This window comes from Pleuronectes platessa, chromosome 23 (genome assembly GCF_947347685.1).
Source record: "Pleuronectes platessa chromosome 23, fPlePla1.1, whole genome shotgun sequence".
In the NCBI taxonomy this organism is placed as follows: Eukaryota; Metazoa; Chordata; class Actinopteri; order Pleuronectiformes; family Pleuronectidae; genus Pleuronectes; species Pleuronectes platessa.
In genome coordinates, this window is record NC_070648.1 from 14,334,083 (window position 1) to 14,467,761 (window position 133,679).

A 133,679-nucleotide genomic window follows, 5' to 3' on the forward strand; every position below is an offset into this window, starting at 1 on the left:
AGCTGAGCTCTCCAGTATGTGGGTCTCATTCTCCGATGAGAAGGGGGAACTCCACATGCTCGGCTACGATGCAGCTGAGGCTATCTGCTCGCATGTCGCATGCCGTGTTTATATAATTGCTGATCGGTAAAGCTGGCCTCTCCATCTTTCTGTCTTTAAACGACTGGTCCTATAAAAAGCCGGCTCACCCTGCTGAGACTCTGACCTGCCAGCCAGCCTCTCGATGTCCAGCAGCAGCTGAGGCTCTTGGTGTACACGCATAACAAACACCTGCCACTGCCTGACCTTTTACCATGTCCACCACAGTACACACACAACACCTAGCCCATGGAGAATCGTATGTCAACGTAATCCCCTGTATCCCTGCTGTGATATCAAAATTCATAAACTAGTTCAGGCTGCTCAATTGCAAACTTTGTAATCATATATTGTCTTTTTTACATGCAAGACAAATCCTAGTATATGACTGGTCCGTATGTATGTCGTCATCCAAATGAAATGATTCTAGAAAACTGTTTATTTGAATATGGCTAATTTGACTCAAGGCAAGATGTAAAATTGTAATATAGAGAGTGCACCCCCCATCCACTATGTACTTGGAGGGGTTTGGGGATAATATGACGGTTTCTATGGAAACACAAATGGTTATAAGTATTACAGACATAACATATTCAACTAAAATGGTATTTAGTAGAGCACATACCTGCACAGTACCGTTAAATTAAATCAAGCTCCACCATCCACCCATAATCAGGGATAGATAGAAATCAGATATCAGAATTAGTCTAATGTGGATTATTCTGATAAAAACCTTCCCAGATCTGCTCCAAAACTGAATCGAAGGTTTACATGTCTCATCCCACATCACTCCACTGAGTTTTATCGAAATGCGTTTGGGCAGTTAATTTCGTAATCCTGCTAACAAACAACAAAACAAACAAACAAATCAACAGGCCGGGCGAATACATAACCTTCTTTCAAAAACAACAGGGAAATAAACACATTTTAAAGTCAGATCAGTTTTTGTATAATGTTAATTCATCCAGCTTTTTTCTAAACAACCGGTTGTTGCTAGATGTGTTATTTATTTATTTAGCGCTGGGGGGTCTTCATACTATGAATAAGTAGAACATTTTTAACCAGGAAGGTAAAGGCAGTGCAGACCCTCTCGCTCTCTCCCGCCCTTTCTCTCTCTCGTATAGAGCAACAATGAAATGCTATATTGCCTTCTAATAATAATAATAATGCTAATATATGCCAATATACATACAATTGTGTTTTGTGGGATCTTTTTAGTAAAAGCTGTTTTACTCAAATGGTCTTTTGAAGAATTATTATTAATATTATGTTTATTCTGTTGACTTCTTTTGCATTTTTATTCTCTTTTCTACCTCATTCTGACTTGTCTGCTGATGTAAAAAGGGAATGTCTCTGGTGTGGGATCAATAAAGTTGTATATTATCTTATCTTATCTTATCTAAATGGGGAAATGGGCAGCAGGGTTTGCGTTGGTAGCAATAGTAGTGGTAGATTCATCTGTAAATAATATATGCGCTAGTATATTGTCGGTGTTCTTTTGTGGACATGATTTGGATCTTCAGCCTAGATTTTGTCATATTTCCAAATATAGGTGAAGGCTCAGAGCTATTACAATACCCTGAGGCAGGATTTATATCACAAGATTTAAATTGTTGTGAGCGTATCACAGAAAGAGCAAACACCGACATATTTATCCACATATTTTTTTATTCTTTCCATTATTTATTTTAGTTTTCTGAGACAAATAGCTACAAATAGTATTTCTTTGCAAACTAATATTCAAGCCAAGTTGATACTTTTGTTTATGAGGTAACGGGCCAAAAGTTTGGGACCTCATGCTTGACCTCCATTTACGACTGCAGAAAATTTGTCATAAAAAAATCCTTAGTAGAAAAAGTTCAATGAGGTTCTAAGAGTTTCCTCTCATGATTTCATTTAAGGTAATCTGTGATTTTAATAGATGATGGATTTTAATATTGAAATGCATTTAGACCATTATAGTACAATATAAAATCTGGCCAACACCAGTCTGACTTAGTCTCGATGATAGGATCCACTCACCTGTCCACGTGAGCTGCTGTTTATCTGTGCTCCACCACGAAGCTCATGGTGGTCCCATCAAATGAGGGCGGGGCAATGATCCGGGGCCCCTGTTGGGATGTAATGCTGATGACCGGCTGCTTGACGCCGGAGTAGCCCTGTAGCGGCCGGCTGGTATAGGCCTGCTGTTGAGAACCAGTGGCCACCTGGGGAGACTTCCCAGTTGCCATGTAGTAGGGGCTCTCCATGTACATCCCCTCAGTCTGCTGGGACATGGCTTTCTCGCCACTCTCCATCCCCGGCTGCATCGACATCTGGGACTGCACCAGCGTCCGGGTCGGGATCATTGAGGGTGTGGGCATGAAGCCTGGGTAGATCATGTAGGTGTGTCCATATGCTCCGGGACTGAGTGCCAATGGTGAAATTGGCATGGGCACCGGAGTCATGGGAGGCTGCGGCATGGGCACATCCACATACTGGCCTGTTTCTGGGTCGAAGAGGCGCTTGGTGGCCGGCTGCACAGGAGTGTCCACCAGGTAGTAGTTTCCAGTGGTGGGATCCAGGAGCATCTTCCGCTGGGTGGCCTGGAAGGGGTCCATGGTGGGAGCGGGGGTGATTGCCGGGGAGAAGCAGTAAACGTGCTGCTGACTGGGGGACATGCCCAGTGGTAAGGAGTGGTAGATGGTAGCAGAGGGTATCTCTGGCGAGCATGTCTCCATCACGATGCTGGAGCGTTTGTGGGTCTGGCTGTGGTCCTCATGGCCCCTGGCACCGGATCCAAAGTATCCTGGAGGAGTGGTTGGGTGGGACTGAGCGGCGGAGGAATACACGGATGTCCTATCAGCACAAGGGGGCTTTTTGCTGCTGCTGGCATGAGACTTGACCGGAATGGTTATATAGTTCTCATTGTCCTGTGGAAATCTGTCCACCTCTATTGATTGAGCTCCATCGTTTCCACTTCCCCTTTGCTGGCAGATTTTTGATGACACGGGAAGCTTGGGGGACTTCGGGACAAAGTTTTTGGTGCTGTAAGGAGTTTGTGCGGCTGCGTTTGACTGAGTCACCTTAGCGGCTGCGGAAGCTTTGAGGCTAGAGCTGAGGCTGAACTTGTTTGTGCTGCCTGTGGTGCCAGTGGTTTGCACCGACTTAGCAAACAACCTGTCTTCACGGCCACCGGATGTCTGAAATCCCTTGAGAGGGTCTTTGTCCTCCCGCCGCAGCAGGCTGTCACCGCTAGGGGATGCTGTTCGTGCTGGTGGTGTCTTGGTTAAGTTGGGATAGGAGTCTCGTCTCAATGGCTGGTACATGTTGGACCCTCTCCCTATGTCCTCCTCGGGTCCTCCTTGTCCCTCGCTAGCTAACATCGAGAGTACGTGGCTGTCTGTGAGGGGCTGCAGCTCATTCTTCCTTTTCCAATTATTTTTCTCATACACATAGAGCTGCTCCATGGTCTTCACGGCAGCCTGGAGTTTTGCCAGAGCCCCCTGGTTTGCCATTTTGGACTCGGGTTTCTTATCTGTAATATCTGATGTTTTTTCCTGTTTATTTGAAGCCATTCTGCTTTCAATTCTCAAACCAATGTCTCCCTCTGTGGAATTATTTGAGGCTGCTGTCCCTGCTGCCCACTGTGGTAGAGCCCCTTTGGCGCCCTCTGGAGACGCTCTGTCAATGTCCAAGGGATCCCGGTTAGACAAGTCAATATCGCCACACTGTTTTCCGTTATTATTTGTATTCACGGACTGACATTTTATCACTATGGGGGACACAGAATTGGGATTTCGACCGGGCGTTTGCTTCTTTAGCTCTGGATGGTTGTCAGCCGATGCGGTGTTAGATTTAGTGTCATTGTTATCCAAAGAAACAAAGTGATAGGAGCTTTTAACTAGTTTACGCACGTCCCTCACCTGGTGAATCGGAGTCTGTAGTTTCCCTATATTGTCTCTGATGTCTCTGACCATGAAATGCGGCACTTTATCTGAGCACTCACCCTTCAGAGCTGCAGCCAGCGCCTGGCATTTGAAGTCATCCGCTCTGGCGAGGCTGGCCGCGTTACAGCCTATATTAGGAGCGCGCAGCTTGGAGACGCCGAAAGGCTCCGCTTTTTTGTCCCTGACGCTCCTCAAGTTGATTTTAATTTCCGGAGATCTGGAGGTAGCGACGCTCCTGGAGTCCGCGACGTTTAAAGTGTTGTCGGAGCGCGGTTTCACGCCTCCTCCCTCGCCACACGGAGAATAACTCCTGCTCTGCAGCTGCTGTCCGACCTCTCCGTCACCGGGCAGCAGTTGGATACTTGGCACAAACAAATGTGACATTTTAGTGGATTTGCCGCTGCCCGCCGTGCGCTGATCCCCGTCGCCCTCTCTGTCGTGAGCCGACGGCGGCTTCTCCTCCCGAGTTTGATCGTTTTTACGATCCTTATGAAACTCTAGCTCCTCGTCCCTCCAGCATCTGAACGCGCTATTCTGGCTGCGGAGGAGCGTGCTCCTGGACGCTTCCAATGCGCCTTTTTTAGTATCGGTTCCAACCTCGTTTGCCGGCTCCAAATTAGTTTCTGGTACGGGAGCGGCCGCGTCCTGTCTCCGGGACTCGCTCCTGGTATCGCACGAGCCGCTGTCCACAAGGTCCCCTAATTCATCCACGCACATTATGGCGTAGTCGGAGCTGCTCTCTGAGAACCTGGAGCTCTGCCGTTGCAGCTCCCTGCTCCCCTTCCCCTGGTGACTGTCGCTCTCCTGCTGCACACAGCACGGAGAAGGCGCCCGCTGCGACTCGCTGATCTCCCCCCTTTCCATCTTGCGCTCCTGCTCGAACTGCATCTTCTTAGAAATCACATTTTTGATCAGGCTCGATGCAAATATGGCTTTCTTGTGCGTGTCCTCCATGGTTTTAGAGGGCGGCTTGCTGGCCACTCTCTTCTGGCTGCTTTGCAAACTGTTGGTAACCTCATCCGTGGAACGTGATCCTGCGGCGTTTTCTGCAAAGTTCGTGCGCCTTTCTCCACCAGACATTCCCGATTTGACATTGCATCGAAAATTCAGGGTCTCCGTGAGTCGTATCATCCCACTGTGACCCTGGCTGAATTTCCCCATCAGCTCTATTTTGTTTGTGGAAGACGACGCACCATGGGGGTTTCCACTTAGAGTGAAAATCTTGCCGGGGGGCGGTTTGATGCTTGCCAGTGCAATGTCCTTATAACCTCTATTGTCTATGTTTTTCGCTATTTCAAAGGAGGCCGTCGAGTTTCGCTGGGAAACACCTCTTTGGTCCAGTCCCTGTGACATGTTCATGTTGCCATATTTCAGGTCGACAAACGTGGACCACCTGTTTATCCCTATGCCGTGCTCTGATGCAGAGGACTCGCTGGAGGTGCTGAAATTGATGGCATCAAAGTAAGGGTAAGCCAGGCTCTTGAAGGTTCTGGCTGTCAGGTTGCGCACCTCCTTGTCAGCGTCGTCCAGCTCGCTGACGGCGCTGGACGCACCGCTGGAATACTCAGTGACCTCTTTCCCCTTTAATTTGCCGCCAAAGTGCACGCGTCCTGGCACAGCTATGAAGCACTTTGCCCTGTCACACAGCGTCTCTGTCTTCCCATCAGCTCCCCTTAACACATAGCGACCCAGGTCTCCGGAGCGCCCGGTATGATAAAGAATATTTCCATGCTCTTGGATCTTGCCAGGGTCATTTATAGCTCGAGAAGTGGCCCTGATTGACAGGCGGATCTGTCCCCCACTGTTTCCACTGCACTGCTGCTGGTGCTGCTGCCTCTGGGGCTTTGACAAGCTCTCATCTGAGCTGGTGATCTTGGCCGCGTCGCACGGATCACTTTCAAGCAGAGTGCTGACTGTTGCTGCTGCGCCCTGAGAGCGAGGCTGGCCGCCGGTCCCCCTCTCCCCCGTCGCCCCGTCTCCGTCGAACGAAGCATAATCGACAAAGGTGTACACCTGGTTGTTATCCTCAATGTCCCAGCTGGTGGAGGAGCCCGTCCCGAGGTCGTAGTCCCCTCCGTGGTCAGACAGCTCAGAGAGCTGGATCTCGTGTGTGGTAATGTAATGAGACTCGTCCTCGGTTACGCATGGGACGCAGTCATCAGAAAGCACCAAAGTAACACCATCTTCCTCTTCATCTTCATCTTCATCATCCGACTCACTTCTCCCACTCAGATAATTGTCATCACAGTGTAATTCACCATCTCTTTCTGTCTTCAAGTCCTCGGGTTTGGACACATCCGGCTGCGTAATGGCGCGCTCGCTTCGGTCTCCTGATTCGAGACGACCCTCTGACTTTGCGTTGAGACAAGTAGGAACTGATGACGATGATGAATAAGGGAAACACTCCTCGCCAGCTCCTGCACGTTTATCAACCACGGAACCCCCTTTCCTCTCAGAATCAATCTCTGCTTTATTCGCCAGCTCACGGGTTGGTCCCGTTGCGCACGGAGCTCCCGCGCTCCTCTTGTCAATAAGGACAGACATTTGGTTTTTCAAACCAAAGCAACAGTCTTTCCCAGCTTTTGCCCCTCTTGTCTTCTCGTCCACGAACTCAAAATCGACGTAATCGATTTCGTCTTGCTTCACCGGGGCATCCTCACCTCCATGAGCCGGTTTCTGGAGCAGATCTTTCATCGCCCGGAGAGTCGCCGAAGTCTCCACGCAGCTTTGCTCCGTCTCCGTGGTGGAGTGGCAGGTTTTAGCTTACATTTGGTGTCAGACAGACAAGAGGCGACAGAGATGGACCCCCCCACACACCACCCAGGGTCCCCCCCGTCCTCCAGACAGTGATGGTGCTGCGCGCAAAGCTCCTTGCCTGGTTAGACAGTCACTCTGATGACACGGAGGCGCTCCAGAAATTCCAGCTCACCGTGACATGAAGGCCAAAGCCGAGGATCTAAAACGGAACAGAGACATTACCAACTACCGTCTGGCTTACATGGGTCTCAATACGGGGGTCGCGGACCAAAGGGGAGTCGTTGAGATGACCTCCGTGCAATACGGCGTACCTCTCTCTTGGGAATATTTCAACTTCTGTATAATTCCCACAAAAACAACATTCAACTATAACGTGGAGAAGCATAGAAGATAACATAAACCACTCATATTTTATTTTTTGTATTATTTTATTTATAACACCACCTGAACTATCTCTAGACATATACCAGTGTTCATATGAAACGTGCAAACCGCAGTTATGAAAGAAAGGACAGGGAACTGGTGAAAGGTCTGAGAAAAAGCGCAAAACTTTAAGATGGAATATCTGCAGATCAGATCGGAGAGGTTAAATATTTTACAGAATGAACAGAGGAGCCGCTGCAGGCATCAGCATCTGCAATATCTTTATGTCTATAGCCACTGGATGTTTCACTGAGGGGGCAAATGCAGTTTAATTTTTTCCACATTCGAGAAACTAAGATTCAAAGCAAATCCAAAGATTGATTTCATATGTTCTGAGGGCATCTCTGAAAAAAGGATGCATGCCACTGCCGACCACTCAAGTTGTTTACATTTAGCAGGTTCCTACTATTTTGTCTATTAAGGGAAGCTAATTTTCTCCTGGTAGACATCAAGTCAACTGAAATGTATTGTCATGCTTACATGACAGTACTTACTTACAGTATGCAGCTGAACGAAATGGTGTTTCTTAAAAGGCCAATGTGCAAAAAACATAAAATACAGAACATAAAAATGTATATTACTATAATATGTCACTTGATTTACTATTCCCATTGTCCATTATATGTGTGTGTAGAGGTGGTAGAAGTGGTGGGGTGCTTGATTGTGTGTGTTTGTTGGTGGGCAAGGGGTGGATTGCATGTGTGTGTGGGGAGTGGATGGTGGCAGCAGGTTGTTTAGGAGTCTGTCTGCTTAGGGAAGAAGCTATTGCAGAACCCTGTGGACTTGGTTCCGATTCTTTTAAACCCTTTGCATGATGGCAGTGGGACAAACGCTCTGTTTAAGGGGTGGGAGGGGTCCTTAATGATGGAACGGGCTTTTCAAGAGCAGCATGTTTTCAAAATGTCCTGGATTTGTGTAGGCTTAATCAGTGCACGTATTCTTGAATTATGGTTAAAAACGGGCTTTGGAAGATCAGTTATATATATACATAAATGTATGTATTGTTTAATTGAGTTTAAATTTCTTTACTTGTTTAAATTTTTTCTAATTTTAATTATCACCAATTGTAAAATGTATCTAATTTTTCGTGTATACCACGATTGAACTAATACGAAGGCCTGTGTATCAGATCAGTTGTCATGACAACAAACCTAATGAATGTATATTTAGGACATTACAAGAAGATGAGTGACAGCCTCTTTCTGCCGGACCGACGAATAACATGTCTGAGCAGACAGACGACTCACTTGCTGTTTTTAAAAATACACGCGCGGCTCAAATGTGGGCACCGCGGCAAAATGTGAAAAGTGCAGCTATGTAGGACAGGAGGGAGTGTACGCAGGGTTTTGTGACACCTCAGATGGAAGCAGTGTGGCAGATAAACACCCAAGTGACAACAACTCAGCAGCAACTCACCCAGTGAGGAGAGAGCCGTCGTGCACGTACGACTGTTGAAGCTCTCCAGGGGTTAGTCTGTGTCACCGGGGGCCGGTCTAAGGCAAGGGGTGAACAGGGGCCTTTGGAAGATGCCAGAGGTTCCAAAACATAAATAGGTGCAGCTTCGATCTGTAATTTTTTTCCGGAAAGGATTCATGAAGGTTAGGTTTTATCAGATAGTTTTATCGTTGCTAAAACCCTCTTATTATTTTGGTGGTTAGTGTGAAGTCGCATGTTGATCATTGGAAAGAGACATTGAAAACATCTGGCAAACCCCAAAACTATGCAACTACATGGATAATTAAATTTTGGTTCTAACAATGGAACCTAGGATTGAAAAAAATATTGTTCCATGTTAAACTGTTATTTTAAAGTGGCAATTATTGAATTCCAATAAATGCCTAAACCTTTATTGACCTAAATAAAACTGAAAGATTACATAAGAGCAAGAAGTGTGTGAATCCTACTTCTTCCCTTCTTTCGCTACTATAGTAGCAAGAGTAAATAGTGTTAGTAATTATAACATCAAAATAATATTGTTGTTGTCATTGTTGATCCTACAGCTCTGGAGTCAGAGGAGAGAGAGAGAGAGAGAGAGAGAGAGAGAGAGAGAGAGAGAGAGAGAGAGAGAGAGAGAGAGAGAGAGAGAGAGAGAGAGAGAGCATGAGGGGAATTCCCCCAGCAGTCTTGGCCTATAGCAGCATAACTGAGGGATGGTTCAGGGCCCACCTGACCCAGCACTAATTATAAACCTTATTAAAGAAGAACATTTTAAGTGTAACCTTAAACCCAGACTGGGCACTGGTTCCACAGGAGAGGAGCCTGGTAGCTGAAGGTTCTTCCTCCTGTTCTACTCTTTCAGACTCCAGGAATCATACTATATGATCTCCAGTAGAATCTTGATTTGAACCTTTGTTTGCATGACCAAGCTTCGTTAAAACTCATTTGTAACTGAAGAGGTTAAAAGTCAGAAGCACACATGGTTTCAAAGTTACTCTTCAGCACCATAGACAGCTCATCTTTTATTGTTTTGTGATGAGGCCATTTTTAAGAAGCCTGCTCACGACATATGGTTTCCTGTAATTCTGATCTCTCTTCAGATGGGCATTGTGGGAAAATATGATTGGTGACTTCATGATGTCACCAATGATTGAATGGGCTTATAAAAATAGTAATAGTAAATCTATTCGTCTTCTACATGTATGGGAACTCTTAAGCATCCTAAGATATTTGAATTCCTTCGTTTTTTTTCAGTTTTGCATCTGATAAGTGTCATCAACATGCCCACTTGCTTGCTTTGAATTACATGGAAATGTTTCTGATATGTTCCCACATAGACGAAGAAAGGTAGAGAGGAAGAAAAGACTCGGACACTGACAGAAGCTCAACACAGAGTTCAGTGCTGGTCTGAAACCAGCTTCAGTGAGATACAGCCTAAACTTACTGGGAGACTTTTTCAACCAGTAAATAACTGATAAAAATCCTACCTTTTGCTTTATATCTGTTTATCTTGTCCCTCAGCAGCAAAACAGTCAAACTAAAGTAATGTCTTAAATTTAACGTCAAGCTCACATGCTTCCCCATCAAGGGTTATTTAGCCTCAACTGCGGAGAGTTGAATATTCTGTTGCTTTACAGTCTTGGTGCATTCCAGATTTACTGGACATCCTGCAGATGAAGATAAGGATTAGGAAAACAGACTAAGCTAAAACCCATGTCGTGTCAATCATGACTCCAAGTACTGACGAGTAGAGCCTCCTAAAACTGTATGTATGTCAGTTAGAGTTACATAGATGACAGATGTGGCGATGCTGCAGTTGCGTCCGGAATCTGATGTAGGGTGTGAATAACTTTGGAATGAATGAGTATCTTTTAGCCACAGATGCTAGTCACAAGGGCGCCATCACTAGGATCCTGACATACTGGCTGATATGAATTTTGTGCCAATTGGCTACTTTTAGTCTATGTCCACAAGAACAGAGAGCTTTGGTGACAATGGGGGCCCGTTTCAGTTTGATAACTGCAGGATTGGGTTTTAGTCTGGACGGAAGAAACTGATGACATAGACAACCATGGTTGCTCCCTGATTGGATATGTTTTTATGTTTTATTGAGCGTCATTAAAAGACCCCCCTTTAAATCTTTCATCTTTCTCAATCACTCTTTTTTACAGACTATAGATAATCAAAATATAAAATAAAATAAAATTTGAATAACAAAACAATAGATTAAATTAGTTACTGGAGCAAGTATATATATATATCTTGTAAGGATTTGCATTAGGACGACCTATGTAATTCAAAAGCAGGTCATTCACTGGTTTCCCTAAACTGATTAAGGTAACAATTTATTTACACTTCACTTATTAATTAAAAAACCCAGATCAACGATACTAATATATTATATGCACTTATACCCTAATATGAGTGAAGTCTATTTAATTCTGATTGGGTCTTATCCATCTTGACTGTACTACCAGTAGTGTGTGAAGTATAGTGTTGTAGTGTTGTTTACTCTGCCAGTAACCGTTCCACCTGGTTATCAGAGAAAGAAATCCACTTCTTGCTCTGAGCCGACAGAGCTGACCACACCACAGCCATGCTGTTCCACCGTCTAATTTTCAAAATAGATAAAAACCTATGCTATCGTTTTCATATAGCGTTTTTGAAAATCTATAGAATGTGTATCTAAGATATCTGTCTCAGTTTTATGAGACATTTGTGTGATGAGTAACACCGCTGTGACTTATGTAGGGGTTAGCCCTGCAGCGTCAGGGAGTCCAGTCTGATTGGAATGAATAACTGGGCACGCTGAGGGTTTTGCTGGCAACGAACCCTGGCCTCACCAAGGGGCTGTGATGTCTGCTGTTGCTGTTGGTAGGCAAAAAATCCCCCCCCCCCCCCCCCCCCCCACCATGCCTTCCTGCCAGCACTGTATACTGTTGTAGATAGTGAATGGGAAACCAGAGAGGAGCGAGAGCCCAACTGGGTGAAACTCTGCTCTACATGTGTCAAAGACTGAATACAAGTATGCAACCCATATATCCTGTTCCAACATGACCAGGTAGGGATGCAAAAATAATCAATGACTGATGATTTCATGTCGAGGCAACACAAAACCCTTTTTTTCTAGGCGTGTTTAATTATTAATTGATATGTCAACAGGACAAAAATCACAATCTGTTCTTTGCCGAGCTGTATGTCTTTTGATTTCCATCCCAGTTCGGCCAGTTCATTCTGTGTGGAGTTTGCACGCGGGTTTGCTCGGGGTACTGTGGCCTCCTTCCACAGTTCGAAGAAATAATTGGAATTTCGGTTGATTGGAGACTCTAAATTGACTGTATGTGTGAATTTGAACCGGAATCATTCGATCAATGAAGTGAATGCTTGTTTGTCTCTGTGTTGCAACGCCTATCGCCCAATGTCAGCTGGGATTGGCCCCAGCGCCCCACAGGCCTCAAAGGATAAGAGGTACAGATAATAGATGGAGATAGGAAAGTATGGTGGAACACAAAACTAATTTTCCAGCACTATGTACACCCACCAACATCAGCTTCCTCTTTGCAGTAGCTTAATACCATATTACTACATCGTGCATCAAATTACACTTACCTTTTTGAGCAAGATCCATGAATTATTTATTTAGAAATCAATGAAAATGTTGCAAAATGTCCTGTCTCACAATATTAAGGAAAGATCTGATTCGCATAAAAATGGAATGAGTTCGTCTTCGACCCTTTCACCCAGTTCCATGTTAATTTGTCCAGTGGTTTTGCTTAATTCTTTCAAATAACTAATTAATATAATTACAGTAATGATACACTAACTTGTAATATGCATGTTGCATCCTTTCAGACTCAGAGCCCAACAGAAATAATTACTACTGGACAAGTTCACAACAGAAGTAAATCCTCCAGAGGATCCAGACAGCAGGTGGGGAAGGCAGAGGCAGGATGCCACGTATACATCCTGCTGCAGAGATCACATGTTTTTGTTTGAGCACACCGGCAACACCGACAACACCGGCATTGGCTCTCATCACCAAAAGCTCTCTTGACATCTTCGTGGAAAAAAGGCATGATTATCATATTGCCTTATAAGGGGAGTTTAGAAAGATGTCCAACCTTTTCACACTTTCCTTCATTAGCCAGGGGGAGGAGGGGAGAACTGTGTCCACACAGTTCTTTTGAACAATAATATACAGCATGTAAATAATAATAATAATTATACTAATAATCCTATCACATATTTTGTAGTACCTGGCTGTGCACCTCAACAATAATCAGGACTGGACCTGTAATACAAGAAGGGCTAGAGCAGACCCTACCTGCTGAGGAGACTGAGGTATTTTGGACTGCAGGGGGCGCTCCTCAAGACAAGCTATGACTGTGGTGGCATCCGCCATCTACTTTGGAGAGGTATCTTATGCTGGGGCAGCAGCATAAAAGGGCCACCTCGGCCCTGGGAAACCCCCTCGACCCAGTGGAGGTGGGGGACGGAGGAGAATGATAGCAAAGCTGTCATCAATGATTAAGAACCAGTCCCACCCTCTGCAGGAAACCATCACAGCACTGGGCAGTTCCTTCAGCCAGTGGCTGTTCTACATGGAATATATTCCGAGACAAATGCCCCCCCCCCAAAAAAAAAGTGAATGCAATACGCTTCCGTATTCTTCTGTTGATTCTTTTTTTTTTTTTTAATCTTGCCATTGAAATAGGCCATCACTTCTCAAAATAACTTCATGACTTTAATGCTGTATAGACCCACTTACATAAATCAATTTTTGTCCTGTATTGTTAAATGTTAGAATATCAAATTTAATCAAACGGCTGTTATGTGGGGTGGAACTTGTAGCTCTAGGTCCAACCCTCCTCCTTTGATGTGCGCCCCAGGATGATGTGCGCTGCAGGATGATGTGCGCCGCAGGATGATGTGCGCAGCACTATGAGGTGCACCGCAGGACGATGTGCGCCACACCACGATGTGCGCTGCGCCACACGAATGTGCGCCACACCAAGATGTGCGCTGTGCCACAGGACGATGTGCGCCACACCATGATGTGCGCCGATGTGCGCCCTAGGATGATGTGCGCCGCAGGATGATGTGCGCCCCAGGATGATGTGCGCTGCAGCATGATGTGCACAGCAAGATGATGTGCGCCGATGTGCGCCCCAGGATGATGTGCGCTGCACAATGATGTGCGCCGCAGGATGATGTTCGCCGCACATCATTGTGCGGTGATGATGATATGATCCGCAGGATGATGAGCACCGCATGATGATGTGCGGTGATTATGTGCAGCGCAGGATGATGTGCGGCGCAGGATGATGTGTGTGGCAGGATGATATGCGCCATAGGATGATGTGCACTGCACGATGATGTGCGCTGCAGGATGATGTGCGCCGCAGGATGAAGTGCGCCGCAGGATGATATGCGCTGCATGATGATGTGCGGTGATGATGTGCACTGCAGGATGATGTGCGCCGCAAGATGATGTGTGCAGCAGGATGATGTGCGCCGTACTGTTAAGTGGGGCGGCATTGCTAGCTTACGTCCAACCCTCCTCCTTTATCTGGGCTTGGGACCAGCAAAATGAGCCAAAAGAGACACTCTGGCAGAGCAAGTTTTGTTTTTCATAAGTTTTGTTTTTTTTCATGGTGCTGAAAGGGTTCAGTTTCGCCACGTTCCACACTAGAGGTCTGGAAATGTCTTGATTCTTAGATGCATCACGATGTGGACTCTGCATCGATGAAGAGACTGAACTCAATGACTCATGAGGTGCTGCCATTTGCCAGCACCTCGGCACACAAAACACACTGAGGAATTAACTCAGTCGTGCCAGTGACGGTGAAACCAAACTGCAAATAGCTCTCCTCATATTTGCAAAGGTTTGGCTTCTTCGCAACTGGCGTATCGGTTGCCTGACTTTTACGAGTCAGAAACTTGTCCATGGTTGTGTTTGTTTGCTGATACAAGTCGCTAAGTTGGCAACACTGTGTGTGTGTCTCTGAGAGAGTGAGCGGAGCGGGGGGCGGAGCCCCGGCGTCTGTCTGTGTGTGTGCTGTCCGTGACACACACAACACAGTTCAGGAAGCCACTGCAGAGGGGCGGCTCTTCAGAGCCGCGGGTTGCAGACCACTGTCTACGGCGAAAGAGCGATTTGTTTACTGCTCCGCCGTTAAAGAGATGCGGACGTTAAAACATTGGGCGCGCCACACAGTTTGATAATCACTGCTCTATACAGTGGATCCCCCCCTTGTCCGTTCCATTTGGGAGACCCAGAGGTGAACTGTCCCCCGCGCCCCCTCCCCTTCCCCTATTTTTTAATCAGCATCCAAATATGGTTACATTATGTACACTTTTTTCTTTTTTTAACAGACTTGCCCTTTAATTTGCATTAAAAATACATGATAATTGACATGAGCAGATACGCCATGAAGATTTAAAAAATAAAAAAATAAAAAAAAAAGTTGTATTTGTAGTAATTTTAGGCCGTTTCAGCCAACCATGCTGTTTTACCGTATAGCCACAAGTAGACGTGCAAAAAAAACAAACGGTGGCGGCTGGCTTCCTAGATGACGGCTCACTTTACTGCAGTTTTCTCACACAGCATCAAGCAGGGGCGCTGCAGTTGCAGGGGCGCCAATTTGCCAATTCCACACACGGTGATATGATAGATAATAGAAAACCGCTTCGCGCCGCCCCCAACGTGACATGAGATGCCCGGTTCGCCCGTGCCCAAAACCGCCACTGCCTTCAGCCACAGAATGATCAGGTATCACAGGTCGTACCTTATAGCTCTGCCCCCAATAGTCTACATGAACCTTTTTACAGTTCTATTTGTGTAATTTCAATTTCATATGTGTTAAATACTGTTACACTGTAAATATTCTGTTTACATTGTATATATCATTTTATATTTGTATATTTCCTTGTGTTTTGATTGTATCTTTACTTATTAATTACGTGTACTGATGCTTCTATTTGTACTGTCCCTTTTGCTGTAGTAATAGAGTAAATCTCATCATAGTGGGACTAATAAATGACCTTATCTTATAACAAGGGTCCTGTGTCAAAATGAATGTGCGCTAATTCAAATTACCACACAGAAAAACCAAGGTGCAGAAATAAATGATGTGCCTTTTGCACAAAAAGGGGGAATAAACGGGGGGTTTCCTGGGGCCCAGCAGAATGAGAACCTCACTTGCAGGTCCAAACTTTGACCTGGGCTCAGTTACTGTAAGCCCAGCCGCACAAACAGGATATATTTAGCACACTATTTTAGTGAGATGGCCTGGTGTCTGCAGGTCTTGAGGAGATACAGTTACTTGTGGAGTCCACATTAAAACAGCAGGCGGTCAATCATGTCGGGCCATTCGTCAAAATGGATTAAGAAGGGCGACATAGCTGGTTGACGAGAAGAGCACACTGCTAAACACGCTGCTCCCCTCGATAACATCACCCTCTGTAACTAGTGCAGTCTGAAACTATATCTCCATAGCAGCAGCAGCAAAAATAAATAGATTCATATTATAAACACTAAACTATATGTGTAATATTACTGTGTTGAGCCCTGAGAAGTCATGAAATAGCCTGTAAAAGCCAAGTGTGTCTCCTCACGCAGCGAGACGTCTCCTTCAGCTGCTAATAGAGACTCATCCGGACACTTTCACTCATTCTTCTTCACCAGTCCGGATTAAAGCTCTGGTTTTACACCTGCTGATCAGTTTACTCAGCCTGAGAAAACTGTTATAACTTCCTCGTGTGGAAGGCATCCACATTTTAGACGAAAACTGAAAATATGCGTTACAGCCTGGGTCTATTACCAGACACATTATCAGGTTGCACCATGGGATTTGCAGTATGGGGAGTGCCCCAACTTGATGGAGGTGTGATATTAAATCACCGGAGGACCCATTTAACACCGGTGTCAGTGCCAATGTGAGGGTGTGAGGAATAAGATGAAGCTTTCCCTCATCACTGGTGTCACTGGTTCATTTCAGCTCATGTTAGCTGTCACCATCAACACGCTGATGTGGGGATGGAAATGTGAAATAACACAAATTAATGTAATTATACTGAATAATTCCCGAACACCAAACTAACATAAGTGTTGGTCACGCTATTATCAGGTTCAAATACCGATAATAACACAGGTAAAAAAATGCTAATCTAAAGATAGGGAACTTAGCTAATATCCGACCTGCATCAGCATGTTAGCTTTGCCATTGTAAGCATTTTAGCATGCTAATGTTAGCATTTAGCTCAATTTCTGTGGCAAAGTAATTCCCGACAGTTCTATACACTTTCTTTAAAATACAACATGAAATTTAAAGTTTGCTCGACTTTGGAATAATGTTTTTTTCCTAATTCAAAGGTTCAGTGTGCAGAATTTAGCGACGTCTAGTGGTGAAGTTGCATGTTGCAGCTGAATACCCCTCACCTCACTCTCCCCTCACAAACATGACAGAGAACCTGTGGTACCCTTCATTTGCCATTAAAACTCAAAAGGTGTTTAGTTTGTTCAGTTTGAACTACGGTAAAAAACATGGCGGCCTGCTTAGAGAGGACCCAGTCCTGACGTAAATTTAAAGTATTTAAATATAAAGGGATCATTCTAGAGTAAAGAAAACAACAACTAATACAAATAGATGAAAGACACAAGTGGAAACATCACTAGGATTATTTTATATTCAATTTCTGCTGATAGAACCTTTAACCTCAAAGTCACAATTTGGGGTTTGCATCTCGTGTTCTTCACCAGCAGCTGGAATTAGCTTACTTGCTTAGTGTAGCATCAACATGTCAAGTATGAACAATTATAAAACAATGTGTGGTTGTGTGTGGGAGGATGAGACAAACGTTCAATTCCCAAGTCACAAAGTTGACTGAGGTAGCTTCGCAACAGAATATGAATGTGTGTGTGTGTTTGTGTGTGTGTGCGTGTGTGTGCGTGTGTGTGTGTGTTACAAATTTACGATGGCTTAGACTAGAATTCCATCACGCAGCTTTTTAAGACACTGACTCTGCAGTCTTGCTTGAAAGGTCATACTCATCACACTCTCTAGTGCAGGGTTCTTGAGTGCAGCCAAGCATATGATACAGAAAATCATCTGTAATTTCAGGAAGCATATGACAGTGCTCACAACTAGCCTTGGCCTGGAGAACTGAGAAGCAGGCTAATCTGTTTCCCATCTGTCTCTGGCATTTAATCAGCAACAAGAGAGGGGGCAGATGATAATAGGTTACATCCTTTCGATTCCATCTTTTAAACTGGAGACTCAGGCCTGTTCGGATTGGCTGTTTGTCGGCTTGGTCATCATAGCTACAAGGCCTAAATTCATTGTCACTTTAAAGAGAGAGTTCTCCCAAAAGTGAAAATTCCCCGATTATTTACTCACCACTTTCCCGATGGAGGGGTGGGTGAAGTGTTTGAGTCAACAGGGGTAAACAGTGTTGTAGCTGAATCCAATACAATTGTAGTATATGGAGACTACTTCTTTAAATGTAAAAAAAAGAAGAAGCTTTAAATGCCTCCATACTGCTCCTGTGGTTTCATCCAAGTGTCCATAAGCCGGCGTTGCTAGATGTACGATCATTTTGTTTTTGTACGATAATCTTGTCTTCTCTATGATGTACGATCAATAACGCATGATGTATGATAATAATCATATTTTGTGTTACTTATTATTATCAGTTGTAAATAGTTCAACTGGATGGTAAAATATGGATCCCATCAGTGTTTACATATCTCTTCTCACAAGACGTCTTTCCAGCAAATGATGCATGTTGTGATGATGAAAGTGGCCGTGATATTTCAAAATAAGAGCTGTGTGTCTTGAGAAGGATATTTTCCGTACACTGAACCCCTTCGGAATCTCGACACAGCTTCAAACGTCGGTATTGAGCGTCCCACACCATACTCTGGTCGTATACGATCATTTCTCTCAAATTACGATCGTTTGAAGATTCTGGCACGATACTTCAACTTTTCGCATCTGGCAATGCTGCCGTACGCCCCGATATTGAAATCCGATTTCGAAACAGCAGAATTTACGGCAAGTTTTTAGCCTAAATGTCGGCTGTGATCATCTGCAGGCGGATAACAGAGGACATTTAGGCAAAAATGTCTGAGTCAAATTTGATTGTCAGGGCTTACGGAAACTTGGATGATCAGAGGAGTAGCATTTTTGTAGGAGGAAAACTTATGGACACTTTCATCTTATCTTCTAAGATTTTATATTTGTATTATTTTAACTGAAGAGTCACCCTCACTGTTAACCTCAGCAGTTATGTAACAGCCCTCCTCTCTGACCTGGCCTCCACTGTCCCTGCCCTTTGACCCTTGTCACTTTTGTCACAATGAGGCCTATCGTGACACTGAATGCACACGTTAATGCATATGCTGGGCTTCAGACTGGAGTTCTAATGTTACAGTATGTTTTCTGCTGCCGTGAGCAGACCTGAAGGACACTGAAGCATCTGATTTGAAAAAACTCTTCAATAAAATATTTTTTTGTGATGTAGTATTCATTCTCATTAATATATTTGATTCTGTGGAGTTTGTATCACATAAAAACATTTGTAGACATATATTTTAATTAACCCTGATCTCTGCATGATGAATTACAACTTTCCACCACTAGAGGACACTGCATACTATTACTACTCCTGTAACTGTGAAGAGAGAACACAGATAGGTTTTTATCCATAGAACCTCCCAATGAACTGATAAATAAATATATACACTTGATGATGTGATATATCAAGTCAACACGGGACAACACTAGTGTGCAGTAATTTGTGTGATTACAAACATAAACATTACAAACATATTTAATTTCCCTCCAGGGATCCATAAAGTGATCAATAAGGTAATCTATCTATCCATGGATCTACACATTATGTTACATGTTGATTTTTTTTAATCTATTTGTTCCACACATAGGACAAAACACATCTGGATATGTTTACATATTCATATCTGTTTCAGTTGATAGTTGATTCACGTCTGTCTCAACTCAATCATATCACCTGTCTACTCAGGTCAGAACACATTACTCACACAACCATCTTTATCCATCACATAACTTCTATATCAAAAAACTTAAAATGTTCTCCTATGCAACCTACTTATTAAGCTCTGAATTGTGAATGATAAATAAATATGAATTGAATGATAGATCAAATATTATTTGTGAAAACAGAAGTGTTTTCATGGGATTGATGAAATGATAACAGAATAGAGATTATTATGTAATATTATTTAATCCTCTGAGGAACACCTTACACAATCCACATTCCATTGTGATGGTCTCTAGTAAACACATAAGTAACAATTGAATTTAGTTATCAACCCTCAAGCAATACTTTGCAGAACAGTAACACATAGTATGATGTAATTGAAAGTTTTATCAGAGCATGTTTTACTCAAAACAAGGAACAGATACTGGCACCGATCCTAGTCACTACACCCCCACAGTCATGGTGGCTCCATTTACCAGGAAACATAAACAGAACTTGAAACTATCCTCAACACACAGACGTGAAAATGGCTCAAACCAAGCAAGAACTTTTAACACAACGCGACTAATTTAACAACCCATGAGCCTTTGCACCCATGCTGTCCAATCAGAGCGACCTATCGCTACAAAATATAGTAATTATTGTAGAGTCTTTTTTCTGGGATTAACTGTAGTTCATTTTGTCTCTGCACATTTGCATCACTGGTATATTGTCAAGTTTGCAGAATTTTGCATTCCCTTCTTTATGTTCACTTTGATCATAAGTTGGACTTGAATTTTGTGGGTTTTCAGATTTTGAGGGTGTTGTTGGAATTGTACTGAGGGGCACAAAAGGGTATCCCTTGTTCCTGCTGTTAATACGGACCTGGTAGACATGTAATTTGAGTGTGTGTGTGCGTGTTTGGGCAAGTGTGTGTGTCTTCCTCCTCTCTGCTGCCTCTCTCTCCTCCCTCTGACCTATGTACTCTTGGGGGACACACAGCTCATAGTTTTCTCAGAGGGGGCTGTTACATTCTCACATGGAATGTTCACTTCCTAGTTGCCGTAAAGTAAAAACTGTTACAATCGGCCTGAGGAAACGCTGCCAAGCTGAGATATTGCAGCATTTCTTCTGCCTCCAGTTGTGAAGGAGAATGAAGAAAGAGGCAGGTCTGGGTTTGCTGAGGGGAAACTGCTGCACGGAGCCAAAAACTTCACCGGGAAAAATGAATCTCCTCAAACTCAGACAGAAATGAGCTGCTCCTGCTTACCTTTAAAGAAGGGATCTTAAAGGGAGAATGTACGTGAGTATGTAACTTAAATATGTGAGTTTTCAAGAATGGGAGTTCACAGTGGTAGAAGGAATGTTCTGTAGTTCCAGGGCGTGTTGAGATCTGACGAGTTAGTCAGCTTTCCAGTCACTAACAACTAAATCCCTGTAGATAAGCTCACAAGAGAAAAGCACCATGATATGAAAATATCCAGGGTATTGCCTGGGTATTACCAAAAAAATGCATGATGAACTTTAATCTTTGCTGATGTATAGGAGTATGTACCTTAAAATGTATTGTGTTGTAAGAAAGAAATCTCTTCAAATGCTTATTTTTTAGATGTATAAGCCTTCAGACTGATAGTTGTATTCCAGGAACTTTGTACTTTGGAACTTTATTGCCTTATTTCTTTATACAGTATGTACACGTATTTACCTTTTCCTCGAGGAATAAGACATAAACTGTACCTTTCGTGGACAAGGTGGTCCCACAACAACGTTTTTATTGAAATACAAGAAATTAAAAGGTAATTAAAGCTGCACTAATCACTAACAACACTGGATGTAATCTGTTATATGACCAACTCTGCAGTTTGTTTAGCCTCTTTTAGCTCATTTGTTTTGATTTGATGTCTTGCAACGTCACTGCTCTCTGTGAGGCCCACCCCTTTTGATCACCTAATCTTCAGTAACCTAAAATTCTAGGTGGACACCACATTTATAATTGCTGCTTTAGGTAACCAGTGAATGCAGAAATCAAGAATGATGATAAGTACCTTAAATACATGCTTACAGTACTTGGGCCACTGTATTTTTTATGTCATTTAAATTTACTCTGAATAGTTTCAGGTCAATGATCTATGATGACAATTTACTGTTCCAAGTGAATCAGTGTTGTCCAGTAAACAGATCGTTAGAGAGGAAGCTCGATAAACAATGTTTCATTAAAGTCCATTAATGTACATTAATGAAGCCAGTCATAATACAGTGTAATGTCCACATTGCAAAAGACCCAAGTCACAAAAAACAGATGCCAGATGATGAACTAATTTGTGCCTTTTTTGTTTTTTTACCTTTCAGGCTGAGCTTAAGGCTTGTCTACATTTTCTCATATAACCTGTTCCAGTTCTGCGGACACACATGGATACTGGCAAATACCATTGCCAGGTACCTCATGTTTGGCAAAGGTGAGCTTTGTCTCAACAGAACAAGACACGCCGGCTAAACCAGGATCAGTCTTAGGGGGATAGTTTAAACTCACTGATTATCTACACAAAACACTTTTGGAGTTTCAGGGCTAAACGGTGTTGGAGCCTAAGAAAATGGCGACCACTTCTTTAGACGTAAGAAACTACAGAAACAAAACATTAAATGCCTTCATATTGCTCCTGCTGTGTCATCCAAGTGTCCATAAGCCACCGACTCGAGAGAAGTTGCAATAGCTGCAGTAACTAGGTTATCAGCGGACATTTAGGCTAAAGATACGGTGTAAATTACTCTTTAGTGTTGAATTATGGCTTAGGGACACTTAGATGACACCAAAGGATCAGTATGGAGTCATGTTATGTATTATTTTTATGTTTGAAGAAATTTACTTTTGTACAATTGTATTGGATTTGGCTGCAGCACTGTTCAGCCCTGAAACTCCAAAAAGTGTATTGTGGACTCAAACACGTCACCCGCCCCTCCATCAACATAGTGGCGAGTAGAGGGATGGCTCTCATTAAAGGGATTATGCTTGGATGAAAAAACATGTTATTTAACTTTACAGATGCCTCTGCAGACACCTTCTACTCTGTTGGCTTCGTGATGAGTCTGTGCCAGCTGCTCTCCAACCTCGAGCTTTTCCACATCGCCGATGGGATTGAGAAAGCCAGACTCCTTCCTCGTTTTATCTACGTGTGTGATCGCAGCTCATCCATGAGGGCATCTCATTATTAATGGTGTTAAAACATGTATTTGAAAGAGCTGTGCTCCCCGTGTGCCGTTTCAGGTGATGGAGAAGAACCTTCTGCTGATCCTGGTGGTCATGCTGGAGGAGGTCCAGAGTAAACCGGTCGTGTGTTTCCAGGTCGTGTTGTGGAACAGCTTGGACCTCTTGCGGTAGGCGCATCACATCTTGCCTCTGCATTTCACTTCACCCATTCCGTCTGTGCTTGTTATGACAAGTGAACCTTTTATGTCAACTAACACTGTCAAGAATGTAGGCACACCAGCTGCTCTCCCACTGGACTTTTCATTTATTACACATACTTTTTCATTTACAGCAAAGATGCTATAAAATGATGGATGATGTCATGTGGGATGTCCATTTATGAGTAAAAGTAGAGTTCCGGTTAGTGATAATATTTGATAAGTGAATTTTGATCTTACTAAAAATTGTATTGACTAAAGAACATCTTGGGAAATGCCATTATATTTTTCAGGGCCAGCAGAATTTCCTTATAGCTCTGTATTTGTTCTCCACCATCTCCTGGGAAATCTAAATGTAGTGATTAAATGCTCTACAGTGTTTACCAGCTGCTCTCTGCTGCTGCGATACTTACTTTGTTAAAAGTCTGTAAATAAACTGGTTGCACAGGACATGTCGAATATGCAGCTGGAGGAAGAGTTCCAGTGAAATAACAAAGCATTGCCAAGTGTAACGTTTAAACAGTCCTGTCATACATCAAGAGAAAAAATTTAAAATCTGGAGCTTTTTGCATGTTACCTTACTGACAGCGACTGTACAGGATAATACTATGGCCTTTCATGACCTTAGTCAACATTTTGATGTGTGCCGTTTGCTGACAGATACCCACACGAGCTGCTGCGAGTCATGGACAAACGCCCAGTTGCCATGCTGTGGACCCGCTACACCCTCTGGATCCCCCTGTACATCCTGTCAGTCGCCACAGAAGGTGACGTGATTGGTTTCGACGTTTGTTTCCTGAAACATCGATACATTCGCCATCACAAATTCTCGACAACACACGCTTCAGTTCATTCGAAGGCGTCGAGGACTGGTGTTGTGCAAGGACAGTGGTGCGCGTCCAGGAAATGAGTTGGCAAGCGCCTGGGTGATGATAAAATGCCAGGAAGTGTGTGAGGAAAGCTCACTCCAGTTGAGTGTGCGTTTGAGAGAGCACTGCTGTTCACTGCAAACAAACCCAATCTAGTGACACTCAGGACAAACAGATAATCAGCCATCACTGGAACTGTCAGCCAAGTCACGATAGGAGTAGTCGTCATGGGGCCTCAGGACATGACAGAACAGTACAATGTATTTTAAATAACTTCCTTGTTTTACCCTCTTCAGGTGTCACCATATACCAGGCACTGCCGTACATCGAGTCAACGGCACTAAACTCGTACATTCACCAGCCCTTCATCCTGCTGCTGTACCTGCTTGTTCTCACTCTTGGTAAGATATATGATGTGATAATGACCGAACAATGGATTTTAAACACAACCAGACAGGATTTTAAAAGGAGCAACCCTAATTATGATACAAAATATCACAATGGGATTAGTTGTGCAGACAGTAGATACATATTTGTTTTCTGTGGCTATCTAGGGATGGATTCTGTGGGCTCCTTTTTCTGCCAGTGACAAACCTGCTGGGCAACCTGAAATAGCCAAAGGTCTTCTAAATTCTTTGGCCATCTAGTGACATATTTAGATAATGCATAAACATTAACATGTACAGTAAATTGAAATTGGCGTCTAATAAACACCTCGAGACAAAGAGTAAAATAAATAAAATACCCCTAATGCGAATATATAATAAAACATATAAGTTATATTTCGTGATAAAATGTTCCATTATGAACTGCTAATGTCTTCTGCATTTAAACAAAATCCTGTACATCCATTGTTAACCCTTAACGCTTATCCAGTAATTTTGCTGCCTTAACTAAAATAACTACAGGGTGGATGGATAATAATGCAAACCTACCATCTCGCATTAATTAAGTCTAACTAAAACTGTTATTCTTTTTATTTTTAATAAACATAAAGTATACATCCAAGGACAGTTCGGCCTTGGCCATCTATTTATAGCTGATAGATCTGTACCATAGACACAGCATTACATTAAAGACACGGTTTAGTTTTTGCCAAGTTTGTGACAGCAGTGTTGTCTTTTCAGGAGCCTACATATCAGTCTGGCAGCTGCTGAAGGAGAGACAACACCTACTGGACAAATGGAACAATAAGAAGAAAAGGAGATGACGCATCGAAGAACATTGAAGAACTGAAAAGGCTAAAGGACAATTTCAGACTCCCAGAGACTTCTGAAGTTCAGAGGATAACAAGGACTCGAAAAATCAAAGTCTGTTACTTTTTTTTTTAGTTTGATTTGTTGGAAATTGTTCAAAGATGTAGAAACCACCGAATAAAATACGTTCAGTTACCATTTTAATAGAAATGTTTGACAGAGCACATTCCTCTCGACATTGTTCTCACATGAGACTGAAGCCGAGCTCCAGTGGCAGCACAGTTTCTATCCGAGCTCAAAGTGTGGCGCTGCACTGAGCCTCAAAACGTTCAAGGCCGTTGCTGTATCCATTTCCAACAAGCTCAGGTAGGAGAGATGCAGCCTCGGCGTTAGAGCTCCTGTACGATATTGTGGCTCCTCCGGGCTACCAGCCGTACGCTCGGGTCCACACAGTTTTCTTCTCGAACTCAGCGGAGGACTTCAGGGCCAACAGGGCAGCTGAAACCACAACACAAGGACCGCCTGATAAACCACTCTTATAATCAAACAATTACTTTTACTGTCCCTGCTGAGCAATGTGTTTCTAACTCTTTTTGAATATATGATGTAACTTTAACAGGAAGGTGCAGCATGTGATTCACTTTCTCTCTAGATTTTGTACCATAACAAAGCTAAATGTCAGTGTTTCCTCCCCTGTGAAGTTTCACCATTGAGTTTACATTTCTCATCCCAATTAACCACTGTTTATCCTGAAGGCTTAACCAACGTGGTGACTGCATTTGTTTGATGTCAATCGGTTATTGTTAGTTTGAGTCGTCATTAACATGTTTATCTTCAATTAAAACTTGCTTTTATTCATGAATTTGAAGCTTTCTCAGGTTGCAGCCTTCGCCGTCGCTCATGTGTACTTTGAATCGTAAGATACAATGTGAGATTTCGGCAGATGCTGAATAAGACTTTCCAACAGTAGTTAGTCTATTTTCCACATTTTTAATTTTAATTTGATTTGTTTTTATACTTAATATTGGGTTTCTGTTGTTGAAACAGTTCGTCAATGAATTTTTTTCATAAAGTTCTCATTGACAAAATGAACACTTGGGGAGTAAATGCTTTTTGGACTACAGTTGGCCATTCACTGATCAACAGCATCAGGCAGCATTGTAACCTCATGTGTCACACAAATAGACCTGAGACATGCTCATCAACAAACAAAAGACTCCACAGGATGCCGTCATGTACATTTGTCTAATCAATGCAGAACTTAGAGCATCATTGCATGTAAGAAAAGAGTCACATGGAGTCCCTTAAGTCCATTACAAATGAGATCCCCCACGGTGTGCACTGTCTGTGTTTGGGCTGTTAACGTCTGTGTTTCTCACCTTTGGCTGTATTGATGGTTTCAGTCGACAGACTCTGTTCAGGACCTTCTGTGATGCTGAGAAGCCAGTCTATGAACTTTGACACACACAGAAGCAAACAGAAAAGTTACATCCTGCCATTGTCTCATCAAACACAGAAAAACTATCCTAAAACTGAGATAGTACTAATCAACCAATCCGATCAACCAAGACCCTGGGTGCCTCTCCATCCTCCAGCTAGGGCCCTAAACTCCAGGCTGAGAATGTGGACTTGCGTTTTGTCGACTGAAGCGGAAACACTAACCTTTTGTGTCTGGCTGCTCCAAGGCTCTTTGTCCAGAAGCAGGGCCAAGCTGTGGGACACTCCCAGCAGGCACTGTGGCAGGGCGTGGTCAGTGAGCGACTCCTGTCCGTACAGACTATGGTGCAGGGCGCGAGGCTTGGAGCCCAGTTGCCACGGGAACCACTGGGCCCTGATGCCGAGCAGGAGGGGCATGAAGTGGTCCCCCCAGGAAACCACAGCAGCAGCAAAGACCTGGAACAGGAAGTCTGTGGCCTGCGGGAAAGATAAGGGGAATCTATTGAGTGAATTTTACCGTGATGTGTTCATTATCATTTAAAGAATAAGGGTTCCAGTTACATTACCACCGTACACAGTAGTCATTGCTCATGTGTTAGCGAACCATTGAAGATTTACACATGCAGCAGGCACAGACCAATAGTAGCATTCATTCGGTGTTAGTGTCCACTTGATGAATCCAAGTCCAATATTCACTCTTTTTATTTTTAGATCTGTTTTCCTCACAACTGAAAACTACCATGAGACTGAAGCGTGAGGTAAACAGTAAGTTTTCAGGCCATAAAACCAAAACAATGTCACTGAGAGGTGAGCAGACCTTAACTATCAGATACCCATAGTCCCTAACATACAGCACAGTCATCTGTGGCAACAACACGCGTACAGCTCGACACATATACCACAGTTTGTCAGCATGGCTCAGACACCTACCATTCTGCTGTCTCCACATGAGACGGAGGTGACACCATAGGCGACATTTCGGATGTGGCCCATCAACTCCAGGAGCCATTCCATTCGTTTGGAGACGCCTGCGACGAAGAACAAACCATCTAGAAGCAAACTCAAGGACGGATGATAGAACAGAGCAATGCCACACATCTAATATACTGCATGTACGGAAACACTCAAATATCAAATGAGGAGGGTTTCACCGATAAATCAATGACGGAAACCTGTGTGTGGTATTGTGTGCCCCCTAATGTCCTCTATTGTCTCTTTAAAGTATTTCTTTATGACATGTTATATGAGCAGAGAAGTATAATATCAGTTATGGATGTGTTTCCCCTTCTCTCATAGGATGTGAACCCAATTATGTTCGGCCCTGACCTGTGTTGGAGCCGGAGGCCAGGCGACACTGGTAGAACGTTTGCAGGAGGAGCCAGCCGACTCTGCGGCTCGGCCAACCGCGAAGCACGCCGGCAATGATGTCATTGAGACCCAGCAGGGGAACTCTGCCTTGGGAAGTCAGGTAAGCCAAGACGAAGCACGTTTTCTCCATCTGACCCTAAAGAAAGACCAAAAAATAAAGACCGATATGTGATCATGTGATTCTGGTTGACCAATTATGGCAATATAAAAAGTTACATATATGAATCTAAAGTGTTCCCTCTTAAAACAAGGCAAATCGGCCATTGTAAGCTGAGCTCACATGGCTTTTAAAGAGAATAGGAGAATTGACCAAAGTCTAACCAAGCAACCTTTTTCCATTTAAGTGGATTTGGACACAAAAATGCATTTGGTTCATGAGCACCCCCATCATACTGTACCTCTGTGACTTTGGCTATTCGATCAATTTCTGTATCGGACATCTCAGACAGACATTTGGCCACTCCCATGTACAAGTCCACTTCATCATCCTAAAACATAGGAATTTGCCATTACAAAAATGAAATGCATTGCAAAAAAGAGAGAGATCCTTGTTAGGGCCTGGTACAATCACAGCAAATAACTGGAATTTCAGTTTAAATGTAGGGTAGGTATGTTTATCCTATTTAGTGGAAGTTGATGAGTGAGCACTGGAAGCAGTTGAAGTGTGTGGACTGTTGTGTTGTGTCATACCTGGATTTCATTGGGCAGGAGGCTGAAGATCTTCTCGGTGGTGGAGCAGAGGATTGCCCAGCAGTTACTGGGGGGGTTCGGGAGGGCCATGGCCTTGGCGAGACCCTGCAGGAGAGAGCGGCACAGCGACAGACGCTGGGGTCGAAGGTCCTCCTGAAACTGCTGCAGGCCCAGACTCTCCACGAAGATCTGGAGCTTGTCCTCGGCGACGTGCTTCATCCACATGCCCAGGGTCTCAAAGAGGTGAGCCCGGGTCTGATGCTGCAGAAGAAGAATAGGGTGTAAAGCTCAAAGCCAAAAGCAACTCTGGTATCAGAATGTTGGATTCTTTTAATTTTTGTAGGCTAAGAATCAAAAACTGTCAAGAATTGAATAAGGGAATCAAATGTTTGGTCAGGTTTGTTATCTTGTATTGCAAATTATTTCCTGTTTTAGGACAAAATGTAAGATAGAAGGAGATCTGCACAAAAGTTATTGGCATAGAAACTCATATCAGCTAACTAATGAATATACTTAGCTTTTGGTTGATGCATGTTATTCCCTGAAGATGATACAAGCCTGAATCTGAAATTTCAGTCGAGACTCTCTTGTAAACTGATTATTTTTATTTCAAATTGCTGCTTTCAGACCTGCACTGAACTCCATATATTCTCCTTATACGATTCGGAGGGCCTGTATGTGAGAGCACAGCAGGAGGCTTCTCTGCGAACAACTGGGTGTTTGTAATGATGTTTCTAACACGTGGGTCACGCAAAACAAAAACGAGTCAAAAAGGATACAAATGAAACATGATGAAAAAGAGGAGTCACACATATAAGATGCAGACAAAGTCATCAACTTGGAAATAGGTTTTAGTTCTAAGATCCGACATCTGTATCTCCAGCTGCATTCTTCATATGTGAAAGACAAACTTTGTGTGGATATTTTCCAGAGTTAATGTCTATAAACAGCTTTTAAGGTATGGATATACTCAATGGTAGATACTTGAAGAACTTACACTGAGACTGTGCACAAGCGGCGGTGACAGCCAGGAGCCCAGAAAGAGAGATGCACTCTGGGAAGACTGAGCTTGACACGCTGCCAGTACCACACACTGATGCTGTACATCCTCTCCTGTTGAAACACAACTCATTTCAACACGGTGCTTTGACTCTGCACAAATAGGATTACGGTTAGGCTAACCCTAGCCCAAATCAGTGAGAACTCTTACCGAAGCTGAGCCTCATCAGAGGAGACAGCACAGCGCTCCAGTTAATGGGGGGGTACTGGAAACTGGCTCCAACCGATGCCAGCGAGGTCAGAGCCGTCTTCACCAGAGCCAGAGGAGAGAACTCTGGACCTGGAAACAGAAAGATAGGGAGCTTCAGACAGTTAAAACATAAATTGCTTTGAATTACAGAGACACTGTTAACTATCCATGTATATTTTGCTGAGATGAAACTTAAAGAAGGGATATGATAAAGTTTACAAACCTTTCTTTCCAGCCTCTGAGACAAAGTCAATGATGGATCTGATGACGCTTTTCTCTGGGAGGTAACTGAAGTCCTGTGGGACTGAGAGAAAGAAAAAAAGAAGAGTAAGACTAATCACAGAAACAGCAACTTTTTGTTTCTGAGGATACACAGTAACTGGGCTTGAGGTATTCTACACATCATGTGACTTTTCAACAAGAAAGGTCTGAAAAAAAGAACATCAGAAAATAACATGAGATGATTAAAGTGCCGATTACAGCGGCTGAGATTCTGTTCATGTCGTGAACGCTGCACCGACCTGCTGTGTGACTGTGGCTGGTGGACATGTGGGCCAAATGCAAGTGACCCACCAGACAGGCGCTGTTGGACTGTAAACCGATGGCGCCTGAGAACGTGAGGATCTGTGAGACAAGATGGATGACAGGCAGACCAAAGGAAAACTGTATAAAACAAATGTAGGCAGAGGGTGGATTGAACATCGTGGATCGTGATGGTGAATCATGGCGCCAGCATCAGCATACATGTGTGATATACCTGTGTGATGGCTCGAATGACCTCATTGAGTCGGCTCTGCTGCTGGGAGGAAAGCTCCAACTCACTTTTTAACTGTAAGACAAGACAAAGGTTGAGGATAAACTGAAAAAAGTCATGGCCTCAATCACTGAAACACTCAAACACACAAATTAATCAAATCAGATTATTCATTTTTTATTTCTCCATGCACTCTAAGCACATCATACATATATTGTGTGTTACTTTCACTCAGTAGACCACGGTACAGTCACATGTCAAAGTGTCTTTGTGAAAAAAGCCTGCAAGCGGTGATATCAAATACAAGTGAGTAACATCGACTTATCAACAGAACTCTTATCGTTTTGCTCTCATCAACCATACAATTGATGTTTTTTTTTTGGGGGGGGGGGGAGGGGTTCTTACCTGAATGAGGTAACTCTCAGATCCCACTAAAGCCACCAGGCCGTTCACAGCAGCCAGTCGCTGCATAGTAGGACAACCCTGAAACACAAGGACTCAGGTGAAATCTTTTTGTCAGTCGCTGTAAATTATTTTCTTGCACCAGAAGAAGATTGAATCTAAGGTAAACACATTAACAGTGACGGCTTTACGTTTACCAACTCCTGACAAAATCTTTCCGACAGTGGAAACGTTTGGGACATGCACACGGACTCAAAATGATCCCTCTAGCTGTGCATGGCTCTCTAATGTGTCCGCCCCGGGCTTGGTGGCGCTGCCCAGGGTCCCTGGGTCAGCTCCCCGGCTCCGTCTGCTCTTCCTAGGCCAATAGAGCTGTGCATGGCTCCCTGGGTGTTTGCCCCGGGCCCGGACCTCCCATCCTCCCACACCCCTGGTCAGACGGCTCAGTACCACCCCCGCCTCATTTTCGCCAAAGAAAAACCCTGCTGGTGTTGTATAAATATTGAATGCAGGTATAATCAGGAAAGAAACTGTTGTACCTCAGCCAGTAAGATCTTGATCCAAGCAGCCAGGAGTCGAGGGTGAATGTCCACTGCTTTACCGTGACCGGACAGCGACAGGCCGTGGACCACCAGCCCTAGAGCCAGAGAAAACCCTGGGGTCTGGACACAGAGTTTTTATTTTAATGTCAGTGATACAGTGAATGCTATAGCAGGCCGTTACAGAAGATCAGCATCTAAGAATCAGGTGACCCTTGAGTCCTAAAGAATGTTTGTCCCAAATATAATGAAGTTCCCTTTCGGCATTTCTGTTATATTGCGTTACAAACAACGTGAAGTCACTGGACCTTTGGACCTTGGACCACGAAAATCAAATCAGTTTATCTATGCGTCGGAGAAAATGTTTGAAGACGTTTACTCAAGCTGATCCTAAGATATCACATTCAAGAAAAACATAAACGTACTTTGGGAGGCGACCATGACCTTGACCTTTGACTACTAAAAATTAAAAGAGATAATCCTTTAGTCCAAATGCATATTTGTGCCAAATGTGTCCCGTAAGGCTTTCTTGGGATATTGCATTCACGACAAGAATGAACTGAGAACTTTCGCCGAAGAGGAGGCATTAAATCGACAAGAAGAATCTTCAATCCACAACAGACTAACTCTGGAATACTACGGTAAGTACATACGACTATACGTGTGTTCATGAATACATGGATTTTTGTGTTTACTAATCCCTCACGACACCACACACTGACCTGCTGGCTCTCCTCCGTCAGGGTGCGCACAGTGTTCATGACCTCCTCAGCCTTGGCAGCATCTATGAGGCCTCCACTGAAGGCCGAGACGCCCACACACGCCACTGCATACGCCAAGACCTGCAACAACAGCTCATATTCAATACTTTTCCACAACTGCAACTCATTTTAGTAAAAAAATATGATTCAGTTTTGTTGCTGAACAGATGAAGCCTTGGCCTGTATGGTTTTTGTCCACTGTAGTGAGTGCAAAATATTTTGATTTTGTTACATTATGCTTTATTCAAGCAAAATAAAGCTTGTTGTGTGCGACTGTTGCACCTCCTGCAGCATGCGTCCCTGCCCACTGCTGTCCTGCAGGTCTGAGAGCAGTTTGTCCAGAGTTTGGGTGACATGGACGTGTTGTTCCTTCTGTCCACTGCTGCAGAGAGCTGCCAGCACCAGGCCTAGACCCAACATGCAGCCGGTACTGATGAGAAGGAATGAAGAAGAAGACGAAGAAGAAGAAGAATGGGTCATGAACCTAAATATGAGCTGTCAAATCTTCTTTATTAAAATTGTGGCAAAATATTTAGCCTTGCTCAATATATACTTTTACTTTCAATTACTCAATGGCTTTTAATTCAATATAAAAAGTGTGTTCCAAAAATGTATATACAGACGAACATTTTAGAATATCATAGCAATTCTACAGAGACTGTCCACTTCCTATTCATGCTGTTGTACCAAATCTGCTACAAGAGCGGTGGCAAGGTAGTTCACAATTAATTGAACTAAATGACCAAAATAATCATTTACACTAGATTCTAGAAAAAAGGCCACATTATATTTTAATTCAGGCAAATATAGCATTGATTCAATATCTGAACTGAAAAAAAATCGAATGACCCTTTGTTCTTCCAACAAATACTTGTACATCACGTCTAAAGACAAAGCACTGACTTGTATTCCAGGTCGGAGTTGAAGGAGCAGCCTTTTAGAGCATCCAGAGAGCTGAGGAGAAGATCAGTGTCCTTCTGCACAGAGACGTCACTGAATAACACAGACAGATAGACAGACAGGAGAAACCTTCATCAAGCACAGCAGTCAGTTACATTGTGTTTGAATCAGTGCTCTCAGCATTCACTCCCTACCCGAGGCGTTGGTGGTGCAGACTGGTCAGCACCATGCCCAGTGCGAGGCCGGAGTGGAACTGGACGGCCTGCGAGTCGTCAGCAGTGGTCGAGCCCGGCAGGCCGGCCTTCAGAGCGGTCAGCACCTTGACCAGGCCGTCCCTCTGCCACACCACCAGCACGGGAACCAGCAAGGACAACGCCAGGCTGGCACAGGAGCGGGCGATGGCACTCGCTGTGTTCTCACCTGAATAGGAGCGCTGAGGAAGAGGAGGAACTCGAATGTTTGTTAATGGTTCAGTGCTTTACAGGAGTCTACACGACTTACATGTAGTCAGAAAGGAGGAGGCAGAGCTCGGAAATCCGCAACCAGTCACATTCACCTATTCATATAGCGCTTCTGTAGTCAGCACTTTTTCTACGGCAAACCAATTTTTAACTGGAACGTTAAAGTGTAAAGCACATCATAACATAAGTGGTATAGAAATTAGGTTTTATTATTACTATTATTATGAAAATCAAAAGACTCTACAACATCCAGAGACTTACATGCATGAACCATGGGAAAACCTGTCCCCTGGCTCTGTAGCTGCTGCTGATGATGCTTAGCAGCGTCTCCAGCACCATGGACAACCAGCTGGCTGTGGGAACAAACTCTGGTCCAGCCTACAACGACAAGACAGGGAACAACATTTGTCGGGTGCCTTACATCACTGGAACTTCCCAATTGGATGACCCCGTAGACTTACCTGCACAGCCTCCTACTGAAACCATGTTCTTTTGTTTGGTGTGACAGAGACATAATGAACTCATGAAAGTGTCTCATTGCAGAGACACTGCCAAGGCAGATACAGAGAGGAAAATCAAACAGGGCAGTGCCAAGTGATGAATCCTCTTCATGAAAGTTGGGCTTCCATAGGAACTTATCTGAGGGCTAATGTGAACACACACTCAACTTAGGGTTGACAATGAAAATTATAGACTGTATATAAACATGGCAGCTTCCAAAAGTGAAGCCAAACCCTCTTGATCACCCCCTGGTGGCTTGCTGCAGCATAGGTCATAATCCTTAAATTATATTTTTTTGCTAATAATAATAAAAGGCCATTTTAATATGAATTAGATTGTGAAGTGAAATGAAATAATAAATTAACTTCAACAAATTCACCTGTAAACACAGCTCCCCACCTGAGGAAAAGTTCACATTTGGTGGTTTCACAATGACAGAGATACTTTAAATATCAAATTCTGAGTTACTCACCCCGAGGCTGCCGTCGCTGTCAACAGGAAGGTTGCTCTCATACTTGGCGAGGACAGAGGCCAGGCCGCTCAAAGCCAGGATGGAGTTTCCCTGAACCACAGGACTGTCCCTGAAGAACAGACAGCACGTGTCCCACTGTTAGTTACGACAGTCAGTACAGACAGCACACGCATTTGAGGCTCTTCAGACAATTATGCAGCAGGTCTGGCCTAAAGTGACCCGCTTGTAAAATAGCAAACAGCCCAAAACAAATGTGCAAATAGTGCTCTTGGCAAGATGAAGTCTGGACGTGAACCCAATTGGCCAATGAGGTAAATGGTGACTAAATAATATACCAATACTTTGGTGCCATCATTCCACAGGTTATGTGGGCAAGATCTGGGCCACAAGGATTGTGCTATGTGGGAGAAGACCTGTGCCAAGTGCCAACACTTTTCTGCTTTAACTTCACACTGCGCCTCAGGTTATACATTACAGTACCTTTCTTTGGATCTAAAATAGCAGTGATCACAAGCAAGAGAACTCACTTTGTAGCGACTTTGATGACGTCTGTCAGCTGATCTCTGGCCCTGACAGGGACGAAAAAGGAGAAGAGGAACAAGAAAAAGAGAGAAACATTCATTTGACAGTCAGGTACTTATGTATGAAGAGCAGAATGTGTTCAAAGTCGTGCGCACGCACACACACATTTCATCTCAGACAGGTGCATCCATCACTCGGCTGGGCAAGTGCTTTGTTCTTCAAAGATGCCTGACCTACTTTCACAAAAATGAAGGCTAAGGCAAGTAAGTTCAATTGATATAGTAGTATAGTATATTTACATATTTCATATTTTCTACTGATGCTCTGAATCTCAACATAATATATTTTTTTTTAACCTGTACTTTCTATTTCATTGTAAAATTCAAGTTTAAGACCACATAAGTTATTTCCATTCGAAACATTCATAATAAAAAAAGAACGAGATGCCATTCCTTACAGGTGAGTAGTGATCAGAATAACTGTGCCTCAAAAGACATCAAAAGATTTTTAAGCTCTATATTCTGCATTTATTGTATTAATGATAATTCATTGTCTACTTGTTTCTAACAAATTTACAGTTCTGTAATTTTAATTTGAAACAGATGCAGTGTGCCATCCTTTGGATTTTCCGCCTGACTATGTTAGATTATTTTTAATACTTCTATTTTATTTTGTGTTGATTTAGTATAAGTGCCTATTATTTACCTACATATGTACACTTGAAATACATGTAATACACTTATTTGATATTTTACTTTTTATGTATTTACTGTAAAATGTATACTGAGCATCTTGGAGACAACTTTCAAACAGTAAAGATACTAGCAAAGCATAAAATTGTTGCTGCGTGTGATTAGTCAACAGAAATGACTAAACCTTTGCTAGCATTCACAAGAAATCAGTTAAACTAATAATTAATATTTTATTCATTTACAGTGCTAATTAAATGATGTGTCCAAGATGTTATGAAGCCTGTATTACCTATATTTGACCAACACACTATTCTGTTATTACAGCTCAATAACTGAGACACCAGGCTGCTAGTTTAAGGAATAATTGTGGTAGCTATAACATTACATTATGTTAATACATGTTACATTAACAACCTTTCTGAAGTCCCTCTAGCTTTAAACAGTATTTGTGTGTCTGTGCGTAAGCGTGTGTGTAGCAGTTTGTCTGTGTGAGTGTTTCTCACCACAGCCAGGCACAGTGCTGTTTGTACTGCAGCTCCTCTGGATTCTCTTTGCCTTGTTTCTGCTGCATCTCCATGTCAGCACGTCGACCCTGAACACAAACACAATCCAAAACCACAGAAAACAATAGATAACAATACATTTTAATTTTTTTATACATAAAAACAGATTTTTTAAACTCAACACTTCAGGCAAACTTTCGAAAATACAGTATAATAGATCAAAACATGACTGGAAACAAGTAAAACTGAATCTAATTGAATGTTTCTGCTTTGGAGTTATGTGAAATTAAGAGTTTCGGTAAAAATTATGCAAAGAAAAACTGTTGCACAACAGTATGTCATGAAATCATTCAATAGAAATATCACCTCCATTTTCCATGTGCATGGTGTGATAAAAAACAATTTCAAAATATGTTTTCTTCATGGTTGAAGATGCATAACTGCTGCAAAAATCTAAATTAGATAGTGGTCGGTCTAAGAAGCAAAACACAAAACCACAAAATGTGTGGAAAAGTCTGTAGTTCCCACTGTATATGCTCTGTATGGCCTTTGCCAGCCTTCGTTTGGTACAGTGTTTGAAAAAGCTAAAATGACATTTGAACGGGACTAGTTATTTAAATAATCCACATTCTGGGTCTGTTTAAATGATCATTTCACGATTTGAAGGGAACAACTTTACTGGATCTTCAATTGTGGAGCCAGTTCTTATAATACTCATTTTCCAGTCGCCTATTTAATACACCTCTAATTAACAGTGCCTGGAGAACGTTTCCTCTCCAGTCAGTTCTTATATGCAATCAGTCTGTCAGTTGGCAGAAGCACAAACCTGCAAGACAGCATGGAACGCTCGGCTCATGAAACCCCTCCAGGCCTGGGGTAACAGGAGGGATCTGTGCCACTCAGACGGCTGGATGTTCACCTACACACCAAAATGAGGTAGAATGAACTTTGAGTTGTCATTTTTTGGAGGTGTGGGAGGCAGAGAAAGGAAAGGTTCCTGCTGCGTGTACCTCGTGGATGAGGGCTGTCAGGGTCTGCTGGAAGCTGCGGCAGCGGCTGATAAGGAAGCGATCGATGGGTTTGCCGGTGCGGTCCGTCTGCACAGGCAGCTCATAACTGAGCAGCAGTCCAGCTGTAACACACACACACACACATACACATACACACCCACACACACAGAATCAGGGTGGGCTACACCATAGTTGCAAACTACAATTTCAAGTTAAACTCTGCTGCGCCATCAAGTGAAGTGAACACATTAACTGTCTAGTATTTTTTTTGTGTAAAAAAATATACACAAATTTATGGACACATTTTAATTTCGGTACATGCAAAATGCAAAACACAAAATGAAGTGGAATAAAGGATTGGCTGTCAAAGTGGCTGTGGTTATGAGGTAATGGCCGAGGAGGCAGAGTGGGTCGTCCAATAACCATAAGGTCGGCTGTTTGATCCCTGTCTCCCCCATTCCACGGGCCTTGGCCTAGATACTGAACCCCAAAGTGCCCCTGACAGCTGTGTGATTGATGTACCATAAAGAAAGTGCTGCATATAGATGCACCATATGAATGTGTGTGTGTGAATGGCAAAAAACATTGTAGTCATCAAGACTAGAAAATATCTATACAAATACAACTCATTCACATAAACACAGACATCTGCCATTAATATTGTGCTTGATGCGTAAACAAAACATCAATTCATCAAATGTGGAATCTGTGCAACCAATGTGCAATATACCAACACTGATGCAATGCAGATACTGGCGGATAATCAATGATACTGTATGTACTATTTAAGATGAAAACTAAATGTCAATGCTCTCTGGTGGACAAACTAGACAGTGGCACTGCTGGTTCTAAAAGATCAGCAGTTGTTCAAAAGGTTGTTTCAGTAACAATACTTGTTACTTATCAGCCAACGTGTGTGGTCTATGACCGATAGAGATAAATGTTTCATTAAATAGAATAATAACATCAGCTGGACATCAGATTCCTGTCAAATACACATGAGGTTAAAAAAAAAATTGAACTTGGTGTCACAAAATATATCTCCATCCAGGCAAGAAACCAAATAAGACTATGAATACTTGCTGGGCCAGTAGATGGCAATAAAGTTTACATTAACGATTCTTCAAATACCAGAGATTAACATTTTGAACATTCTCACTCAGCTTATTCTCCTTTGATGATAGTCACTTCAAACCAAAACAATGGCAGCTCATATTTTTTTTACCTATGTCTTTGCTTATCGTTATCTATCTGTTTCATCAACTTATCCAAGATCTTTCTGGCACAAGGCCCAATGATATTCACAAAGTAAAAGTGGGCATGTGGAAGGTCAAATCTGCACTTTGGTTGGGAGGCAAATCTCAGATATAGTGACTTAAAAGGCCATTTGCATAAGGACGAGAGTCTCAAACATGAACACATAATCCAACATACACAAAGGAGAATCAACACTGCTACTCATGTCAACTGAAAGATGTAACACATTGGGCTTCACACAGGTAGAGCAGACGGATTGAATCACCTGCTAGTCCAGGCTTCAGCCCAGGCTGCTTGTTTTTCTCGTAGGTCTTCAGCATGAACGCGGGGATCCCAGCCACCGTTTTACCCTGGTCCGAACGCAGGTTCCCCCCCCTCAGGGCAGAGAAGTACACCCCCCGTGGCATCCTGCTCATCTCCTGCTTCACCAGGGATGTCAAGAAGAACTCAAAGGCTGAGAAGAAAAAGGGCATCACGATAAATATCTGTATGGAGGAGTTAAACATTTAAGGTAAAACTTTAGTGCCATTCTGCAAAGGTACAGAACAGCAAATATTCACACAATCCCTCCTCTGAAACAATCCCTCACTGGCTTCCCATCATATGCTGCAATTGTGTTTGATGGGGTGCCGGGAATATAAGGAAACACTATGGTACCATCATGGCGCATGATTTTTGTAATAAATCATCCATCAAATTGTATTTGTATAGCCCATATTTACAAAACATTGTCTCATAGGGCCAAAAGCTGTGCAAACTCCTCTGTCCTTAACCTTCAGCATGAATCAGGGAAAACTACCACAAAAAAACTATTAACAAGGGAAACCTCAGAGAACCACATGTGAGGGATCCCTCTTCCAGGAGAGACAGAAGTGCATTAGATGCAAAATAACAATACAACAATATTAACAACAATGATTAGAAGAAACAGTTTTAACATAATGGAAAAGTGCGTCCATGTATGAAGAATCCTTGAGCACAGTTTCAGTGTTGTTCACCTGGGAGAACAGACACAGGAGTGAGAGCCATCAGTTTCACATAAGACGATCCTGGGATGGACAGATCCTTCTCCTCCTCCTCTTTCTCCTCCCCTTTGTCCTCCTCCTCTTTTTCAGGGAGCTTTGTAGCTGGCCTGGCCTTCACATGAGACAGAGGAGCAGCACACACAGCAAGACTATGTCAAACAAGCATAAAATGGGATTACAACTGTGACACATTTTACCAACTACATGGGGGAAAACTACATTTACCATGAATCTGCTGATAATTTACTCAAATCACTTATCTTTAACTTAGTTAAGCCGGTGTTCTGAAGCCAAACAAATTCACGTTAACATTATTGACTGTTAAAATTCAATTTCTTTCTACGATTTCAATTTCTGTCTTTCAGGATGGACATTTTGACAATTTTGCCTTTTGTACAAGGCACTATAATGTATAATATGATAATCATGGTACACATAAATTGCCATATAATACTTTGCATTTAATTCTAGGACAGTAAAACAGGAGATCCATATGTGCAGAAATATAATTTACAGGCGAATCTTGATTATTAGACTCAAAAGATTGAAGCAGTGGTTCTTACTGCCTCAGGGAGGAGAGTTATTGTGTGAGCCGCTTCAGGAAATTCTGCCAAAGCCTTGTAGCCACAGCTGGCCACCTCTGGATCCTGTCACAAACAAACACACACACACAGACAGAGTGGGTATGTCTCCTTGAGCAACAGGATTTAAATGATCATGTCATCTGACCCAGTGTTAATATAAAAACAGTGATTAGTGCAGCTTTAAGAAAGTCTTTGCCTTTGCCAAAACTATGGAAATGTTTACTTTTGCCATTTTGTCAGATTTTTTTCAATTTCGTTTCTAGCATCAGCATTTTTGTAACCTATCAAAATAAGAGACACAATATGTGGAGTTAAAGTTGTCAATTTCTTTTTGCAAAATTGCACTAATCATGGGAAAATGTTCTACCTCAGAACACTTCCTCTATCTCACACACACAGACACGAAGACACACACAGACGATATCTTCAGTACACAGACCTTGCTCACAGCATAATTCCACAGAAAGCTGACCACCTCCACTTTCAGTTTCTGAGAAAAAAAACAGATAAAAAAAGAGTGTTTAAGTCAACTGTAACTTTCTTAATTTTATCTTCTAATCGTGGATCACAGAAAAGTCTGATATCCAACTATAAACATTTTCTCGACAGCCAGTTAACCAATGGTCAGGGTGTAACTGGAATAGCAGTGTCAAGTAGAGTGTTTTAGATGAAACATTTCTTGAGAAAACTGTAGACGTCTCTTTTTTATATGTCAATGAACGTCAAGAAAAAGACAGAACTACATTCATTATGGATTACCGCCATGTTGAAGCCCACACTTACAAAAATACACAAATGCACAAACAAAAGCTCTGAACTTGCATTCAAGAATTATTAGAAAAATATAAACTTTTAACGTAATAGATCAGATACCTCATACTCTTCTGATTTAACAGTGAGCTGGGGAACCAGAGCCAGAAGCTCAGCTACAGCTTTGACCATCAGTGGACGGGATTCACAGCTGAGCTCTGGCCCGAGACGCCTCCATGTTGAGATGATGTCCACGACCTGGAAAATAAACCTAGTTAAACTCTGTTGAATGCAGCTAATAATGATATGTACTAGTCAAATCTCAACTAAGGTTAGACCAGCTTGTCTAACCCTAACCCTAACCCTAACAGTGTATGGAGTTTGAAAACACAGAACTAACTTAAAGTAGGATAAAAGGAAGAAATTGTCCTGCACAGGTGCAACACAACTAACAGGACACACACACACACACACACACACAGTCTGGAGAACCATCCTATGGAAGCTGAATGGACAAATACAAATCACGTAAGACGAAGCAGCTTTTAGTTTCCCCACCTGTGGAACAATTTTTCTTAATACATGCAGAAACTGTCTGCTCACATCAACCAGGGCTTTAAAATGTATTCTTTGTGTCTTACCCATTAATTACAAATCATAATCTCTAGATATTTATTATCTTGTTATTACTTTTGCTTTTATTGTCTTTTAAGTACAAGTTTAATGCCTTTTTAATGTCCTATATTTCTGTAAAGCACTCTGAATTGCCTTTTGTTTTAAATGGTGCTATACAAACACAATGTGTGTGTTGTGTGTGTGTGTGTCCAACCTCTGCCCGGCACAGCTCCTGTAGTCCTTGCAGGGCGAGAGCAGCTGGGGTTGCCATGTCTGGTCTGGTGCACTGGTTCAGAGTTAGCGTAATAGCAGCCAACATGTCACCTCCATGCTGGTACGGCCTAACAGAAGAACACACCCACACAGATCAGTGGTATTCAATTAAAATGAAGAGGTCCAGATAGAGAATATGTAGAATAATGTCTAAATGGCATTATGATTCAATGCAATATATATATTAAAATATTAGATGTATCAATGTCCATGTGTTTTCAACAGCTGACTATCAAATCAAAGAAAGATAGTTTATAAAGCGATATTTAAATAATATATTTACAATCATGGATAATAAAATAAATGCTTTTTTCTCATGTCACGTAAAGAATGATACAAATGTGCAAAATAAAGTGCTTAATTTGAGAAAAAGCTAAAATAAAAAGGTTCAATTAAGTTTCCCCAATTCATCTTATTATGATCTCAACACATCCTAACAACTGAACAGATTAAATTGTTTTATTCCTCTTCCTTTCTTTTCCTCTTATGTCCAACCACCACTTTTCTTGTTCAGTGACTTTTAGTTTGTCCTGCCAGGATTTTAAATCTGGGCTGGAACGGTGTCATATTGTTTCACATTGCTGCTTTTAACAATCGCCATGGTCTCGGATCATGAGTGTTTTTGATTAAACGTTCGCAGGAATACACATGGAAGAGTCTTTCCAGTCTTTCCAGTTAAAAAACTGTGTTCACTGTGTATGTTTCTCTTTATGAATTCACAATGTGAAGTGGCCGCCCTTACTGTTCTCTGTCTCACTTAACACTGTCCATCCTTCCTCCTCTGCCTCTCCCCTTTTCGGTGAGACACACACGCACGGTCAGAATTGGATTTCACAGATTTGATCGGCTGAGTGACGTCACATAGATGATTTACAGCGTATGCAATCGGTCTGTGAGTTTTCTGTGCCGCTAAACCAGTGTCGTCAAGACTAGAAAACCTGCGCCAGTTATAATAGAAATTTGACAATTCCCAAGGATTTATCTGTTACAGGTTTGGGTTTGATAAGGACAGCATCTGTGTCCAAATCGGTCTGCCTATTAGTGACCCTTGAACTAGACCCTCATGCCATGTAAGTACCACTTCACCATGTGTGTGCATGCATGTGTTGGTGTTCCACCTCTCTCTGCAGATGTCCCTTAGGCAGGCAGCCCTGGCCAGGATCTGCTCCCACTGGGCGTCCCTCCCTACCACCACCCTGCTATCCTGCTGACCCAGCAGACGCTGCAGCTCCGGGTAAACTCGGTCCTTACAGGGAGAAATACACTCAGTTGTGAGGACGAGGTGTTTAGTAAGACTAGGCAGGAAAAATAAAGATGGTTTTAATATATGAATATAATATAGAGACCATTTACTAACACAGACCTGTTTCTTCCAGAGAGCAGTCATGAGGCGCATTGCCACCGCTCTCAGCTTGGGGGCGCTGGCCAGCATGTGGAGAGTCTGCAGCACCATGGGGACACAGAGCTGGAACATTCAAGCACATGGTGCGTGTTAGTGGATACGATTATCCAAAGATTTCTGCATATCCTCACATCTGCACATACAAGGATTCTTTTGTTTTGTTTTCTGAATACGAATTACACTCTAATAAGAATCAGAATCTTCAGAGAGGATGCATGAATTGAATAATGGTGGTGTGCGGAGATGAAAGAGATGTGGAGGTGCAGTGGTTTATGTTTGTGCCGTGTCATCTTCATTGTAAAGGCCAGAGGTGCTCGGTACCTTGTGAGTCCCGAGGTTTGGCAGGCAGTTGAGCACAGCATGAGCCACGTTTGGATTCTTGTCCTTCCCCAGTTTGAACAACAGAACAGGGATGAGGGAGGGGACCTGCGCACACAAACCCACTTGTTCAGACAAAGGAAACATCAAAATTAAACCGGGGCAGGATTCTCCAGGAGCCTCCTAATTCCGAATGCGCTACATTTGTAAACCAGCGTCTTCCATCCATCAATTATATTTATTAGTGTTGCGATGGGAACAGGAGCAAATTACAGTCGACACAAGACGAGAGGCAAGGTTGCCATCTTAATTTTCAATACCCCCCCAAAAAAGGTCCTTTGTACTGGAGTTGAAGGGATTCTAAAATATTTTTTTCCTTTAGCCTGTGTTTTACTGGCACTTCAGATTGTAGTTCATTCATTCAGTTTCTGGTCTTAGATCAAGGTTGATAATTGATCTGTTTCTTATGTACTGCATTAAAATATTCACTATATTTCCTTGGAGAAGGTGTTAAAGGTGTTTTAAAGCCACATTGTGGAACGATGCAAAGTGATGAACCCACAGGGAAATATCAAAAAACTCTTTGGCTCAGTGGAGCTTTACAGCCTCTTAAAGCTCTTTGTTAAGGATCTTGTGGTCGGTACACTCACGGGGAGCTGAGAAAGCCAATGTCCACTACTGCTCTGCACCAGACAACAGTTTAGCAACAAGCGTGAACCCATTGAGCATTTAGCAGGAGTCTGTGGAGACTAAACAAGAACAAAAAAGACTTCAAATTCATCAGCGATTGCTCTGTGTCTGCCGGATGTGTATATGGCCAGATGTTTGCTTCGTTTATGAGGAGGATAATATGCCTGTGTGTTGTATTTACAATCCTTTTCACTGCATTGACTTCCATTCACTGTGGCCGATCTAACCAAAACCTTTTCCCTATAACCTTAGCTTTGACCAACTCATGCCGAACCCCTAAATTTAACCTAACCACATTTACCAGGACCTAGAACCCGGCTTTGGTCTCCATGAGGTCTACTTGTGCTGACACGGTCGGTTTTATGGTCTTTAACAGGTAACAAAAATGAGTGCACAAACGCATGCTCACACATGAACAGACACACACATTAAATAAGAGTTTAAATAATAAAGAGAATAATATTTACTGAAGCACGTGTGCACACACACAAATTCATGTTTATGTACAGAGACCAGCAGGTTGAGCTGCGTAGACTGCATCAAGGCATAGAGATTTACCACCCCAGGTTATGGGCTTTCCCACCCCCCTTTTCCCTGATGGTCTGACCCTCGGCCATGGTCTGCTGAGCACCCCTCTCATTTCCACTCACAAGCACTCTGGTCAATGAAATCCTTACAGATACAAGTTGGAATGAAGAGCAAGGCAGGGTTAACACTACAAAATTCCCTTTAGTGCTGGTGTCAAAAAAGAAACAAGTCAGGGTCCTTGGAAACATGCAGCAAACATCTCCGTGGTGCCACAGTCTTAAATTAACAAAATGCACTTACTGCTGCCCTGCATCTTGGCTGTTGCATAGCAACCACTTCACCTGCACGGCTCGAGAGGAAGAGGGAGGGGACGAGCGGAAGGAAACTGGGGATTTTCATCAAGTTGAATCCCTGAATGGTAGGCTACTGATACTAAATCAATGAAATGATTTTCTAAGACATCATAATCAAATTTTAAGAATATATTGTTCTTGAAGTTCGATTAGTTTTGTTACTGGCACCATCTCCTGTAACAAAGAGACACTGCAGAGGTGCTTGGAGTGCTTGTGGTTGCCAGCAGGCAGATGTGTGGGGATGTGATACCGCGAGGAGGGAAATTCAATGGATTCAAATATGCCAATAACCTTCTACCAACACATTAAACGACTGCACAAAGAGGCACTCTGGGAGCAATTAGACCAGCGGGGGGAATATTCTGAGGCGTCTAACAAGCCCGAGTAATGAGAAGCCCATAACACCATGTGATATTTCACATCATCTTCTGGAGCTAGTGACTCCATTTACAGTCCCACAGGGTAGTCTGTCAGTTTAAATCTCTCTCTCTCACTCTCTCTCTCTCTCTCTCTCTCTCTCTCTCTCTCTCTCTCTCTCTCTCTCTCTCTCTCTCTCTCTCTCTCTCTCTCTCTCTCTCTCTCTCTCTCTCTCTCTCTCTCTCTCTCTCTCTCTCTCTCTCTCTCTCTCTCTCTCTCTCTCTCTCTCTCTCTCTCTCTCTCTCTCTCTCTCTCTCTCTCTCTCTCTCTCTCTCTGCTGAACATCCAGCAGCTGAAGGCTTACATTTTAAAGTTAATATCAACAGCAAATTAGGTCCAAGGAATATAAGAATATCTACAAATTTGAAACCAAACTCAAAGATTTAAAATGGGATTTTATCCGTTCTGAACCGACCTGGTGGTACCTTTTTCTCCCTAATTTCACTTCTGACTCCAGTATGTCTACTATTTTTCTTTTCTTTTCCACCTCTGCCATAACCTCACCAGACACATTCGAATTTGCAACCCATTCACAAACGTCTGGAAACTCAATTTCCAAATTCAAAAGGAGTGTTATCAACTCTGTAAGAACAGACCGACAACAAATCGGAGCAACGGAACTTGTGATGCAGCGTGGGGTGACTACAGCTGTGGAAGTAAACGGAATTGAAATAAACACTTTTCTTGTGTCAGTGACTATTCCTAACACTTCACACTACAAGTCAAATGAACCTACTAAAACATATACATATACACAGCGCTAACATTTCTATATTCTGTGCTTTTCTTTCACGCAGCATTTACACTGTGATAGTACAGAGTACCTTGCCCAAGGACACTTGAGCATGTGGACTGGAGAAGCCAGGCATCAAACCACTGACTTGCTGGTCAGTGGACAACCCCACAGAGCATCTGTTGATTCTTCTTTTAGAGAAAATATACCGTCCAGTTTGTTAAATGCCCACACGACAGCGGATTCAACAGACCTCATCAGCGGCAGCCATATTGGTCGTTTCGTGTGTCTTAGCTCCGTCATTCATTTGTTTTATTGTTTCCAATTGTCTGTTATGTGTCTAGTTGTTAGTAGGATTATTGCTCACATGAGGAATAAAGAAGCACAAGTTAAGCACATATCAGGGCAGCACAGTGGAGCAGTCGTCTCACAAAAGATTCCATTGCATTTCCATGTGGAGTTTGCATGCTCTCCCCGTGTCGATGAAGGGTTTTCTCCAGGTATGCTGGATTCCTTTCCACAATCCGAAGACATGCAGGTTAATTAGCTGCTCCAATATTGCCAGTACATGGAAGGGAAAAGCGTGTTTTTGGACTCTATATGTCAGGCCGGTGATATCCAGTGATATCCTAATGTCTTGCATTAATGGGATTGACTCCAGTCTGCTCCCTGTGACCCTCAAAGAATAAGGGGTGTACCAAATGAATGGATGGATACAGACCTAGTTTACTGAATCCCTACGAGCTCTGCTTCTACGTCATATTTTGCTTGCTATCTTGATCCCCTTTTCCACTGGTCAAAAAAACCACTAACACCTGATAATGTCTGGCTTTTGCTTGCAATGGGAATAGATTCAATCGTCAATCACTCTCGGGTTCAATGACAATGACAATTTTATCGGCGCCGATCAGCAGTGATGAAAACGTGACACCCGGGTGAACACATTAATTTGGCAAGACAGCTTTTGGGGGGGGTGGCACAGAGGCAAACTCTTCTACTAGCATTGGGGGACCGAGTTTAACACCTTAAATTAGGTGGTTCAAAAACCTGCGTGTACCTGCTGGTGTACCTGGTGTAGAAGTGTTATTAGTATCTTAGCAGGTAGCTGGCTAACAAATAAGCAGTGTGTAACTATGACTTATCACGTTAGATAGACTTCAAATTGATTCTAATAATTACAGAATTTCCCTTTAATAAAACTGAACTTATGTCAAAAATCTGCAGAAAGTGCAGCTTTCCATTGAAGTTGTGTTAATTACTAGTTATTAGTTGACCTTTTAAACTACTGCACCGTTAAGTATATATTACTGATTGTATGATGTCTCTTTGTTGCTAATCTACACAATAACGATAAATTATGCTTAATGTAAGTGTTTAATTCTTGATTGTTATCTTGAACCGACCATGGGTGGTTAGAGTGGCAGCTCTGTAAGTCACTCTCTTGTTCCAAGAGGTCTGTGAAGGATTTTTCCTTCTTTTAGTCTTGAGGTGATATCGGGGAGTGTTTCCACATGTGACTTATAAGCGAGAGCTAGAAGTAATAATTCACTATCTGTCACTAAAATAGCTAAAGAATCCAGCAGTTGAAAAAAGTCTCAGGGGCTGCACTGATTTCATGAACCTCCATTAACCAAAGCAAAACATCAGCTGATATTCAATTATTATTATTGATAATATGTGTATAGATATTTCCCGTTCACACCTGAATATGGCTTATATTTTTTACCTTTGTATATTTCTAAATATATACAGTATTCTTATTTATTTTAGATTTCCAAGTCTCAGAGAAAACCATTACAATTTGGCTGTATTGTCTGCAGCAGCACAATGAACAAAGATTTGTAATTGACGTACACTGTAATGTATTTTTTCACTTCTCTGCTTTGGCTTCCCTAAGCACAATTATCCATACAAACAATCCGATCTGTCCCAACACATATCACCAACTTTTACATATTCAGATGACTCAAATATTTGGGTTCATGCTGGATGCATTTTTAAAAGGCGAGAAAAGCAGGACATTACTCGTTTGTTTTGTTTGGAGGTGTATTTTAGTTTTTTTCAAGTACCTTGGTCAAATATTTAGTCTATTTAAAAGTTTAAGAGGACAACTTTAAGTTGAGATGTCGCCTTGTAATAAACTGAGCCGTGTGGATTAGCTACCTGGCAGGGGTCGGCTGCAGCGAAGGCCTGGCTTGCGTCCAAAGCCAGCTGGCAGACGTCTTCCCGGCCCATGATGATGAGATAGGTCACAATGAGGGTGAGCGAGCAGGGCAGGCGCTGGCTGGACGACACGGCCGATCGGACCGACAGCAGCCATTCAGTGGCCAGAGCTGGATCATCTGCAACTTTACGCAGTATGGAGAGAGCCACGCTGAGCTCACTGTACCAGGAGCTGAGAGGAAGAACCAATGGTGGACAAGGCTGAAGAGAAGAGGATGAAAGAGTCAAATTTTAACTTTCCTTAATGCAAATAAGTACAATTCTACACTTCAACCTCCCATATCTTGGAATCGTAAATGAATATGAAAATGGAAAATCTGAATGAAAGCAGGTACATGTATTTGGAGTTCTTTCCATCTAAAGTGAGGACGTGAAGAGGATTTTAACAAATACGTTAAAAAGTGTTTCAAAAACAACAGTTTGGCAAAAGTACAGAAAAATTAGTCCTCTGTCGACAGCAAAACTACCAACGTCTTCTACCTTTCCTCCTTATTCTTTCAGTCTGTCTTTTTTTTCTCATGCCATCTCATTTAAAGCATGAATTCAAATTTGCCCCACATATCCTGGGATTGATTTGTTGTAACTGACTGCACCTGATCCTGTGTAAATGTGTGAGATGCTGGACTGCGACGAATAATGAATTTTCACCCAGAGACGAAAAACACATTTGTCTGTAACCAATGACAACTGCTCAGCGTTACCTGTCGGGGTTTATCTGTCTGCTTGCTGACGATGCGGAGCAGGCTGTGTGCCAGGCTGTGGTTGAGTTTGTGTGTCCTCCGGTCAGCCATGGGCTCAGTGAGTTCTGCACAGGACAGCAGCTGCAGCACAGGAAGAACCAGGACTGGACTCAACCAGGGCGACAGCTCAGCGTGCTCAGGAGCCAAACTTAGTGCTGACAAGAAGACATCAAGAACAAATCCCATAAGTCAATATGACTATTATTTTTACTTCTCTGATAATATTCTACAATTTCAGACTTATTTCTCTGAGTATTATAATCCTCTGTGCAGTGATTAGATGTCTCACCCTTCTCCGCTCAAACACAAACATTAATTTAGCTGAAGACAGTTTTACCCAGAGTGAGCAGGCTGGTCTGCTGAGCTGCAGGGGCCTCGAGCAGGAGCAGGGCCACACCAATCATCAGCTCATCCACTGGCAGCTCCTACACATTACAATGAGGCTTCAGACAGTGACGGTACCCATACTGAACACACTACCAGGTGAGACAGTGATATTTATCGCTGGGTCCAACAAATTATCATTAATTCCGGATTATGAGAATGATCGTTGCAATGTCACCTGTTGGCAGGCGGGCAGGAGCTGCAGCAGCAGCTTGAGAAGCGGCCGACAGTCTCTGTTTAACCTGAGGCAGCGCTGACAGGCACACAGCAGCTGCAGAAGCAACCGGGCTCTCTCAGATCTCCACTGCTCCTCCGGGGCCCGAAGGAGAACCTGAAGCAGAGCGTTGATGAATCCACACAGCTCCAGCACCGCCTCCACGCTGTTTACCTGTCAGCACAGAAAGAACACCTCCATAACCAGATGAGACAAAACTAGAAATGAAGGTGAAGGTTTTGGCCCATTATTCCACAAAAAGGTTCTCTTCACTCGACAATTTCTTTTTCAGGGCAATTCTTGAAACTACAATATTTTTTCCAGCATCTTTTTTTTGTTATTTTAATGCCATGAGATTTGTTTGTAGAAAATCGTACCGCTTTTTTTCAAGATGATTTTTCAAACTTCCACTGGGAGTCACCAAATTTGGAGATTCTTAAAGCCTACACCAGAGTGCTTTTAAGTGGTTATGGACAAGGTTTTTTAAACAAATTAATTATTATAATGACAACATTAGAGTTTATATCGGTATGTTCTCTATAAACCTCACTTTCACTGTGCGATGCTTTTCTAGCTACCAGGTGCGAAATCTCTCTGGGATTCTGACGGCTCAATTTACAGCACAAAAGAAGTGCATCTGCTGTTGCTCAAGCAGAACAGGAAGATGATCGTGCTTTTGTTTCCCCTGGTAGCTATAACCAGCTTTCCCCAGATAGCAGAGACAGTGAAACCACGGGAGTAACTGTGGAAACTACATGGAAAAAATAAATAAATAATAAGACTGTTGTCAGGGGAGGCAAAGGAAAAGATTCAGAGGAAGAAGAAGGAGGTTCAAAACCAATATTCAGTTGCCATTATATTTAGTGGAGCTTTATTAGCTCTACCAACATTTGTCCAAGCATTGGTCTTTGCTGCAGCAGATTATTTTGTTAATTCAGGAGAACTGAACAGATTTCATTTTTTGCTGATACAAAATACAAATAGTTAATTCTCGCAGGATTTTGAGGTATCATTTTTTTTTGTTTCATCAAAACTAAATCATAAAAAACAACTGTACCATCAACCTCCAGAGCAAGTGCTGTCAGTAATACCACTGTGAAATGCTAGGTGAGGCGGACACTTAGAAAGTAAGCTGTTAGCGCACTCCCTGGAACGTTTTCATGATTTGCAATATTTGATAGATGCCATTAAACTGATAAAATACAAATCCCCAAAAAGATAATTAAATAGCACCAGTGTTTTGTCCAAAAGGTAAAAGACAGACTGCATTGTTATAAATGAGGCTGGTGCAATTGTTTAAAACCACGTTAAATGTTGAATTCAGTAAATGTTCTGTCGACACAGGTGATGTGACTCAGAGGAAACCTTTCGCTCCTCGCTTTACTCAAAACAAACTCTTGTGAATCCCTGACTGAATGCACCCGATTCCACCATCCCTGCGTCACCTGCATACGTGGAACCAGCTGGCAGAGGAGGTGCAGCAGGCTGTCGGACACCGCGCAGGGCTTCTCCTCGTCCTTCGCCTGGAGGGCCGATGCAGCTCCTGGATGTACGGGCAGCAGCACCCGCAGGAGACTGTGTCGGAGGAGGGCATGCTGGGGTTGCTGCTGAGGTTCACAGTACAGATACTGCAGGAAGGGGGCCAGCATGGTAATGTGGGCTGGTTCCTTTCTGTGGTGCATATATACATAATGTAACATAATCAGAGGCATTACATAATGTTGGCTGATATCAATCAATGCACCGCTCGGCTGGTGTCAGACCAAGTTCAGATGCTGGAGCAAAATCAAAATCAATCTTAATGAGAGGAGCACCCATACATTCAAACCTGTACAAAATTTAATAATCCTTTAAAAGCTTTTCAGTCGGTACCTTCAAATAATACATCCACTCATTACCTGGTCATGCCTCTGAGGGGGTCTTTGACTGAAAGCTGGTAAATGCAGATGCTCCTTTCATTTAACCTCGTGAAAAATAGGAGGTATTCTATATCATCAAACAGTGACCAAGCTCTTTTGTTCTCAAACAGGCCTCGGTTTGATAAATATAATTGGTCATATTGCAGTTGGAGGGTCTGTTTTTGATCTGCCTCAGTTTTCCTATTACTTTGTTAATACAAACAGAACACTTCCTGTAACAGTTTCTGATTATTTCAGACCACAGAAACCCTTAGTTTCACAGGGCTTTTATTGTGAAACCATGCCAGATGTACAATATGCAACCGGAGTGAGACGACAAAGCAAAGTACATCACCACTGTGCCACCATCTGTATGTAGTGTTGAAAATAGCCTGATTATACTGGTGAACTTATTAAAGTGGTAGAAATGTGTCATTTGCAGTATTAACCAAATATTATCTAAAAATTTCTAATTTAAATCTGAAATCTGAAACTTGGTATGTCTTTTTTTAAGATACAAATTATAAAATATTTTTGTAATTTAAATCGTATTATACAACTGTAGAATTAAAAAAGGGGAAAAAAATCTAAATATTGCGTGGATGCTGTTCTTGAATAAGAACAAATCCCAGATAAGGAAATATTTCCCATACTGTAGGTGCTGTGGGTCGTATCTGTATGTATTTGTCATTAATGCACAATAAAAGCTTGCAGTGGTGTGATGAGTGATTTGGGATGGAGACTCTGAAATGTATGCACTGAAGGAGTGGGCCTCTGTTGTGGCTGACCTGTCAGCAGCCTGCTGAATGAAATCATCCATCTCCAGCAGCAGCACTGGCCAGCAGTCCACTCGGTTCTCCAGGGCTGTGATGTACGGGTGAGGGCTGTTCCTGTAAAACAACAGGACACAGCAAAGAGCATATTCACACCACAGACAGATCCAGTGTCCCAGGTCTGATTTCTTTCTCGTGCATGTGACCGACGTTACCAGATTGTGCCAGGTAAATAGATAAGTAATCTAACTAGTAGTCTAGTAATTTATTTCCATATGTAACTCAAAGGCTGATTTATAAAACATCTTAGTTCTAAACACATGAACAAAATAGATTTATTTTCCTTGGATTTATGGATTTATAAACAAACCCTTTCTGTGAAAAAAACAAAAAAACATTGACTCCAACCCTAATGTTTATATGTCAGATGAGGATATTGATTCGAACAGTGCCTCTACTTAGATAACGCCTAATTTGGACATTTAAACAGAACATTTCAGACAAATTAATAACAAGAAGAAAATAACTGCAAAAGGAAGTTTATGTTTCTGACAATTAAATAGGACTTAAAAATAGACCCCTAACCCTAACCCTAAAATCCTCAGCCCCACCCGTACCAGGCTTTCAGTCTGGAGCTTTCCTGTGAGTATGAACGATGGCTTCCATTATTCTTGAATATATGCAAACCCATTAGGTCCAGACAAAACACTGGGGTCAAATCCAAGGTGAAGTGTGAGCGTATTGTTAAGAATCCAGCTCACAGACAGGCCAGAGGTTACCTAAGAGGTTCAGCGTGTTGGGGGGTGGACACCACCATCAGCTCCACTTAACCAGTGTGATCCATCCATCATCACATGTTTAGGTGTGGGAGGGAAGTTCAGCGACTGAGCACGTCTGAGCCTGTGGCAGCCCGCAGTAAGAGCTGAATTCCTGTCTTCCCAGATAACACCACATGAATATGGTGTTATCTGTCTGACCATCTCTACCCCCCCGCCTCCTCAGGTTCCCTGGCCGTCTCAAACCTTCGGCTTCAATACAGCTCCCATCCATCAGCCTCTCACACCGTTCAGCCGCCACACAAAGGAGGAGGCAGGAAGGGAAGACAGAGATCTCCCTCCTTTTGGTTCAACTCCAAGTTCACAGCTGAATAAAAGTGCTGGCAGACAAATGAGCCAGGTAGAGTCTATTGAAACGCCCAGCTTCCTGTGGATGTCTGTAGGTTACACCGATCTCTGAGGGGAAGCTGGGGTTGAACAACAGACCTGATTCATTATCTGACAGCATGACAGCAGGCAAACACAACAAAAAAATTACTATTAACACTCTTCGAGTTTTTAAATCTAGTTTCTAATCTGTTTATTCTTAGAATCATCAGAAAGTTAGGATATAAATAAAAGCAGAGGAATGTCTTTTAAAAGCCCAACTTTTCTGTTGACTAAGGCTGATCACCAGATAAAATTACATTTCTCACCCTGGATTTTTTAAAGGTTCAGTGTGTAGAATTTAGTGACAACTAGCTGTGAAGTTGCATGTTGCAGCTGAATACCCCTCGCCTCACCCTCCCCTTCCAAACATGAAAGTAATCCTGAAGTAGCCTCAGTTGTCATAAAAACTCAAAAGGTTTTTAGTTTGTCCAGTTTAGGAAACTGTAAAAAAAAACATGGCGGCCTCCGTAGAGAGGACATAAGGGTTCATTCTAGGGTAAAGGCGCTTTGGATAAAAGCCTAACAAGCTAAATACCATGTAAGTTAACAATAATTCATACAATTTAGATGATTACACACTAGTGAAAACTTCATTAGGATTTTTTATATAATAGATTTCTGCCAATAGATCCCTTTCCCCTAAATCTTAAACACTGGACCTTTAATATTTTCAAGATGCAGCTCACTCTCACCTGTATACTGCATAAACAGTATGAGAGGGTGGTTGAGTGGCTTTCCAGACTGGTAAAGACCAGAGCATTGTGTTTGTGTTTCCCGGCTGCTGATGAACACGGCAGAATAGGCAACAATACGTTCAAGTTCATTTAGAAAGGTGTCACAGTTACATACAGTAGTTTGTCCAGAAAGCAACAAAATTGTTTTGATTGGCACAATGTCCGACTCAGAGCCAGATCTGACCTGGTTTTTGACTGTAGCCTTATCCAACATGTTATGGTCAAGAAGAAAGATTAGAATACCAATATCAGCTGATATACTGCATTGATATTAAAACTTTGTAACGATCAAATATTGATAAAGGCATTTCTCAGCCTAGTCAGGTAACAATGGAGTGTAGACAAAAGGATTGTCTATTACAAGTTGAGTTTCTGTGTGTGACCTCTTCTTTGTCTGTTTAGCTGAAAGTGATATTGTGGCTCAAGCAATTTACCCAAGCTTGTTATAAACCAACCAAAGTACCTGGAACCTTCTGTAAAAGGTTCAAAAGAACTAATGCTTTATCAGCATATCAATTGGGAACTTTATTTCATTTCAAATGTGCGAATGACATTGTCACTGTACTTGAGCAGGCAGGCCAGGGACACAGAGTATCTGGGAAAGCCTGCAGGGGACAATAAGGGACAACTTCACGACTACAGCTAGATCAACATCGCCTGAGAAATGAGCTGGTGTGGCGGACGGAGCCCTGAACCTTCCCTGATCCTGCTGGGTGCTGAAGTGGCTCAGAGTCTCAGTGGCAGATTGCACAGGGCAGCGGCAAGCAGACGGTCAACAATGGGCACCAGTGTGCATCCTCCATTAATCCCGCAGCATTTACAGTTACCCAGCAGTGCCAGGTCCAACAACCAATGGTGGGCCAGACTGCCAGGCCAACGGCGCCACCATGCTGCCCTCAACACATTCATCTTCCCACCAGGGAGGTAGAGACCGCCAGACAGACGCAGACAGCAGAGACAGCGATGAAGACAGAATGAGAAGGAAAAGGACAATGGGAAGGAAGGAAGGAGCAAAAGAAAGAAGGGATAGAGCTGTGGAGAAAGAGAGGTTAAGAGGGATCAAACAGAGAGAGGGAGGAGAGGGTGTCAGAGGTAGAGGAAAGAAAACATGTAGAAGGAGGGAGGAAGGGAAACATGGGGGGGAGAAGAAAAAGAAAACAGACAAAGCAGCTCAGTCTTTTTATCACCCGCTGTAACTGATTAAGGAGGCCCCAGGATCTTGGCAGAGGTGCAGATATAAGGCTGGAGGAGGAGGAAGAGGAGGAGGAGGAGGAGGAGGCGGCAGCGGCTGCGTCCAGGCTTCAGCAGGAGCACAGAGCGGCACTATATCAGGACTGAGGATATCCATATACTCTGTATACTATCTGTATTGTCAAGTTTCACCTGTTCTCTTTTGCACTGAAAACCCCAACAGTAACAAAGGCATCAACTTATACTGTTTCACCAAACAGCTGAAATGTGGTTTTTGGAATTGGTAAAGAATTCTGACAGGGCAAGTCAAACAATCAGGCAGGTTAACAAGCCAACAATTAAGGCAGATTATCTAAACCAAATAATTAAAAAAACAACTAAATGGCACCAATTATCCTTCATTCATTCAGGAAAGGTGTGGGAGCACGTCTCATGTTTGTTCATCCATCTGATTCTTCAATAGTATTTTAAGAAATTGGCATATCTTACCTCCTGAGCGTGAAAGAAGAAGATCAACACCAATTTATCTATCTCATGGCCTCCAAGTGCAACACTTAACAGACTTGGTTAGCCGAGCCTAGCGTTAAATATGTAAGCATGCAATCTCCAAGGTAAATTCACAGCTAACTGGTTTGGCTTGAATGAGCTAACCTTTATCTGAACTTGTCTATATTAAAAAACATGAAGCCTAAAAACATGGCTATTAAAGATTTATATTTAATAGCCATGTTTTTTACGTTGCAGCACAGAAACTGGAATTATACTGTGTGTGCTTGTTTTTGGCACATTTTAGGACCTTTTCCAGCACAAACACTGTCCTTGTCAGAACCAGCAGACCTCATGGGGACCAAAGCCTGGTCCTAATGAGGAAAAACGTTATTTCTCAGGTCGTGGTTAAAGTTAGGGGTAAGAGGTGAATTGTTAAGGTTTCGGCATGAATGGGTTGGAGGGGGACTGTGTGTGTGTGTGTGTGTGTGTGTGTGTGTGTGTGTGTATGTGTGTGTGTGTGTGTGTGCGTGATTTGTGCATTAATGGGTTGAGGTTAGCTACCCCATGTGTGTGCACAGTTTAACCTGCTACAAAGAATATCAATACAAAATCATATGACAGTGACAGACCTGATGGAGTAAGGACAGGCGAAGTGGGATTCTCGGTCTCTCTGGTCTGCTTGCATCTGTAGCAGCTGTCCAATGACCTTTATAAGCCCCTGGACATTTCTGTTAACAGTTCAAGTACAAAAACACGGCACAGAAGAAGGTTATCAAATCAAAAAGGAATCATTTGAGAAGAACAGCAATGTTTTTTCTTTGTTCTCTGGAGAAAGCTGAGAGCACTCTAAGAGCTGAAGTCAGGACATGACTGAGACCAGGTGTGGGTGTGTTTCGTGTACCTGGCAGAGGGCAGGAGGTTGAGGACACAGTTGAGGATGTAGTGCAGGTCTGCGTGGCCCTGGTCCACCAGCAGCACCACGGCATCACAGCAGGACGACCGCACCAGAGCACAGTCACTGCAGCACTGCTGCCACAGAGCCTCCAGCGCCGGGCCCTGATCCACACAACAACACGGTCAACCAAGGTCTAAATACAAGGCTTAGCTTAAAGGCACCACACTGTAGGCTGCGCAACAATTGTGGGTATTTATTTGGTTGCTGATGTCACTTAATAGATCTACTTTGCATTAACAATTACTTTACACTTGCTTCAACAGATTCTGTCCTACTTCCACAAGCTGATATATATAGAAAACTAAAAACTCCAATGGAATCCTCACAAGATTCCCTCCCATCTGTTCACCACCTCCAAACATTATTTCGGTGAGTAACTCACCTGAGGGGATGACTGTGTGATTTGCCCATTTTGCCCTTTCTCCTTCAGCACAGCAGCAACAAGATTTCTCACCGCCTGGAAAACAAAACGATGCCCAAAATGTACAGTTGGATGTTTTTTGAGCAAATGCGCGGTTTAGTTTTCACAGGGGGCCGCGATCACTCACAACACCTTTGCCTGCGTACGGTGGGGAGACGCTTACTGTGAAAGAAACCTGTGAGCTGTTTAGCTCATGATGGAAGAAGATTCATAGAAGAAGCATTTAGAGAAGCTTGGGACCCTGGTCAGATCTGGTTGTACCCTCCACGCTGAGTTAGGGGATCACAAGTACACAGTTCTAAGTACCGGTGTTTATGCAGACATTAAGCCATCAGCGTGTGATGGGATCTATCGGGACAGACGTTAATATCAGGTCTGAACAGGGCCAGAGATCCTAATCAAGCTTACACCGTTTTATACTGCCCACTTCGGAAGGTCCTCCTGCTCGCAGCGCCTATTTAACCCTCATTGAACTTTCATAAAAGCAACTACAGGTTTAAACATTTTATGAGGTAGCAAATTATAAACACGACCTTAGGTTATTTAGGTGACTCGCCTCTCCAGTGTGACCCTGAATGGGCACCTGCATTCTGAGTGTTTGCTTCTTCCCATCCTAAGACACGGGTTCATCGACAAGAATAACAAATGCACTACTTCCATGGTTACTATAGTAAACACTAATTGGAGAGGGTCTATCTTGGAGACAGACCATTCATTTACTGACAAAAATAACAGGGGTAAACAGTGGAACGAGTATACGCAAAGGGAAATTGTTGGGGGGCTGAATGAATCTCTTGCAGCTAGAAAGAAAGACCTTAGCAATTGAACAAAACAATCAGCCATGATGTTCTGGTCTGTTGATATTTTAGCGAAGCCACAAACAAAATCAGTCCCATGGACACAGATAAGTGTAAAAATAGGATCAGTTCATAGTGATACTGTACTGGGTCAGAGGACGCCAGCTGAGCAGGAGGTCCTTCATATGTGGTCCAGGACTAATTCGCGTTCACACACACAGCAAAAAGAATGTGGACACGTGGCACAGTTCACCTCCGACTGTGGTCTGGCATGATCCGATTGCAAGCGTGTTCACACCTATACTTGTCCACTTGTGATCGGATCACAAAACCCACATGTTGATATCAGGTGTACGGGGTCCACGACTCAGCAGCTTACCTGTGCTTGTACGACGGGGCTGGGAAAATCAAACCGTATCTTCAGACCCTCCATCGCGTCTTCAAGTCATACCTGAGAGATAGAAACCCAATTAGAGTCCGTGTACAAAAAACGCACTACGGGTAAACAGTGTTAGTATTAATACTTTTTTTCTCTCAACTCCCAATAAAGCAATGTCGGACAATACTACGAATGAATATTTACCGAGGGGCACCTTGGTGAGCTTGTTTACTTCAAGAATATCACGTATCAGTTGTGCTGAGGTCAGCGTTTCAGACAAAAGCTCAGTGATGTAGCCACCTGTTGCCTAATGGCACTAATGGGTCACACATTGTGTGTGTTGGGGGGGGGGGCAATGCTTGGAGGTATTCAGAGCCCGACCCTTTGGAAGACGATCCCTGCCTGACATTATCGTCCTGTAGCCGTGACATAATTTCGCTCTGAATTATTAACAAGTCACATGTATACCTCCTCGCTCTCTGACTCACGGGTTACCTAGCAGGCGGACCAGCACATCTCAGGTTGTCTCATTAGGCCCGACACTGTGGTGTGCAGGCGCCAGCTGTCCACGGGCTCCACGCCACAGCTGCTCGGATGCATTGGCAAGTTTTGACCATTGGCGGGTATCAACAGGGACGTAATTTATTATTTTAAAATACAGAATTTTTCGAAAAACATGTTTATATTTCTAAAAGCAAGGCATGCAAGATAACATTTGAAATGAGTAGCAAATTCAGGTGTCATGCTTTGCACATAAGGTTTAAAGAAATAGAAATTTAGAATAGATAGCTATTTTAGTGAGCAACCACTTCTTTGGCTTCCTCTTCTAAGCGTGAGTTGAGAGGATCGGTGGCCAATCAGGCATCTGATCTGTCCTAAGGTCATCCTGCGGCAGGACAGTGAGCCCAAACATGCATCCAGAGACCTGAAGGACTATCTTTAGATACAAGAACAACGAGGAGTCCTACAGCAGATGGTCTGGCCCCCACAGAGTCCCGATCTCGTCTCAGCATCATGGAGTCACTGACAGAAGAATTTGAAACGGACTAAATCCACAGAAGAGCTGTGAAACGTTCTCCAGAGACGCTTGAAAGCTCCCTGACAACTTTGTGTGTGTGAATGGCTGAATGAAAAAAACTGTACTGTCAAGTACTTTGAGTTGTCACCAAGACTTATCTGCACTTTCTTTGGCAAAGCATCCTCACTTCATGGTTAGTGACAGAAACTTTGTGTATATTACAGTGTGTGTGTGTGTGTGTGTGTGTGTGTGTGTGTGTGTGTGTGTGTGTGTGTGTGTCACCATGGGGCCAACAGTGGTGAAAACTCCACAGGGCCCCTGTAATCAACTAATGATAACTGATATCTGATAAGTCAATCAAGTCATGTATTGAGAAAACAATACAATGTCCGGCTCCATCTGCCGAAATATAGGTTATTGTTTTTTTGGGGACATTTGTTCATTCAAAAGAAGATTAATGTCCATTCTTTTTTTGCCATCTCAGGAAAATTTGAACCCATATAAAGTTTGCGAGATGCAGAAACTATCATACATGCTTATTACCTCAGGTCTATATTACTGCAAACAGTCTCTTCTCTGGTCCTTATCAGAAAAACCCTGAAACGACTGCACTCCTCTTCTTTTAACTAGTACCAAGCGATATGATCAGCTCAGACGTTTTTAGTTTTAACCTTGGATTCAGGATTGATTTGAAAATTTGTATTGATTACTTTTAAGGTCCGTCATGACCTGGCTCCAGGCTGCATCGCTGATCTTTTATTCCCTTATTTACCTCTGTGCAGCTTGTGATCTCTGAGCAAGGGTCTGCTGCCACTTCTAGAATCTACACTGAAAACTATGGGGCAGAGCGTTTGCCATCAGGGCCCCAAGACTCTGCCTGAGGAAATACAAAATGGAATTTTTCACAAGGCATATATTCCTGAATTTACTTTGCGTACCAGGTTGTTAATGCTCGTTTATCTCTACTATTGTATTACCACTATTATTCATATTGTCTGTTGAAAAAATCTCAATAGATTATTATTATTATTATAACTTTAAAAAAGCTGTTTAAAGTCTGGGGTACTGTGGGGAAAGCAAAAAGAAAACATTCAGTAGATAAATATCACTGCAAATTTGGAAAAGACAAAAAAAATTATACCGAAATGAGAATATTTTACTCCTTTTACTCAACTTCCCTGACTCATAGATAGTGTTTAAACTGATCTACTGTTCTAACAATTGCATAAACATGGTAGGGGGGGGGGCTCATGTAGCCTGACCCACCACCAGCAGCTCCCCTCCCCAAACACAGACACCCAATCCAAACCCCCTGCTGTTATCTAACTGATAAGCCCGCCTGCCCTCCCTCCCTGTCCGCCGCCCTGCTCGCTCTCACTTGACAGCAGCTCCCACTGACACATGCACAGGTAAGTCAGCTGCTCACAACTGACACTCAACTTCATCCAGAGCTTATTTACGGGTGTAAGTGGAGAATGGGGCTGTCGATCAGGACAAACAGAACCGGCGCTGCTTATATATCAAATCTCTAGAGTCTTTAAAACGAATTAACAGAGTGAGGAGTTTGACAAAGATGACACTAATGATTCAGCAACTGTTTGCTATGCTGTGCCCGACGCCGGTGATTTTGCAATACTGGCCTCTTCTTTGACTCAAGTGCTACCTATGGTCAGCTAAACCTCCAGAAGTCCACACAGCAAAACCGTTCCAGTGGCTTCCGAGGCACATTTACCTTAACAGCAAAAACAATATAGGCAGCCGTGTACTGCCAGCTCTGCACTAGCAATACAAGTGAGGACAATGCGGGAACAGTGTTGAGCCAACAGTGCTTTAGAAATGACAGCAGTGAGGCTTTACTGTGTGACACTGCTGCTGCTGCTGCTGCACATGCCGGACGGGCACGTGGGATTTCTCACTCCCGGGCCACGTTGGGAGGCCTGAGATCGTAGCAGCACGGGACACAGACAGCTGACGCACGACACTGAAAGGTGTCTCAGAAGGTTTTTTAATAAAACTGCTCATTGATTCAGTTGCACGCCCCATCACACGCATCTTATCGGGGCTGTGAGTCACAAAACAATAAGTCAGTCAGTCAATTAATCAATCAAGAGAAAACCGATCGACAGCAATCTGTTAGTAATTATAGTAATTAACCGATCATCAACAACCGTCTAATTCACGGATGCAGCCCTGCCAACGTAGATTTCAAAATAAAGGAGGTGGGGGGTTGATGCCGCTTCTTACAGGCAACCAACGGAAAAAAAAGAGATAATGAGAACTGTTCTTGGCAGTATATTTTTGGGGCTGTCTGGTAGCTTTAAACCATGACTCAGAAGACGAAAAACCTTAAATTTATATTTCTACTAAAGTGGTGATCTGAAAACACAAATTATCTGTTATCACAAAGACATGGAAGTGGTTTCAGGTTATTTACACCTTTTTGGAAAGACTCTGGCAGACTCTGACTGCTGAAAAGTCCCATGAGGCTTTGAGGCTGAACTTCATGGAGGCAAGGTTCCTGTGGGGCTGCTCATCTGCAGGTTAAAGGGATAGTTCACCGGAAAATGAAAACTCCCTCATTATCTACCCATCACTATGCCAATGGAGGGGCAGGTCAAGTGTTTGAGTCCACAGAACATGCACCACACAAGCTCTCGTCCAAGGGTGCGCGCGGGTGCATTGCTAGTTCTGGTACTATCGCTGCATAGCTGTAATTACCGCTGAGTATCACTGGTGTCGTCACGTGCCCCTTGGGCGAGAGCATAGAGGCGCGAGCTTGTGCGGAGTGTGCACGTGAACGTGGCTCCAGGCTGATGTTTTGGGACATTTGAAGAATCTGTCACCAGTTATTTCAGTTGTATTGGTTTTGGCTGCAACGCTGTATCCCCCCTGAAACTCCAAAAGTGTTTTGTGGACTCAAACACTTCACATTGGCATAGTGGTGAGTTGATAATGAGTGTATTTTAATTTGTCAGTAAATTATGCTTTTAAAATTTGAGAACTTCATATGATAAAGTCGTATTAGTCTGATGTTATTACACATTATTTCAGTAATAAACGGTTTGTGAGCTTGGGAGAGGAGAAAATGGGTCTTTCTTTGGAATTTATATAAAAAATGTATCTATCTAAAAAAAAAAGTATGATTTTAACATCATGTGAAAACTTGACTGTGCATGGAAGTGAATAACATTAACAATCAGACAAATAAAGACAGATGCACAGCAAGATCTCACACACACATTTCTGTGGAACCTATAATTGCAGTGTTAAAAACACTTCGAGCATTTAACAAAAATTCCAAATAAAGTGCTGTAGCCTTAAAACAAACCCTACTCCAGAGCGTTTGTGCTGGGGTATTTTCAAGAATATAATGAGTTATGTACTACATAACACAGTATCGGATCCAGCCAGCTGATCTCACATCAGCACCATGATGCTGCAGCTGCTGCTGCTGCTGCTGCTGCTTTAGCCGCTTAACTGTGCTGCATTTCAGCAGCATTTATGTCATTTCTATCCCTCAAACCAGCAGACTGGTGGATTCTATTCGAGCCGGATTAAAGAATACGTGCTGCTCCGTCAGACTCTGCTTCCAAATGCGTTTTGCGTGCCACGATATCTTGTTAAAGAGTAAACGAATGTTAAATTGGCGGATATTTCAACTGGAGTTACTGCACGCTAGTCGAGCACCTGATGTTGGCTGCGCGCGGCTCATACCACGTCAGTCACATGTGAACTTCAGCACAAAGGCGTTGAACTCAAACTCTCTGCGTCCAGAAATAATGTTTAAGTATAAAAACGATTAAATACAAACAAGTTAGCAAAGTAAGTTAGCTTCACCGGCTAATAATAGCAATCAGGAGTTAGTGACAGAAGCTAAGGCTAACAGGTCGTTTGTAACACTAAAGACAGGTGGACTTCAGCCACACAGCAGCATGTTGTGTGTATTAGAATCGCATTTAAATGTTAATCACAGTTCAACGTGTTGCTGCAAAAAACTTTACCTCACTCATCCTCTTGAGAAGCAGCGTGGATCTACGGCGAGCGGCGAGGACCAAAAGGGACAAAACACCAAACTGTCGCGCGCCGTGATGTTTACTCTAAAATGTACCAGTCACTTTGTAACTTGGTTTAGCCAATGAAATGTAAATACAAAACCAATAATGACGTTTTTGATAGCATTTTAACATAAATAGACATTTACAGCACCGACTTTTACACAGATCAACAGTATCTTTCCCTGGCTGTCATACATCTTCATCCTCCTCTTCTCTTCCTCTTTCCCTGTCTTCACTATTGTTTTGCCAACATTTCTGCTTTCTCCTCAGTTTTCACTATAATGTAAAACTGGAAACCCAAATGCTCGTTTAATCTTATTCATTATTTTTTATCATCCTTCTATCAATTGTTGTATCCCTATGTACCAACTGAGTCACAAACAGCTTTTTATATATCTATACATTAAGCTCCTGAAAACTGTGATTCTTTTTTAGTGCTTTAAAAGTTTTATTTCTAGATTAACACTTTCCTTTGTCCACCAAGGTACAATCTATTTTGTTGGTGATTACCTGCCATCTTCTGCATGGACTGTTTTGCAGCCTCTAGAACAGCTTAACAAGATTCAAGACTCGAGATTCGAGATTCAAGTTTCAAGGAGATTCATTGTTGTTCAAAAACATGAGGCACAAAGAGAGGGAACAAAGCTAAGTACTGAGGCCCAGGTATAGAAGCAGAGAAATAGAACACTCAAATCTAATGATTAATTAGAGGCTGCAAATAAATACAATGAAGTAAAACAATGTAATCTCAAACTAAACAAGGATAAAAAACAATGCAATGTACAAAGGTGCAGATGAGTATTGATATTCATTTGCAAACATACTGTACATTCCCAATCTATTGTTCACTAATGCTCCTAAACGTATTCCACTCAGCACTGCTGCAATACAGCAGTGGGTTATTAAATCCTTCATTATTGTCTATAGGAACATGTGGAAGTCGCTGACTGCCTGTCTTCAAATGTAATTGTTTTTACTATGACATTGAGACCGATATATTGGTTATAATCTACCAAAAATGTGCAGAAATAATATAATACATCAGATTATGAATAATATAAAATAATGTGTGTGTTTACAAGAGTGAGGAAAAACTACCAAAATAACATTTTAACTGGACAAAGGCCCCATAGAAACCTCAGAGAGAGACACATGTGAAGGATCCCTCTCCCAGGTGTAACCACGTGTAACTGAGAACATCAACTAAATACCAATATTTACAACATCCAGTGTCCAACATAAGTGGAGAGGTGTATCAATGTTTAAAGTATTTCTACAAAAGAAAAAGTATGACAGAGATGACAGGGGCCGTAATGATAATTGTAATGATAGAGGTATAACCAATAATGTTGTGGTATATGTGAGTAGGCATATTGTGTATATATTTGCTGTTAATAATTCATTGTTGTAAGTTTGCTCATCTAAACAGAATTATAGTTACAAAAGTAAAGTCATTCTTTTTTGTTTTTGTTTTCACAACATGGCAATCACCTCATTTTGATAATGAGGTGATAAGTAATGTAAGTAAACCAAAAGCTTTAGTGTCAACTTGATGGGACTGTCACCATTACAAATAGCCTATGAAATTGGAAGAAAAATACAAAAAATGTAAAATGTAAAATAGGACATTGACAGAATAATACCAAGATAGGCAAGTTCAAGCGTTTAAAGTCAAGTAGACATCATGGTCCCATTAACTGCACACGGAGGCTGGCATTTGACTGCAAAAGCAAGTTTCACCATCTCAATCAAACTGCTCGCACATGCTTCGTTTGCCGGTTTTCCTCCGGGACGTGAAGGCAACAGAAGAGAGTTGCCGCCACCCGATTGGTTGCCCGTGTGTCCACTGCTCTGTGATTGGTACCTTTCCGTCTCGTGCTGATTCTACGGCCCCGGCGGGTACACCAGGCTGCGCGTGCGCTTTACACCTCAAAGCCGCGAAGGTGGCAGAATTACACCCAGAAGTCAACGGAAGTAGATTGAATAGGTTCAAAATAAAAGCATAAAGCTCAGCAGACAAGCAGAAAAGTAAAATGCCTAATCATAGAGTTATCTACGTTTCTCCAAAAAATTGTGAAAGACAAAATTATAAAATAGCAGCAATGAACAAGCACCGCATGTGAATTTTTGTTGGTAGATAATGATAAATAACAAAAGAATAGTATCTAAAGAATAAAAGTGTAAAGACAATGAAATCATCGGCACATTAAATATAAATGTTAAATATTCAAAGGTGGTCTTTTAAATCCTGGCCACGGCTTTGCTATAATAAAAACTATGGGAAGTCATTACATATTTTTGAATAATGAACATCTTGCTTAAACATTATATTCCTTAAAGGGAGAGTTCACCCAAAATGAAAGTGCACTCATTATGATGTGGTGGGTCGTCAAAACCGTTTTGGAGTTTCAGCGGTAAGCAGTGGTGCAGCCAAATCCAATACAATTGAATTGACTTGGGGCTCTTGAGGAGGATCATGGCTTATAGACACTTGGATGACACCACAGGAGCAGTATGGAGGCATTATATGTCTTTTTTTGACCATTTACTACAATTGTAATGGATTTGGCTGCAACCCTATTTACCCCTGAAGTGTTATGTGGATGCAAACGCTTCACCCCCCTCTCCATCAGCATTGTGGTGAGTAGATCATGAGGCCATTTTACATTTTTCGATGAACTATCCCTTTAACTAGGTTTTGTGGTCCACATGGAACAGCTTCTCCGCGGGAGATTTATTTTGAAAGTCCGCAGCGGAACGTCTTGAACTCGTGGCGGGCGGCTGACAGCCGGCGAGCCCGTGAAAGTGTAGAGTGACTTGGGTCCAGGAGGAGAGACCATGTCCGCCGTCACAGGGAAGCTGCCTTCACCTCCGCTCCCGTTTCCACACTCGGTCTCCATGAAAGAACAGTAACGTGCGGCCCTCCAGGATGGCCAGCTCGGTGAGTACCGTGCCGGGGGCTCTGCCGGCGTGTCGGCCTCTAACAGGACCGTGTTTTTCGGACGTTTCTCCGCTGTGTCACACCGGAGGAGTCGGTGGCTTTTAGTCCGTAACGAGGATTTTCCACACAGCTAGCAAGAGCCGATACGTGCCACCGATCCAGAACCAGCCGTGCAAGTCGGAACTCCCTTCAAAAAACTTCCTATTTAATCAATTCTCTGTATTTGTCTGCAACAAAAGAGAGTTTTCGCTCGTGCGTAAATTTTTAATATGAATTTTTTCACTCCACAGTTTCATTCGGCGCAGTGTTGCACACTATCCAAGAATTATTATATGAATCGGATAACATGTCAACTTTCTGCATCATTTTTTTTTGCTTTTCCTGTATCATGGCCTTTGAATATTGTGCAAAGTTGACGCAATTTCCCGGGAGTTTAAAGTGCGTGGAAACGTGTTCTGCTTCACGCGTGGATGTTTGACTCCAGAGTTCCCGTGCAGGCTGCGAGTCAGGTCGCGGCGTTAAATCTGCACTTTTTCCAACGGACCTCTCACTGCGGGGGTCAAGGAAACGCACTCAAATCCACATAAGGATTTTTCTGTGAGCAATAAATCCAACCTCCTGTTTCTCCCCCCCAGGGTGCTGTCCAGGTGAAACTAGAACTCGGTCACCGTGCCCAAGTCCGAAAGAAACCCACAGTGGAAGGCTTCACCCACGACTGGATGGTGTTTGTCCGAGGACCAGAGCAGAGCAACATCCAGCACTTTGTGGAGAAGGTGGTTTTTCACCTGCACGAAAGCTTCCCTAAACCAAAAAGAGGTAAAAAAACCCCTCCGAGTATTTCTGCAGCCGTGCACCGTGCTGTCTTCTGTGGCAACTTGTTTTCCAATGTTGTGAGAGGAGACCCTTATCAGAAAGCACCCACACTGCTCGTGGGCCCCTCATTCAGCTATGGAGTCGCTGTGGTTCACTGTGACTCACCTGATATTTTTTCAGTGTGGCAGTTAAAAAAAAGTTGAAATTCTCACATGTACATTATGCAGGGCAGACAGTGGATGTGTGGTTCTGTGAAGAGAACAGCGGTGCAGAGTGTTATTGGTTTTTAGTGGCGAATCAAAGAATCAATGGCTGTGGCTGAAATCGCTCCTCGATCACTTTAGGCATAGTCCCACTACTTGAGCCGTTTTCCGACATTACCCTTAGGTAACATCGGGGTGAGTTGGCCACCAAGTCTACCTGTAGTCTGCCTTCCACACATGCACAACACAGCGTGAGGTTTTTCTTCACAAGCGCGTTCACAACTCTAAGAAATGATTATTCAGGCGAGAGGTGGAGCAGCCGGGTGCAGCAGACAGAGACAGGAAGTGATGTATTAATAACTCTGATGTGTGGATCAGGTGATTTCCTTTACAGCACCCCGACACCGTCATCGGCTCCTATCACCACAAAATCTCTCAACACATTTTGTCTTCTATGTCTGTGACATCGCTTTTTCACCGGGATAAATATTTAAACATTTTTGCGACTGTCGCGTGTTAGAAGCATCATCAACCCCCCCACTCACCTGTGGTGAATCCAGTGGGGAATACCAAGACTTTGCAATTAGGTTAGACAGCAATTTTGCCGTTTGATAATGTTCATACCCTATATAGTACACTCATTGTTTCCACAATATGCATCGAGAAAAAGTAGTGTCCAGCCTATGTTTACTAACCGGGCACTATATACCATCATGCATTGCACTCGTGGCGGAGGGGAGAGAGGGCAGCGGGAACAGCCCGACCCGTCATTCAAGAGGAGAGCAGCACATCACGGCACAAACTGCAACAAACAACTTTATTTCTATATGTGGTCAGTCAACATGCTTTCATCCTGAAAGTGTTAATTTTGAAAATAAAATCCAAATATATTGCCTGTCATAACCTTGCGATAATGATGTAATAACATCAGCGTCTGAAAGGGTTTTATTCTTTTGTCATTGAGCCCACTATATTTTCGTCTACATAGAAGTCAGGACATAGGGAAGTAGGGGTTATCGAGGGCATAACTCATGTGGGTCCCTTCCTCTGGAGTTCTCGGACGACATAATGGAAGGACTGGAAATCATGTTTAATGGTGCATTTAGCTTTTTGTGCTAAATGTCGCTCCACGGCGTGTCGGTTTGAAACCCTGCCAGACAGAAGTGATCACATGTGATGTCGCCTTTGGACATGAGACAGATAAACCTTGTCTGTAAGAGCTGCTTGGCGTGAGGGTGATTGGTGTAGAAGTCACTTGTGGAGGACATTCGCGTGAATCTAGTCGGGTCGCAGGCCTGTAGGCGCTAAATCTCAAGTGACCCTGAAATACAAGTATTGCAAATAAAAAGTCTTTAAAGTCGAGGTTAGCTTGATCATCGCTTTTCATCCAACCCACTGCTAACACAAATGCTGCACATGCACTTATTCTATGGAAGCTGCAACAACACGGTAAATGGACTGTATTTATATCGAGCTTTTCCAGCCTCACGACCACTTAAAGTGCTTTACAGTACAAGACACATTCATACATTCATACATTCATACAGTGCCTTTTTTCTATTATACACTATTCATACACTGTCTGCACAGTCAGGAGCAATTAGGGGTTCAGTATCTTACCCCAGGACACTTAAGCATGTGGACTGGAGGAGCCAGGGATCGAACCGCCAACCCTCTGCTTAGTGGATGGCCCTCTAAATGGGACTTGTTCAGGAAAGCTCTTAGCCTCTTGAACCATGGCCACCTCAGCAAACATGAGGACTGGTACTTGGCATCAGTCCAGTGTTGATTCCTGATTTTGTGCCTGATAATAACAATGGGCGATACTTCTTGATTCACTGACTCCTCTCTGCTGTACACTCACTAATGAACGTGGCAGATTCTCACAGGACGATTTTTCTAGTGATAGGAAATGGGATCAATGTGTCAGTTGGTGTTCGTGTCACGGCCAAGTCGGGGGGGGATTGTCTCACTTTGTGGCCACATGTTCATGTTCATGCAGACGTACTGGACGACCTGCATTCACATTCGATCTGAAGCTTTCAAATGTAACCAGGGATGAAGTGGCTCTTTTTATTGTCACTGCCGATCGATCTGGTGCTTCACTTCACACACAATTCCTTGTTTGTATAGAAAGTACCTGTTCTGTAGCTGTTTGTTGAAGTGAGCCATTGTTTTTCTTTCTACCTCCATCATTAGTTTCTTATCAATAGAAAGAGATGGGGATGTTCTGTGCAATATGCTGTTTGTTGGAACAGAACATTCGCATGAGAGAGAGAGAGAACTGCATTAATGCCACAAGTGCAGCTAAAACTGCGATCCAACTGCGTGCATGGTGTAAATGTGACGGACCATAGTGCAAGCACGCAGTAGCATGATAAAGCGAGTGAGCATGCAACACGTAGTGATGCACACAGCTTTACAACGCAATGATGGAGCAAAAACACAAAGTTAGATATCTCTTTTGGTATTATCAGAAGAGTAAAATGTTTTTGGTTCATTTTGAAACTGGTGACATACATTACAATACAGCACCGGGAGAGAAACTCTGCAGGAAGTCCAGAGGCTCTCATACGGACATTGGCAGTCTCACATACAGCTCCTCCAGAGAATGTCTGGAGATTCTTTGGAGTTGTCTGAAAGTGTTTGAAAGTGGTTACAAACTCAGTGAAACTTCTGGACTGTTTTCAATTTGGGCTAATTAGGTTCGCTCAAGTTATAGACAGATCTATAGCAGTCTATAAATGACATCTCTTTTTCCTGATATGGAACCTTCAGAGCTTTGGATCTATCTTAAGAAGCCTTTGATTATAGGGAATCAGATGAGTTTCAGTCTATGCACATGGCATCCTTCCTCCCGCCCTTTAGCTCCAGTCCAGTCTTTATGAATGTGACGTGTGGCTCAAACACTGTTGCTTAAATCCCTTCAGGAGAATACAGAACCATCAGTAGGGTTTCACATGATGACACATGCCATGAGGTCTTTCCAGCCCTGGTGGGGGCTTTGGTGCATCTGCATTTTCACAGGATGACAAATTGCCAGCCACAGTCATCCCATGTCTGTTTGCTCTTCAGATGCTGCTTAGTGTTTTTCTTCTGAAACACAGTGTAATAGATCAGAGAGAGGGCTACTGTGCGGTTTCTTTTTATTAAACTGCTCAAGAGGATCCAGTGAAACTAACGGCCCGCTCATCCACACTCTCCATCTGGTCAAATGTTTACATTCAGTGATTACAATTCTCTAATCTGTTTAGAATGAATGATCTTAAAGTTAAAAACCACTGGTGTACAGTTTGATAGAAAAGTCGTTACCTTGGGCTCTAAGGTACATCCATAATACTATATTAAACTCCGAAAAACAATCTTTGTCCACACGAGTGTTTTCCTGTGGACACAGTGTATTGCTCGAATGACTGCTTGTCTCCTACACATGTTAACAGTTTAATAATTGTAAAATACAGAATATAATTGTACAACTATTGTTAGCAAATACAGCAAGGTAAAAAAAAAAAAGGAAATTGATTATCCATGTTGCGTTTACGCTTTTAGCCAAGACCAATACCAGTTGTTTTATTCTGGAAGAGTGTCATGTGATAGGAAGCTGACGAATCAGCAAAAGCTACGTTGTGATTGAAAAGGCCTAATCATCAGACGCTGCCCCGGTGTTTTCAAACTAAAATGGGGAAAGCAGTGTTTACGAACTTCTCAGTTTAAGAGTCTCTAAAACTCCACAATAGTACATTTAGTTGATCAATCGATTAATCAGTCAACACAAAATTTGTCTGAGAATTGTTTTGGTTCACATTAATGTTTCATTTTGGCAGATGAGAGGATTGACTGAGACGTCACGTTGCTATATGAAAAACTGCAAATTAGATTATTGACACTTTTTAGAAGCAGTCCTACACAGTTAATCAACTAAATCAATTAAGTTGTAGTCCTATGTGAATATGGCTGAAGCTGTAAAGGGGGTTTTGGCACAGTCACTAACTTCTTCTTGCTTTGCTTGATTGCTTCTTGTTGGACTGGAGCTGTATTTAATTAGCCACTTAATTCTCATTCAAGCAGTTTTGTTTTTCACATTTAAGCAGCAGGAAACTCATCAGAGCCAACTTTCCTCATCAGTTATCTCTATTTTCAGCATCAAGTTAATCTGATGAGTTGTTTTTATTGTTAGCTCATTAGAAGATGGTGAAAGATGATCAGTATGATGTCATCAAAATACAAGAAGAATACAGAAGTTTATTTGAGAAGCTGGCTCAAAATAATTTTTCGCAATTGTTTTCTAGTGAAATTATTAAATCATTATCAAACTATTGTCTATCTTCTTATAATAGTAGTACTATATACTCAATATATACCAGTACTATACGTCATGAGGCCGTGCATCTTCTCTTCGCTGCAAATATTTCACAATAAAACCCTTTTTTAAACAAATAAATGGATTCAGTTAACAGAAACACTGGAGTGTTTTTTATTTTGAAATTGGTACCGGCAGTGTTGCAATTTGTAGTTGTTATATGAATTCAAAAAACAGACATTAAAACTATAATGAAAGATCATTTTAACTGTGTACTCTCTGCGTGCAATGTTTTTTTATTTAAGATGTCACAAAACATGTTTGCAACACTCTTTGTACCCGTTTCAAAGTAAAAGCACTCCATCGTTCTGTCCAGAGCGTTAAGGGGCTCGACAGTGAAGGCTCTCGAGATCTGTTGTTTACCTCTGATTTATGGTTAGAGGAACAAGGGATGGTGACGTGTGTATCCTTTTTCTATGTGTGGCCACAGTGTTTGGTTAAATAAAGAGAGACTCTTCACTCACCTGTGTCTCACATGATGACTCACCATCGACTTAAAAACACAATGGGAGGCACTGAAACGTTTCAAAGTAAACCTGTCAAAAGGGATTGAGTTGTGTTGGCTGGGTTTGGAGTCCGTAGATACCTGATTTTTTTTCTTTTTTTCTTCTTCTGTACTACTTCTTCCCTTTTATGGACTGCTGTAATGGTTTTGGAGTGTCAGGAAAAGTAGCTGTGACTGGTTTCATACTGTGTCGCCTTGGAAACCTGATAATAAGTGTGAGGAGGAGTGGGGCAGTGCAGGGAGGAGAGGACCCATCTTTAACTTAATGTAATGGAACATCCTTTTCCTTCTCCCTCTTCTTCCTGGTTTGTGATGCCAGATTCGACTGCTGACTTTCATGGGTGAATTTACGCTTTCTTCAGGTAAATTGTTTTTAAGATACAAAATAAGAGGAAGGAAAAAATTGACCTGTTGCATTTGAATCCAATTTGAGTGTGCTGAGTCAACCTCCTCTTTGATCTTGCCTTACATAACTGACTGCAGTGTTAGATGAATGGAGGTTAGGTGTGTGAACCTTGTGTCATGATACTGCAGCCTGGATGGCAAGCGTAAGTTATGTGGGTCAGAGATCCCCCAATGGCCTGTTGGGGTTTCAAAGACGGGGGCCAGTGAAAGCAGGGGGCCATGATCATATTTCAAACTTTGGAGTGAAGAAATCTTTCTTTTTTTGCTCATGTGCAGGTTTCATTTAAGAGACGTGTGTAGTTGAGATTTGTGTCCCCCATGCTGTCTTTGCTGCTGTAAAGACACAGACGACAGGTAGGCTCACACGGCTTGCTGATAGGATTTTAAACCACTTCCCACATCAGCTGTTTCCTCATCGCTCAAGCCGTTCCTCTTATCAACATGTCATACATTTTATGAATTTCTACACACACGTACAGCGCCGCAGAGAAACCCAGAGAGCGCTCAGGATGAGAAAGCGATAAGAGAGCATGAGTGTTACTTCCTCTCACCCTCTCAGTGATTTGTTGTGCAGCCAAGAGAAGCTGCCAGACGCACATTAAGATTAATGGTGAATCAGTCAGTAAAGCTGCCACTGTGCTTCATTATTGCCACGCGGTTAACGGGCCTGTGTTGAGGCGTTGCCATGGAGACGGCCAAATGGCAACGCCGTTTGAACAAATGGAGGTAAAGAAGCTCTTTGGAACCAGTGAAGGGGGTGCTATTTTGCCAATAGGCGGCAGCGGCTCATGCTGCTTAAGCACCTCATTTGGAGCCTCGGCTGCCATTTAATCTACTCTGGAGATGGCATCCCTTCAAAGGTGTTTGTGATATTTCAGGGGATTGTCACTTTTATGGAAAGATGTAAGAGCGTGTAATGGGCAAGAAATAGGCCAGCTTGGTGAAAAGAGTTTGAGAATTGTGGTCTGTGCAGTACAGGGCAAGATACATAAGAGCTGAGTATCTGAGACCAAGGTGCTTTTTGTTCCAGGGGGAAAGAAAAATGAAAAAGAGGGTGTGGTGATGTGTTAGTTTGCCTTGTCAGGCTCTATAAGCATGACAACTCTATATTCAATTCTCTTCATCACCGGCGATGGTATATTTGCCAGTGAGAAATTAAAATTTAGCATTACATTTTTTTAGCATCCACACCAGAACTTAACGGAAATCACATGTGAACCTCTCTGTCATCTACCTAATCATTCCACAAAGGTTGGTCTGCCTGCCTAGCTGTCTGTCCGTTTGTGGACCACATATCTTGCAAACCGAGTTTGTTGTGCTTTGGACACGCGATATATTCAACGTTAACAAAAATTGAATAAACCGGAAACAAAGCACTCTGTAGCAGTCAGTGGGGAAGTGGTAGTGTGCCCTCAGTCTGTGGATAGAGTTAAACATGTATTCTATGTCCTGAGATAAACTGCAGCAGTGCTCAGTGAAAAGTTGTGAACTTGACTTTTTTAAGAGATCTCTGAAATTGTATGAAAAAATAACAACAGTTCAGGAAATCAAATCATTCAAACTTGCATGAAACCACACATGAACAGTAAAAAAAAAAGAAGAACATTGATGATAAAATCATCATTGCAGAGGAAGGAGGTAGGATGAACACAGTTTTTTCACTTCACTCTGCACTGCATAGACTATATATTATAATATATATAATAAGCTCTGCACACAATGTCCGGCACCCAAACAATACAAAGTTAAAGTATATTTTACTGTTTGAGGAGAACTGGCAAATTAAAAACCCATTTCAAAGTGCTGGGCACTAGATAATTCCCTTTCAACTGCATCTTGTGCTCATTTATTCAGGGTAGTGTATAACTCCTGGATGGTCTCAGCACATTCTATTGGACAAATAACAACTGTTTAACCCTGGTTTACAATGACAGTGACTGGGGATGCACATATGGACATTATAGCAGATTACAGATGCATTTGGATCGGAGCACATCTGTCCCTCTGCCAAAGCTGTCCCAGTGGAACTCTGTGTGTCATTTTTTATGTTCCACAAGCACCAAGATGTAGATGATGAGAGGTGAATGCTACAGTGAATATGCGGTTAACAGGTTGCACCAAACTGAACCTCCTGTACAAAGTTTTGGGAAAACAGCCAAATTAGAAATGTAGTCTTATTTGTGTCTGACACTTCTCTGGAGGATGAGCACAGACACATCTGTTTAACAGCAGTAACTTAACAACTCATTGGTTCCCAGTAGGAATGTGTGTAAGCTGCTCTGATCTATTTATGCGATCCCACCGATCCCATTTAGAAAAAAAAGAAAAAGGGGTTTACAATTTAATGCATCCCTTATGGTATGATTGAGCTTGTTCCATCCTGTGTGTTGTCAAATGTTAGAAAGTTTCAGGGAGTGGCAGGAAAAAGGTTAACCTTCATCCAGGAAGACTTTTTTTCTCCTTAGAGAGACATGGTGGGGGGGGGGGAGAATCTGTGTGAGGCTCGTCCAGCTATTTTAAAGTGTGGTGTCTTGTTTTCTACAAATCTGGTACTGGTTCATTGCTGCTCCTGTGACTTAAACCTTCTGAAACGGTGTATTTCAGCAACACTGAAGCTAAGTTTGAACCTCCTGTTTTGGGACTTTCAAAAGGCCTTAAACTTAAAGTTGAGAACAATAGTTAAGGGTGAAGAGTATCTCCTTTCCTTAAAGAAAGAGCCGTCTGTTCTGTGAGCCAGATTGGCGACAGTGTAAGCCCCGCGCAGTGTACACATTACACACACCCTCAGATTGATGCCTTAATGATTGGGCCAACATGTTAGCCTCTGGCCATCTCCTGGGCTCTTTGGAACGCTTGCATGAAACCTTTTAACTCCCCTCATCCTCTGCTCCAGCTTAATTTGTGGCTGGTGTGCACATACCACATAAGTCAAGTCACTGCAGTGACCTATACATAAGATACGGATCCTCGGGGCTGAATTATGTCTCAGAAGCTGCGGAGCTTTCCTCCCCTCTTTGCTGTGGCTTTGCTCATGGGATCCCTCTGAGCTGTGATGATAGCACTGTCGATATCCTCGCGGGAGATGAAGGATGCTTTCCTGCCTTTTCTGTGCACGTGTGGTTTCTTTTCTGCAAAGCCTGCCTGAATACAGTTTCAAAAAGCAGTGACATCATCGTAGCGTTTTGCTGAATAATAGGGACTTTGTAAGTTAAAAGTATACTTAATTCAGTGCACTCAATTCAGCCTACTGCTCCGCAAGTGACTACAGCACTAGAACACGTTTAAATTCAACAGTTTGCTAAAATGCTGCTGAAGTCTCATGTTTTGCTGGTATCAAGAAGAAGAAATGGTGATGGAAACAGTGATTTGTCGTCTTTGTGAAAACTGAGCAGCTGTATCTGGGGAGGAACGGCAGTTGAAAGTGCATGAACATTTTCCCAAGTGCACTCTGATTTAAATGGAATAATTTTTTATTTGTTTTACACCTCTATGCTGCCCATTATTTTTCTCAGTTTGTCATTTCTGGAAGAACTGGGAATTTTTTATTCAAATTTGCACTGATTATAATGTAATGGTCAGAGGTGATGACATTTTTTGGGGTCATAACAAGGTATCCATATGCTTCCTATTACAAAATGCATGTAATGCCTTTTTACTTAGTCTTTTAAGTCTGGACAGACTTGGATGTAAACTATTTAACTGGTTGGTGAAAAACACATTTACAAGGCAGTAATTATTTTATTGTTGTAAGCATTAATTGACTTGTCATATAATTTATTTGTTGTGTTGACAAATTAGTCAGGTTTTCAGATACATGACGGCCAATGAATGCTACTGTTGTCCCTTGTTTGCTGAATTGGCAAATAGAAAAGTATTTGTGCTAAGATTTGACAATTGCCACTTTAAAGGCTGTCATCTCTTGTTGTTAGATAATGAATGCAGCTTTGAGTTTAGCTGCGCCGCGTTCAAACTGAATTACTCCTTATGTTTTAATACAAGCTCAAGTATAAAGCTCTTAGTGTTTTACAGTTTTTAGCAAGGAGCCTTTAGCAGCCTAAATATGTCAGTTTCCACTGCTGAGTCATTCACTGCTGGAAAGCAGCATGTCAGAGCTTAAATAGATAAAATAAATATAAATGAATAAAAGTTGGAATGTCAAGTGATTCCAAATTACGGCTGCAAGTTCAGAGAATTCTGAACATGGACCTGCTGCATGAATACTTGTATTTACAGTAACCTGTTGCCTAGTATGACTGTAACTGTTCATTGTTTCTAAAACGCTTGGGAAAATTCACATGACAAAGCAAATTTGTGAAGCACTGATAGATGTAAGACTTAAGGACGTCTTCAGGAGTTGAGCTGGATGTGCTGAAAAAGAAAAAGAAACCAGACAACACACAGTAGCAGTAGCTGGAGCTTCATCTCAGCCGACACAAGTATGAGAGTTTCTAAGCCGGTTTGCACATTAGGGTTAAAACGTGAGGCAGCGTTTTTTTGGATGAAAATGCCTGACCTCCCCCCTCGCCCCCCACTCGGCCCCTTCCCCTTTCCAGTGTCTGGCAGGAATCAAAGAGCTGCAGGAATTTGCCAGTAATTGTTTTACGATTCCTAAGAAATCATACCTAGTTGTATAGGTTGAACACAAAGAAAGCAAGAGCCATGAAAGCTGCAGGCTGGCTGATGCTGCCGGCATGAAAGGATGGGGAAGGGGAGGAGGTACAGATACATGGGGCAGCCACCACCAAATAACAGGAACTGAGCTGTAAATGCTGGCTCTCCCTCTGTTCAGTCAATGAAAGGAGGTTGGAGGAAGTGGTTTATTGAAGCATGGTTTATATGGGCTGTCTGTTGGCAGCTCTCGCTCTCCTTTCTCACTCGGCCCTGCCATAAAACATTTGTCTTCTATTGACAGCTCCTCCACACACCAGATCTGGAGGACTTGAGTCAGGAGCCATGGGCCCTTTTTCATTAGTGAGTTAAATGGAGCCAAAAGGTGAAATTATTTACACCAAGTGTTATTGTACTGTTTAGTTACAGTTAAACCCATTAGTCTGCCTACAGAAAGTAAATCGAAATTCATTAAGCAACATGAATCTGTCTATTGTTGTGAATTGAATCTTTGGGTTCATAAGTGTTAAGATTTTTCCATTTAAGACTTTTGTCCCTGGTGTGTTGTGCCTTGTGTTTTCCATTGACATATCAATTAGTTGCTACTTCATAATCAGAGTTGATGAGGCTGATTCAAGTAAAGCCAGTTTATATATTCTGGTAAACATATTATCTCACTGAAAAATAGCTTCATTCATCATTCTGATAGAGCCCGAACATTGCATACAGTGGATTTAATAAGTAACAGAAGGATTTGCTTCTGGCAAGCGAGAGTACTTAGCGGCCCCGACATGGGTAGATGACATTCCACAAAGAATTGTCCACATCTTGTTTGGGTTCAAGGTAATAGAGTGTGATTAGTCTACTTTTTGATTAATCTCTATAATTAATTGATCAAAGTTAACATGTTATTTTATAATAACAATAATTATAATCTGATGAAGTAGTGATAAAAGAAAAGAAATCTGTACTGCATTTGTTTCACCCAATTATAGAGCAGATGTTTCTTTCCACATTAGTTGTATTTTTTATGTATCAATATGAATAGAGGAATATAGTGATAATTGTTTGGGTTATATGGCCCAGCTCAGCCTGCTGGCATGAGCACTGTTGACACGTCTAAAACTCTTCATTACTGTAATTCTGATATAATATGAGGGCCGCATAAGCTCCTACACAGCCTCATAAGACGTCACACAGGTTCACAGCTCGAATTTTTGTCAAGACACATGGTTTTCTCTTTGTTATGTGTCTCTGACTGACTGCACCGTACATCCTGTGTTCAATTCAAGAACTTGCACGTTAATTTGGTTCTCCATTAAATGTGTAATGTAGTCCCTTTTCCTTTGAAGGAACTGGTTATTTTTTTGGAGGTGAAACAACATCTCAAAGTCCTGCCAACACAAATGATATTGACCGCTTCCTCCTCACTTTAAGCAGAGTTCACAAACCCCAAAGACTGTGATGCTAAATAACTTGGTCCCACTGATGCCACACTGGTTTCCTTGCATTTTCCATTTAAGTATTGCATTTCTGAGTATAACAAAGCAAATTGAATCAGAGTTTCTGTGTCCGCTGTGATCGGCCTATCCCTGTGACATAAATGTCATCCACCCATGTCCGCTATAGGGTATGCAGGGACCTTTGCAGAATGTACGTGTGCAGCTCAAAATCAGTAACTGCGCTGACTGTATGTGTCAACTGTGCATGCTCCAGGCACAATAAGCTACTGGAATGGCATGTGGGATCTGGCGTGGAACACCAGGCTGACACGGACCCTCATTTGAGTATGAATGGAACCGTGGGCATGTACGTGTTATTATTATACGTTATACGTGTTAGAAATTAGTACGCAATTCCACGTGGACACGGAACAGGGTGAAATGCTGAACCTTTAGTCACACACTGCTGTTACAGAGACTTTTAAATAGAGTTTGCTCGCATGCATCCAATTCAAAATCAGTGCTTCACACAGGGAACTGTTCCCAGAAAACAGTCACGGCAACTATGTATTAAAACTGGAAATGTAAATGCTTTTATCTGCCTCAAATCAGCTGTCAGACCATGAGTGTCAGAAGTGACATTTAAATAATAATCAAAATGTAAATGCCACAGATTATCTGACTGGTGCTATGCCAGTATGAAATTAGACCGTTGGAACTTCTTTGCCCAAGAATGACATAGCCAGACATCTACAGCGTGTCCAACTGAAAGCAGTCACTACCAATACCATTGAAATTCAACAGTCAAGGAAAATTATTTAAATGTTTTCTCCCAAAATATTCCAGTGATTAATCATTTGGATAAAACAAGTTTTAGTTTTAACAACGTCCATAAATAAAAATAAAAAAAAACGTTCAACTGTAACGTGTTGCTGTGCCACTGAGTCCGTCCATTCTGCCAAAGGATGAATGAGAGGTCCATAGCTTTCCTTATGAAGCATACTCGGACCAAAATATCAGCTCTCTGTGCTAGAAGTCTCATGATCCAACTGCAGACTGCCGTGAAAACGTCCTTTTTGATTTGACTGGTGCCATAACCTTTTCATCAGCCCTTCTAAAGATCCCAGAGTAGTTAGTTAAATCAACACTAGGCAGGTTTTTAGCACAGCTGTACATTGATACTCTTCCCTCAATAGCATGTCTGTGCATGTGAGGTCTGAGTCCCAGCTGTCAGCTCGGAGGCAACATGGCTCCATGGGCGCACGTATGGTTAAGGTACAAAGAAGTCCCAATGTGAGACTGGTACAGGTAGAGCCAGATTCTGGACATGATACACCGCACTGATGCCTTCATTCAGTTTCATGGTTACCAGGCAGAGTGAAATTCATTTCGAGGTGGGCTCCATAAAACGAAATAAGATGAACAGTCTAAAAAGAAAAGACGAGCGTTGACTGTGGCCTTCAAGTTTTACTCTAACACGTGTACTCTGGTAGCTGTTCTTTTAAAATGTCTGACTAAGTTACATTTTGTAACTTTTGATAGTACTTTTGGTTTTGTCCGGTATTTTTTTATCACTGATATGTTTTGTATCAAGAAGTCGGCAAATGCAGAGGATACGTCACATGTGGTTTCTAGACCGTGTCCCTTATTACATAGTTGCATACGAGTGCACGCAGACATGTCTTGTCAGTGCTCAACTTGTCAGCATAGACTGTCTAGAAAGATGGACGACCTGTTGGGGAGCCATCATGTTGTCCAGTTTTTATATTGTATGGTGTATATTGGTATTTATAATAGAACATGTATATCAATATCTTTTTTAATCCCAGCCCATGCCGTAATGTCTTTGTGAAAGATGATGAATCCCCAACAATTAAAAAAAATGTAATGTACCCTAATGGATTCCAATTGTAAATCGCTTAAGGATAAAAGCGTCAGCTAAATGAAATGTAATGATAATGTAATTTATTGTTAAAACTCTTAAGCAGCTTTAATGTGGTTAAATCCATCTTATTCCACATTGTCCACAGTGACAAAATCACACATTTGCCATATCAGCTTCCTCATAAGTTAGGACACTGAGGACAGACACTGTTGGACGTCTTAATCAGGGTGTCTTTCTGAAAGACCCCTTGAGAAGAGGCCACATCAGAAGTCAGAACATAGACACATAATGGACCTCCAGGGAGATATGGGAGTGTGCTGGCAGCCCTTCTTCCAAGTGTGTGTGCTGTTTACCTGGAGCCTGCTATCTAGAGCATCCCCATTATTTTAAGGCCAACCCCAACCCCCACCCCTCACTTCAGTCCTCCAGTCTACCTCTCCATCTGTGTTTGGTCCCTCGAGGTGGGTGTGGCGTCACACACACCTGTGGTTTAAATCCAGGATGTGCATATGGTGTTGTTCATGTATAATTTGTGATGATCCTGCCTGCATTTCTTCTTAAAAAGATGCATGTGCCCCTTGCTCTACTTCTTGGTTCAGTGCTGATGGGACAGGAAGAGGGTTCTACCTACAACTTTCTTTTTTTTTTGCCCGAGTTCAACCGTATAAAGATCGTTTACAGGATGAGAAGTGAGGAGTGTATGCCGTTTTCCTGACCCCTACGCAACCTATAACTGCCCCAGGCTGGCCACCTGTTGGTCTTCTTATCTAGTGCTTTGGCTTGCAACACAAACTTGGATGTTTCTTGCGTTCCGGCCTTTAATCTTGGCAGATTAATCTTGGCCCCCATTTGGGTTGGAGGGTCTTTGTTGTTGGCTGATTAGTGTGAGGTTGTTTGGGTCAGGAGAGTTCCTGCAGCACTGTGGAGAAAACTATAGTGTGAGGTTGTTTTTAAGGGACTGTGCTCAGTCAACCAGAGACACCATCCCCGCTGAGCTGCTAATCACCACCCGCCATTGTTACAGAGGCTCATATCATGACTCGATGTTTGTCAGGCTGATATACTCTTATAGTGGGGTCCTTAAGTTTTAGACCACATTCCCCATCATACTGTATATGTTCTTCCAGGAATTATACAGCACTCTGTTCCACATGTTGATTTATACTCCAGCGCCCACAGTACTCAGTGGTTTCCCCTTTACAGAGTGCAGAACGTGTACTACTGTTTGTAGCTTGCTGCTAGCTGAACTGTATTTACTTGTACAAACAGCATGAACATGAAGCAACACATCAGTTTGTCTTTGTAAATACCAAGTTTACTTGGTGTGTCAGAATAATGGCTAAGTATCAACCAGAATATATTTATTGCAGTCTCTAGTATCTAACTATCTAAGGCTGCTATTGAATGTTTGACTAAATTGCCATTAATAGTCATTCTTTAATCAGATTTCCTATCTATTAAAAACCACACTTCACTATGGTGTTACCTTTTTGTATGGCTTTGGTTTAGATTAATGAATTACTTTTGTTAAAGCTACAGGATACCAGCCTACCAAGGGTGGTAAAAACAGTTTTGTTTTGATTGATGTGGGGGGGTTCCTCCTGTTACTGGTCAGTCTGACTGTAACACACTAACCACCGTATTTGTTAGACAGACTCTTCACACACTATTATCTAATTGTGAAAAGTGTTCATTTTGAAAATATAGCAAGTAGTTTGCACAAAGTTCCACAGTGTTCCCTGCAGAAGTCATTCATTTAGTACAACAGGGTTCTATCTGTTAGCAGGGATTTTTTGAATTTGTATTAAGAGTGAAGCAGTTATTGTAGGTTATGTTTCTAACAGTGCTGGTGTGGTTATTAGACCTGGTGAAGTGTGATACACCATTGAGAAATTGGCAGTGAACACTGCATATGGCCTTGACCATGTAACAGCAGAACATCTGAAATATGCTAGCCACAGGATCTCAGTGTTACTTGCTGTTTATTTTACTGGTCTGCTAATGCATGGCATATTGCCTGACTCTGTGTTGTGTGTCATGTTAGTGCCAGTTGTTAAGAACCAAACTGGAAAAATATCCAGCATGGAAAATTACAGGCCAATTGCTCTAGCTAGTTTACTTTCCAAAGTACTCTAACAACTTCTCTTGGGTAGACTTCAAGAATATATAATAACCATTTAAAAATTCACACATGGCAAAGATTTATGTATATATGCACTGAAAGAAACTGGTAAGTAAGTGTAGAAGACATAACACCACAATCTTTGGATGCATCTGAAGCATTTCTAACAAATTGATACAAGAGCAAGGATTTCCCACGTACCTGATAATTATTTTTGCACTTTTGTTATTCACATCATTCCTAGGGACCAATGGGGGGGGGAATACTGTCACTTATTCTTTTCAGTCTGTGTATGGATGATCTTTCCAACAAGTTAAAGGTGTGTAAGACTGGATGTGTGGTGGGGGAGAGCTTCAGGTGGCTTTTATCAATGTATTTAGAATCTTTCTTAAGCTCTCAAGATGGACCAGCGCAATTTTAGATTCGTGGCCAGTAATGTTCTTACTTTCCATGCGGTCTTGTTAAATTCTATACAAATTTATGTGTCTATTAAATGATTCGAAAAATTTCATCATAATGCCCTTAACTGAACCTCGACAGAGTGACACAAGGTATTCCTCTTGTTTCTGGTAACACTAGAACAAATGCCTGTATGCGTCTAAACAATAATCTAATTATTTTCGATTTGTGGGCTGCTATGATCGTTTTTATGTTTGTTTGTATTTTATTTTGTATAGATATGGACCTTTGTGTCTGCAATAAAATTGCATTGGAATTGAAATAGCCGTTAACCGGTAATCATTTTTCTCTGCAGAAATTTGAAAAACATTGATGGTTTTGCTGCTGCAGATGAATTGGTCAGCAGCGGCAGACCGTTTCACATTCAGCCTCCGCTGGACTCCAAAAAGTTGACATCACTGTGTGGGTGTGTATTTGTTGAGGGGAATACGATAGGGTCTGCTTTGTTTAGTACTAGCATCAGTAGCCTATAAATGTGCCAGTTTAGACAACACACATTTAGCTGGTCATGAATATTAATGAACCATGTGAAGGTTGAACAGTTAGTCTGGATGCCAGACGAATTTAGCCCCACCCACAACATTTTAGGTCGGTCGGTTCGGTCTGGAGTCGCTCCGTTGGGAAAAAATTATGACCGACCGGGCCAATCAGATTGTCAGGGCGGGCTTTATACGATGATTGACAGATGATCAACGGTAACGTAATCAACCACGTCATCAAAGTGCCCTTGGGTTGAATTCGTTTTCAACAAACATGCCTGCCGCTGGCGAGCTGAGATGTGTAGATGCTGCCATTGAGTCTGTTTTAGAAGACATCGACAGCGCATTCATTTTGAAAAAGGAACACAGAACGTGGAGGCTACGCCAAAGCACCGCGCTAATCCCTATCGCCCCGGCGCTTGGCTGTTCACAACGGACACTGAAGCGACGCTGAACCGCCGGGCAGTGCTAATAATATCACCCGTTGATCCAGTAGATCGCTGCACGGCTTTGTGCCAGTCACACCAAGGCTGAAGCACCAAGGCTGCCTCGCGGTGCTTCAGCCTCCGGTGTGACCGGCACAAAGTTTTAACATGGGAGTGGATGGGAGCCAGCTGTTATTTAAGGCTTGGCGCTGCGCTGAAGCGTCCGGTGTGAACCCGGCGTTAGTAAATAACTCACAATGCGTTGCTTAGCATACGTCACATACTACGTTGCTCTGATTGGTTGTAGGTCTATCCAATTGAGCAAAGAAGAATTTTACTTCCTGGTCAGTTGAAACACGCCCCATAATCACAGCCCAATGGAGCGGTCTCAGACTCACATTCTGACTAGAACTGTGTGTCTGACAACGTCAGGCTATTGAACAGTGGTACTCATGATTAATAAATACAAGTGTAACTTATCTTCCAGCAGCTAATATTAGCTTGAAGCCGTGGTGCAAGGGGTTGGCAGTACGAGACCAAAAGTGAGCGCTCTCATATTGACTGACAGCAGTGAAATAAAATAACCCTGACCCACAGCTACCAGAGGCTAAAAAGCTCAGCAAAAGTACAAAAGAACTGCCGAGTTAGTTACAATTCTGTTGGTTTTTCATTTCGAGGAACTCCCTGTTAGTATAAAAAAATATCTATTAGTGGAGCATTATAACGTCCACTGATATTGTAGCTCAAATTACTTGATCAGTGATTTGACAAGAAGAGTGTAATATGCTTTTGGTGGATTAAGACATTTGAGGGTAAAGGGTCTGAGGATCCATCAAATAAATGGGTAGATCCATACATCTGATCACTAATATATGTTGTGACCAAGTTGTGTTCTGAGTGAAGCATTTCACCTTAGAAACTAAAAGTTTTCTCTGCTTAATATTTTTTTTCTACCTCTCCACTACGTACTTTATGTGGACCCTTGCCGCCCAAATGCCTGGCATTTATTGGACGGGTGATGTTGAGATGAATGGTTCCATTAGGTTGAAGAGGGATTAACAGTAAATCATTGAGCGGAAGGAGCTCATATTTAAGCCACAAGCCTCACTAAAGAATTTTTTATGTCCAGTCCTGTCTTTTGTTTTATGGTCAGGCCTACCGTCTGGCCTGGCCTCATTACAAACCAGTCTGCGTAGAAAGGGCAAATATGTAGTGACTGGCATTGTTCTGTGACTGGCATCTCAGTTTAACCCGAGGCCATGTTAATAAACGACACGGCCCTATCCCACTTTGAAAGCCTCTGTGACCAGTGGCAAATTTACTCTTACAGGTCAGCGAGTGCATTGTGCATCTCTGCCTCTCAGACGCTCCTTCAGATACTGCTATCCTTTTCAACCTGATCCCCTGAACCCCAGCCAAGATGCTACCCTGACTCCACATTTACTCGCTTGATCCTTGCTTTCCATGAAGCTTCAGGGTTTTTCCTTTCATTTTAACTGTCACTTGAGGTTACTGTTCTGTTTCAACAAATCAAGGCTCTTCTACAGTTTGTCCATCCAAGTGTTCTTGCTGTTATTTAAAAAAAGAAAAGAAAAAAGGTCAGGCAGGGGCTGCCAACCAAACTTGATGGACATGCAGGTTTCCCCCCGGATTTTGTTTGCAGAAGGTGTTATGCCCCATTTCATCTGAAGATCAATGTAGTTAATAATAATAATTTATTATCAAAAATGCAATAAACAGTAAGCAAACAATAATTTTGTGGTTTCACCTTGAATGTCAGGAAACAGTGTACAATATAATAATAAAGATGTAATGATGTCTGTCGCAGTTTACCAGAACTAAAATTGTCACCTTGTTTTGTTCAAATTCAAGTGTTGTAAAAGAAAGAGAACCCACAAATCCTCCCGTTTAAGAAGCACTAATCAGAAAATTATTGAAATTACAGAACTGTAAAAATACTAAAAACGGATGATTAATCTTAGTCAGACGTGAACTGCATTATATAGATAGTGGCTCACCTCTATAAAACCATAAAACCCTGCAGGAAAAACCCTCATATGATTTCATACATTTCTATTTTCTTTTTATTGTACTGGAACAATAAAAATGAGAGAACCAATTAAAAAGTCTACTAACAGTATGAACAACCAGTTATTTTCTCAGTACATCTTTGTTATCCAATATCAATACATAGTAAGATGTTTCACAAAGCCCAGGTTGGCTTTCTGAAATAGTTTCAGAATCCATCAATGACCATCAGCCCAGAAAAGATATTTAGTTTTCTTTCAAAGCACAAAATGCTCAGAATGTCTGGGATTCAAAGTTGATATATGCTTGTCTAATTGTTCCTGCAAAAGAGGATAACCACATATGACGTATATCATGGTATAATCTCTAATGCAAGTTAATTTCCATTTCCCAAAATGCGTATCAAAGAGCCCCGCTGAGCTTTGACTTTTCACTTTTAATCAAGTCTGGATATCCAAACTGTTAAACTGTGAAACATCTCACTGTAGATTTGTCAAGTGGCGACAATAGTATTTACCACAAAATAATAATAATGTTCATAAACCACTTTGCCTAAATACGACCTGAAGAAGTTAAAAATGTAATCACTATTGCGTGACTTAAGTATCACCACTAATAAGCTTCCAACTCGAATTTTGATTTGGTGCTCACATTTTCTACTAAAGCTTTTGCTCCCAGGAAGAGAAGCACAAGTTACACATAACAAGGCTGTAACGGCCCACTTCTGAGTGGGTTTTCATGTTGGGTGTGGTGACCTTTTAATGCCCCTGACTACTTTGGTAGTCTTTTGTCTAGCCACTTGTTAGCGACCAATCTTTTAAGACGTGCATAAACCTAACAAAATCGTGTGGCTTGTTTGAACCACAGACCTTACATCAGGCTTCTTATGACAACCATTCAAAGTCGACCTCGAGATGAGGAAACAAGAAGTGCAAAAACATGAACTATCTCCTTTGTGTTAGGACTCATAGCTGCACTCTCTATTCCTCAGGCTCTAGCTGCACTGAAAATATCTCAGGATGACATCATGTCTACCCAGTTCATGCCAATAAGAAAAATAAACCGACACATGTACAAGTATATGTGAGTGTACGTTTTTCTTTCCATTTTTTTCAGCTCATCTCCTTCTCCACCTCGGTTTATATAAAGGTGTGGTGGTGAATGGGCTCTTTTAGCTGGCTGTAATTGAACCTGACCCACTTGCACAATTTACTCTAACCCATAATATTTGTTTAGTGGTATTGGGTTTAAGATGGCTTGGCCCCAGCGGTGAGCTCGACCTCAGCGTCGTCCGCTGAACCATCAATCACTGCCGCTCCATGAAGGCGCGGTGCTCAAAAATGAAATGTCAGAGGCCAGCAACGACAAGACTGATGCCAAAGCCTGGTCACTGAGGATGACTCAAGATGTTTCCAAGCTCTCCTCCATCACCAGGAGCTAAGCTGTCAGCCAAGCAATTTCTATACTGTGTGTCGCCACTTGAAAAATACTGACTACGTGTCCAGTACATGGCACCAACAGATTTTTAGATGATTAAAAACACTGGTATTTGGAATGAAAAGAAAATATTATGTCTGCCACTGTACTGAGAAAAAATGAATTATAATTATTAAAGTAGTTGCCAGTTCACATATATATATATATATATATATCTGTTAATATTGTAATTATGATTATGTGTAATAGCATCCCTACAAAGCATAGCTCACTGTAGCCGCTTTCAGACTCGCACTAAACTCCAGAGGTCTTCTGGAGTTTCTTCAGAGGAGGTGTATGTGTAAACACAAAGGTCCGTGTGAGAGACTCTGGATTTTTTGCTGACTTTCTCCGCCCGGCTCCCTGGTATTAAGTCCGCAGAAGGTCAAACACAGTGCAAACTCACCAGGAGAGCCTCTGCAGGATTAACCCAGAGTGAGTGGAAGGTTGATGACGCTTCTAACAAGGGAAACTCGCAAAAAACACATGTCTGGAAGAAAAAATGGTGCCACAGAGGCGAGACTTTGCGGTGATCAGAGCCTATGCCAGTGTCGATGTGCTGTAAACATAAACAAGTGATCTCCACAGCGGAATTAATACGTTACATCCTGCCTCTGCATGCTGCACCACTCCTCCTCTGAATATTGCAGAGGATTTGTTTTTGTTTAGAACGCGTATGCCTGGAGAAATTCGGGACCCATTCCTCCTCAGTAGGACATCTCAGACACGTTTGATCGGTATATTATAATGAATTCATGTGATCATTTGAACTCATAACTCCTGCTGAGTGAATAGGTAGTAATTGAATGGTAATGTAATAGAAATCCTGGGTACATGTTAGTTAGTGGACCTCGAGTGAAGGTGTAAGTTGTGTAGTCAGTGGAACAGCTTTTTTAAGAATGAATATATAAGATAACACATTGTGTTTAAAATTGAACTAGTACTGTAGGACAACATGTAACGACAAAGGAGCGTGAGGGGAAAAGGGTTGGAAAAGTTTCCAAAGCATTTTTTCCCCACTGGAAAGAACTTGTCAGAGATGCCTGAGCATTTTCCACTTTTCCCTCTAGTTGCTGTAGACTTATGACATCTTACATTATCATCCATTCGTGCAGTCCACCATCGAAATAATGGACTGCAGCCATGGCCATTGTGACTACTGATGCAGTTGTTGTTACTTTCAGGAATATTGCACTAAAGTATATTATCTAAAAATGCCCCAAAGCTTAAATGTGCTCCCAGTAAACACAGTCACTCTCAACATACATGGACTTAATTGGCTCTTTTTGTGCAGCGTCCACAGGGACTGAAGCTGACAAACACGCACCTCCAGGGAGGAACTCCTGAGCTCTAGTTGTGCTTGTTTGTCTCTCTAAAAGGCCATGGAGGTGAGGGGGTGCCTCACCTTGTCATCAGCTGTGTGCATTCATTAGCTTTTAAGGCTCTAGTTATAATTTAAGCCCCCTTTTTTTTTATTGATACATCAGCGCAGACGATGGGATTGGGAGTTAATGAGATCTCCTGAGAATAGAGCTGCAGGTTAAGTGGCTCAGTATGTACGGTGACACACTGACACTCTCAGAAGCATAGTGTTGTTCATCTGAGTGTCGCTCCATAAACCCTGTGAGAATGTGATGATAATAATAATAATAATGGTTTGGACTGTTAGTGTTCTTCAGAGGGTCTTTCCCCCCCACAGCCGCCACTGCTGTAGTGCACACTGCTTTGTATTGTTCCCAACTACATGAATTAGAACTATTTTTCTGTTTTCAACAGTCACCTTTTGCTAAAGGTCAACAGCTCACTCTTAAACAGCAAACATCTCTTTCATTTCAGTGTGCAAGGATCCACCGTACAAATTGGAGGAGTCTGGATACGCAGGCTTCATACTGCCCATTGAAGTTTACTTCAAAAACAAGGTATATTAAAACAATTTCAAACTAGAAAACTCTGTAAAAGTTGTATTCTCCCCACAAATATATTTCTTTAGATCCATCGGGTTTGTTTTGTTTTTGTGAAGATCCAAAGCTAAAGTGGCTTTTTCATGAGGAGTTTTAAGATTTGTTGTTTATAAACTTTAAAGTTGGAGATATACCTACTTTTTAACTAGACATACACATCATGGCTACCCTGCGTATCCAGCGGCCATTTGCTATGTTGGTTCTGCATGTCCTCAGATATTAACCCAACCAGTCTGCAAGATGCACAACACATGAGAACTTTTTTATTCAGTACCTGACACCAAGTATTGTGCAACTACCTCCTATAAAATGTCTTGAAACATTGTTATATTCATCCATCATCTCTCTGTCGTAATGGAGTGTCAGAAAAAGATACTATGTTCGAAATCATGACGCCTGTGAAGGTCAACATGATAGCTTGGATCTGAGTGTAGCCCTCATGTGACACAGTGTTCATCTGTATTATCGGGGGGAAAGTCCAGACAGACTGAATTTGATTGTTCTCTTCTCTCCCTCTCCGGCTGGATCACCACTTTTCCTCAGGAAGAACCGAAGAAAGTTCGTTTCGATTACGACCTGTTTCTCCACCTGGACGGCCACCCGCCTGTCAATCATCTCCGTTGTGAGAAGCTCACCTTCAACAACCCAACGGAGGAGTTTCGTAAGAAGCTGCTTAAAGCCGGAGGGGTAAGAGAGTTGTTCTTTTGTTGTTCACAAAAATATAGTTTCAATAAAAAAAAAAAAAAGATGCCTGCATGCGTGTGTGTGCGCATGGGTTGAATTGAGTCAATATAGTGTTTAGACAACCTTAGAAATTAAAAAGTATAGTTTGGGCACAGAGGAATAAGGCTGTTTATACACACACACACACACACACACACACACACACACACACACAGGATCAGTCAAATTGAATTTGTTTAGCCCATCTTCATAAATCGCAATTTGCCTCATAGGGCTTAAGGAGGGACAGAATCTTTTGCCCTTAACCCTCAACAAGAGTGAGTAGAAACACCAGAGAGCTGAATGTGAGCAATCCCTCTCCAAGGTTAGTGTGGTATTATATAAGATTCGGTTACTATAAAAAAAATGAAGCTCATAATTTGATTCATTATTAAATGGTCACGATATAATCGCCTTTTTTACTTTTCAGGCTTAAACAGGTTTCCAAAGAGGCTACTCCTTTGTTTGGCTCTTAGACGCAGCAGCAGATGTTCAGGAGAAAAGTGTGACTGTGCATGCCAAATGTCATTCTGTTACAGTGCAGGAGGAGTAACCTAACCCCTCCTCTTATCTGTTCTATTCAGAACAAGCTGCTGTATTGTCTGAGTCTCGTCATTTTATGTAAGAAATGATTCTGCACTCTACAATTGGTTTAACCACAGAGATTTGTTTTACTTGATTCTCTCAGTAATGAAAGCGATACAGTGCAGAATGAATGCCCCGCACACAGTAGATCAGCTGACCTCATCTTTAAAGCTCTCTGTACTTGTTACAGTTGTGATAAACTGGCATCAGTTTACCTTCAGTCGTGTCCTCAGTCGGGTGCACTCAGTCAGTTGGCCGCCGGCCAGAGACCCCCTGTGGACAGGAGGTTTTATGGCTGGAGCTAAGTGCTCTGTATTTACTTTGCCAGTCAGCTCCCTCCATCTTACTTTCATGTCACATCTCACATTATCCATTGGCCAGAGGAGAGTCATCACTGCAAGTTCTGTGATCTCGCTAATTTCTCCACCATACCCTATTCCTCAGATTTGAACCATTCAGCATTTCTTTGTACCTGAATTAAGCTGTCTAAGATTAAATATCTGTCTCTTTCATTGTCTTTCACAGCAACGGGATCCTCACAAACGAAGTTCAGAAGACTCAAAAGTAAGATTTCTCTCATGCAGTTGGAGTCATGGATGCCTTCTCTAAAGATGACTAAACAATTGGACAAAAAAAACGTTGCTTCAGATTGCTTTGGTACCAGTGGTTCAGTCCTGACTGGGACATTTACTGTCATTAACATCAGCACTGTAATATAGCCATTCTGAAGCAGCTATATTCTGGTCACTGTCTGAGCCTTGAGATAACTTCTGCATATTCCAGCATTAATCGTCACTTTCAGGTGTTTGAATGGATTACTGTTAAGATGAATACACACTGCTGCAGCAACACACAGCAGAGTGTCACATGACGCTTGTTTAGTGCTGTCGTGAACAGTGGCATGAGGTGATGCAGGGTGGTGCTGAGCTGCCACTGAAATAGAAAATACATACAAATTTAATTAATAGAAAATTAAATAGAAATTACACAAGATATGTTTGAAACAAACCTATTCTCCCTTATACCCCTCTTTATGCTAAGCTAGGCTAACAACACCCTAACTAATGCACACAAAATCGCTTCATATGCAGATGATATACCCTTTTATGCGATGAAAAAGATTTAGTTCAATATAAGCATATAAAATCTGAAAAACAAATAAAAGAGGTGTCACACCGGCGAAGATTTCACGAGAGTTTGTGGTCAAAAGAGCTGACGGTAGTGTCAGGGTGCTGTAAACATGATCATGTGAGCAGAGTTAATATGTCACATCCTGTCTCTATCTGCTGCACCTGGCTGCTCCACCTCTCGCCAGATTAACGCAGAGGATTTTACTCATACTCACATTGAAAGGCACTGTAACCAGTTCTCCGGATTTTATACTCAGTCCCTCTTTTCACCTTTATTACTGGAAACCAATGAAAAGTCATTTGATGCAAGGGAGTCTCTGATCACATTTGTTTGTCGTTGCTTTTTTTCTGGCAGGTGATGGTAATGCAGGAGGGCTCGACTTCTCTGTTCGGTCAGCACCTGAAGCTGCCTACACTTCCCAACAGCTCGCTGACATCCACCTTCTCAGATCCAAAGAAGAGTAAAAGCTTCCTCGGGTCAAAGGTCAGAATCGTTTCCAGGTCTGGCCTTGAGCTAAACAACCTTCTCTTCTGCCTCCACTCATGGGCTCCACCCAGTCCTGAAACTCTGAAACCCCTTCAATGTCTTCAGGCGCCAATCCCCCACATATTTGGCAGGTTCAAAGACGTCCAACATATTTAAACTCTGGGATTTCAAAGGCATCCAACTTTGCTTTAAGCAAACTATATCTTGGCTGCTTCTAAGCCATACGCACTTACTCAGCTGACTCAGAAGGGCTGGGAATCTCTTACAACATGTAGGTCTGCAAATGGTCGACTTTATTTAAGATTTTAGACAATAATTGTTTAGAAAATTAGTAAATGAGTGAAGAAGAAGGTTTGCGGTAATGGCCTAAATGAAGGGCTTAGAAACTCCATGAGAGATCTGAGACAATATCTCTTGCAACATAAAATAATTTATGTCGGTGAAGTTGCATGTTGTTTCCATTAAGTGTTATTTTCAGTCTTTTTAAATTGTGTCATTTAAGAGCCAGGTCAGAGGAGGCCCATTTCACATGGAAACGGTTTCCAGTCTAAACACAGTGTGTGTGATGAATTACTTGTGGAGCAGGAGGTCACACACACACACTCTGTGTCAGGAGCCCCCCCACCAATCCCCCTCAACCCAGTAATGGAACACATTTGATATTTTTCTAATAAATCATAACTATTTGGCAAAAGGTAAAACAACTACTTTTATATTGTGTCATCTGTGAACTATTTTACAGATTAGTCAATTAATCTAATCAAATCTAATCTCACCTACTCAATGGAAATTCTAAGGTAGCAGGTAGACAACTTGATGACTTAATGAGTGTGTGGGTACCAGCTGCAAGGACAGGAGACACTTCATATCTCACCTTGCTAGTGGATAGACGAACACTTGAGGTGGTTCTGCATTTTTGTATTGGCCACCATCCAAAACAGTGCCTGAGTGTTCTCTCCCCAGGTGCACTAGTGCTGCTGTGGTATGCAGTGTCAAAACTTAAGTGTCTAAACTGTTTTGTTGTAATTTGACGTTGTCCGATTACATTTAAAGACTTGGAGACGTTTTAATAGAGATTGATTCTATATTATAGTGTCAAAATAGAATTTAAAAATGCCTCAAAAACAGCATTGATTGGTATATAAAAGTCTCAAACTCCATCCACACCAATCTTGAATTGCTTGTGCTGTTCAGAATAAAAGACTTATCCACTAATGTCGACACAGGCTGTAAGGAGACATTGTGTATTTTTAAACCGCAGGTAGGATATTAACAGTGGATTGTGCTTAGAGAGTTTCAGTCATTATTGTCAGAACAGGGGGAACACACTGTTGCTACTGCTCCTACATCAGCTAGGCTGCAGCATGGGAAAGTGGTTATTCAGCAAAGACATTAAATTAAATACCTAATTTTGTATTGGTTAATCCACCCATGTTATGATCCATAACTGTGTCCAGATCACATTTATTTAATAATCATATAATTTGGAATTATTATTATATACTGCTAAGAAGTACTTAAACAATTGGTTATATATTGTCCTGATAGCTTTTATCCATTTACTACAGTTTGAATTGTAGGACAGGTTTTAAATTCCATTGTGTAGAATTAGGATCTCAAAAAGTCCTGAATTTAATTTGGTGAACCCTAATACCCATGTTACTGCTTATCTTTAGAGTAATGATAATAAAATACAAATGGTACATCACATAGTTAAGTAAAAATGTATTCAGTTACTGTTCGTTATGTGTTTTCAGTTCTAGTAACTACTTCTAATATATTATTATTATTATTACGGGACTTCAGATTTACATGAACTTGGGTCACCTGCTAACCTGCTAATTCCATGGTTCTGAAAGGTTTGTTAAAAAGTGCCATTTTAGTGATCTCCTCAAAGGTGATGGCTGTGGAGGCTCCTTGTGTCAATTCAACAGCACTAAAGCAGTTTTATGCCGCGCTGCCTTGGGAGAGAAATTGGTTTACTGCAGCAAAGGAGCACGCTGGAGGTTAGATTGAGCTGGCAGCTTTACATCCTGAGGTCCTGGGGTCACCAGCAGATAGACAAAATGAAAGGTTTTATAGGTGGTTGGGCCGAGTTGTAACACATCCCATCGTCTAGACTCCTTTAATGTGTTTACTGCATTGATGAAATATTGACAAGGGGGCTTGAGGTGAGACCAAGGGACAAATGGCCCCCGTCGTTAGAACCAATGCATTTCCTCCTTTCTCCACATTGCCCTTCGCTCCACTTTTAAGGTTGCACATGTGAGGCTGTTGAAAAGCCTCCTTCACCCCAATGAACACACTTTTCACAGATGGTAATGCCAAACTGCAGGGTGGCATGCATGTTTTCTCTTGTGTAAAAGGCAGATGATTAATCTTCCTTTGACCTAGCAGCCTCGTTTTTTGCTCACTTTGTTGTTTTGGGACTTAGCATTTTAGAAGTTCAATATGTAGTCTTAAGTGCAATAAACTAAAAGATGAACCACAACAAGGTACAAGCCCATTGCATCCTCTCAAAACATAATTTCTCAGTAGCTAATTATGCAGTTGCCGTATTATGTTTGCCCATTGACCTAAAGTGGGATTTCCCTCTTCCTTGTGCAATAGTCCGTTGAGCTGAAGATTTTTCTTTGTAGCATAGATGATTCATTGTAATTCTGCATAAACACCCTACATATTTTCGTGCATGACTTAACTTGCCATCATCCAGTCTTTACATGATTTAGTCTATCAGGAACCAAGAAATCTAAACCCATTGATTATTGTTGAGTAATTTGTTCTTCAAGACATGTTCCTGCATTGTGTAGAATCTAATTCATTTGTTGGTTTTCATCCACAGGATGGCTCCAAAGGAAGTGGAGCTGCCCTTCTTACCACCTCCACAACCACCAGCACCAACAGCAGTAGCTTCTCCAAACTCTACAAACCCTCCAAGGACCACAAAGACAAGCCTCCAAAAGACTTAAAAGATCCCAAAAGTGCCTTTAGAGACTCCGGCTGGGAACCCAGCAAAGCCCCCAAAGAACCTTCCAGGAAACCCAAAGAAAACCAGCCACTTAGGGATATCAATCCTAAGATAGGCTTCAAGGAACCCAAGTCTTTGTCAAAGGAGCATCGGACTGAGGGTATCACCCATGGCCCAGGCATAAACAAGCGTCTGTCCACCTCTGACAGTGACGATCATCTGGCCAAAAAACGTAAAAAGGGATTTGTGGATTCCTCGGGGAAGCCGCTATCAGGTTTAGACGTTCAACATTCAGATAGGAAACTACTGAAGGATAGATCACAAATGCGAACAAGTAAATTACGACCAGAAGTTGATGAGGCTGAGCGCAAGAAGGTGTCAACGCTTCCTCCATTCCAGCAACTAGTGGACCCCAATGACTCTGATATGGAGGACCAGTCCAACAAATCAGATGTAAGTACAACATTTTCTTTTCATCCAAACCAAGACAATAACAGTTTGAGTTAAAATAAGAGTCAATGCCAATTCTTTGTTTGATGATACAGCTACAATGAGGAAACCCATGTCTTTTCTTTTATCATGGGGGTTTAAAAAGCAACAAAATCCATCAGGATGGACTAACTGATTTAAGATTTCATAGGTACGTAGTGGAGAGGTATACAGTTCTTTCAAGACGTTAAGGGGGTTAAGATTTGTTGGTGGTCAGGGCTTCCTTGGTGTGGAAGGGCTATAAACTCAAATGACCTGCAGGGAGAGAATCTTCTTTAATGGGGGTCTGGTGGACTCCAGGGGTCTGGGGCGGGAAATTGCAAGAAGGGGTGGCTACCAATAAACCTAATGGGAGTTCAGTCACATTCGTCTGGGTGGTCAAAGAGGAAGTGAACACAACTGATTCTTCAACAGCAAGCTACAGCTACAAGATACACTTTTGTTTGCTTATTGAGAGAAAATGAAGGATTGAAATATGTTTTTAATGATAAATAAAGATGTGAAGTGTACTAACCTTATTATCTTGGGTATTAAACCCTTCGTTCAACTGAAGAGCAGGATTAGAAAACTTCATCTCTACAGTGGTGCTTTTCATGAATAGGCTGACATTCAACTGGGTTGCCTGGTCCACGCACATTTGGTGGAGAACCTCCCCATAAAGAAGGGCTGTTTTAAAGCCAAATAGTAGACAAGAAGATTTATGGTTTTACAACACCTGAGGAGAAAAGGGAGACACGGCTGTGAATAGCCCCGAGTTCCCCTTTAATCCTTTTAGCTTTTGAAAGAGGAAAAAGGGTGAGCGTTTTTTCAAAGAAAGGTCTAAATCCCTGTGCTGAGAGCAGTTTTCTTTTATGCAATAGTGTTTTCATTTCTAGTCTCGGTGCTTGTATAAAGCGTGGTTCTTTGTGCATCCTTCCACAGGCGCAGCTTGTTTAGGCATGGGAATTATTACTTAGCACTAGCAAAACCTGTGTTTTTGTCTGCGTTGTATTGAAATGGCTTTTAAGTTTTCCCCTACAGGGACGGGGGGGGGGAGGGTCTGTTGTAAAGGGGATGTGGGGTGACAAATGCCAGGTGTTTGATTCTCCCCAGGCTCGCAACCCCGGTGGCCGAGCGCTGGGCCGGCCCAGAGCGCCACTCTCATGTGACCGCTTGTTTGATCTCAGTGTTTTCAAGCGAGCGCCGGGCCAGAAATGGCAGAGAGGAGGAAATGTGGGCTAGGTGATGACATGAAGGGAAAGCAGGCTGCTGTGCTAGCATGAGAACCATGTTGTTAGCACCCTGGATGTGGGAATGGACTGAGTGATTTTTTTACCTGCATGAGTTAGCTTTAAATCTAAGCCCTTATTGCAGTGGATTCTTCATGGAGGAATGTGGTTGAAAGAGGTTGATATTTATTTGATAAGTAACTTAACATTTTAATGGCTTAAGAAATAGATGCAAAGCTTTTTTCATTTCAGATCCTGGGGGCAGTAACAACATAAAGCTTTTTTGGCTACCCAATTCTTTTTTATTATTATTATCATGAGCCTCTACATGAAAGGAAGTGTAAAGATACCATGTAGCAGACAAAAAAAATTTGTTGACATTAAACTGATATAAAAGATATGGCAGTATTAACTTTTTAATTATGGGTCTCAGACAAACTGTGGTGACAGGTTGCCCCCGTGTCTTTAGCAGTACCACTCTAAATTTTCCTCATTAGTCAGTGTGATTTCATCATCAAGAATCTAAAAAACAAATAACTGCATTAATCGTCTGAAAAAACAAAATAGTACAATCAACAAACATTCAATAACTATAGAGAAGACTGTACTGAATTAAAGGAGTGTCAAGGAGTTCTTTAATTCAGTTAAAATGAAAAGGAATAACCTTGCATTATTCAAGAATGTTTTTTAAATTTTTTTGAAGAATCCGTTATGAACTTTCCGCTATGAAAAGAACCTCCTGAAACAGATTGATTTAAACTTCCCCCTCTGGTTGAGAGACTGTAATTTGACAGACAATTTGAGCCAAGTGGATCAAAGTCTTTGATGAGGTAATTTAACAGAAAATATGCACTCCAAAGAGAAAAACATTGCTATGTTAACTACAGCTAGAGTTCAGAAGTTAACTTTACATTAGCAGCATTACAGTATAAATGGCTTTGTCAAACTGAAAGGCCTCTAAATTCACATTAAAATAATTTTGTTTGGACAGCCCCTGCTGAATTAGACAAGAAACCCAAATAGTCTTGGTCAGCCAGGTCTTGTTTGCTGGCATTTCTTTTTGGCCGAGAGTTAATAGAGGAAGCCAAATTGATGGCAGTGAGCAACAGCTAAATACTATTTATTGTCTTTGAAGAGGGTAGCTTTGGTGGCTTTGAGAGAAGCAGGACAAAAGCCCTAAAAAGGAGTGGTGGCAAGATTTATGGCCCCTTGAAAGAGCTGTCCCATAAACCAACAGACCAGCTGTGTGTCGTTTGTTGGCAGGAGGTGACAAGCATTGAAGTCCCTCTGCCTCCCTCTCTCTTTTTCTCTCGTGTGTCTTCTGTTTGGTCTCTTCTCCCCAATTTGTTTCCTGGTTTGCAGTAGCAGACTCCTTTATGAATTTGGGTTTGCACATCAAGATCAAAGTGCATATTGTTCTAAGTGATGCAGCTTTAAACCCCCATTTACAGCTAATCTGATCATCCAGCCTGCAGGGCGAGGAGGTACCATATCAGGACTAAAGGCTAACAGTCACAACTGACTGGAAGTTTTGTACGCTGTCTTCAGCTAATAAGTCTTCATACAATAGTTCTCCTTTATCTTGAAGGCTGGTTATTAAAGTAATAAATCAAAAGTTTGCCCAAACAGAATAAAATAACTTCCCCAGACACAGAGGGCTACAGTTTCCCCTCACTATTCTGTCAACATGCTTCTAAGCTCCAAGCAAATGTAAATAGACACAGATAATCCTTCACCTGATTAATTGCTGATGTCACCACTAATTTCTGAATGTTTGAACTTGAACTACACATCGGAAACAGAATGCTTAAGGCCAGGGGGAATGGCAGGTCAACAAATCAGGGGCCAGATAATCACTTTTACAATATGTCCATTAAGTCTGCTGCTCCATCTACTAGTGTGAGCTCTTTCTTCCCCTGAGTACTGACTCTCACTCACAGCTTCCTTTTTCTATGCAATTTATGTATGTCCACATATCAGCCCTGTCTTAAGAGGACGGGGCAGTCACAAATGACTCTGCATCCAAGTAATTAGGAATCATCAGTGCAGGACAAACTACACATCTCTCCGGTTGAAAACTAATTTATTTACTGAGGTAAAGGAATGACCTATTTCACTATAAATTATGAAGTAAATGCTTGAAACATGATAAGAGATCAGAAAGTACATTAATATCCATATTATGTAATCAAAACATGCATATATTCACTCCTGTTTTACGGAATGAAGAGGACTGTTTTTGACAAGGGAGGATACAAAAAATGAATGTTAATATATCGCTTGATTGTTTACTCCTGCAGCTTTGATTCGTGCAGCGTCTGCAAGCTCATTTAGCCAAAGAAGTCAAAACCAATTGCATAGCTATAACACCAGTTCCTACAACTGAAACACAAGCACATGAATAGTATATTTTTGGTTGTTTCCCACATGTGGTGATGTCGTATGTGCCATCTTATTTCTCCTGTTCATTTCCAAGATGAATTGGTTTTAGACACTTGCTGAAGTTAAAACGTGTGTGTGTGTGTGTGTGTGTGTGTGTGTGTGTGTGTGTGTGTGTGTGTGTGTGTGTGTGTGTGTGTGTGTGTGTGTGTGTGTGTGTGTGTGTGTGTGTGTGTGTGTGTGTGTGTGTGTGTGTGTGTGTGTGTGTGTGTGTGTGTGTGTGTGTGTGTGTATTTCAATGAGTATCTGTCCCATGAGAAGGAAGTAGTAGTATATCCTTGCAGGGCAATGTTTTCCAGCAGGTCACATCTGCACTTGATTTCTTTAGTTTGTAGCATGTCGAGGCCTAAAAGACATTTGCCTGGCATTTATTTGCATCAACAACAATCTGGGGCTTCAGGGTCTGTATCTCTGCCTCAGCAGAGACATTTCTCATGGGCTTGTAAAAGTCACTGCTTTGTACTCGGGGTCAGGAGTTGGCCCCCCACCTAAATGAATCATGATTAGCTCTGATGGCTGCTTCAAATGTCCACATTTGCCTGTCTCCAAATGAAATTAGCTTAATGTGGTGGAGGTTTGCTCTCCAGCCGCACGACACAGATGATGCTTTAAGATCTTTTGCTACAGTGCCTTACTATGTGTTTTCTCTAGTGTTTGAACAATAGATGCAAAATCCCTCCAGACATTTAATCAGAGGATGTTTCCTATTAGAGGCACGATTTTCTTCTTGATGACACCATGCGGCTCGTTTTAATACTGACACTCAAGACTGGTCACAAAAAAGTTCCAGCTTTGTTCAGAATGTCTTTCATCCACAGCCACAGCCTCTCTTGTCAGCAGGCAGTGGGTCAGCAGTGAGTGCAGACAGAAGCAGAAGAACAAGTGTCAGGAATGTGGTGAACGGAGTCACTCTCACAGCCGTGCACGCCTTGGATCACTGCAGACATGGCTGACAGACTGAGGGGTGTCCAAGAACTAAATGAGGGGAACAGCACCTCTGAAGGAGCATGTATTGGCCCTGAGAATTTCAATTTAAACAAGAACTTCTGGCTGGTGCATTTAGAATGCAGACTCGGCTTATTGTGAAGTGGGTGGAGCAGTATGTTTTCGGAAACATTTGTGCCCATTTAAAACAATAATAATAATATAGAAACACTTGAAGCTCCTGAATAATGTGCCACTCAGATAGGGTTATGTTAAGGATCCTGCCTGTGATCATTTCCATGTCGTGTCCATCCTTTTGGCGGGGCACACTGCTCTAAATAAGACAACAGCCATGTGCTTTGGCTGCTATTGATATGGAGAAGAGGCAAGTCAGAGGGGTAATCACTTCAGAGTGCTTTGTCATTGAATTTGAAAACAGAGCATGGCCCTCATTGAATTCATTCCCAACTGACCCAAAATCCACATGTGAAGATGCAGTAACAACATAATCATTAACCACCGGCTGCTTTTAGAGGATCTTAGAGTTTTATTCTCTCTGATTGGATGTTCCTTGCCAGAATGCACCATGGAAGTTTGATTTAACGGATCCCCTGAAGGTTTTATGTACCCACCCTTGTAGCTTTGACTTTTTATATTTTCTAATGCAGCTGTTCATCTTTTGTACTGATGATTCAACCTATAGACTTTCATGCTGATGCAAGCTGTAGCTGTAAATCACAAACAAGTCTATTGGGAAGTGAAGTGTCCTTCCCTTCCAGAGCCAACAGTGTCTGAGGTAGCCAGAAGCCAAATAAATCCATATCCTTCAATTCCCATAATGCAGAAATATACAATATTTTTTAAATACAAAATATTGGATGTTGCTGATTAATTAACTTAAAGTCTCTTTCATGTGTGTTTATATTTTTCACCGTTTGATTTCTATTCTTCCTCCCAGTCCGAACAGCCCAGTCCAGCCAGTTCCAGCTCCAGTTCAGGCTTTGCTCCCACCCACCACAAACGACAAGGTAACTTTCTGTAATTCACTCAATTTACAGTCGCTGATTATTGTGCATTTCATTTGGAAATAATTTTTTTAATTAGCCAGTGAAGCTCATATGATCTGATTAATAAATCTGAAATTTTAGGGACCAATTTTTTTAGTCCCTCGAACAATGAACTTTAAGATGCACTAAAAGACGCTAAGAACGGAAAATAGTCCAAAGGGGCCAGATGGGTTAAGAATGCATTGTTTGACCCATAACATGGGACTTTTTGTATTTTTTGAGCTTCTGTTCTTGAAGGTGACGTCTGCTTGTGTTTGCAATTTTTCCCTGAATGCAGTGGTGGACTTAATCATCAGGAAAAGGGTGGCTATTCCTGCCACCACCCACACAGGTAACAGTTCACCTGAGACCTGTGAGGCCACCACAATCCAGTCACATTTGCATGGAGAACATTTTTCCCGTTTGTCTATTTGCATGAACATTCATGCACCTCCTTATGGCCATGTCAGCAGGGGTGTTGGTGTTGTATCTTGATAGGACCATCATTGCTGATGCAGCAACATAAGTGCATATCCTCTCTGTCCTGTCTTTTTGGTTGATTACATTTATTGTTGTACAAAGGCAGATGAAACTAGTCGCAAATAAATTAACTTTCTTCCTGTTTATTTAAATGTCAGTGTCCATAAACTAACGATACACTTAGTGAGCAAGTTTTAAAGGATTCCCATTGGTATGAACCAATGGGCTTGGAGTATGAGTCGCATAATTTGCTTTCAGACATGCACTGAACTCTGCAGTTACTCCGTATTTTCTCCAGAGGAGTCGCATGTATAGACGCAATTGTCCGAGTGAGAGACTCCTCAGTTTCTGCGGATTTTTTCCGCCTGGACTCCGAGTATAAAGTCGAAATTCAGAAGAAATCGATGTGAATCAAGCAGGGGATTTTGCTGTTGTGACCGCGTCTGTGCAGACACGCCGCCGCGCTGTGCTGTGCATACAGTGCCTTGCATAAGTATTCACCCCCCTTGGACTTTTTCCCATTATGTACTGTTACTAACTGGAATTCAAATAGACTTAAATAAACTTTTTCCCGTTTGATCAACAAAACATGCATAGTACTTTGGAGGTGCAAAATAAATTTTATTGTGACACAAACAATAATGAGAACAAAAAAGTTGACATCTGTTGGGTGCATAAGTATTCACCCCCCTGTGTCAATACTTGGTAGAACCCCCTTTCGCTGCAATTACAGCTGCAAGTCTTTTGGGGTATGTCTCTACCAGCTTTGCACATCTAGAGATGGAAAGGTTTGTCCATTCTTCTTGGCAAAAAAGATGAAGCTCAGTCAGATTGGATGGAGACCGTCTGTGAACCGCAATCTTCAAGTCTTGCCATAGATTCTCTATTGGATTGAGGTCTGGGCTTTGACTGGGCCATTTTAAGACATTAACATTCTTTAATCCAAACCATTCCTTTGTAGCTCTGGCTGTATGTTTAGGGTCATTGTCCTGCTGGAAGATGAACCTCCGCCCCAGTCTCAAGTCTTTTGCAGACTGCATCAGATTTTCTTCAAGGATTTCCCTGTATTTGGCTCCATCCATCTTTCCCTCTATTCTGACCAGTTTCCCTGTACCTGCTGAAGAGAAGCATCCCCACAGCATGATGCTACCACCACCATGTTTCACTGTTGGGATGGTGTGCTCAGGGTGATGGGCAGTGTTGGGTTTTCGCCACACATAGCGTTTTGCATTGAGGCCAAAAAGTTCAATTTTGGTCTCATCTGACCAGAGCACCTTCTTCCACATGTTTGCTGTGTCTCCCACATGGCTTCTGGCAAACTCCAAACGGGATTTTGTATGGATTCCTTTCAACAATGGCTTTCTTCTTGCCACTCTTCCATAAAGGCCAGATTTGTGGAGTAGACGACTAATAGTTGTCCTGTGGACAGATTCTCCCACCTCAGCTGTGGATCTCTGCAACTCCTCCAGAGTAACCATGGGCCTCCTGGTTGCTTCTCTGATTAATTTTCTCCTTGTCCGACTCTTCAGTTTGGGTGGACGGCCTCCTCTTGGTAGGTTTGCGGTTGTGCCATATTCTTTCCATTTTCTTATGATGGATTTTATGGTGCTCAGAGAGATGTTCAAAGCTCTGGATATTTTTTCATAACCTAACCCTGCTTCATATTTCTCCACAACTTTATCCCTGACCTGTTTGGTGAGCTCCTTGGTCTTCATGATGCTGTTTGTTCAGTAATGATCTCCAACAAACTCTGAGTCCGTCACAGAACAGGTGTATTTATACTGAGATTAAATTGCAGACAGGTGGACCCTATTTATTAATTATGTGACTTGCAAATGTGACTTGTGAATGCAATTGGTCGCACCAGATCTTTGTTAGGGGTTTCACAGTAAAGGGGGTGAATACATATGCACTCAACACTTTTCAGATTTTTATTTGTAAATAATTGTGAAATCCATGTAATATTTCCCCCCACTTCCAAATGATGCACTATTTTGTGTTGGTCCATTACATAAACTCACGATGAAATAAATTTTAATCTGTGGTTATACCATGACAAAATGTAGAAAAGTCCAAAGGGGGTGAATACTTATGCAAGGCACTGTATGTGAAAGGCAAAGTTATGTCTGAAATTGGCTACAGAGCAGATAATTACTGAGAGATGGAGTAGCAGATTCTTGGGCTTGTTATTTTTGTGGTTTTGGTCTTTCTGTTGGATTTGGTGACGATTAGAAATGGAAATTAGTTTCAGAATTCTCTTCTTAAAAGAAAGTGTGAATGTGTCCCCAGTCTTACTGGAGTCAACCCTGCAGCTGGTCCTCACCTCCAGTTTCCTTCAGCCACAAGCTCCACTGCACCGTCTCACCATCCCACCACCACACAGAATGATCTGCTGCTTTGTGCACGTTTTCACTTGCATTGAATTTTAAATTTATTTTTCAAATGAAGCTTAATTCCAGTGTCGTCATTTGTGTTCTTTCACACAAAGTGTTGGGCCCGCTGCAGTCAGTGATGCAGGATCTGCACTCGGATGACAACGACGAGGATTCAGAGGACGATGATGACAATGACATGGACTCTGACATGGAGCGATTGGCACACACGCACCTCACCCACCACCAGCGCAGGTTAGTTAATGGTCATAATCATTGTGTTAAAGGACCGCTACTCATAGACACAGGCAGCAGATACATGCCTACTGAGAACTGTCTGCTTTAACCGTAGCACATGTACCAATATTATGCTGACAGGACGCTAAAAACTTGATGGATGTTTTAATAGGCCACCGACGTCGTGAGAGAGAGGGTGCACCACAGTGGGGCAAAGAGCACATCACTCTACAATGAAGCAATGACACAAAACTAAGATCTTTCTTGTTATAATGAGAAGTGTTTCATCATTTGCATATCATAACGAAACTTTGATGCAACAATGAGACTAAGGTGGGCCGCCACAGTCTAGGTAATTGATGGAAAACACTGCACATTGTTTGCATGACACTAGGTGGAATGTCTGAATGTAAACTTGAAATTTAATTTCCGTTACTGTACCTGAGTGGCAGTAATACACTTTTTAGTTGAAGCCTTGAGCATTACCCATTTTTCAGCAGGGAATTACTCTACAGATTTATCTGATGATATAACCTCAGTTTAAACTGAGCCACAGTATCCATATCTTTCAAAATCTCAATATTTGTCATCAATGTAAAGTGCCTACATTTCCCTTGGGTATTTGCAGTTGAGCTCTGAACAGTGAAAAGGCTCTGATCAAGTCCCTGTAGACTCTCTGCCCTGCAGCAAACGGCAGAGTGAGTGATGTTCAGTTGCTGATGAACATGTGCTGAAGCATTTGTTTTCTGTTTTCTCTTCTACCTGTTCAGGGTCAGTTTAAGTGATGGCAGTGAGAGTGACAGCTGCTCGCCCTCACCCCCCTCACGCAACGAGGCACCGCCCTTACTAAAGACTACTAATAACCAGGTAAATTCCTATGACGTCACAGGTTCTGTATTGTTAATTCAATGTAGCACAACGCAACCAAGGTGTTGACTCTCTGTAGCAGCAGGTCACCCAGAGGGACTCACCCTCTGTTTACTTTGTCTCCTGTCAGATCCTGGAGGTGAAGAGTCCCAACAAGCAGGGCAAACACGACAAGAACAAAAACCTTGACTGTGACAAGGTAAACGAGATTCCTTTTTATTTTTCAGTGTAAACCAGCCCATCTTAAAAAGACCAGTGAAATATTATCAGTAGGAAATGGAGTGTGTGTAAATGGTCTTTATTTATAAAGCATTTTTTTTAGTCCTTATGACCGCTTCACAGAACAGTTTCACCAAGGAAAGTTCGGCATGCGAATGGGGAAGACTGGGATTGAACCGCCAGCCGCCCACAGTAGTTTAGTATAGTGTGTTACATCATTCAGACAAACAGAGGGCAGATGTGTGTTCATCAGCTTCACCCTAGAAGATAACATGGCGGTCACACTGGTTGCCTCTGATATGAATGGGTGAACACATGACTCGTTAAAATGATTATCTAACTTTATCGTTGTTTTTGGCAGTAACCAAGGCTGCAGTGTGAAGCTTAATGCATAAAACCATTTCGCCTCTTCAGCTTGGCCTAATCATCAGTGAGTTAGTATAAACTCATGCTGTGCAGATGCATATGATACACGTAAAATACACATTTAATTTTCAATTGTAGTAGGAAGGTAGCTAATAGGCAGTTTTACTTCAGATCCGAATATTTTTTATTTAAACCAAAGTCTTTCCCATTTTTGACTATGTAGGGTTCCGAGTTTTTCAGTATACATGGGAGCTACACATGTATACTGAAAAACTCTGAAGGTTACTGTGTGTTGGAAGGTTAGGGTTCCACACAGGGGGCCAACATTTTCGTTATCCTGTGTATAACAGCTGATTGCTGTGTAGAAGTGAACACAGAAGATGATGCACTAACACTAAAACCTTGCTGTGTGTGTTTTTAAGGCTTACCTTGATGAGCTGGTGGAGCTGCACAAAAGACTGATGACCCTACGAGAAGGTCACATACTGCAACAGGTGAGCTGCAGCTGGTCAACAGTGTGTAACACGACAGTCACTCGCCTCTCACCCTGCCTCTTCCACTGCACCCTATCCCATAATGCACTTCACACATTTAACAATCCGAGGAACCCACACACAGGTGAGCGTCAGGGTCTTTTGAAAACCACAATGCTGCCAAGCGATTAGTGAACACTGCGACGTGTTTATGTTGGCAGTCATGGCTCAGTGAAGCCATGCAAGTCCTGAAGCTGCAGTCATCTGTTCAGGCCTGCTGCTCTGATATCTTCCTCAGTCAGCCAATGGGCCATGGGGGAATAAGTTGCTCTTTAATACTGACCGATAACCTTATTATTAAGATGAGTAAATAGTTCTGTGTACATAATACAGTTGAGCTGATTTGTTCTAGTCCATGCCTGTACAGCAGTGTGGATGGGGGCAGGGTGTGCAGTACTTAAGACAGTGCCGCCGTTCTTTTAAGAAAAGAAAAGTGGAATAACATTTTATTTTCCATATCACAAGGTTTTCACTATCTGTTGAAAAAGTGAAAATGCCCTAACCCCTTCACTTGGGTTCAGTATCATACATTCACCCTTTTTGTCTCTCTCACTCATTCTGTTAAGTTTTCAGAGCTGAAAAATTTCGATCACAATAACCTTCCTTCAATGACTCTATGCCAAGTGAAAGACCGAACACAGCTCAGTATTTAAGTATTTAAATAGTTTTGTCTTTTAGCTGTTTAGAAATAGTTTCCATTCGCCCATGGTTAACACCAGTTTACTCCTAGATTAAAGCTAGAGTGGGTAAGGGGACAGGAACAGTCCTCTCCTCAGTTGTCACGCTATTCAAGACACTTGTGGCTGGAGTGAAGAGAACACCATGCGAAAAGCAAGAAAACACAGCTTTACAGAGCACTACCATCTTCTACTCTTATTTGTCTGTTGTAATTTACAAATGAGAGGAGAATGTGACCTGAGCTGGACAGAGATCAGATCTCGATCTGGACTCTAGAGACTCATTTACATCTGGTATCTAGATACAACGTGGATACAGAATGTATTTTAATAGAGTAAATGGATTTTAGCACAGTATTAACATCAAATCTATGTGGAGTGATTAACATACATTAATTCACAAAATGAACAGAAATTCTCTCCATGGTTTTTTCCCATTAGAATTTTCTTTAAATATATGTTGTTGTGTCCTGAAATCATTTATTGCCCACACTCGCAAGTCTACCTTCCACTTTATAAAAACATAGTTCAACTACTAACCTTACTTGAACATTGTAGTTTTAATAAAAATGTCTGCATTATGTTTGTTTTTTTGTTTGTTTATTTTAACTAACAGCAGTTTACCTAAAGGTATAAAATGGTTAAGAAGTATTTTATTCCATTGCCAATAAGAAAACATTAAATTAATTTGAGTTTAAGTTTGGGCTTTAAATATCCTGTTTTACAATAAAGTTTAAGATAAGACTGCACTAAGGGGTTCCAGGTAAAATATACTGAGTTGGTTCCCACAGTTTTCCCTCCTCTCAGCATAATATCACACATGCCAGTGGTGCTGGTCGGCTTTATTGTTGCATTGGATTAGAGGAGGAGCCGAAATCTGTTACAGATCCTCTGTAATCTGTGGTTTCATCTGGAAGCAATGAATTATTTGGTTAACCTCCCTCCACCTAAGAGATTGCATGTTTCTTGCTTATATTCTCCCGGCCTATCGTATGACAGCATTAATAGATCTTCCCAGAGGAGGCTGCCAAGTCCTGCCTCGCTCTCCTAACAAGACGTCTGGCTCTGAGGAAACACGAAATCCCATCCAACGCGGCGGTGCTCGTGCACGGCTTTCACCGGCACAGTAATCAAGCTAATCCGGCAGAGTTCACCAACCGGCTTCACTTCCTGTTACAAGAGATGGAAATGATTAAGTCGCAGCCTCTCTGCACACTGGTGGGTCGCACAGAGCTGCACTGTGGGACTCCACAGGGGTTTGCTAGCTTGTTTCCAGCTGAGTCCCAAAGAGCAAAGAAAATGAGCAAGCAGGCCAAATCGTCAGCCACACAGCGCAAACAAGTAGGAAAAGTGTGAAGTGACACTTGAGCATCTGACTTGCATCTGCTCTTTGATTAAAGCAGGCTGCCATTTATTCAACAGAGGCTTTGTAGTGTGAGCAGATTCAGGTTCTTTTCCAAACTGACTGCATCTAAAAAACAAAATACTACACAGCCGTCTTCTTTTGGTCAACCAGCACCAAAACATCTAATCAGAGGGAAAGCTCGACAGGAGACCGATCATCTGGTGGTTCTGCTTAGCCCAAGAAAACAACCAGTGGAAAATAGTCATCACAAAAGTTACATGCCATGGACACTAAAAACCAGGTCCAGCATTGAAATTGCTCCCACATACTCTGCATTAGTGTGAGTGATCAGGTATCTTTTTGCATTGTGCCAGAAGACGGCCGGTCAGCTGCTCAAGATCCTGTGTCATCATTTCTCATTCACACATTTTGGTTCCGAGTCTCGCTTGTCTAAAAGAAAAAGTAATTTGTTTCTTAGGGAACTATAGAACACGACCCCTCTTGTTCTGTGGACAATGAAATGAAGATCCGTCATGGGTGTTTGTCTCGCATCTAAAAAAAACAGACAAATTTGAAACTAGAAACATTTGAAATAAACGATGTGTGCTTCCTTTTAAAATCATGTTAAAATGATGTTTAAATTGTATGAGCCCCGAAGATTTTCTGGATCTTGATTTTAAAAAAGAAAGAAAAAGTGACAGAGTTCGTACAACTACATGCAGATTATGAAACATATTTTACCTTTTTGTTTTCCTATTGTAAGAGCGAGACCGACGTGGAGGATTGTTTGGCCTTGTTTGAGGTTAGTGCCCCACTAAGTGCTGTTCTAGCAAAGTTCAAATTGGAATTTGCAGAGGCTGAGAGCCTGAAGAACCAAAAAATGTTGAGTCCATTATCCTTCAGTCTTGTCTCAAGGTTTAAATACTAAAAGAAGGTAGAGTGGTAATAGAACAGAAATTCATAAGTCATAAGTTGCTATTCTATTTTCCTCTCTGGATGCGGTGCACGTGTGAACGCAAATGTCTGAGGGAGACGCTCCGGATCACCTGCAGACTTTCACCGCCTGACCCACTAGTATAAAGTCCGCAGAAAGTCGGGAGAATTCGATGTGAGATCGCAGCAGGGGACCCCCCCCCAAATATCTCCTGGCGAAAATGTGGTGCCATTGAGGTAGAAGACGGACGGAAATGTCTGACAAGAGCTGACAGTATGTTGTAAAGAGAATCAACTGATATCCACAGCGGAATAATTAATACAGCTCCCTGTGTCTGCTTGCTGTATCCGTCTCTCCCCCCCCCCCCCCGCTGTGTTGTACATGGGTGAAAGTAGCCAATTCTTCTGATCTTACCCGAGGTTCATGTCTGAAAACAGCTTGTAACTGACTGTACTTGTGCTACTATAATGCCTGTAAAGTGTGTGAATGCTGAATCAAATCTAAGCACTAGGTGAAGTGAAATACTAAAAGAAACTTGCAAGGTTGTGAAAGGAGTTGAAGTGTCAGTTATGCATGTCAGTTGAAGTGTCAGTGCTGAAAGCAGCAGTAGCATCAATGGAAATAAATGTGATTAACTGTTCTGGGAACTGGTTGGTTTCTCTACAAATTTCAAGGTCTTAACCTTCTATGTGCAGTGCCTTGAGATACTGTTTCTTATGATTTGGCGCTATACAAATTGAATTGAATTGAGTTCAAATCAGCTTTAGTGTAAGTTCCTAAACCTGCTCATTGGAACAAAGTATGAAGTGGCAGTTGCGCAGGTGCGCATCACAGCTGAAGTGTGAGTGAAGACATTACGTCTCATATCATGCCAGTGATTTCATGTATGATCATGTGACATGCCCAAGACTCCTGATTCTACTGATGAGAACAGAAATGACTACATCCTGTATTCACCCACTGTCTCCCCTGTGTTTTCCAGATTGTGAACCTGATTGAAGAGACGGGACACTTTCACATCACAAACACTACTTTTGACTTCGACCTTTGCTCTTTGGACAGAAGTACAGTCAGGAAGCTCCAGAGTTACCTGGAGACCTCCGGACTGTCCTGAGGCCCCGAGCAGCTGGCTGCTGGATATCTGTCTCCACATAGACTTCTGACTTCCCTTGAATAAACTCTTTCGATGCAATGCAAAAGCCCCACTGTGGCCCGGGTCCAGTTGCTGTGTGCGTCCAGCCTGCTGGATGGACTGGGCTCTCTGAATGAAGAGGTCGTCCCGCTGCAGAAACCAGAGCCAGGTGTGGCGGGGACGAGCCCTGTCGATCAGGAGATCACCCAGAAAGCCTTGAAAACTTCCCTTGATCTCAAAGAAAAACCCAAGTGGGGAGTGGGGGCCGTGTTCTCTTAATGAATGTGCATATCGTTACCATGTCTGTTTCTTGATTTGTTGTACATTGTGACAAACGCATGGTCAACACTGCCTTACAAAATTGTAAGTCTTATTTATTGAATTTAATTTGCAGGTGTGTGTGTGTATTTGAAATTGCAGAAAAAAAGAAGAAAAGCAGCAGAATGAGACTTTGTAAAAGCACTTCACAGCAGACACATCACTACAGTAATGTCACTGACCTGGATTTTAAATCAAATCAAACTGAATGATGTTAATAGGAACAAAAGTGATTCACTTTTCAATTGATAAAAAAACGTAATCGGTTTGTCCGACTCTATTGGGAAACGAGCGATCTACTTTGTTTTTGTGAAAGTTATTGTAAATCTGAAACACTTAAGTACTGGTTTTGCGGGAATGAAAAAAGAGGCACGGCCAGTTAAGACTAGTTTTGGTCAATTGCAAACACATTTTGACAAAGTGGTTTTGCTTTGTCAGGGACTTTGTCAAAGAACGGAGCAGCAAGACAAGAGGTGGATGACATATTTGTGCTTGGAGAACAAGTTTGTGAATGAGCGTCAATCAGGGCCACACTGAACCCACCTAATTACAAATGTCTTTAAAGATGTCGTCGACACAGATTAGATCACTGCCTACATAACATGTCAGATGTGATGAATCACACAAATTGGAGATGACAGCACTCATTTACATTAAATCTCTTCAAAGGTGGTTGTGATGCTTCCCTCGGCTGTACACACATCCCACCACGAGCAGGTATTTGCATAAATTGGTCATAATCGTCGGTTTATGGAATGGATGCAACTCACCGAAAAGGCTCTGACAGATGCAGTCAAGCTGCATCCCGAGGGGAAGATGTCTCACTGATAAACAAAGAAATAGGACATGTCATAAAAATACCACACAGAGGCAATAATTTTGCACTTTTAGGTTGTTTCCTCTTAAGGAAAACTTGTGTCAAAGGATGTAATCTTATCACTGAATTTATTTCACTGCAATCTAATCAGTGCATATATCTACATTCATTCAGCATCGATCAAAAAAAATCTAAATGACTGCGAACACACACTACTTTTTCCCATATTTGACGCAGTACAGACTGAGATGTGAGCGGCTGCTGGAGCGAGCTGAGCACAAATCGCTGAGGAGGACTTGTTCATCATCACATCTTCCTGCTCCTGCAACTTAAAGAGAGCAGAGCCAATGGAACGCGCCAAAACCCCAGTTAACGGATTCACTCGGTTTAAGTTTGGACCAACGTTTGTCTACAGAATATCATCTCTTTGCCATTGGGAGGAAAAAGGTTTTGTAGCACTGACCCGAGCCCCGTCTGGGGAAAGGGAGGACTAACTCCCTTTACGATCTCTGCACAGTAAAGAAACTCCTGAGTTCTGCATTTCTGAAATGTGTGATGAAATTATTTGGCTAAATCTCATGGGTTGAGGGGGGGAGGCAGTGGGAATTTTGGACTGACAGGTAATGTTAGGGGTGAAAAAACAAAAGTAAGATCTTTTATTTATTTTGTTGAAGCTTGAGTTGTTAAATCAGAGCTCAGCATTCATTTTTTTCGAGGAGAAAGCCTATGTTGGATTTGAAGCGGAGGACACACTTTTGCCAGTCTGATAAACAGAAGTTCAGAACGACAGACCGTTCTTTCCAAATTACCTTAAAGGGGTTTAGCTTGCCCTGCGCTCTGTCTTATGGTTTCTTGTGTATTTTGAGGACATGCAATAAACATTCTGTATGATGTACAGATGAGTTATTAAGCCATTTGTTTATGAGCTTTTTTTGGGGGGGGCCTTAGTTTTCTTCCAGCAGCTGCAAATGTTTTCATTACTATTTGAGCACAAGCTCCCTCTGGCAATTACTTGATTTTGAGTGAAAGATTGCCAACATTTTTAGTGTTGTTTAATATTTGAAGCTTTGAACTTCAAATCAGAGGTTCAGTGTGTAAGATTTAAGTGAGAGGGATTTTTTGGCATAAATTGAATATATAATAATCCAAGGGATGTTTTTACTATTGTTTATTTGGACCGGGTCCTCTCTACGGAGGCCGCCATGTTTTTAACGATAGTCTGATCTGTTTGTGAGTGGACAAACTAAACACCTTTTGAGTTTTTTTCACAACTGAAGGTTACCACAGGTTCTCTTTCATGTTTGGAAGGGGGGGGGGGGGGTTGAGGGGTATACAGCTGCAACACGCAACTTCACCACTAAATTCTACACACTGCACCTTTAAAGCTCCTATATGTAGGAATTGAAAATATCTGTCTCCTCCTAGTGGTAGTATGATAAACCACAGTCAGTGAGGTTAATGGGCAGAATACAAAGACAACACAGCACCTATTTCCACAGAGTTTATGTCATCTTTCCACAAACTGGTGTTTTCCGAATAATTATACAGATTCTTCCTTAACCAGATAAACAATTGACACGTAGCAGCTTTAATTTTTGTTTCATTTCCTGTGTTGAATTTTCTTATTCATGAAACCAGCATTTTATTGAGACAATGACTGAGTATGCTGTGTAGTGTACTGGTAAATTATGTGCATCACCTCAGAAATGGATGAAAGGCTCCATCGCCTGTTTTTCTATGAAGTTTTTTATTTTCTTTCAGTTTTTCCTTCCGTTAAAATGTTTTACCCACATTATGATGGAGACATGTCCTCGTAACATGAAGCCGTGATTTATTACTACTTGGGTTTAGTTTCCATGGCGCTGGTAATCAGTGGTGCTGGCTCATGATAACGTTTCTACAACCGCATTCACTGACTGTGGGAAATTGCAGCGGGTGATTTCTAGTCAGGCTCAATATCTCAGGTTCACAATTTGAGGGCAATAAATATCAATTTTAGCCCAGTTGATATTTTCAGATTACGATGGGAGAAGAGAGCTGTATTCCTAAACTTAATTTTACTAACAACTGATACTTATAATCAGAGACACACAACGTACATTGAAATACACTCTCATGCTCTAATGTTCATAAAACACATCAGTTTACTGTCTATTGCTGCAGCTCCTCTTTTCAGCCTCTGACTGAAACCCTTGGTTTTAGCACCTCTCTCTTTAAGCCCATCCGCCTCCCTCCTGATGAGGCCAATTCTGTCCTCTCTCCATTTACCGAAGACTTTAGAAGCCAAGGTTGTTTTTTTCTTTTTCTTTGCCTTTGTATTTTGCACAAAAAACTTTGATAACATGCTGCAGGAAAGAAAAATTGAAATGTCTTGTGAAATAAATGTATTTATTGAGCTGTACACTAAATCCCCAACACTGCCATAATATCAGATTATAACTGCAGAATTATTGTGACCGAAACAAGTCAATGATATTGTCGTAATAGACAATTAACATAAACAAGGTTTTTATTTGAATACAATACAATATTTAAATACTTAGTTTATTGTGTGAATTGCAGTCTAAATACTAATAAATAATAATACATCTACTGTTACTAATACATATATGAAACACATTGTTACATTGTGGGAAAATGTGCGAAGATGCCACAGTGTGAAATATAATTCCCTGCTCCAGCTTCTCTCTGTGTTTCCTCCTCTGCATCCACTTCAATCGCGTTAGCCCGAGCCCCAGCTGTCTGAGCCAAATGAAACTCGTGTGTGTCGCACTGAAGCTGTTGTCTGCGTGAAGGCTACCGATGGCAGACCTGATCAAAAACACATGGTGCCGCCTTACACTGATAATCCCCCTCCTTCCACAAACAGGGTTAAAAGAAATATATGAATTTCATGTTCAAGACTTTAAATCTAAAAATACGCAAACAATTTGTACTTTTGCTGCTGGCTGGGCTGATTAGAACGTCCATAGTGTAATCTAGAAGAGTTAATGGGTCAGTAGGAGTGTAAAGTCATTTGGTTTCCTCTGGTGGATGTTCTTTTTATGTCCGTCTAAGTGGGTGGTCTGATCGAGGGAAAGCTGGAAGTGGTCCAGTTTCTCCATTTATTGTGGGCGAAGGATCTCACATGCTCAATGTCATGCGTCTTACCGGGCCTGCACAGGAACAACCTGTTCCTGCTGACTGGAGGATAAATGTTAAAAATGTCTCCGCGGAGGAGTCGGTGGGTGTTTGTCTCTGTTCTCTTCAGATTCAGTCGTGGTGCAAATCGGTTCCGGTTCCATTTGCTCTGGTGTGATTTTTATTTAATGTGTTTGCCTTTTGGCAACACTGCCAGATATAGATTTGATAGCAGGAATCTAAATGTGTCAGTTTGGTATGAAATCTCCTCCCACCATGAATGCTCCTTTTGACTCGAACTGAGCTCGTGGGCAGGCACAAAACAGGCCGTCATATCCTACACACACACCGTGATGGAAGTGGCTGTGGGAGGAATGAAGCGACACAGACCTCAGAACACACTTCACTGGGATTTGTGGGTGGGATTGTCTAGAATTTTGCACAATTAGCCGTTTGCATGATATTTAACTTTTGCTGGTGGGAACCCTCTATGATGCGGTCTCTGCCTCGGTCAGCCTCCACATTTACCAGCATGTTTTGGCACAAGGCCTCATCAAGGTCCATCAGATCCATACAAAAAAAAATCTCCATCCATTCAACCTTCATTTTACAGAATATTTCTATCTAATCGAGATCATAAAAAACATTACAAACACTCAAACAGCATCAACGCAGTGGTCTACTGGGCGAGGCCATAGGCAGATGCCTGTGAATGGCAATGTAGTGCAACGATCCGATGGTCCAACTTGTAACTAGACGTGGCAGTGGTAACCAAACGTAGAGAAACCGGTGTATAGTTGTTATGTTCATTACATAAAGCAACAGTGTTTAAATTGAGACCTCATCCTAAATGCTCCATTTTTACTTGAACACAGGAGTACACAGAAACCAGAGTTTTGGAAAATCTGCACTTCGGAAGGCGTTTATAAAAAACTCAGTTTTAGTGACGTCAAACACTGGAGATGGTTTGTTTTTGCAAATTAGCTACATTAGAGTGGACGGGGTGTCATATCCTATCATAATCAATGCTTGGTTGGTTGATATAAATAACCATCCTAAGTACCTTCCTAGGTAATATCCCACCAAGTCTGGTGAAAATTATTTTGGACACACACAACACATGCCTAGTCTTATTATATCAAATCTCTGTTCAGGACATGTGTCTGATGTTTATTAGTTGTACTACAGTATTACAACAGGCTTAACCCTCTGTGAATTTAACCACCGCTACTCTGTGAGGACAGAAATGGTAAATGGTCTGTATTTATATTGAGCTTTTCTAGTCTCGATGACTCAAAGCACTTTACAGCACAGTTTAACATTCACCCTTTGATATACACATTCCTACAGAGCATCTATGTGCTGCACTATTCTCTATGAAACGGGGCATATTTGAGGTTCAGTACCTTGCCCAAGGACACTTCGGCATTAGGAATGAGGAAGACTGGGATCGAACCGCCGAGGAAAAACTCCAGCTACCAAGAAAAAAATGACATATGCAACATCACAGGTACTTTCTGTGCATCATTTAGTTTCTTCTCTCTCACAGTTATTTTATAAGCTATTTAGCCGAGTCCATAACAGCTCAAATAATGTTTATTAAGTGTAACTAAAAGCATGAATATTAAATTTACATAAATATTGAATAGTTATAAATAACTATCATCCCAGTCTGTTAATTTGAAGTCATATGACATACTGCTGAGGATGATCAGCTCCAAGGCTGGTGCTTTGGTCACTTCTGATGTAAGTTGGATTTTGGTTGAAGTTTCCTGAGTCCAGAGCAGAGCGTGTGTGGACTCTATGTTTGGTCCTCTGCCAGGGACGAGCCTGCGTTGCATCAGAGCTGACAGAACTGGCAGTGGAAAGATAAACTCGCTCATGACAAAGAGTTGGGGACAGTTCAAAAGGTAAAAAAAGCTTTGGCGCTTCCAGTGGAAGAAACGCTTTGTGTCCCATCAGTGAACTATCACCTCATGAATCATTTTCCTTTCACCCACAAACACTGAAGTCAGAGCTGTTAGAGCTCCACATGCTACAGCTCTCTGCATGCCCCCTGAGCATCAGCAGCTGAGCAGTGTGGTTTTTACTTCGACTAAAGTAGGACTGGGATGCAGGTCACCTGAGTTTGGCTCATCGGAGGCCGGAAAAATAGATATTATATATAATTAGGAGCAAATAGCATGAGCAAGACTTTACTGAAAAACACAAGTCCGGATGTCTGTCTATTTTCTTGACAACCTCTCACCCATTCAGCTTTAAACTTGGCTGGTGTGTTGCTGGGAGCCCAGTGTTTGAGGAAAAAAGACTTAATAAACCTGACACATCCGTCCAAATGACTGGTGGTTCTGCAAAATCATAACCATGTTGTGGGTTGTGTCACGTGGATATGACATCATGCATTGTGAGACTGTGTTGAGTGTGAAGTTGTTTGGATGATGCTCTCAACAAAACTGCTGCCTGATTAATGAAGGCCAAGAGAATCGCTCCTACTAAAAGACACACTGAATGGGCACTGTCTGTCTGTTTGTCTATCTGTCTGTCTGTCTGCCTGCCTATTTGTATGTCTGTTGGTCCGTCCATGCGTCTTTCCGCCTGTCACTCCGTCTGCTTGTCTGTCCATCCATCCGCCCACCCGCCTGTCTGCCCGCTTGCAGGCCTCAATGAAAACATCTTTATGCTCCTGTCACGCACCAGACTAACATTTTCTGTGACATTTCCGAGGTTCATCCAAGCAGAAGAGATGATTACCGGCGAGATTTTGATAAGAGCTTCACTTGCACTTTCTTTTCACTCAGGTGAACATGAAGATAACCTGGAAAATAAAGCGAATGTTCAACAGGACAGATGGATTTGGTCTTTTTTCAAGCACGATGGTACCAAAGCTGACAAATACTCCAGGAAACTGCACACACTCACTGCACCAACTAAACAACTATCAAGTAGCTGATATTCAGTCCAACAATAACTCTCTTTCTCTGCTTTTAATTAGCGAACTATAAAACAACACCTTAGACTTAGACGTTGTACCTTTGAATGAGCCATACTGTAATAATGTTTTCACCGAACCTACCAGCAGCTACACTAAAGCAATGAACTCTCATTTGTCATTCATTTCACTGTCATAACAAGTGCAGACAAGAAGAGAGAAAGTGGCTGTTTAGATTACCGGATTGATTTAAGTCATTTTCCTCAGAGAGAATGGAGCTAGGGGAGAAGGGGGGTACAGAGGAAGAATGGAGCCGAGGGGAGGGGAGGGTGAGGGGGTGGGAATGGTCCGGGCCAGCCAGCAGGACATCCTGTTTGAGCTCCCAAATACCATTTCCTCCGATAAAAAGGGGGGGGGGGGACATTGGAAATAATCTCCCACCGAAGAGTCACAGAGACGTTGATTGTCGCCCTGGCTCGAGGCCAAGCCTGAGGAGAAAGGCTCCCCTCCCAACGGGCCTCAAAAAGCACCTTGAGGAAGTCATTGGAGCTCAAGGTTGATGAAATGTCCCTCGTTCCTCCCTTAGCAGGTGTAGCTGCCTCATGTGATGGAGATCTTAGAGAATCCCAATCGGAAACACCCTGATGCCGTCACAGCAGGTCGGCAGGGGGCTAAAAATGAGTTCAACTGCCGCCAGAGGTTAAAGCTAAAAATGTCTGCAAACCGTGATGGATGTTAATGAGTGAGAGTTTGACCTGGGGCTTAGCGTACGACCCGTCTGACCACGTGACTGCTCGTGTGTGTGGATCTGTTGCAGTTAGCAGGATCTCACGAGGAGCCACCTCCTGTACGCTTTCCCTGCAAGACTCTGCCGAGTGCTAATCGAATCGAAGCTTAAAGGGATGGTTCACCGAAAAGTTTAATTCACTCATAATCTACTGAAGACTATGCCAAAGTGTTTGCGTCCAAAAAAACACTTCTGGAGTTTCATGTGTAAACAGCGTTCAAGCCAAATCCTATACAATTGAAGTAAATGGTGATTCATTCTTAAAATGTAAAAAAAAATGCCTCCATACTGCTCCTGTGGTGTCCTCCAACACAAGCCCCAACATTCAAATTTGACTCAAAACTGTGTCATTTACCCCACATTTTAGTTTGTTTGTTATTGCAATACATTTTCATAAATCCACTAAAGTATACAAAATATACTCAGTCTGTGAAAATGTTTTTTATTGTGGTTTCAGGAGAAAATTTGAACTCAAAACAGCTGTGTCCTTCCCTATTATATGTGTTGGTTTAATCCTTGTGATTCAGATGAACTGATTGCTTGTGTGTTTTGAGTGGTAGTGAATAATACATTGAATGATTATTTTAACAAAACGTGCAAATAAAATACAAAATTTGGAGGTTCCAGCTCGCATGAATCCACTCCTTTGAAGTTCATATTTGCCTTTGTGACTCGCTGTCGTCTCTTCCAGTGGGGACGATGAAGACCACCAAAGCATGCGCGGCCTCTGTTTGCAGAGGGATTTCAGCCCCCCTGACTCCTCGGCCATTGTCATCAAATTTGCACAGAGCTGCAATAATTCAAAGACACTTATCGTATGCTTTTGGCTCGCTTGTGTCCCCCATTTCCCCCTGTGGCCAATCATGTTGACCTTCCTGTCAGATCCCATGTGGAATTCTGGGTGGCGGGTTGAGTCCTGCCTTCTCCTCTCTACCCTCGCCCCCCCCCCCTCTCACGGAATGCATACAAATTAGCCTTTCCAAAATCAGATCAAGTTATGTAAAGAACAAAAGTAAGCAGACTTCAAAGAGGGAGGGACGAGGAGGGATGCTACGTGCAGAGGCTTCAGCCAGCTCTCTCTACTGGCCCAGTCTTCAGACGCCCTGGTGGATTTGATTATTGTTTCTAACTCCTCTCCTCCTCCTCCTCCTCCTCCTTCCTCAACCTCCTCCCCCTGGCTGCCCGAGACCCCCTGCACCACTAAAATGGGTCCAGCCTTTTGGAGCGAATCCCAATCCCCAAACCTGGTCTTTGATTCCAGGGGGCTTGGCACTGCTCCTGCCCCCCCCCTGCTTTGTTCCTCTTGACGGATCTAGGCGGGCCGGCGAACCGTGACCCCTGCCAGCCCACCCCGTCTTGTGAGCACACACACACCAGACACACACACACACACACAATGCCAGGCAGCCACCGAACGCAACAGGAAAGGAGGGGGAAAATGGAGAGAGAAAAAAATGTGGACAAATGTGCTGAAAGCGTCTGTGAATCAAAGTCTCATCCCTGACAGAGATTACAGGCGCGGTGAGTGTCGTTGCTGCTTTCTTTGTGTCTGTTCTGATAAGCTAGCCATGTGTGATGGACGAGGAGGAGAGTCTGGACCGCCGCCTATTCAGCAGCTCTGAACCACCTGCCACCAGATGGACCCGAGTGTGAACTTGAACAAGGAAGAGGAAGAAAGAAATTCAATTCTCAGCCCTCAAAGCAGCCGCCTCATTTTCTCTCTAACTGTGTTATCAAAACCCAGAATTAAATCTGCTTTGTAGTGCGGGCGGAGCTGAGTTGACAAACTTTTACAGTTCCCCCGTGCACAATGTTTCCTGCTGGGAACGGTTTGCTGTGCAGAGACCAAAGACAAAGCAGCCGCTAAACAGGAAATCCCTTGGCTATCTGTCTATCTGTTTCAATCTCTGGCATGTGGTTAGTGCTCTATTCAGTATAATGATCTCACACTCATGCATAGTTCACATCTACCTTCTGAATACTTTAAACATTGACACATATATATATTATGTTAAAAACTGTTTCTTCTAATCAATGTTGTTTTGCTGATGTGTAAAGTTACAAGCAGTATCTATTGCACTTCTGTCCGTCCTGGGAGAGGGATCCCTCACATGTGGCTCTCTCTGAGGTTTCCACGTTCATTCCCCTGTTATTGGGTATTTTTTGTAGTTTTTCTTGCTGAGGGTGAAGAACAGAGGATGTCGCACCTTGTTAAAGCCCTATGAGACAAATTGTGATTACAGAGTTTTGCAAAGGTCAAAGCATTTACCTTTCATAAAGCGTGGGACATATAAGAGAAATCATATAAAACCAGTGGTTTGGCTCTTTTAACTCAGAGTCGAGGTTTAAATGACGCATTTTGCTCCATTTCCTGCAAATTCTAAACAAAATGGCACAATCTCTTCTTCAACCTGTACCAGTCCAAGTAACTGACAGTAATAGTACTTTTTAGTATTAGATCACACATATTTATGGGATTGAGAATGAGACAGTAGAGAGAGGGGAGCGCTCTTCATCACAGAGACGGTAAATCCTTTATCTAACTTGTGACGACATGGAGTTATGAGCTCTGTAAAACCCAATAAATACTAAATCCACCCAGTGAGGCCAGATGTGCTAATGGGTTCCAGAGAACACCGGAGACACTGTCCAGCCTGGAGGAAGGTAGGTGAGCACCGCTGCTTCACTTCCTGCACTTTAATTAGAACCAAATGAAAAGGAGACCCCCCCGCCCCCCCAGTCTACTCTTAATTGACTTAATGGTTGAGTTGTGCCCTGCCCGGCTGGAGCTGGAGGGAAAGCCTCATTAGCACGTCGCTTTTCACCAGGAATAGAAAACAAATCACCACTGGCCGAGGAGACAAATGTGCTTTTTAAGGACTCTAAAGGTTAATTATGGATCAGCCGAGCACATTTTGAAGTTCATTACACCCATTTGGACTTTTGGAGAGGCTTTTGATCCATGTTAGTCCTGATGCAAGCTCTGTAAACTGAGTCCAAATCAGCCTGGCTGAAAGAATCTGGGACAGATTTGTGGCTCTTCCAAGGTGCATGATTCCAAAGGCACAAAACATTATTTAAATACTTGCTCAACACAAATCTCAAAGTATTGAGAACTTTAAAGGATTAGTTTTTTACTCTGGTTTATAACCTTATTCCTCATCTATTTCCTATCACCTGTCTTCTATCAGTCTTAAAAGAACATTGCACAAAATATTTTTTTAGTAAAGAACTAGTAGGACATTGTTAGCCTGAGAATAGACCGAAAGAATGGATGCAGGTAGAAACTGTCAGTTCAAAGTTTAAAAGTTACATCTATAAACACTAGTTTATAGATGTATTACTGATGATTACTAAAGAGAAAGTTAGTGTAGGACCAATCAAAACCAATTTGCTAAACCTTTTGCTAAAATAACTGTACAAATGCATATATTTCTGTTCATTGTTTAAAAATAATATACAATAAAATAATAAACATTGTGTTTGCTGTCTTATGTCTTACCTCTAATGTGTACGTGCTTATTTAAAAAATATGTATGTATATTTGAAATAATTTGATATACTCAAATAGTTGTATTTTTTTAATATAAAAAATGAATATATAAAGTGATATAAAATACACATAAACATGTTTATATTACCAAGCACACTTTAGACTTACAGTACAGTATTAAACTTTGTTTTAAATTACATAATACATACAAATTCATCTGGTTTGTTAACAATGAGTTGTGAGAATTTGGTCTCGTTCATCAATCACACACTGCCAGGGGCAATTTGGGGTTCAGCATCTTGCCCAAGGACGCTTTGACCGGGATCAAACCGCCGACCTTCTGGATAGAGGCTGCACCTCCTGAGCCACCACTGGCCGCTGTCGCACATGGACCAGTTTATTAATTATCCCTCTCATCATTCCGCAGACTGAGGAGTGCACCCAGGTTGTGTTTGGACTCATTTGTCCAGTTAAGGACCTCAGCCTCTCCTGCATCTTTGATTAGTTGAGACAAGCCAGCGAGAGTGGCTCCGGAGCTGCGTGCGAGCCCAGACTGTGTCACACTGAAAAGGTTTGTTCATTAGTTTTTCAAACGTCACATCTGATTTCACTTGCACAAAGGGTGAAAAGAAAACAAATTTCACTTCTTCATTAATGAAGAATTTGTGAACTCCTTAACTTTTTTTTTCTTGATGGAGGATTCCAAAGCTTTCATTGTCACAGTCCTAGACTTGGATGGTAATAAGTGGACAGACAGAATTTTGACATGATTCGATCAACATTATAAGAAGCGAATATTTGCCTTCTGAAAGTTACATTAGAAGACTCATAACCTGTGTCCTTGTGTTGAGTAAAGAGCTGCGGTCGGGACAGGATCATGTGCTCGTCCCTGTCCATTTGTTGGTTTGTTGGTTTGATTGTTTGCAGGATTATGAGAAAAGTAAAGATCAGATTTCTAATAACCTTGGTGGAAGGATATTGCACGATCGGGTGAGGGTTTTTCTTGCCTATCTGGTGGGCTGATATCTATCAGTGTGTGTAATTTGGTGCAGCTTGGTTGAATTTAAGGAGACTGTTGGGCCTTGGCGGAGGTTCAAACTTTACTAAGGGCCATTGTAGTTTAATCGTTTAAATAATCACATGCTCGAAGTATTGAACTATTCCATTAATCCTGCACAGGTTCTGTGACTCTTAACTGGACTGCAACGAAAATAAGTCTCTCATACCTCTCATCTGAAACACAGTAGATTATTACCTCATTATTTGTGCAAGGTCAAATCTACTGTTAATATCGTTGTTATCACTATTTTTCGAGGTGCACACAAGCACCACCAGCCACCAGGAGGCAGTCAAGACTCTTGGCATCACCATTAACGCTGATATAAAGTCATCTGTGAAAACAGTTTTCAATGTGTGGGTGTTAGAAGATCTGTAAACCGGTTACTTTGGTGTGAATTTGAAACCACACATTTATAACTGAAACCCTGAAATATAAACTGAGTGAGTAAAGTTTTAAAGGAGGTGGAAGTTATCAGGTGCAACAAAAAATTATTTAAAGTTGCATTATGGGAAATGTAGGTCACAGACAGTCCTCCCTTGGCCTCTGCTTCCATGTTCGTTTTTTAAATAGTTGTCTCTGACATCAACAGTCAAACCCATGAAACTAGAACTTTATAATGAAACAGGAAGTTAAACAACTTCACAAACATAATCTGTTTATAGAGATTAGGAAACATTGAACTCTCAAACAGAGCTCTCAACTTTCTCTCTGAGGTTTCTACGCTCTTTTTACCCTGTTAAAAGGGATTTTAGTAGTTTTCCTTACTCTTGTTGAGGGTTAAAGTTCAGATGATGTCACACCTTGTTAATGCCCTATGAGACAAATTGTGATTTGTGAATATGGGCTATACAAATATCATTTGATTGATTGATTGAACTTTATGGAGGTACAACACTCAGTTACTGGAATATCCCTGGGATAGTTTTACTGATTATCACTAACACATATAATCTTGTTTTTATTTGCAGTATATCAACAGAAAGACTTTCTACATGTTTTTGGGAGTATTAGTGTGTACTCATGATCTAGATATGTTGGTTGCTTCTTCCACACGTCTTTATGAATGTACTCTCCTGAAAGCACAGTTTACATGTAGAACAGTTAACCCCTCCCTCTCTTACCTTTCCTGAAGCCTCGTGGGGAAGGAGCGTCTCTTACAGATGTTACAGTAGCATGTTGGAGGCCCAGCGCTAGAAGCAGGCTCGAGCCCTTTCTCCATCAGAGAGCTTCCAGGCCCTGATGACCAGGGTTTTTACACACAAGCTTTTGTTTGCGTGTTTGAGTATAAACTGCAAATACACAAGGAGACAATAAGCCAGAAGGGTTGTGTTTGTATTATATGATGTTTGTTCCTAATGTGATCCATGGCCATGCGTAGACGTCTCTGGCCCTTTCTTCCTCCACTAAGAAGGCCCTTTGTACCCCACATATGTGTCAACACAACAATAAATCATAATCCATAGAAGAAATGATCAGTTTCTTAATCAATCAATTGATTGAAAAAAATTAAGTTGTCAATTGATTTTTAAGCAAACAATTCCCTGGTACCAAAGACTTCTATAATATTCACTCAGCATACACAGGAATGATAAAGAAGAAAAGGCCTTTCTCAGTCATACATAGTAAAAACTGACATTTGGAAAAAAGCAATAGAAAACAGGACTCAGAAGCCATTTGTTTTTGAAGTTGACAAAGTGCTATGTTTAATACATGCTTAATACAAACTATAAAACCAAATTGCACATCCCAACATGGTGCCGAAACAGATCAGACATTCATCACTTCTCCGAATGAAAAATATGTGAATTTTATCCACAATTTATCTCGAGTCATTTGTTTCTCTACTGCAGAACAAATCCCTGACAATGCACAATGTATTATACAATGGACATGAAGGGTAACGTATTACATAAGGAACTAAGTGAAGCACTTTATTAGGTACACCAAGCTAAAACTCAACACAAACAGCCCTAAAGCATATCCTACCTTCGTGAAATGTACAATATTTATATAATATATGGCATTTTGTATGGGACTGCATTAGTTCCACTCAGTCTACCTAGGCATTGGTTATTATGAATTGGGATTGAAGATCTCTCACTTAAGATGGAGTACAAAAATAAGGGAGCATCTAAATTCTATGAGTTGGAGGGCCTCAAAATATGTTGAGAAAGGGACTTTGATCAAAATGATCCCAGAAGATAACTGTAAGTATAATTCTTAGGAGGTTGATAATGTTTTTGATTTGTTGTGTTGTTAATTGTGTTTTGTATTTTTACATTTTTTGTTTTAGTTGTCTGGCAAGATTTGAATATTATTTGCCGGACTTCAGACTTTTCTTTCATGGTTGTTTAAAAAGAGGGGAAAAAAGGATGAAGAAATTTAATTTAGACATTTACAAATCTGTGTTAAGGATCAGGTAACTGATAACTGCCATTTACTGAGTTGGTGCACTGTTCCTAGAGGTACTGCAATACAAGGTTGATCCAAGTGGAAAGAGCAAGCACACGTATTGTCTTTGAAACAAAAGCCTAATACCAGACTAATGGACATAATAGTTCAATGTGTTATTTCTCTCTGCCTATTAATGGTTACTATGTTACAGTCAAAGTTGAGGGGTGTGGCTTATTGTCACATCAGAGTTTCCATTGATCTATTAGTCCCATTATATTCCTTTATCCCCCTTTGCTTCAATTACTTTAACCCCCTTTGCTTCAATTACTTTAACTCCTTTTGCTTCAATAACTTTAACCCCTTTTGCATCTATTCCTTTAACCCCCTTTACTTCAATTCCTTTAAACTCCTTTACTTCAATTCCTTTAAACTCCTTGCTTCTATTCCTTTAACCCCCTTTGCTTCAATTCCTTTAAACTCCTTTGCTTCAATTCCTTTAACCCCTTTTGCTTCAATTACTTTAACCCCTTTTGCATCTATTCCTTTAACCCCCTTTGCTTCAATTCCTTTAAACTCCTTTACTTCAATTCCTTTAAACTCCTTGCTTTTATTCCTTTAACCCCCTTTGCTTCAATTCCTTTAAACTCCTTGCTTCTATTCCTTTAAACTCCTTTGCTTCAATTCCTGTAAACTCCTTTGCTTCAATTCCTTTAACCCCCTTTGCTTCAATTCCTTTAACCCCCTTTGCTTCAATTACTTTAACCCCTTTTGCTTCTATTCCTTTAACCCCCTTTGCTTCAATTCCTTTAATAAGAACTGAAGTGTCAGTCTGCACCAACCAGCCAACTGCTAGAACAAAGCAGATTGTTTTAACACACATTGAAACAAAGAACAGTCGCAATGGAATTCACTCGGAAAGTTAAAGAAATGGACATAAATGCAGAGACTGTCCGCCCGTACTTTAACAACTTTTTTACGAAGCTCACTGCAGAGCAGTGGGAGCTGTTGAAGTCATGCAAACCGGATGAAGCTACAACATTTATGTTGGCAGAACTTCTGCTGAACTTAATGACGTCTGTTTCAAATGCCATTGTAAAGCGACGTCTCCGTGCCCCCGTGTCTGAGGATAAAGTTCGGTCCATTCTGGGCGACACTCTCAGCAACAGTCTTTCACCAGGCAGCAAAAGAACGTCTGAGAGTTTGGATAAGCTCACAGACTTGGTTGTAGAGGAGGTGACGGAGACTGTCAACTCCACCTTGTCTGCAAGCTCCATCCGTGTGAGCTCTGACAAGCCTATACCAACCCGCCTCATTAGCCCCGCTAAAGTCCAGAAGATGATCTGTTATGCCTGCGAGTCGTTAAAGACAGACGAACGAATCAAACAATTGGTCAAGTGTCAACCGCGCAAGCAAAGTCGGGCCATTTCCTCAGAGGAACAGGACAATTCAGATGATCCCATTCTGGTGTCTAGGACTTCTTCAAGCTCCTCCTTTCCACGATTTAGCTCCAAGTCAGGTAGTTCCTCAGAGGGAGGTTCAACAACAAGCAGTGTAGACAGTGTGAAGAGGCTTGTCCAGGAAACAATCAACAATAGTTTGACTGACATCAAAGACTTCTTTAATGAGTTTAATAACAGCCTCTCTCTCAATACATCATTTTCTCCAGAGATTGATTTGGCTTTAGATGAAATAATTGAGTCAATCAGTGAGGAAGGCACACATGGAAATGAATCTCCAGACCCAAACTTCTCAATCGCTAAAGGAATGAGAAAGATCAATAGGCTTTTCATAAAGACTTTTGCCACAGCAGGGACGCTCCAAATCCTGTCACAGGTCGCGAAAAAATTCAATGAGAATCCCAAAGTCACTAGCAGGAAGGCGATACAGTCATTGATTGCTAGTATTGACGCTGTGCTTCTGGAGAAGGAGAAGCCAGGAGGTGGAAATGAAAGTTCTGCATTCCAAACACTGAAAAAGCCTCCATCTAAAAAGGTTATTGTATTAACAAAACGGCTTTCAGATGTCATCTTTTCGCAAATCGCACCTGGCAAGAAGTCAGACAAGGGTTCAGGTCCAGTGAAAAAGGGTTTTATTCCTACTTCACAAATGGACATATACGCAGACATTCAGACCAGGGTGTTTTGTTTTCTGTCCTTGATAAGCTGGTGGCTGAACAACCAAGTTAACCGCCACACAACCAGAGTGTCCGACGCTTTAATGACCATCGACTCATCAAAGTCATCATCATTAGAGGTCAACTGCATTGAGGAGAAAAGATCAGAGCAGATTTCATCATCAGAGGTCAGCAGCGGAGGGACGAAAAGATCGAAGCAGTCAACACCCGCAGTGTTCAGCAGCATTGTGGAGAAAAGATCGAACAGTGGGAAGAAAAGATCGAAGCAGTCAACACCGGCAGTGGTCAGCAGCATTGAAGAAAAAGGAGTGACGCAGACATCATCAAAGGTCAACAGCATTGAGGAGAAAAGATCAAAGCAGTCAACACCAGCAGTGGTCAGCACCAGAGGGAAGAAAAGATCGGAGCAGACTTCATCATCAGAGGTCAGCAGCGGAGGGAAGAAAAGATCGAAGCAGTCAACACCGGCAGTGGTCAGCAGCATTGAAGAAAAAAGAGTGACGCAGACATCATCAAAGGTCAACAGCATTGAGGAGAAAAGATCAAAGCAGTCAACACCAGCAGTGGTAAGCACCAGAGGGAAGAAAAGATCGGAGCAGACTTCATCATCAGAGGTCAGCAGCGGAGGGAAGAAAAGATCGAAGCATTCAACACCGGCAGTGGTCAGCAGCATTGAGGAAAAAAGATTGAAGCAGATTTCATCAAAGGTCACCAGCATTGAGGTGAAAAGATCGAAGCAGTCAACACCAGCAGTGGTCAACAGCAGAGGGAAGAAAAGATCAGAGCAGTCAACACCAAAAGTGGTCAGCAGCATTGAGGAAAAAAGATTGAAGCAGACATCATTAAAGGTCACCAACATTCAGGAGAAAAGATCGAAGCGGTCAACATCACCAGCAGTGGTCAGCAGCGGAGGGATCAAGAGTTCTAAGCAGACTTCATCATCAGAAGTCCGCAAAGAACGTGAGAACTCATCATCATCAGGCAGGAGCGCCAGGGAGAAAACTGAAAAGATCCAGGCAGGGGTCAAATATAAAACGTATGTCAGTGTTCTCTTGGACAAGCTCATCACACAAATCTATAAAAAGGCAAAGGTGACCTGTGCTGATGATGACACAAGGCGGCATCTGCTGGAGAGAATATGGGCCGAGGTCAAAGACATTGACTCAACTTTTGTCCCGAAAAGAAGCCCTTACGAGGCCATTTTAAAGGACTTCTGTAAGAAGTGGCCTTGTCCAGAGATGCTAATGTGTTCCCTTCTTGGAAAAGATCCAGCACTTGATATATCATTAAGCTCCATTTTGAGAAGACACCTGTGCAAAAAGCCTGGCTTCTTCTCCTCTTTCAGAGCAGGCATCTCGTCCTTCTTCAAGAGAAAATAGGTGGATGATGTTACTCCAATAGCCTCACTTTCAAATGTCAGTGTGGCAGTGGTGCTTGCCACGGACCAGGAGAGGAAGCCAGCCCGCCCCCCCGAGGCTCTCCGGAGGCCGGGCAGGTGGGCTGCTGTCTACAATTGATATCACATGTTAAAATAATTAGTGCAAATGGAAGTTATCTCAATAAATCTCAAGTAGCCAGTAAAAAGTCCTCAGGAATTCATATATTATTATGTCCTTGTTGGGCATGTTGAAGTTCCACATCAGACATTATTTCCATGTCTGATGTGGAACTGTTTATGTTTCACGTTATAAACACGGATGGTCTTGACTTTCAGCTGATCTGAAAGAGACATTATTCTGGTGATTTAAACACACACACACAGACACACACAGACACACACACACACACACACACACACATACTCACACACGCACTGACCCACTTTCCTGAGATGAAGTGGACCAACCATTACATTTGCATTACATTACATTACATTTCATTTAGCTCGTACAAACCCAGAACAACAAGAATCAAGAAAGTACAATTTCTTCAAAAAATGAAGCAAAACTACAAAGTGCTATAAGTAAGTACCATTTAAGTGCTACTAAATTGTTAGTTTCAAAAATTGTTGGTAAATATTTGTTTTATTCAAGATGTAGAAGGAAGAGGTATGTTGTTAGTTTGCGGCAGAAGATGTGTAAACTCTGATGTCCGGATGTCGATGGGGAGCTCATTCCATCATTTAGGAGCAAGTACAGCAAACAGTCGTGATTTTGAAGAATGTTTAGCTTGCAGTGAGGGAGCAAAGAGTCGATTAGCCGAAGCAGAGCGGAGTGAACGGACTGGGGTGTAACGTTTAACCATGTCCTGGATGTAGACTGGACCTGATCCGTTCACAGCATGTTACGCAAGTACTCATATTTTGTAGCGGATGCAGGGCAGCCACTGGTAACCAGTGAAGGGAGCGGAGGAGTGGAGTAGTGTGAGTGAATTTAGGTTGGTTATGTAATGTAACATGTAAACAAAACTGTAGCCTCACTGTACAAAAATTAATTTGCCTGAAGTTTTCTGTGTGTTTACTAGAGGACGCGGGAATCGTGACTGAAGGCATCTAAGTCATGGACAACTTAGGGAGGGTGATAATGGGGTTCATCATGCTGTTTGTGATCATTGATGCCCTTGATCTGAGTTTTCCAGACAACCTTGAGTACACTTTCGAGTTTATTCAGAAATGAATTTGAATTGGCACAAGCTCAATGCAAAGATGCAGCAGCTGAAAATAAAGGTGTTTGCATGAGTGGGAAACACAGCCGACAAAGTTCTGTGACCTCAGTGATGTTTTTCCTGGTTATGATACTTTTAAAGACTGGATTTCCATTAGCTGGGAGAAGGATGTTCACATATGGAAATTCTGTCCACATAACTTCCCCTTTCCATCTATGTGACTTTGACTCTGCTCTACACCTCTTGTGTACTGCTGCCTTGTCACCTTCATGACACTCAACTCAGGCTAAATGGACATAAACATGATTTTACTGTAGTTTTCATTGGTGTGAATGACCTCTTAATGCTGCGAGTCACTCTGTTACAGATTAGAAGCTACATTTAAATTACTGCCTTAATGAGTTATGAGTTGAAACCAAAAAGTTTATTGCCTTTTTTGGGACTGGGGGATTGCTAGGCATTTATTTTTCACCAGCTAGGGCATGAGAGTCAAGCTGGTGAATTGCTATTTCTGAACAATTGTGATCCCTATTGCTAGATGCATGGTCCCAAGGGAAGACATTTCTTTGTGAATTGGCTTCTTTATGGCTGCATGGATGGCATTTTGAATATTAGGAGAACACTGTAGTTGTCTTGACCTCTTAATACTGCAAGTCACTCTGCTACAGAGCTGTTAAGATTAACATTTGTTTCCTGTGCACTTCAACATTTTTAGCATTAAAGAAAAGTGTATTCAAGGAAAAGTTAATGACTTTAGCTGCCTTTAAAATAGATAAGTTGGTGTTATGTATTATCAACTTAACTAATCAACTAGTTAATGTAATAATTTTATTTCGGCTTTATGTGAGAGAAATTAGTTGGGCTAATGAGAAGAAATTATATTGCTTGGATTTTATTAAATTGAGTTGGAGCTACAATTGAATTGAGTTCACCCAATGAGTTGTTATTTTCAGTGTAGCCACTAACAGGAAGTATGTTTTACATTTAAAAATAAACTCATTGATTTCAGGATATTTAAGGAATTGTACTTTCACTTTTTCAGAAAGTGTAACTGAACAGTGGATTGGCTGGTGTACTGCAGGAGTCTGTCTTAGTCTCAGGATGGTTGGGGTCAGAGGAACATGTTGTTCTCCTCCATCCCGGTTCAGCACAGCTCTAACACAGCCTCAGAGCTTGAGACAAGAGAAGATCTAAAAATGACAAACAGAGACACAGACAAAGGGAGTAAACAGTCCTGTAGATGCACTCGTGGATTTAACCACCAACAAATCTCTGATTCCCTTCTTGCTCACTGTGGATGTCTTGCAAACATAACACAGCTTTAAAACGTAAACTTGGTGGGAATTTTAGGCCCTATAATCAAACAACAATGTCACTGAGTAAACTGCATGACTCCACCAAGGCCCAACAGTCCCCTTTTAATTCAACCAAGTTGTATCAATCATGCTTGATACATGATGACAAGATACAGTACTTATTTCCTGAGAAAACATGAAAATGTTTATCAAACACTCTCATCTCGCAATCTTAAAGAAAGTGAAAAAATTATTTGACCCACAACAACATTTATGAATTCTTTCTATGGTCCATGATGTTAAAACCCAAGGAGGAGCCTGATTCCTCTGTGAGCATCAGGAACCTTCCCCCATTATAGTAGCTGGGACAGAGATATCAGAAAGAAGCAGCTATTGAGACCATGAATGTCAGGTATAGTGAAGACTTATATATGGGAATTGAAATATCATTACCAGAGGTAAGGTCCTGTCAGTTGTCTAAATAAACCAATTACTTCTTTATTTTCCATATTTTTTGTTAGACCACAAAGTGCTTGAACGATAAGAAAATTCCAAAAATATATTTAATGTTGTGTGTTCAAAGCTATAGAGCTAAAAGTAAACATAGAATGAATTAAAGGTTCAGTGTGTACGATTTTGGTGAAAGTATCTACAGGCAGAAAATGAATATGAAATAATCCTACTGATGTTTTAACTAGACTGCTTAAATTCAATGAACCCCTCATATTTAAATACTTCATTGGACTCAGAGAGGAACTGAAACGATGTTGGTGACTGAAGGTAAAATGTCAAGGTCACGGTGACCTCATGTTCTTATGAATGTGATATATCACAAACACCTTCAGGGAATTTGGTTACATACAACACAAATATTCACTTCAAGAATGATTTGATTACAAGTAGTTCAAGGTCAATGACTTCACAAAAAGGCTTTTTTGCATCGTTAATGTCCCGTTTGTTGTATAACTGGACAAAAATGCTGCCAAAGAAACAAATCAAAACATTAAGTGCAGGGAAGAATACTAAATCAACTAATTAAATTGCTCACACTGAGAAGGTTGGTAAGAGAACTCAGGTGATCCAAGAGCTGAAACTCAAAACAGAGACACAGGAGCTGGACTGAACAGAACCAAAGTGAAGAGACGACCTGACACAGACAGAATAACTGAACCCAGGTGAAACACATGAGGTCAGGTGCACACAATCACAAGATTGAAATGACCAACAATGACACATGGGGGGAACAGGAAGTGAATGTCACAATAAAACAGGAAATGGCACAACATGGACGAAACTAAACTGAGGCGAGGGACACACAAGGAAGGGGAAGATTAAAATACAGAGGACACATCCAAAAACATGAATATACAAAAACAGAAAAAGAACAAAAAGCTTTCATGCATTATTCAGCGCATCTTGTCTGGATCGAAAAATGACATCAGTGCCACAGGAATAAAATGTTCAACAACATTAAAGTGGAAAAGCACATAGTAAATTTTAAATGTTTATTCTGCAGCTTTAATGTACAAACACATGTGGGATGATCATCTTTAAATGTGGAAACAAACTTATTTCCCAAACTTTGTGCTGTGATGCACCGCTCTGCTTCTATTTACATTAGAATGACAGGTCGGGCTGTTCCTGCTGCCCTCGTTCCTCTCGTCTCTTCACCATGAGTGCA

At 42.0% G+C, this 133,679-nt stretch overlaps 4 protein-coding genes across 8 annotated transcripts; 2 read left to right on the forward strand and 2 right to left on the reverse strand.

The window, feature by feature from the left end:
* Positions 1-2,112: 2,112 nt before the first annotated feature.
* On the reverse strand, positions 2,113-13,026 carry c23h4orf54 (chromosome 23 C4orf54 homolog). Its single transcript, XM_053416751.1, has 3 exons — positions 12,949-13,026; positions 12,627-12,681; positions 2,113-6,769 (listed from the first exon to the last, which is right to left on the reverse strand). Exons 1-3 carry the CDS (start codon positions 13,024-13,026, stop codon positions 2,121-2,123), a joined length of 4,782 nt encoding a protein of 1,593 aa, XP_053272726.1. The 3' UTR covers positions 2,113-2,120.
* Positions 13,027-20,542: 7,516 nt separating this feature from the next.
* hacd4 (3-hydroxyacyl-CoA dehydratase 4) lies at positions 20,543-26,184 on the forward strand. 3 transcript variants are annotated; one of them, XM_053415987.1, is made up of 7 exons: positions 20,543-20,932; positions 21,975-22,081; positions 22,666-22,793; positions 22,888-22,997; positions 23,688-23,794; positions 24,193-24,297; positions 25,024-26,184. In XM_053415987.1, the coding sequence occupies exons 2-7, from the start codon at positions 22,069-22,071 to the stop codon at positions 25,104-25,106; spliced, it is 546 nt and encodes a 181-aa protein (XP_053271962.1). In that variant the 5' UTR covers positions 20,543-20,932; positions 21,975-22,068; the 3' UTR covers positions 25,107-26,184. The 3 variants fall into 3 exon arrangements, with proteins under 3 accessions (XP_053271962.1, XP_053271961.1, XP_053271960.1); XM_053415986.1 differs by having other exon boundaries at positions 20,543-20,928; XM_053415985.1 differs by having other exon boundaries at positions 20,551-20,924.
* Positions 24,859-63,771, reverse strand: focad (focadhesin). Its single transcript, XM_053415981.1, has 44 exons — positions 63,721-63,771; positions 58,702-58,773; positions 57,487-57,561; positions 57,051-57,205; positions 56,779-56,877; positions 52,546-52,647; positions 51,305-51,530; positions 49,824-50,033; positions 49,599-49,686; positions 49,223-49,416; positions 48,462-48,722; positions 43,581-43,685; positions 43,221-43,322; positions 42,976-43,103; positions 41,799-41,925; positions 41,093-41,227; positions 40,659-40,709; positions 40,199-40,282; positions 39,609-39,747; positions 38,876-39,064; positions 37,354-37,475; positions 37,170-37,262; positions 36,344-36,432; positions 35,154-35,195; positions 34,627-34,735; positions 33,915-34,031; positions 33,387-33,625; positions 33,196-33,285; positions 32,575-32,722; positions 32,254-32,373; positions 31,532-31,654; positions 30,996-31,073; positions 30,594-30,665; positions 30,358-30,460; positions 30,060-30,140; positions 29,798-29,926; positions 29,585-29,700; positions 28,588-28,848; positions 28,296-28,385; positions 27,856-28,033; positions 27,460-27,557; positions 26,755-27,006; positions 26,472-26,547; positions 24,859-25,590 (listed from the first exon to the last, which is right to left on the reverse strand). The coding sequence occupies exons 2-44, from the start codon at positions 58,753-58,755 to the stop codon at positions 25,517-25,519; spliced, it is 5,424 nt and encodes a 1,807-aa protein (XP_053271956.1). The 5' UTR covers positions 58,756-58,773; positions 63,721-63,771; the 3' UTR covers positions 24,859-25,516.
* mllt3 (MLLT3 super elongation complex subunit) lies at positions 61,084-113,092 on the forward strand. Of its 3 annotated transcripts, none has more exons than XM_053415984.1 (14): positions 61,084-61,128; positions 67,351-67,531; positions 89,762-89,844; positions 90,430-90,573; positions 91,720-91,758; positions 92,680-92,808; positions 95,654-96,232; positions 101,798-101,867; positions 102,184-102,237; positions 104,854-104,992; positions 105,745-105,841; positions 105,972-106,040; positions 106,849-106,920; positions 110,898-113,092. In XM_053415984.1, exons 2-14 carry the CDS (start codon positions 67,435-67,437, stop codon positions 111,027-111,029), a joined length of 1,704 nt encoding a protein of 567 aa, XP_053271959.1. In that variant the 5' UTR covers positions 61,084-61,128; positions 67,351-67,434; the 3' UTR covers positions 111,030-113,092. The 3 variants fall into 3 exon arrangements, with proteins under 3 accessions (XP_053271959.1, XP_053271957.1, XP_053271958.1); XM_053415982.1 differs by lacking the exon at positions 61,084-61,128 and adding an exon at positions 66,563-66,715; XM_053415983.1 differs by lacking the exons at positions 61,084-61,128; positions 102,184-102,237 and adding an exon at positions 66,563-66,715.
* Positions 113,093-133,679: the final 20,587 nt, after the last annotated feature.

What these genes read in the sequence shown, in the direction of transcription:
- mllt3 (XM_053415982.1), top strand. An exon ending in ACCAGTCCAACAAATCAGAT is followed by an intron (nt 96,233 to 101,797) that starts GTAAGTACAACA and finishes TCTTCCTCCCAG; the next exon opens with TCCGAACAGCCCAGTCCAGC. An exon ending in AAAACCTTGACTGTGACAAG is followed by an intron (nt 106,041 to 106,848) that starts GTAAACGAGATT and finishes TGTGTTTTTAAG; the next exon opens with GCTTACCTTGATGAGCTGGT.
- focad (XM_053415981.1), bottom strand. Translation starts at nt 58,755, where the DNA reads ATGGAGGGTCTGAAGATACGGTTTGATTTTCCCAGCCCCGTCGTACAA. An exon ending in CAGCACTGTGCCTGGCTGTG is followed by an intron (nt 35,196 to 36,343) that starts GTGAGAAACACT and finishes CGTCCCTGTCAG; the next exon opens with GGCCAGAGATCAGCTGACAG. An exon ending in AACTCCGACCTGGAATACAA is followed by an intron (nt 32,723 to 33,195) that starts GTCAGTGCTTTG and finishes CCTTCTCATCAG; the next exon opens with TACCGGCTGCATGTTGGGTC.
- c23h4orf54 (XM_053416751.1), bottom strand. Translation starts at nt 13,026, where the DNA reads ATGGCGGATGCCACCACAGTCATAGCTTGTCTTGAGGAGCGCCCCCTG. An exon ending in TACCTCAGTCTCCTCAGCAG is followed by an intron (nt 12,682 to 12,948) that starts GTAGGGTCTGCT and finishes TTTTCCACGAAG; the next exon opens with ATGTCAAGAGAGCTTTTGGT. An exon ending in CGGTGTTGTCGGTGTTGCCG is followed by an intron (nt 6,770 to 12,626) that starts GTGTGCTCAAAC and finishes ACCAAATGTAAG; the next exon opens with CTAAAACCTGCCACTCCACC.
- hacd4 (XM_053415985.1), top strand. An exon ending in GTACCTCATGTTTGGCAAAG is followed by an intron (nt 22,082 to 22,665) that starts GTGAGCTTTGTC and finishes TTAACTTTACAG; the next exon opens with ATGCCTCTGCAGACACCTTC. An exon ending in TCCTTCCTCGTTTTATCTAC is followed by an intron (nt 22,794 to 22,887) that starts GTGTGTGATCGC and finishes GTGCCGTTTCAG; the next exon opens with GTGATGGAGAAGAACCTTCT.